The sequence below is a fragment of the Pelophylax lessonae genome (genome assembly GCF_965119305.1).
Source record: "Pelophylax lessonae genome assembly, chromosome: 13".
Taxonomy (NCBI): Eukaryota; Metazoa; Chordata; class Amphibia; order Anura; family Ranidae; genus Pelophylax; species Pelophylax lessonae.
In genome coordinates this window covers 133,458,432-133,567,300 of record NC_138780.1, presented here as the reverse complement: position 1 = coordinate 133,567,300, position 108,869 = coordinate 133,458,432, and the positions used below count along the sequence as shown (strand labels likewise).

The following is a 108,869-nucleotide window of genomic DNA, read 5'->3' as shown; positions in this document are numbered from 1 at the left end:
CCAGGGCAGCTGCCCCTTTTGCCCTGTGTTAAAGACAACCCTGTGTCTAGTACCATTAGTCCTCCTTGCCTTCTTGCTTTTACCAGGATCTCATTCGGGATCCTTGGGCATCTGGTCTGCCAAATAAATCTCCTGATTAAAGACCTCAAAGTTCTAAAATACACTTGGGGTAGCTGAATTTGGATCATCTAAATCTTCTATAATATTTTCAATAATATTCCCATCTTTACTATATTTATTCTCCCTATCCACAGAAGAAGTCTATTCCTCTGTGCTTTTAGTTCTTTTTTTTAATTAATTCCAGTAACAGAATATGTTTAGCATGCTATCACCTATTCACTGTAGATTTTTATTTTATCCCCAAATACTGCCATATAATTGGAAAGCGGGCTGTATTTCCTGCTGCTCCCTTGGTGGCACAGATATATCTAAGGTCTCTGATTTGGATAGATTAATATTAAAGTTTGCAAGTTTCCCATAGTTTCTTAGTTTTTTTAGTATATTTGGCAGTGTTATTCTGGGGTCAGAAACGTAAAGTAGACATTGGCGTATGGCACGACCTTGTGCTCCAGGCTCCCCCCACCCCTAAATCCTTTCACATTCAACCAAATTGATGCAAGTAGGGGTTCCAGTGAAAGAACAAAACGTAGGGGTGATACAGACACCCTTGCCTTGGGGTGCTGAACTGAGTCTTTGCCCAGGGTGAAATAATGTCTAGCTTCGCCACTGTCACTATTCATGAAGCCCCATCGCCAGAGACAGAGCCCGAGCCCCAACCTTTGCTTCCCATGCCACTTGATCCTTCCTGCGGGCTGCAAGGCTTAGGATGCTGCAACGTGGGGAGATACCGAATCTTACTCTAGCCCTCTGGGTACAGTGCCATATGCCAGCTCATCCCCAAAAACTACTTTTTTTGCTGCTTTGATCTGACTTCCTGTTAGAGGGTGGCTACGTTTGTTTTTCATGGTCCCACTGTATGTAGGAATTTAGACAACCTCTCTTGCTCACTCCTTAGATGGACTAGGAACTAGGGACTATGGGATAGACTAGGGACTATGGGATGGACTAGGAACTATGTTATGAGTGAAGGACTATGGACTATGGGATGAACTAGGGAATATTTTGATTAGCCTTAGGTGAACAATACTGGACTGGGAGGGGCTGTAAATACTGATGCATGACTGACAGACTCACAGAGCTACAAACACCGCAAGGAGAGAGTCTGAGATCACTACAGAGGAAATTTCTGCAGATCCGGAGTGAGGAAGAGATGCATGGCTCCTGGGGTTTGCAGTAGGCAGACGCTAACACAAGAAGAACTTGGCCAGGTAGCAGAGTGACGGGAGAGCGTCAGGACCAATCAGCTCCTCAGGCTCTCTCCTTCCAGTTCCTTTAGCTCTCCACACAAACATCTTTCTTAGTAAGGAAGCTAATAGGCTAACAGAGGCATGCTGTCAGTGGAGGCATCACAGGGAGAGCAATGGATCAGATGTGGCCTGGGAGCAACAATTTGCCCAGGCCTGGACTATTGGATGCAGTAGGAACTATGGGCTTTGGGAAAGATTAGGGACTATGGAATATCTTATCCATAAAAACCAGATTTCACTTCTAATATAAATGGTTTTTGGTCTCCTCATCATTTCAGCTGTTTATTTCTTCTCTTTATCTTTGTTAGGAAGTGAACGTCTTTAAAAATTATATCATACAACATAATCAGTATTGCAAGAGTTTCAGATGTTGTGGTATTTTAAGGGCTTTGCTGGGGGAGGGAGAGATATTCTGTAGACACTACATTGATAAATCACATCATCTGAAGACAATCTGCTGCTAGGTATGGGGGAACGGTGTGTTTTGCACAGAACAACTAAATTCCAGCAGTGGTATTAGCTATTCCCCATTCTGTTCAAATCTAAACAGAATATCCTTATCTGGAACTTATTTTCCCAACTAAGCACAGAAATATTCTACAGACACAAAAATGCATAATCATATAAAAAATATGCCAATATACAAAGTATACACAATAGTTTAATAATAAATACACAGTTTCTTCATTACAAATAGAAATGTTACATATTTTTTGAATACAGGTATTGATAAAGCACTGACAATTTACTAAGCACTTTACATACTGTATATTGTACATTCACATCAGTCTCTGCTCCCAAAGAGGTAACAATCTATGGTCTCTATCTCACTTGCATACATAGACAAGTCAATTAAACTACCAGCATGTCATTGGCGTTTGGGAGGACACCAGAGTTCCCAGAGGAAACCCAAGCAAGCACAGGAAGAACATGCAAACTCCATTCAGGTAGTGTCGTTGTTTGACTTCAGACTGATGACCTTAGTACTGCAAGGAAGAAGTGCTAACTGCTAATAGATAAAGAATTTTCTGCTACCATTTTAGATCAGCAATTGTCAGCCGAGGCTCTGTGGAATCCTAGGGTTTCTCCAGAAATCGCCAGGGGTTCCTTGAGCTGAGGCCGATTTACCCCCATTTGATTGTGCCTGCATCATTGCAGGTCCAAAGCCACTTGGCAGACCTTTTTAACAGTCTGAAAAAGGGAGCAATTGTCCCACTAACCTCTGATAAATTCCTTTTAGCAGGGGTTTCCTGAGACCAGAAATGTATTTGAAAAGTTTATCTGGGTTTAAAACGTTGAGAAAGGCTGTTCTAAATATTACAGTTTGCTTACACATGTCCCTTTTCACAGACTTTCCATTCAGGTCGACCTGTCAGTTTTCAGAACTTGATCGGATGTTCTATGGACAGGTAGATGCATCCAGGTCCTGGAAAAAATAATGGAAAAAGACTTCCATTTTTGGGAATCTAAACTTGATGGATTGGAGGTAGCCTGATGGAATGGACATAAGTCTATTTACATCTGGCAGTCCATAGATCTAACAAGAGCCCGCCACATTCTGCTGTCAAAATACAAAAAAAAAGAAATGAATGGGCTCAGATGTCACAAAAGTGATATTCATCCTGTTCTGCTCTGATTCAGAGCGGGTCCCCCGCTGAAAGGAGCAGACACAGCCCATATGAAAGGACCCCTATACTGCAGCACCTAGCCATGCACATTGTAAGGATGCGCACTGCAATGTGCTGTAGCACAGGTGCATTCTGCACATGTGTTTGGGTACCATTCAAAATGTATGGCATCACAACACATTGCAGCCATGCTTTGTGCATTACTGTGCAGTGCTGTAACATGCACATTTTACTGTATTTAACCATACAGTAGTGCCACTTTTTATTTTACAGCTGGTAAATTGTGGCATGAACTGAATAAATTTATAGGTGTGATCTATGAACTGTAATTGTCACTATATCCTGTATTCACTTCAACTTCGCAATCTAGATTAACACAAACTTTTCCCATGTATGGCAAACCAAATGATTTAAAAAATCTCTGAATGGCTTTACTTGGAGCAAGGTTGGGCCAAAGTTTTTTTCGCACTACCATGTGAAAGTGCTAGGCCAATCCCCAAGCATCATCACTGTTACATATGAAAAGCGGGGTGATCACATGCAGCCCCCCCCCCCCCCCCCATGTCCAAAAAATACCTTTTTTTCCCCTTCAGTTGGATCAACAGAATGACTGGGGAGTGAAGGAAAATTGTATGCTGCTTGGAAAGGGGGCATCAAAGAGCCTTTTAGCAATAGGTTACTTAAAAAAAATGTGGATTTTACCCTGAAAGTGAATTACTTCCTATCAACAAGATAAAAAAAAAGCAACAAGGAATATGGGAAAGAGGTATTTTTACTATATCCCAGTTTATGTAATTTAAATGTGAAATTGGAAATGTTTAGGAGCCATCTTCTAATCATGACGATTGCATGCACTGGCTAAACTGTAGTCATAATAATCCGTGAGGCTCTTTTATGGTCCAGGGGTAAAGAGCCACACAAGAACAGTCCTCTTTGGCAGCCATCTAAAACTGCGGCCGCATTCAGGATTTGGCCCTTTGCTTGCCTAAATCCAGCAACTAGAGCTCTGTTTCCCCCATTGACACTAACGTTGGGGCACGGCTCCTTCCACTGACACCAACAATGGGGCACAGTTCCTTCCACTGACACCAACAATGGGGCACTATTCCTTCCACTGACAATAACTATAAGGCATAATTGCTCCCACTGACTTCAATGATGGAGCACTATTTCTCCCACTAATGCCAATGATGGGGCGCGAATACTCCCACTAATACCAATGATGTGGCACTATTACTTTTACCTACTGACCAGATGTTAATTTTTTTACTTCCACTGATCACCAGTGTCTCAAACATTTTCTACTCCCCTTGGACACAGTCCAGCTAACCTAAGGTCTGAATGACAGTAAGCTGACCCTTTGTTTAGAAAGTTTGAAGACCCCTGACTCTACGGAGTCCTTACTAGTCAGCTCCCTTGTAGTTATCAGAGTAATGGTAGTGCAATGCTCAGGTATTCTGTGTACATTGAAGGTGTATATTGGTTAGCAAAATGGAAAGAGTTGCAAGTTTTGTGCACCATGTCTAAAGACAGAACTCCAGCCTGGATAATGTATACCGTACATATAATATGAGGATGCCTCTACCCAGTTTTCTTTTTTTTTTATCATGAACTGCAGAAGCATGTACACAAAATGTTACAGTCACCTCACATTAGGACTTATACAATGCAGGAGTATAATGCAGATGCGGAAGAAACAAAAGTGTTTTGAAAGGCATTGTATGTTATGGCTATGTTGGATCTGCAACTCTTAGTGTCAGTTCACACTGATCCGACTCGAAGTCCCCCGACTTCGGGCATATAACGAAGTCGCCTGTGCACCGCGACTTCGGCGCGGCTTGCAACGACTTCTCATAATGGAAGTCAATGCAAGTCGCTCCGACTTTGCAAAAAAAATAGTGCAGGAACCTTTTTCTAAGTCGGAGCGACTTGATTAGAACGGTTCCATTGCACAGCATTGGAAGCTACTTGTCAGGCGACCAAGTCGCCTGACAAGTCGGATCAGTGTGAACCGGCACTTAAGAAGGAAAATGATTTATGCACGTGTTAACTGAATAGTCACTTGCAATCTCAAGTCTGTGTCCAGATTTTGTTTTTTCCTCTAATACTGACCATATTCCTAGAAAAATATATTGATGGCTTGGAGATTGACTGTAACATATTTAACTCAAAAAACAATTGTTCAATACAATATAGAAAATTACTGATCAAAGTGGATTGGATTTTTTTTTTTTTTTTTATCAGTGCAGATCATTTCTTTTCAATAAAAATTATTGTTTATTAATCAAATGCCTATTTATTGCATTCAGTTTTTGAAATATGATTCTTTCAGATTCTTTTAAGAACTTGTTATATACAGCAATCCTATTGTCACATACTGTATATTAGTACACAAAAGTTACACACAAAAGTAGAAAAAAAAGTTTGAAAAAAAAAAATATTTCATTCATATAAATATATATTATTGACATAGCATTAACTGTATGATGGCTTTTGTCTGGAGTTGTTCTTAATTTGTAGCTGATCTTCTAATGGCCCAGGTTTATGTGTTTGCTTAGTTGGAGTCTGGCACAATCCACTTGGGAGGTTTCTAGCTTTTCTCCTCTCCACAGCAGCAAGGAGAGCTTTTATGATCAGATCCTTATGGTTTGAGAGATTATATTGTGTCAGCTTCATCAGCCTGTCAAAGTCTTGTTCACTGTAAGTAAAGTTTGTGAGAAAATATGGAGACCAGGCTCCTGTAACATCCACGTCCCCATCTGACATTTCTTCTGAAGTCCTCAAAAGCCCTACAAATATATAAAAGGAAATACATTAAATACCATGTTAAAGAAAACTGATTCCTATTAAATACTGTAAGGTGTGTGAGGATAGGCTGCAGTCTCAGAATTGCCAGTGTAGCTCAAAGCTTTTTTAGGAATTGCAAATATCGTTGATATTTTCATCATATGGACAGAAGGTGAAGAAAATCTAAAACATTTTTACTCATTGATCAACACATTTCACCCATCTATGGAACTAAAAATTGATTATTCTAACATGCATGTCAACTTCCTAGACACCACAGTATACATCAGGGATAACAAGCTTCACACTTCGATATACAGGAAACCGACTGACAGATGGAAATATCTCCACATTTCTGGTTTTCACCCCCCAGCCCACTAAACGGGCCATCATACACAGCTAGGCCATCAGATACCTCAGAACAGTGGCAGCTGCTGCTCCATCAGTCGGGGTGGGGGGGTGGTAGACGGACCTGGCCAGAGTCCAGTCCACACCATATCACCCCCCTGGGCGCCAGTTCACTTACCTTGTTCCTCCGGACTGACAGGCAGCGATGGCTTCCCCCTCAGTCTCCTCCATGTCCCCTTTCGGCGGCCGTCTCCTCCCTCCTCCTCCCCCAATAGGATGCCTTCTCCTTTGGCCAATTGGGAAACAGGTCTCAGGACCCGCTTCCTGATTGGCACGGAGGAGAATCCGTGTGGCAATAGAAAATATTCATTCGCTATTGTCAAACAACTGGGTAGGCTCTGCGCCCCAAGCTCACCCTGTTTTGAAGCCTATTAGAGACTCTGGCTCTAATCACCTGCTTAAAAAAAAAAAAAAAACCCTCATTGGAATCCATGCATCTGGCGCGCCCTGCATGTAGATTAGGGGGCCAGACACATGGATGGGGGGGGGGGGGGGGCGGTGCCCCTGCGCCCCTAATGGACGGGCCGCCACTGCCTCAGAATATGTTCAGACCCAGAAGACAGAGGTACAGTGCCTTGCGAAAGTATTCGGCCCCCTTGAACTTTGCGACCTTTTGCCACATTTCATGCTTCAAACATAAAGATATAAAACTGTAATTTTTTGTGAAGAATCAATAACAAGTGGGACACAATCATGAAGTGGAACGAAATTTATTGGATATTTCAAACTTTTTTAACAAATAAAAAACTGAAAAATTGGGCGTGCAAAATTATTCAGCCCCCTTAAGTTAATATTTTGTAGCGCCACCTTTTGCTGCGATTACAGCTATAAGTCGCTTGGGGTATGTCTCTATCAGTTTTGCACATCGAGAGACTGAAATTTTTGCCTATTCTTCCTTGCAAAACAGCTCGAGCTCAGTGAGGTTGGATGGAGAGCATTTGTGAACAGCAATTTTCAGTTCTTTCCACAGATTCTCGATTGGATTCAGGTCTGGACTTTGACTTGGCCATTCTAACACGTGGATATGTTTATTTGTGAACCATTCCATTGTAGATTTTGCTTTATGTTTTGGATCATTGTCTTGTTGGAAGACAAATCTCCGTCCCAGTCTCAGGTCTTTTGCAGACTCCATCAGGTTTTCTTCCAGAATGGTCCTGTATTTGGCTCCATCCATCTTCCCATCAATTTTAACCATCTTCCCTGTCCCTGCTGAAGAAAAGCAGGCCCAAACCATGATGCTGCCACCACCATGTTTGACAGTGGGGATGGTGTGTTCAGGGTGATGAGCTGTGTTGCTTTTACGCCAAACATAACGTTTTGCATTGTTGCCAAAAAGTTCGATTTTGGTTTCATCTGACCAGAGCACCTTCTTCCACATGTTTGGTGTGTCTCCCAGGTGGCTTGTGGCAAACTTTAAATGACACTTTTTATGGATATCTTTAAGAAATGGCTTTCTTCTTGCCACTCTTCCATAAAGGCCAGATTTGTGCAGTATACGACTGATTGTTGTCCTATGGACAGAGTCTCCCACCTCAGCTGTAGATCTCTGCAGTTCATCCAGAGTGATCATGGGCCTCTTGGCTGCACCTCTGATCAGTCTTCTCCTTGTATGAGCTGAAAGTTTAGAGGGACGGCCAGGTCAGATTTGCAGTGGTCTGATACTCCTTCCATTTCAATATTATCGCTTGCACAGTGCTCCTTGGGATGTTTAAAGCTTGGGAAATCTTTGTGTATCCAAATCCAGCTTTAAACTTCTCCACAACAGTATCTCGGACCTGCCTGGTGTGTTCCTTGTTCTTCATGATGCTCTCTGCGCTTTAAACGGACCTCTGAGACTATCACGGAGACTTGATTACACACAGGTGGATTCTATTTATCATCATTAGTCATTTAGGTCAACATTGGATCATTCAGAGATCCTCACTGAACTTCTGGAGAGAGTTTGCTACACTGAAAGTAAAGGGGCTGAATAATTTTGCACGCCCAATTTTCAGTTTTTTATTTGTTAACAAAGTTTGAAATATCCAATAAATTTCGTTCCACTTCATGATTGTGTCCCACTTGTTGTTGATTCTTCACAAAAAATTACAGTTTTATATCTTTATGTTTGAAGCCTGAAAAGTGGCAAAAGGTCGCAAAGTTCAAGGGGGGCGAATACTTTCGCAAGGCACTGTATACATCTCAGAACACTAGCAGATTATAGCCTTCTATAAGAAAGGTTACAAAGACAACAACAGCATAAACTGGTCACCACATACAATCCAGCACTAGAAGGGATAAGAAAGATAATCAAAGATCTACAACCCATCATAACAGAGGAGGAAACTCTGAAAGAAATATTCCAAAAAACCCCAATACTGGCTTTCAGACAACCATCCAACCTGATATAAACTAATAAGCAGAAACTATATTCTGATTAGAAAGTCACAAATAATGGAAGCAAACCCAGCAACAAAAAACACTGCAAACTGTACAACCAGCTCCATCTATCTAAAAGTATCACACACACACACACATAGGACTGTCAATATGGCAGGATCATACAGCTGTATCTCCACTAATGTCCTATACCTTATCCAATGCAAAAGATGTAGCACAGAATCTTCTGTTGGCGAAACATTACAGAAGTTGTAAGCGAGGATGAATTTGCACAGACATGCCATCAAGGAACATAAAGAAGATAGTTTCTGCACACCTGTGGGACATCATTTTTCACAACCGGACCACACTATAGAAGACCTCAATGTCTCAGTTCTTAAAGGGAATTTCAGAACTTTCCAGGAAAGGAAAACTTTTGAACTACGAATGATACTTCTATTTGACACAAAAAGTAATGGCCTAAATTTAGATATGGGTTTCCTTACACATTATCCTATAGTTTTCTGACCCTCTCTGTGGCTATCATGCCCCATAGCTCTCCCTCTGTCTTCTCACTACCTATGCTAATTTTTTTTAACCATTGCCATGTACATTTGTTTGTGTGTGTTTTTCCATTTTTTTCCTTTCCCTCAGAGATTGTGTTTTTTTAACATTCTGCTAAAACTTTTGTGAATCAGTACTGCTTGGACCTTGATGAAGGGGACATACCCCCAAAGCTTGTGCTGAAAAATTGTATGTTAGTGCAATTAAAAAAAGTATCATGGACAGTACTCAATTGTTTCTGTAGATATTGCAGGAAATTGAGTTGGCAAGACTTTGAGTGTTGCATTGCCAACATACCCAAGCATAAAAAATAAATTGTCTAGACACTTAGTTATGCAGATTTCAAACAAGCTATGAGCTTCTTGGCAATCTAGATCAGTGTTTTTCAACCTTTTTTCAACCAAGGCACCCTTTACAATCTGGCAGAATCTCGAGGCACACCTACATTTTTGGTGCATTTTTTGAAAGCACGCCAAAAATAAGGGACATAATAGAAGTCTATAAGAAACCGCAGGTAACGAACATGAAAATGTAGAAGACAGTGGCGGCCGGTGCATAGGGGGCGCCAGGGCGCCGCCCCCCCTGAAAAAAGGAAGAAAAAAAAAAAAGATAAAAAAAAAAAAAAAGATTGCAAAACGAGCAATAAAGTTTGAAAAAAAAAAAAAATTGCGTTCGCCGCCGCCGCCGCCAGCCGATGTGGAGGGGGTGGGGGGGTGGGGTTACCACCCAGAAGAGGCGCCGATTGGCTGCCTTCTGGGGGGCGTGGGGGGCGTAACCTGGGCGCAAGGCAGATTCCTTGGAAACCCCCACTTCGTGGATTCCTGGCTGTGATTGGTCCAGCCTCCAGCCTGGACCAATCACAGCATCCAGGACATCCAACGCTGACCCCGCTGACGTCACTCGCAGCAGTGGACCGGACCGCGGGCGATGGAGTCGGGTGGACACCGGACGGGAGTGACGGCGGCACCGGAGAGGAGACCAGACCACCGGAGGTCATCTGCTGGAAGAAGACATCACCACCGGTGAGTCCTCGTGGTCCTCCTGTCCTGTCAGTCCTCCATGACCATCCATCCAGCTTTTCCACCGCCATCCCCCTATGCTCTGCCTCATCCCATGAGTCATGGGATGAGGCAGAGCAGAGGGGGATGGCGGTGGAAAGGCTGGATGGATGGTCATCATGGGCCATGACCATCCATCCATCCATCCATCCAGCCTTTCCACCGCCATCCCCCTCTGCTCTGCCTCATCCCATGACCATCCCTCCCACCGCCATCCCTTTGCCTGATCCCATCTCTCCCACTGCCATACCTCTGCAGGGGGCATGTATACTGGTCACTACATTGAATGGGGGCCTGTACGCTGGTCACTGTATTGAAAGGGGGCATGTACGCTGGTCACTACATTGAATGGGGGCATGTACGCTGGTCACTACATTGAAAGGGGGCATGTACGCTGGTCACTACATTGAATGGGGGCATGTACGCTGGTCACTACATTGAAAGGGGGCATGTATGCTGGTCACTACATTGAAAGGGGGCCTGTATACTGGTCACTACATTGAATGGGGGCATGTACGCTGGTCACTACATTGAAAGGGGGCATGTACGCTGGTCACTACATTGAAAGGGGGCATGTACGCTGGTCACTACATTGAATGGGGGCATGTACGCTGGTCACTACATTGAAAGGGGGCATGTATGCTGGTCACTACATTGAAAGGGGGCCTGTATACTGGTCACTACATTGAATGGGGGCATGTACGCTGGTCACTACATTGAAAGGGGGCATGTACGCTGGTCACTACATTGAAAGGGGGCATGTACGCTGGTCACTACATTGAAAGGGGGCATGTACGCTGGTCACTGCATTGAAAGGGGGCATGTACGCTGGTCACTGTATTGAAAGGGGGCATGTACGCTGGTCACTGCATTGAAAGGGGGCATGTACGCTGGTCACTGCATTGAAAGGGGGCATGTACGCTGGTCACTGTATTGAAAGGGGGCATGTATGCTGGTCACTACATTGAAAGGGGGCATGTACGCTGGTCACTGCATTGAAAGGGGGCATGTACGCTGGTCACTGCATTGAAAGGGGGCATGTATACTGGTCACTACATTGAAAGGGGGCCTGTATACTGGTCACTACATTGAAAGGGGGCATGTACGCTGGTCACTGCATTGAAAGGGGGCATGTACGCTGGTCACTGCATTGAAAGGGGGCATGTACGCTGGTCACTACATTGAAAGGGGGCATGTATGCTGGTCACTACATTGAAAGGGGGCCTGTATACTGGTCACTACATTGAATGGGGGCATGTACGCTGGTCACTACATTGAAAGGGGGCATGTACGCTGGTCACTACATTGAAAGGGGGCATGTACGCTGGTCACTACATTGAAAGGGGGCATGTACGCTGGTCACTGCATTGAAAGGGGGCATGTACGCTGGTCACTGTATTGAAAGGGGGCATGTACGCTGGTCACTGCATTGAAAGGGGGCATGTACGCTGGTCACTGCATTGAAAGGGGGCATGTACGCTGGTCACTGTATTGAAAGGGGGCATGTACGCTGGTCACTACATTGAAAGGGGGCATGTACGCTGGTCACTGCATTGAAAGGGGGCATGTACGCTGGTCACTGCATTGAAAGGGGGCATGTATACTGGTCACTGCATTGAAAGGGGGCATGTACGCTGGTCACTACATTGAAAGGGGCATGTACGCTGGTCACTACATTGAAAGGGGGCATGTACGCTGGTCACTGCATTGAAAGGGGGCATGTACTGTGTGGTCTGTGCTAGGGGGTCTGTACTGTGGGGTTTGTACAAGGGGCCTGTACTGTGGGGTTTGTGCCACTCTGTCAGTGTATCCCATAATAGGGCCCCTGCTCCCTATTATGGGATATACTAGTACTGATGGAGCCCTTAATATGTGATATATTGGGAGAATTGGTTCACGCAAGCAAAATACAGGGGACAAAATGGGTGGGGTCTATAAGGGGTGTGGCTTCTGAGAAATGGGAGGGGCCAAAATAGAAGGGCGGGGTCTTGCGCCCCCCCATCTTAAAACTTCACCAGCCGCCACTGGTAGAAGATCCTCCTACCCGGTTTTTCTCCTCTTGCGCCAGCCAGCGTCTCCCAGCTCTAACATCCAGCAAGCCCTTGCTTGTGTCGCCCGATCTGCCCATAGCAACTGATGATGTCATTGGTTGGCAGAAAGCGGGTTGGGAGGCCCGCACAGCTTCCTGAGTGCCTGTGGCAGTGGTAAGCGAGTATTGGACAGCGGACTGGCACCAGACCAACACCGCTGTAACAATTGATCAGCCAGCAGACCAGCCAGCAATCATTAAAGAGCAGATAACTTATTAATGCATAGGTTGTGGGTAATTTTGCCGTGGCACACCTGGGGACCCCTCACGGCACACCAGTGTGCCACGGCACACTGGTTGAGAAACCCTGATCTAGATCAATGTTTCTCAACCTTTTTTTAGTGAAGGCACCCTTTAAAATGATGGACAATTTTGAGGCACCCTCCAAAATTATGGACAGTCTCGAGGCACCCCATCCTAAAATATAAACACTATTCTAATTGTTTTACATAATGCAGCAACATCCACACACGTAGGGGACCCAAAGTTAGAGGTGCAAACTGGTACTGATTAGTATTCCAATGTTTCTCATCTTCCTCGTCTTTTTTTCCATCACTCAGCTAATGTGACCCAAAGCTGATGGAGAGAAGTAGGGGAGGGTCAAACAAGGATGATATACAGGCGACTGACATCCTCCTTATCAACTGATGATGTCATTGGTCATTAGGAGGTAAGCAGCTAGAAGGTGCACAATGTGAAATGGTGCACAATGAAAACCTGTGACTTTGTGTAACTAAAAGGCAGGCTTCATCCACCCCCTACCTTGTATACAAATTTTAAGCAATTTTTAGGCATTTTGCCAAGGCACCCCTGAAGAAACCTCAAGGCACCCTGGTTGAAAAAGGCTGATCTAGATGATAAAAAACTGTACACATTTTAACAAAAAAAAAATCTGAATTAAAACCAAATGATCAAACTAGATATGATATACGTGATAAACCCCAAACCAAAATATGCATGTATCAAACATATGAATAATCAGTTGCTTTATTTATTTTTATATACATTTTAAAAAACACCAGATACACATAGGTTGCTATAGCATAGAATGAACAGGGCGCACCTGGTTCTTTATATGTTCGGAAAGTGTCATTAACAAGAGGGAAGTGAAGCACTATGGGAGCGTTGGGGTTGTCTTCATCTTTAAAAACGTAGCACTCCTTGTGTTTCTTTCTGTCCTCCTCACTCAGTGATACTTTGGGGAAACAGATACCCTGCGTTGTACAGTAAGTACATGTCTGTTCCACGGACTGCAAACAGAAAGAATAGAGATTAATCATTTATTCTGCCTCTCAGCATCACTGAAGAGGTTCTTATTTTCATCTATGATAAATAACATTTTCTAGAGAATTTAGCAACCACTGAACAGCCGCTATGATTGTTCTTATGGTGAAGGGAATCGCCGGCTAAAAAAATGTTATCTGAATGATGCCTGCAGCTGCAGGAATCACTGAAATATCCCCACTTAAAGCCCAGGACCTCATATGACTTCCAGCAGTAAGGAAGTGGTTAATGCATTCTATGCATTAAAGGATAAGTTTACCTTTTTATAACATGTTACACCCATATTCAGGGTGTAACATGTACCATGTTATGAATGCACCAGCCCCGCACCCCCCACTACCCTGCTGTGACAGCTAGCAGGGATTTTCTCCCACCCTCCCGTTAGCTGTCAAAATTGTAAAAAATCACGGCCATGCATGGCTCTATGAATGGAAAACTACAAGGTCTGGTCCAGCCTTTGCAGCTGTCGGCTTGTAGTTTTCAATGAACTACCATGGTGCTGTGAGCACTGTGGTAGTTCATTCATTTTTCCTGTCAGAATGTATTGGCTTCCTCGTAGGAGGTACGAGGAAGGTGATACACTGACAGATCTGCAGGAGACCTGCATGGCATCCGGGATCCTCTGATCACTGGTGCAATGCTTTACAGGCTCCCAAAGCAAAAAATAACAAGTGCACATTTTGTTACCTGCAAAAAAAAAAAAAAAATCTGCCTTTATTATTTTTTGTTAAAAGGTGAATTTATCCTTTAAGGTAAAAAAACCTTCTGTGCTGCAGGATCCCCTGCCCTCCCTCCTTATACTTACCTGAGCCTTATCCTGATTCAGCGATGTGCTCGAGAGCAGCGGCTATCACCTCTATCTCCCTCCTCACTGGGCAGATTGACAGCAGAGGCAGCCATTGGCTCCAAAAGAAAAAATAGTGGCACACAGGGTCGAATTGTGAAGACCTCTTTATTGGTCAATGCCAGACAAAAAAATCACAGAAACGTTGACGAGTTTCACACGAGCAATTTGTGCTTAATCATAACATTAATGTGGTCCAAAATCCCGGAATTTAAGGACACACCTACAGGAAGTCCATGCACAAACTCTGGGATAATTGGCCAGGCATTGCATGACAAATGATAACAGGTGAATAAAATCATTAATGCAAACAGGAAAAAAGCCATTTATAATTGAAAAAAATAATAAATTCAAACAGAAAAAGGACAAACCAAGAGAAAGACATGTCATAAACATCATGGGATATATAAGAATATTGGCTCCAGCTGATGTCAATCAAATGCTGGGATGAGGGAGTGGGGGGCGGGGCCAAGCTACCCTGTGTCAATAGATGCAGCCTGGGCGGCTCGGGAGTAAGTCCGCATGAGTGCCCCTATAGAAAGCGGCTCTCTAAGAGGGCACTTCCCAAAGAGGAGGAGCCTGAAGCGCCGGTGGGGGGACCCCAGAAGAATGGGATCAGAGTTGCTCTGTGGAAAACCATTACAGAGAGCAGGTAAATATGACATGTTTATTATTTTAATAAGAAAAAATACAAATTAAGCTTTAAAGTAGAACTATAGGAAAAGTTTTTTCCCCATTTTGGATAGAGCAAGGAAGAGTTATAACACTGGTCAGATTGTTTTTCTGCTATCTCTATCACATTCCTGTCCCATAGCACCCTCCAAAACTGCTAAAATATCTTTGTGGAATACATTGCAGACAATAAATGTAATATCATACATTTGATTGAGATAATTGAAAAATGATTGAAATTTCTGTAGTGCTTACCTGAAGTGGGGTATCCAGAGTATAGTCAAATGACAGAATGACATCCACCTTCCTCTGTGGCTGCAGTAAAGGAGGGAAGCTGGCATTGATAAAGTACCCGGCATCTACAAGGCACAGGTTGTCAGCCATTGGGGTCAGCTTGTTGGGGAAGTTGTCTAGACTGGAATCTGAAAGGCAGCATTCAACATACACTTGTCGTGAGAACAACGATCAATAAAACAACTTATTTTTTTGTTTTGAAAAGCATGGAAAATGTTAAAGTTGAACGCTAGGCAGATATAAATACACAAAATAATTTTTTTAATTAATGTAATTAATAATACAGCATTAAATGTATTTTTAAATACATGCAGTGTAAGTACCTGAATTTCCCCTGGTATCAGCCTTTTGCAGTCCCTGTACAACAAGGCTAGAGCCAGTGGCAGCCCGTCCATTGGGGGCGCAGGGGCGCCGCCCCCCCCCCCCCCCATCCATGCATCCGGCCCCTTAATCTACATGCAGGTGGCCGGACACATGGATTCCAATCAGGTTTTTTTTTTTTTTTTAAGCACCTGATTAGAGCCAGAGGCTCTAATAGGCTTCAAAAAAGGATAGGCTTAGGGCGCAGAGCACTCCGCCCTGAGCCCACCCAGTTGTATGACAATAGCGAATGAATATTCACTATTACCATACTGATTCTTCTCCCAGCCAATCAGGAAGTGGGTCATGAGACCCCTTTCCTAATTGGCTGAAATACTGGCCATTGGCCAGGAAGAGGGAGGAGATGCACGGCCTGAGGAGGTAAGAATGCTGGCTGTCCAGCCAGTCGTCCGTCCGTCCGTTCCGCTGGGGGGGGGTGTATTTGCCTGCCGGCCATCCCGCTAGTGGGGGGGGTGGATTTGCTGCCCCCCAAATTATCATGCACCAGCCACCACTGGCTAGAGCATAAGGAAAAAACAGTACATCAAGCCAATCAGTTCATGTACTACAATAAACATGTTGATAGGAGGAGAAAGCAGAGTGACAGATGAGATAATCACTTTGCTGCTTCTCCTTTCACTGCCCACTTACAGACTGGGGCAGGTCAAGAACAACCTGGGCTCAGAAGAAGTGGGTTCAAACGATGGTGGCCGTCAGACTGAGAAAAACTGGTGGCAAAAAAAGTACTGATGGGGATATTTCTCAAATAGTAATTATTGTAGCAAAAGCTGGTTTTGTTATTTTATCTATTAACCACTTCTGGACCAGAAGGATTTACCCCCTAATGACCAGGCCATTTTTTGTGATACAGCACTGCGTTACTTTAACGGACAATTGCACGGTCGTGCAAAGCTGTACCCAAATAAAATTGATGTCCTTTTTTCCCCACAAATAGAACTTTCTTTTGGTGGTATTTGATCAGCTGTGCAAATTTTATTTTTTGCGCTAAAAACAAAAAAATGCGTAAATTCTAAAAAAAAAAAACAAACAAACTATTTTTTACTTTCTGCTATAAAACATTCCCAAAACAAAAATCGATGTTTTTCATAATTATAGGCCAATTTGAATTCTGCTACATATTTTTGGTAAAAACAAGTGTATATTGATTGATATGCACAAACGTTATCACATCTCAAACTAGGGGAAAGATTTATGTCATTTTTATTTATTTATTTTTTTACTAGTAATGGCAGCGATCAGCGTTTTTTTTGCGGGACTGCGACATTGTGGGGGACAGATCGGACAGCTAACTGACATTTTTGACACTTTTGGGGGGACCAGTGACACTAATTCAGAAATCAGTGCTAAAAATATGCACTGGTATTGTACTAATGATACTGGCAGGGAAGGGGTTAACACCAGTGGTGATCAAAGGGTTAAATGTGTCACTAGGGGGTGCTTTCTAACTGTGGGGGGGGGGTGGGGTTGCTGCATGAACACAGAGACATGTATTCCTAAATAAGAGGCACACAGGATCCCTGTGTTCATAACTAACAGAACAGCGGTCTACAGTGTTTACAACGACAGACCGCCATTCTGTCTCTGCAGGGAGTGATCGCGGTTGCCTGGCGGCAATCACGGCTAGCTTCTTCTGTCGTGAATGCGCACACACGCGCCCCTGCTAGCATCCCGCGAAGCAACATACAGGTATGTCGTTTTACAGGACAGAGCCGACCTGCCGCTGTAAAACTATGGTGGCTGGTCGGCAAGCAGTTAAACTGGATACTGACCCCATAGTGGAGATAATCACTCACTTCCTGTTCCTGTGCCTACCATATAAGAAAGCCTTCCCAGAAGAGTCGAAACCGTTATAGCTGCAAAGGGTGGGCCAACTGAATATTGAACCCTACAGACTAAGACTGGGATGCCATTTAAGTTCATGTGCGTGTAAAGGTAGAGGTCCCAATACTTTGGGTAATATAATGTACATGCCAACATGTAACATTGGAGATCATAAACTGCTGTGATGCTAAAAAAGAATACTGTGTTCTTCATCCCACTGAAGGGTTTTGGGGCTTCCGATTCTTTTGGAGTGGTATTTTATCATCACAGAACATCTATGGAGGAAAGGGGTAATTATCGTCCATTAAGCTACTCCTGTTTACATATGACAGCCGGAACGCAGCGGACGTCAGGGGTTTCCTGCACTGCTAGAGATACTGCTAAGTATTCAGAAAATGTGACAAGTTATAATTATTAACCTTTAGGAGCTATAATTTTGATTGTGGTTTTTTTTTTTTTTTTTTTTTAAAGAATCACATTATTGTAATTAATGTTAGCAAAGTGTATAAAATGTTAAGTAGTGTTGTTGCCCTGTATAGTATACAGAACTTTTCAAGTCATTAACAATTATCACATGTGCTTTTCTGGTTTGAGACATTGCATGCAATAATTAACCGCTTGCCGACCAGCCGGCATAGTATTACCATGGTAGGTCAGCTCTATCCCGCGAAATGACGTACCTGTACGTCGCTTCGCAGGACAGCTATCGAGGGTGCACACGCCCATTCGCTACAGGGGAAGCTAATCAGCGGGTCCGGCGGCCGCAATCGCTCCCCATGGAGACAGGAACGGAAACCTTACCAGGGAATTGCAGACTTTGGGCGTGCTACACATGGCCAAAAAAACTTCAACTTCATTGTGGATGGTACACAGTACATATGTAGCACATCCAGTCTCTCTGCTCTACTCCCCTCCCAGTATGTAGTAAATGTTGGCTTTGATAAGTTAAAGCCAGAATTGCTGTATGCTCAGAGAAAGTCGGCAGCAATCTGAATCAGTGTTTATAAATAATACTGCTTATTATACAAAGATACAAAGTAACATACTGTATTGTTACTTTTTTATCTATTCTGTTCCTTCATCTGCAAATCAAAGAGATGAACTCTGCCATAAAACATATCCCATACAAAGATTAAAAAAATCTAATCTGGCCAATCTTGGTAAAAAGAAAAAATCACAACAGGTATTAATTGGTTTTCGTGAAAGTTATAGCCTCTACAAACTATGGGATATATACTGGATTTTATATATATATATATATATATATATATATATATATATATATTAGTAATGATGGCGATCAGCGACCTATAATGGAACGACCAGGCGTGCACTAACTGACGCTGGTGGGAACTAACTAACTGCCACCAGTGTCATTATTACAGTGATCAGTGCTAATAGTATGCACTATTGACACTGGGCTGTAAGCAGTGGTGTATTTAGGTTTTGTGCTGCCCTAGGCCGGACTAAACTCGTGCACCCCCTAATGTAACTACGACCCACCCCTTCCTGTGAAGGCCACACCCTTTTATGTTTCAGACCCGCCCTGTCATCTGTAAACCCCACCCCTTCCTCATTAGGCTCCACCTTTTCCTCTTAGAGCTCCATCTCTTCCTCTCTGTACCTTAAAAGTGGGTACAAAGTGCCTACTTGTATATTTTGTGGTTTTGTATGGGTACGTCATTTTGGGGAGTGTTCCTGGGGGCCCCCGCTAGGCAGCGAGGATGCCAATCAAGAGAGAAATAAAGGAGGATGCCAATCCACAGGGCCGGTGGCTGCAATTGCCGCCGGGCCCCCGCGATCGCTCCACACTGAGAGAGAAGAGCGGTCCGCTGTTGTACACGCGGCAGACTGTTGTTCTCTCTGAAATGATCACAGAGCGCCTGTGATCCTCCTATTTAGGATCACATGTATCTGTGGTCATTTCACAAGTCCCCCCCCCCCATACAGTTAGAAAACACCCCCTAGGCTCACATTTAGCCCCTTGATCACCCCTGGGTTAACCCCTTCCCTGCCAGTGTCATTATTACAGTAACAGTGCATATTTTTTGCACTGATTACTGTAGTAATGTCACTGGTCCCCCCAAAAGTGTCAAAAATGTCAGTTAGAGGTCCGATCTGTCCGCTGCAGTCCCGCTAAAAATCGCAATTGCCGCCATTACTAGTAAAAAAAAAAATGAAATAAATGAAAATGACATTTCTCCTAGTTTGTAGACGCGATAACTTTTGCGCAAACCAATCAAAATACGCTTATTGGGATTTTCTTTTTTTTAACAAAAATATGTAGCAGAAAACAAATTGGCCTAAAAGGATAAAAAAAAATTTGATTTTTTTAATTTTAATAACAAAATTAATAAAAATTGCAGAGGTGATCAAATACCACCAAAAGAAAGCTCTATTTGTGGGAAAAAAGTACATCAATTTTTTTAGGGTACAGCGTCGCACGACCACGCAATTGTCCGTTAAAGTAATGCAGTCCTGAATTGCAAAAAATGGCCTGGTCAATAAGGGGGAAAATCTTCCAGTCCAGAAGTGGTTAAAGCTTGGAGCACTTTGCAGTACATGAACTTTTACTGCCTGTGAACTGTTAAATGCATTTGCATTGATTTCAGCATGCATGGAGCACTTTGTACACGCTGAAACCAATGCAAACTCTTTTACCAGTTCACATGCAGTGAAAGTTCATGTACTGCAAAGTGCTCCATATTTGTTAAAAATATATTTACTGCAAAAATGTAATGGAATTATTAATTTATAATTGTAGCAATAGCAGTGGGTGGTAACCTAAAATCGTGATTCCTACCTGCTGTCAGATGTCCTGACCTGGTTGGGGGTTCCCTTTTCCTCCTCTCTCTCCTCCTCCTCGACATAGATAGACCCTGCCCTGTGGAGAGGTTAGTCCCTCTTACATGCCGCGCGGAGGGTGGGTAGGTGGTATCCGCCCCCACCCACTCATTGAAGTGCATCCCGTCTGGCCACTCACTGCCGCTCTATGGGGGCAACAGTCCCTCCCTGCCTGGCAAGTATGTACGCCCCTCAGTGCTGGGACAAGGCCATCCAGATTCCAGCGCCCTGGGCAAACTGCGCCCCCCCCATGTGTATTCACAGTTCACATCTCGGTGTTAGTGTGACACTCGCTGGGAGTGAAGGCAGCTTCTCTTGTCTCCAGTCATGTAATATGTCACATGATAAGACAGTCTGCCCTCACTCTATAGTGGCACTGCGCTGAGACTGAGGCATTGCACGCAGTTCCGGGGAGTTTGCAGTGTGGCCCCATTCACTTGAACAGGTTGCCTTCAGCAGATGGTAGTGCATGCTGAAAGTGACGGCGGTATAATTCCTGCCACTGCTGCAAATCAAAATATTACAGCAGTGGCATCTGTAAACCTCTAGCTGCTGCCTCTGGCAGGAGTGATAGGGAGCTGTATTATGAGGCTCAGCAGCATGTTTTATTGCCCGCCAACAGCAAGTGTAAATGAGCCCATGACTAGGTTCACACTGTTACAGGTGGTTGCATGTGCGGGACAGTGTGTAAATGGCACCAATTCCCGCACCCACAACCACCTGCAGGAAAAATTCCCTGCTCTTTTACAGATGCCCAAGGCTGCCATTTACTCTTATTGGCACCCCCACACATCTGAAAATGCAGCACATTTTTTGGTGCGGGAAATTGCATGGTGCTTTTGCACCATGCGATTTCCCTGCGGCTGCGTTTTCCTAAAGGTGCAGGGACCTGTTTCCTGTAGGTACAGTAGTCTATTTAAATGAATTGGCTGCTGTGCCTGCGCAAATGTGAGTCACAGCAAACACATTAGTGTGAACATGACATAAAAGTCACCTAAAAGGAAAATACATACAGCAAAGTGACTCCAACATATTGTACTTACTAGCACAAAGTCACTTTATAAAATACCTCTGCTGAGTACTTCCCTAATTATCAATAATATACACAGTGCTCAGGTGAAAACAGCAGAATATCACTGCATTGTACCTGTAATTCTCAGTGTTCTTGGGTTTAATCTGGGCATCTTCTATCTGCTTCTGTCCCCATCTGAGTGTCAGCCTGCTCTCCACCTGCATTGCTTTAGTATCCTTAGCTCTGCCATGAGTCCCGACATTTTCTTCATCTTCTGCCGGCCTCTATCCCCGCCCACTGGCCCGCCCACCACGTATAGCACTTCCCTAGACCATAAACTACAGGTCTGATAGGAGGTGGGCGGGGACAGAAGATGCAGAAAACTTCGGGACTCAACCTGGACACAGAGCTAAGAATTCTAAAGCAATGGTGGTGGGCGGGCTGACGATCGGGGACAGAAGCAGAGAGAAGATGCTGACACTAAACCCGAGCCCTAAGCATACAAAAGGCTTGCAGGTGGTGCTCGCATTATCAGCACTTCACCTCCGCTGCGCCCTCCCTCCCGCCCACCCTCTGGCGACGCCCCTTCACTAAAAGCTGGAGAGTGGAGACTGTGTGTGTGGGAGGAGGCGGTGACAGGCAGGCAAGGACCAGGGGAGCAGACAATGAGGCGGGACTCGGCACGCAAAGTGACAGGAGCACTGCAGGCGAGCCTCACAGAGCGGATCGTTTTTTTTTTTTTTTTTTTTTATGCGGGGACGGCGGCTTTTTTGCCGCCCCCCCACAAAGTGCCGCCCTAGGCCTAGGCCTAGTCGGCCTAGGCCAAAATACAGCAGTGGCTGTAAGGGTTAACATCTAGGGCGATGAAGGGGTTAAATATGTGCCTAACAAATGTTTGTGTATACTGTGCGTAGCAGGGAATAAAAAAAAGCAATGAGGTCCCCTGTCAATGAACACAGCTCTGTGTTTACACTCACAGAGCTGTAGTCAGGGAAGATCAGAGCCAATCATTGGGTGGCAGAGGCCAATCATTAGCAGGGACCCGGGGCAGGGACCCGGTGACTGGCATGTGCTGTGACAAATGACAGTACAGCCGGGCCTACCCGGAAAAGCAGAATGACATATATATATATATACATATATACGTGATGCTGCAAAGCCGGCCTGCACTGAAGCAGTAAAGCTACAGTGCGTGGTCAGCATGTGGTTAAATTAACACTGCTCAAAAAAATAAAAATAATATCCGTTTTGTTTAGTTTTGTTGAGTTTTATTGTCTAAGGATTGGGGGATCACTGTTGCAAGACAATATCATGAAAAGAGTGTATGTTTGTCCTAATATATATATATATATATATATATATATATATATATATATATATATATATATATATATATATATATATATATTTTAATATGTATATATTTTTTTCTTTTTTCTTTTATATATATATATATATATATATATATATATATATATATATATATATATATATATATATATGTGTGTGTGTGTGTGTGTGTGTGTGTGTTTGTATTATATATATATATATATATATATATATATATATATATAGTATAAAATCAGATAATATTTGTATTGTTTTCTTAGGTAACCACAAAGTTATTGCTGAATAAACAGGTCTATGGAAATGTATAAAATAACAATGAGAGGAAATCAACACTGCCCAGTAAATTAAAGTAAACAATGTAACAATGTGGAAATGTTCTGCTCTGAGCATAGGAATGTAAATAAAAATTGTAACATTTTACTAGAAGCAGAAAGCATACTAGAATGTTTTTATAGTGTCACAATATTTCACTTTCAATAGATTTTTCATGAAAAATTGTAAAGGTACAAAACATGGCATATGAGAACTTTTTGAAATTGCGAAGAAGATAGTAGACAGCTAGAATGTAGCTGCCGAGAATGTAAAAACATCCAACAATAGAAATCGCATAATAACAAACAAAACATGTAACCTGTAAGTTAGAGTAGGTATTGATGAACCAGGTATTATCGCTACAGGCCACAAAACAATAAGCAGGTCCAGATGTCAAGTCTGAATCAACAACAAAATCTGCAACAAAGAATTAAGACAGAAGGAAAGAGAAAGGAAGGATGTCCCCAGTAGTAGGATGGGAGAGAAAGGTAGGATAAGGGGAAGGGGAAGAGGGAGTGTTTGGAATGCCCAAAGCCAGCACCCCAATTCTGGACCACTATAATGAGTTCTAGCTCTCCATGGACAATGACGAATGAGCATATTGTATAGTGCAGCCTTTCTCAACCATTTCAACACAGAAGAACCCTTGAAATAAATTTCTGGTCTCAGGAAACCCATGCTAAAAATGAAAAATCTACAACTCATGACACATTAGTGTGACAGTCAGTGGGAAGAATACTCCTTACTCTTGTCATCATTGGGAAGAATTACCCCCTTACAGATAGCTAAAAGGAACAATGGTGTCATTGGGAACTTATCTGAGAGGCAGAAATTGCCCATTTCTCAAGGAACCCCTAGCAACCCTGGTATAGTTTCACAATATTTCTGTGTACCTTTTGCCTTTTCATACAATAATCTTCCTCTGGTGCAGTGTTAGGCCTCCTTCACACAGCCATTTAGCCTCATACACCAGATCCCAGCAGATCTGAATAGCATCTGTTCGCATGTAGCTGCACACCACGGGGTTGCAGGAAAATAGCCTAGGCTATATACAGCGCTTGCCTCAAATAAATCAAATGTAAGTGAACAATATTGAAAGCTTATCTTTACAGTAAATAGTGAAAGTAAAAATCAATTAGACATATGAAAAATGGTAAAGTTGTCTCAAATAAGTCTTTTCAAGTGGTGATCAATATATGTGGATAATAAAAATAAATAAATAATTCAATAAATAAAGTGCAAAGTGCTTTGTGCTCAATAAATAGAGGTTAGTGACTTTCGTGACGTGGATTCCTCTTTTCCAGTGGCTTGTGGTAAAAATGAATGACTTACCAGAATTATTGGGTCCTATGTGCTGTATAGCACTAGGACCTACAGCGCTTGGAGGCCGTCCAGGCCCAATTGGGGATCCCCTGTATGGATAATCCTGGTGGGATGCAGGTTGGGTCCCTCCTTACCCGATCTCGATCCTCAGGATATGGATACCAACTGTCTCTCTGTTCAGAAGAAACCCCTCTTAGTATCACCATGCCCTTTCTGAACTGATTCATCCCACCAGGATTATCCATAAAGGGGATCCTCAATTGGGCCTGGACGGCCTCCAAGCGCTGTAGGTCCTAGTGCTATACAGCACATAGGACCCAATTATTCTGGTAAGTTATTCATTTTTACCACAAGCCACTGTAAAAGAGGAATCCACGTCACGAAAGTCACGAACCTCTATTTATTGAGCACGAAGCACTTTGCACTTGATAACGACTTGAAAAGACTTTATTTATTGAATTATTTATTTATTTTTATTATCCACATATATTGATCACCACTTGAAAAGACTTATTTATTTATTAATTTTTTGGGACAACTTTACCATTTTTCATATGTCTAATTGATTTGTACTTTCACTATTTACTGTAAAGATAAGCTTTCATTATTGTTCACTTACATTTGATTTATTTGAGGCAAGCGCTGTATATAGCCTAGGCTATTTTCCTGTCACCTATTTTTAAATTTACAGCTGCTGCCATACAATATTTATTATTTTTATATTTTATAAATTACACATATTTATTTTTGTAAAACCTTTTCCTAGGCGCGGAGAGATACACTAGTACAGTGTTATCTTTTCTTTTATTAACACCACGGGGTTACCAGTAGTTAGGGACAGAGGTCTGAGCCTAGACGCAGTCCGCTACATCCAGGCTTAGCCATCTGCAGGTAATTGCTTGGTGAGTTGCTACATGTAAACAGCGGCTGTCGCTGTCTGCCTGGTAATGTAGGCTGAGAGGCCACTACTATCACATGCACTGGTCATTCCAGCTCGAAGAATCCACTAATTCTTGCTGCTGAAATTTGGTGTATGCTAATCAGTTGTGATTTAGCCTGTGAAAAAAAAAAATTGTTATAAAACAACGTAAAAATAATACTAGATTTAGAGCCGGTTCACACTGAGGCAACACGACTTCGGGGGGCGACCTGTGAAGTCGCGTGCACCGCTGTGCACCGCGACTTCGGCACGACTTGCAGGGACTTCACATAATGGAAGTCTATGCAAGTTGCTCCGAGGTCGCCCCAAAGTAGTACAGGACCCTTTTTCTAAGTCGGAGCGACTTGTGTCGCTCCTATTAGAACGGGTCCTGTACTACTCAATGGACCGCGACCAACCGCGACTTGTCAGGCTGACAAGTCGCCTGATAAGTCGCAGCAGTGTGAATGGGCTCTTAAGTGCTAAATATTGCAAAAGATAAATATTTAATGCATTTGTTAAATAACACATTTATTTAGTAAATTGACTACTTTTGAGATATTTTAAGGACAAAATTCAAGCAGAATTTATCTCTTAGTGAACTGACCCCATTATGTCTTTAGGGCAGCCATATCTGCAATATCACATGCTGGCTCTGCTTTCTGCTTATAATACAATCTGAATGCAAGTTGTCCAAATACCGTTTATCCAGTCCTACATTAACTGCCTGATGCTGCAGGACCTTTTCCTGACCTCACCTATGTAGTGACTTAGGTGGAGTTTGAGAATGAGTCCTGCTGTGTCAATTACAGTAATGAGTAGCCAGGAACTGTTATAGAGCCAGAACTACATAGGCCGCCCACTACCTCCTAGAATTGTCGAGTCACACATCCCTGGAGGCAGCTTTTTATTAAGCCTGCACATGTTCTGGAAAACCCAAAAGACAAGACACAGATTTAGAGGAGAAGTACAGCCAAAGTTCTTTTGGCTGTACTTCCCCTGGGAATCACAGGAGTCAATCAATCCTGTGACTTGATTGACTCCTGTGACCCGTTTTCAGCAGACAGCGAGCTGAAGCCCGCTGTCGGTTGACATCACATAGTTGGTCCAGGCCCAGTAAAATTGCGACCATATGGTTGGGATCCACCCACATTCCTGGCCCGGCACAAGGCTCAGCCAATCAGCAAGCTCCCACCTTCTCCACAGCCCAGCACTTTAATGAGTGCGGGGGGGGTGTCTGTGAGGCAGGTCGGAGAGCGGTGACTGAGAGCCACCAGCTCTCTGCTCAGGGAGCTCTGAGAACCGAGCGATCGGTGGTGTTTGATCTCTTGGTTCTCAGTCTTAGAGCCTGCAGGAGGGATAGACGCAACATTGGACTGATGCTAAGTAAGTATGATTCTAAAAAACAAAAAAACAAAAAACATTTCCATACTTCTTTTTTAATGAAGTCTGTGCATGCACAGGGATCTGGGTGCATAGCAAACAGATGCCACAGGTCTCTAAAATGCCCTATATCACAAAACTGACCGGGATTCCCAGTGCGCACGCAAACATGCAAACTCAGAGCAGTGTATTTTATTCATCTGACTCAAACTGACAGACAATGGAATTTGGTAAAGTTTACTTGTGCTCTGATTTAGGTGAAGGGTAAATTTTGTATATAATGTCAGTGAAGTATACCAGGCTCAATCAAGCTGATAGATGGTAAACAGTGGCGGCCGGCCCATAGGGGGCGCAGGGGCGCCGCCCCCCCCCCCCCCCAAAAAAAGAAAAAGAAAAAAAAAAGATTTAAAAAAAAAAAAAAAAAAATTTTTGCCCACAAGGGGCGCCCGTCTCATTGGTGCCTATGGGGGTGGGGTTTTCCACCCGCAGAGGCGCCGATAGACGGCCTTCTGGGGCGTAACTGTAGCGCAGAGCTCTGCGCTCCACCACCCCTCTTTCGGCGTCCGCCGCATTGGTGCCGATGGGGGGTGGGGTTTTCCACCAGCAGAGGCGCCAATTGGCGGCCTTCTGGGGCGTAACTGTAGCGCAGAAAAATGCGCTACACCACCCCCTTTTGTGATGTCTTGGATCATGATTGGTCCAGACTCCAGCCTGGACCAATCATGATTCAGGACATCCATGGTGACCTCGTTGGGGGCGGTGCCGGTGCGTGCATCAGTCACTCACCGTCACCGCCCGGTCACTTTCCCGCCGCAGCCCGCGAAGAAGAGGAGTCGCAAGGAGGGGAGAAGCCGCCGCCAGGAGCCGAGCAGAAGAGGACGGACATCAGAGTCGCGAGGAGGGGAGAAGCCGCCGCCGGGAGCCGAGCCGTCGCCAGGTAAGTGCCTATTCCACCACCTGCGCCATGCCTGTGCCATGCCTATTCCACCACCTGCGCCATGCCTGTGCCATGCCTATTCCACCACCTGCGCCATGCCTGTGCCATGCCTATTCCACAACCTGCGCCATGCCTGTGCCATCTGTGCCATGCCTATTCCACCACCTGTGCCATGACCTTACCACCACCTGTGCCATGACCTTACCACCACCTGTGCCATGACCTTACCATCACCTGTGCCATGCCTGTACCATCTGTGCCATGCCTATTCCACCACCTGTGCCATGCCTGTACCATCTGTTCCATGCCTATTCCATCACCTGTGCCATGCCTGTACCATCACCTGTGCAATGCCTGTACCATCACCTGTGCAATGCCTATTTCATCACCTGTGCCATGCCTGTACCATCACCTGTGCCATGCCTGTACCATCTGTGCCATGCCTATTCCATCACCTGTGCCATGCCTATACCATCTGTGCCATGCCTATTCCATCACCTGTGCCATGCCTGTACCATCACCTGTGCAATGCCTATTCCATCACCTGCGCCATGCCTATACCATCACCTGTGCCATGCCTATACCATAACCTGTGCCATGCCTATACCATCACCTGTGCCATGCCTATTCTACCACCTGTTCAATGCCTATACCATCTGTGCTATGCCTATTCCATCACCTGTGCCATGCCTGTACCATCTGTGCCATGCCTATACCATCACATGTGCCATGCCTGTACCATGACCTCAAAGTCATGCAATTTTTTTACCTCGTTTTTTGCCGCGAAGCAATACCTATTACATTTTTGTTTTTGCGCCCCCCCAAAAATTTTGAGCACCAGCCGCCACTGATGGTAAATAGTATATATCCTCTATGGGTTCAGGAGAACCCATCATTCCATTGTCACTCTGCTCTTCTGCCTGTGGAAGCTGGTCAGATTCTGGCACAAGCACGGCACTTTGATTTTAAATTGTCTTTAAATAATTCTAGGTACATAGAACTTTATCGATCAAGTGTAGTTAGAAGTCTTTATACACGGCTGTATCGGGTTTGTTATTTGTGTATTATATATTCATATTCTCCTGAAGAAGTGGATGTTCACGAAGTGCACTGAGAAAATAACTTAGCTCTATGAATCACCCTATAAGATCAATGTGTAAAGTATAAATTGTAGTAAAAGTCTAAATCCCAAAAAATGTGAAATTATAATGAACTGCAAATTTTATATTGCTGTGAACAAACATAGATTAAAATGAAGTTGCCAGCCAAAAAGATGTGGTTTTAAATTGAATATTTATTTTATATGATGAAAATAAAAAAAAATGAAATTTTAGATGTTTTTGAACTGATTGTAATAAGAAAGTACTTATAAAAGTCCCATTCTCCCTCCGCTTTTACATATAATAATTGAAAGAAGGATGATGGTTCAAATACAGAATGTTTATGTGGTGCATTACAAATAATTTTAAAATCCCACAGTTCTTAAATATTATTCAATTGCCCTGTGACGTGTAAATGCAAACTAAAAGAAAACACAATGGGTGCGATTCAGTAGGTTGTTTTGGACACTTTTTCGGCACTGTGTATGTAGCCGTGCACCAAATCTATGAAAACCCTGCAACATTTTCATTGTTAGTAATGATGAATGATGCATGCAACAAATTCAAGCAGTTCTTATTTGCGACACCTTTAGTCCCGGTTCACACTGGGGCAACTTGTCAGGCGACTTACCCGCTTGACAAGTCGCGCTCCATTCAGTGCAATGGAACCGCTCTAATTGGAGCAACTCAAGTTGCTCCGACTTAGAAAAAGGTTCCTGCACTACTTTGGGGGGCGACTTGCATTGACTTCTATTAGAGAAGTGGTTTGCAAGCCCCGCTGAAGTCATGCTGCACGAGGCAGCTTCAGAGTCGGGCGACTTTGAAGCCGCCGCAGTGTGAACCCAGCCTAACGTTATGGCACTAGCGTTGCAAACAATTCAGGGAGAAAAGAAAGAAATACCACAATACGGTGATAAGGAAAGTGGACGTAAATAGGACCTCTTACACGCTGAAGTAAAATTGTTGATTGTTTTGCATCTTTGAGACCGCTCTGCAACAAAATCTTTGCAACTGATATTTGCTACATTTCCATTCATGTCAAAACCTCTCCAAATAGCTTCTCTGTCTGTAAAATATCATTACTTCACAACAGAGATCCTTGCAATAGTTCTGCCAGAGTTGCAACAGATTTCAATGTACCTTATCATCACGTACATAAATCTGTAGAAAGATCCGCCATTAGTTGCACTACCATGTGGAAGATTTCTAGAGATTATCTATGCCACCCTTTATGAATTTCAAGAACTGTAGTGGACTGAAACCCAACATTCAAGAGTAGACTCTAATTGAGGAAAGCAGTGTGGCACATATACAAAACTTCAAATGTTTTCACTAGCTCAAACAAACATGGTCATTCAATATATGGATTCTGTTGTCACAATAGTCACAACTATGACTATTCTGCAAGAATATAAAGTTGAAGAACCATTCGAGTCAGCCACATTTGCATTGTTTACCATTAAAGTGGTTCTAAAGCCTAACCATTTTTTTCACTTAAGAAGGAAGAGGAAGTAAATTTTTATTTTTTAATTGTACCTATAATAAGGCTTACCTGTAGGTACTGTGAATACCTCCTAAACTTGCAGTTTAGGAGATATTCAGAGTTCATGCAGCTGATGATGTCATCGGCGCAAGCGCTCTGAGGGTCCGGCTTACCGTCTCAGGCCCTTCAGAGTCCATGCCGTAAACAGCAGCTTCGGCACACATGCGGTGTGCAGGTACCACTGGAGGGCTTCAATCTAAGGTAAGTTTTTCATAATGAGCTAGTATGCGATGCGTACTAGCTCATTATGCCTTTGTTTTACAGGTCTTACAGGTTTTTTTTTCTCAGGGTTTACAACCTCTTTAATGCATTCCTTGCATTAGGGTAAAATATATATTTAGGCATCAGTATGCTCCCTCAACCCACCTTCCACCCCCTTTTACTTACCTGAGCCCTTAATTTGATCAAGCGCCCTGGCCTGCACATCTCCAGCTCTTCACTTCCAGGTCTCACTGGCTTTGTCTTTACACTGGGAGGCATTGTCTCTCACTACTGTCAATCAAAGCCTGTGACAAGGGAGAGGGGGCAGGGCTAACTCCCGCTGTCTGTGTCAATGGGCCGCTTGTCTGCATGGGATCAGAGAAGAAGAGGTTCTGGGCCACTCTATTCAATTCTATTACACAGAGCAGGTAAGCATGATGTTTCTTTTTATAATTTTACCTTTACAACCACTTTAAGGTTACATTTTATAAAGGAATGGAGTTGTAGAGCCATTGACAACTGAACCATAAATTATTCTGCACCAAAAGCCTTGCATTGTACATCAGGGCCATCTTACCGAATGGGCACGCTGGGCAGTTGCCCAGGGGCCCCACTTGCCTGCAACCCAGCTCCAGCAACCCAGCTCCAGCCAAGCATTAGTCACAATTCCCGTGTGCATCCCGTCGCTGAACTCAGCAGGTGGTGCTGCTGTCAGGCCCCTTGGGCCGTGGAGAGGGAGCCCACAACTGCAGGAATGCCTGTCTGCCTCCACGGGAACAGGCGCACACAGGACAGTCGAATCAGTCGAGTCTAACTCCCGTCCCTGTGTGTTCACCAGACCCAGCCGCCGAACTTGGAAGCTGTCATTAGCCTGGCACTGATGTACCCATAAATATAGCCTTATCGATAATTTGCATTTTTATTCTTGTGGGTGATTGTGTAGGCAGGGCCCCATGGCACTGCATTGCCCAGGGCCCTTTAATACTCCTAAGATGGCACTGTTGTACATACCAATGGAAAAGTACGTTCTACACTGGGGCACATGTTCATGGCTTACCTTTCCACGTAGTAAACTGTGAGTGCTGATGATAATCCTTATGTAGATGGAGTCCACGCAGGAAGTTTTGCTGCTGTCCATCTATTGGTCTGTTGGTCAGTACTCCCTTCAGAAGCTGGTTGACTGTGCCGGGTGGGGTGAACAAACGGGTTTTCAAGTGAGCTGATTCTCTTCTCTGTATAATGTCATCCTTATCTTGAGGAATAAAAGAGAAATATAGCATATCCCATTAGGATTTTCAAGGTACTATGGAAAGTGAATGGTTAAAGCTGGAGTTTAATCTGCGTATGTTTTAGGGTCCTTTCACACGGGCGGACCGTATGTCCGTTTTTCATCCCATTTTTTTGCAGGTGAAAAACTGACATAATGCATGTCAATGGGATTGTGGATGTCAGCGGATGACCATCCGATTTGTGTCCTTTCCTATCAGTTCCGTTTTTGGAAGGAAGAGGACCCTATTTTTCTTCCGTTTAAAAAACGTAACGGAAGCAAAAACAGATGTCAGCGGTATCATCCGCTGACATTCGCAATCCCATTGACATGCATTATCTCCGTTTATCATCTGCAAATGGATGGGATGATAAACGGACATACGGAAGTGTCATCCGTGTCCGTAAAAAAAAAAAAAAAAGGGCCGGAGCGGATCAAAAAACGCTCCGCTCCGTGTGAAAGGTCCCTTACCCTCTCTGGAAGGAAAGAGCTACTTATTGCTGGATGTCCTTCAGCCTGGAAATGAGGAGGGCTTTATCTAACTTGCTGGATGTTTGAATACACACCGGGGTTGATTTACTAAAACTGGAGAGTGCAAAATCTGGTGCAGCTCTGCTTCCAGGTTTTAATATCAAAGCTGAAATTGGAAGCTGATTGGCTATCATGCTCAGCTGCACCAGAGTTTGCACTGTCCAGTTTTAGTAAATTAACCCCACCGTGAGAAGTTCATAGTGCACGGTGAAACCCAACTAAGCATAATATTTCCAATTGCCTTTTGTAAGTCTGCTTTAGTCTAAAATGCCTTAACACAGATTAATGAAAATTATAATATATTGTATTATACACATTTGGCTCATGAATTTATTTCACCAGTGCTAGTAATATCTTTTCATTCAACAATGCAATAACACCACAAAATCTACCTATGTCCTTAACGCTGTCTTTCACCCAGTTGTCCCAGAAAGTGTCCAACTGTGTTGTTAGATACCACGTGTCCACTAAATTCAAGGAGAAGACATTTCCCCACAAACCTGCACAAAGAAGCAGAAAAAAAAAATTCAATATCCAGAAAATGTCATACAACGTAAAGGCAATGCAGAATACCTTTGTATTAATTTATATGTCCAGACTCAAAATCTAAATAACTTATATTTTTTCCTTATGCAGTGTAAGATATTTCCCATGCAGATTCCATATTTACTATTTAAAAGCAGAAGGTGGCTTCTTTTCACATGTTGACCAGGCTAACCTTTACTGTTTGAACAAGTGCTCTGGACTGATGAGTCACAATCTGAAATATTTGGCTGCAGGAGGCAGTTTGTTTGCCTTAGGCCCCTTTTACACATGCAGACCATTTATCTGTTTTTCATCCATCCGTTGATGGATGAAAAATAGACATCAATGCATCTTCTGCCAAAATCCCTTTTTTAGAACGGATCAAAGGCCTATTTTTGTTCTGTGAAAAAAAACGAATCGGACGAAAAACGAATGTAAACGGACAAACTGTCCGTTTTTGCATGAAAAAAATGGCTCCTGGGATTCAAGTAATTAAGCACTCCAGCTGGTGTATGTAATAAAACTGATGTGAAAACGGATAAAAAAACGAATGAAAAATTAATGTAAACTTTATCTGTTTTTTCTTTGAAAAAACGTGACTGAACCGATGAAACGAATGGTCCGCATGTGTGAAAGGGACTAAAAGGTACAACAATAAGGGGTTGATTTACTAAAACTGAAGAGTGCAACATCTGGTGCAGCTGTGCATGGTAGCCAATCAGCTTCTAACTTCAGCTTGTTCCAACTAAGCTTTGACAATAAAACCTCGAAGCTGATTGGCTATCAAGCACAGCTTCAACAGATTTTGCACTCTCCTGTTTTAGTAAATCAACCCCTAAGTGTCTGCAGGCAACAGTGAAGCATGGTTGAGTTTGGGGCTGCAATTCTGCAAATGGAGTTGCATATTTTGTCAGGATCAATGGTATCTTCAATGCTGAGAAATAAAGGCAGATACAGTACTTCTCCATTATGCCATACCATTAGGGAGGCATGTGATTGGTCCCAAATGTATTCTGCAATAGGGCAACAAACCCAAACATATATATATATATATATATATATATATATATATATATATATATATATATATATATATATATATATATATATAAATATATATAGATATTTATATATTATATATATCAGGTAAAATAGGTATTGAACACGTCACCATTCTCTAGGTAAATATATTTCAAAAGGTACTATTGACGTGAAAATTTTGTGGAGAGCTTCAGAAAGACATGGAATTAGAAGGTACAATTGTTTCAAAGTAATGCACTCAACCACCATGGCCTGTATGCATGCTCACCATGCAAGACTCCATTGCTGAAGAAAAAGCATGTTGAAGCTCATTTTAAGTTTGCTGCACAACATTTAGACAAGCCTGTGAAATACTGGGAGAGTATAGTCTGGTCAGATGAGCCCAAAAGTACACCTGAGCAAAGCATGGGACTAGTTTCTCCATACAGGAGGCGCCTTGAAGTTGTTATTACCAACAAAGGATTTTGTATTAAATGTGTATTCCCTTTTATTACACATAACTTCATTTCTGAACGTATTTGTTTTGGTTTCATGGTATGGATTGCATGGGTTGTTACTGACATGTGGTGAGTATTTCATGTCAATAGACCCTTCAGAATTATATTTACTTAGAAAATAGTGATGTGTTCAATACTTATTTTACCCGCTGTATATATATATATATATACACACACACACACATACAGTACATATACACACACAAAGCTATACCTTGTAAGTAACAAATACGAGGTTCAGGGTGCTTCTTCATTAACCGCCCCATATAGAATTCACTTCCAAAGTCTTCTGTGCGGATGGAGGCACCATATTTCAGAAGCCCTACTTCATATGGTGTAAACTCACACCACTCTGCAAATAAATAATATTATAGAAATACAAAATGGAGGCAGCACATTAACACACCATGTCCACAGCAAATGCCACTCTGCTAGCCCTACAGACTATGAAGCTCTGAAGATAGACTTTATTTTATTTTATATCTGATTAGTTTACTAACTGTCATTGTTATGACACTAAAGTTTAGTTGTTTCCCCTTGTCCAGGTGTAATGTGCGTATTATCAATAAAACCAGTTTAACACAAGGGACATTACTTACGGTCAGTGCTGTGTCTCTTGTGTTGTGGTCTCCTGGTTTAGTAGAAAAAGGGGGCACTCACCAAGAGACCTGACTATGCCCTCACTTTCCCATCCACAGAAGCCTTACTATAGCTTCTATAAACGAAAGGGGAGGGAAGGAAGTAGAAAGGAGACATTGCTGGAAGTGGCAGCAGAGTGTCCCCAGGCTGACCGACTCACCAGCGTGGAGAGGGTGAGAGACGCCGGAGACCAGTGGCGAAGCGTGGGGGGTGCGGAGGGGGCCTCTGGCACCGGGCGCAATATTTAGGGGGGCGCATCCCACACCCGCCATCTGCAAGATCATAGTGTCCCCCATCCCTTTATTGTGACAATGCTCGTCCGGCAGCCCGCCCGCTCTTTCCTGCACTTGGCTCCTTTACTGCCTATTTGTGCAGGACGAGCGGTGGACGATGAAGGTGTCACGTGCGGCCAGGCGGCGGGGCTGGTCGTGGGTGATGATGGCAGCCGGTGGCTCGGTGCATGTGCAGCACTGCTCTTGGAGTCTCTCCCTGCTGTACGGACCGGCTGTCTCCATGCTGGCTGCTGCTGCTGCTGAGTCTCTCCTCCGCTCCGGATCGCCTCCTCAAGTCCCCAGTGTCTAGACACAGAAGGAGGTGAGTGATGTGCTGCCTGCCCCGGGAGCCCAGGGAAGTGGACATGGGAGTGGGGAGATAGGTCAGTGTAGGGGAGGTCAGTGTATAGGGGGGCCAGTGTAGGGGTCAGTGTTTGGGGGGGTCAGTGTAGGGGGTGTCAGTGTATAGGGGGTCCAGTGTAGGGGTCAGTGTATGGGGGGGTCAATGTAGGGGGTGTCAGTGTATGGGGGGGTCAGTGTAGGTGTCAGTGTATGGGGGAGGTCAGTGTAGGGGGAGTCAGTGTATGGGGGGGGGTCAGTGTAGGGGGTGTTAGTGTATGGGGGGGGGGTCAGTGTAGGTGTCAGTGTATGGGGGGGTCAGTGTAGGGGGTGTCAGTGTATGGGGGGGGTCAGTGTAGGGGTCAGTGTATGAGGGGTCAGTGTAGGTGTCAGTGTATGGGGGTGTCAGTGTATTGGGGGATCAGTGTAGGGGGTGTTAGTGTATGGGGGGGTCAGTGTAGGTGTCAGTGTATGGGGGGGTCAGTGTAGGGGGTGTCAGTGTATGGGTGGGGGGGGTCAGTGTAGGGGTCAGTGTATGAGGGGTCAGTGTAGGTGTCAGTGTATGGGGGGTCAGTGTAGGGGGTGTCAGTGTATGGGGGGGTCAGTGAAGGGTGTCAGTGTATGGGGGAGTCAGTGTATGGGGGGAGTCAGTGTAGGGGGTGTCAGTGTATGGGGGGTCAGTGTAGGTGTCAGTGTATGGGGGGGGGTTAGTGTAGGGGTCAGTTTAGGTGTCAGTGTATGGGTGGGGGTTAGTGTAGGTGTCAGTTTATGGGGGGGGTCAGTGTAGGGGGTGTCAGTGTATGGGGGGTCAGTGTAGGTGTCAGTGTATTGGGATGGTCAGTGTAGGGGGTGTCAGTGTATGGGGGGGTCAGTGAAGGGTGTCAGTGTATGGGGGAGTCAGTGTATGGGAGGGTCAGTGTAGGGGGTGTCAGTGTATGGGGGGGTCAGTGTAGGTGTCAGTGTATGGGGGGGTCAGTGTAGGGGTCAGTTTAGGTGTCAGTGTATGGGGGGTCAGTGTAGGGGGTGTCAGTGTATGGGGGGGTCAGTGTAGGTGTCAGTGTATGGGGGAGTCAGTATAGGTGTCAGTGTATGGGTGGGGGTCTGTGAATGGGGGTCAGTGTAGGTCTCAGTGTAGGGGGGTCAGTGTAGGGGAGTCAGTGTAGGTGGTTCAGTGTAGGGGAATCAGTGTGTGGTGTCAGTGTGTGGGGTCAGTGTAGGGGGGTCAGTGTAGGTGTCAGTGTAGTTGTCAGTGTAGGTCTCAGTGTATGTGGGAATGTAGGGGTGGTCAGTGTAGGGGGGTCAGTGTAGTTGTCAGTGAAGTTGTCAGTGTAAGGGGAGTCAGTGTAGGGGGGGTCAGTGAAGTTGTCAGTGAATTTGTTAGTGTAAGGGGGGTCAGTGTAGTTGTCAGTGAAGTTGTCAGTGTAAGGGGGGGTCAGTGTAGATTGGTCAGTGTAGGTGTCAGTGTTTGGGGGAGACAGTGCATGGGGGGGGTCAGTGTAGTTGTCAGTGAAGGTGTCAGTGTGTGGGGGGGGGTCAGTGTAGGTGTCAGTGTAGGTATAAGGTAGGTCTCTGTAGTGGTCAGGTAGGTCAGTGTAGATGTCAGTGTAGGTATAAGGTAGGTCTCCGTAGTGGTCAGGTAGGTCAGTGTAGGTGTCAGTATAGTAATCAGGTAGATCTCTGTAGTGGTCAGGTAGGTCAGTGTAGATGTCAGTGTAGGTATAAGGTAGGTCTCTGTAGTGGTCAGATAGGTATGTCAGTGTAGGTGTCGGTGTAGTGTTCTGTGTAGTGGTCAGGTAGGTCAGTGTAGGTGTCAGTATAGTAATCAGGTAGATCTCTGTAGTGGTCAGATAGGTCAGTGTGGTGTCAGTATAGTAATCAGGTAGATCTCTGTAGTGGTCAGGTAGGTCGGTGTAGATGTCAGTGTAGGTATAAGGTAGGTCTCTGTAATGGTCAGATAGGTCAGTGTGGTGTCAGTATAGTAATCAGGTAGGTCAGTGTAGGAATAAGGTAGGTCTCTGTAGTGGTCAGCTAGGTCAGTGTAGGTGTCAGTGTAATGGTCTGTGTAGTGCTCTAGTAGATTTGTGTAGGGGGCGCAAATTACTTACTATGCCCCGAGCGCTGACAACCCACGCTACGCCACTGCCGGAGACACTCCGGTCTCGGATTTTATTGAAAGCTTGTAGAAAGTTTGAATAATGTGAGCGTACTATCTTATATCTTTAATAAACACATCATTAGTCTAAACGATATTGGACTACGTGAGGCTGCTTTTTTTTGCATACACTTAATCGGCATGACCAGGATGAGGCGAATGATGTGGTTGCGATTCCAATAGTTACCCAGCTGACCAGAGTTCTGACATTGAGCGCTGTTTGCCTGATCCACGAGAGTCGGAGGCAACTGTTTCTGGTGAGTGACCTCAAGATTGAGATTGGAACACGTATTGGTGTTGGATCTGAAGGTGTTCTACTTCTGCACTGGGGTACCTTGGTTCTCCAGTTCATATTGATGGACTTTCTACTCTTTTGCTTATGTTAATTAACTTTTTTATGGATATTTTCCTTTATTCTATTTCACATGGACTATCTGTATATCCATATGCACTTGGTATATGATTGATTTTATTTCTATTTATTTTTTAAGCACTATTGGATTATTTTAGTGTGTATTTGGGCATACTTGTGAGAGTTCCTTTTAAATTTTATAAATCAAAGTCCATCAATGAATAATGAACAAAAAAACAGCACAAGGGACATTAAATTGCTATCTATGTGATATGCTCCTTGTGTCGCTATCTCTTGGTTTAATCGAAAAAACATCTATGAATGGAAGATCTTTCATCCTCCTGTCCTCCATTCATAGATGTTTTTTCGATTAAACCAAGAGATAGCGACACAAGGAGCACATCACATAGATAGCAATTTAATGTCCCTTGTGCTGTTTTTTTTGTTTTGTTTTTTTAACTAAAAATGTAGGCTTTATTGGTTACATAACTGAAAAGAAAATGTTCAAAATGCTCTATAGCAGGACTTCCCAAACTTTTTTGGGCCAAAACCCACTTCTGAAAACAGTTATTTTTTGGGACCCACTTGCTTGTAATTGAATATTGAAAAGCGCTACAGAATTTGTTGGCGCTATATAAATGCAAATAATAATAATAATGCATATTTTAAAGGGAGGGGATGTTAAATTAAAAATATCATTTTACTACTTTTCAATTTATTATTGAATACGCTTGCCAGATGTTCTTTTGAAGGGTCAGAAACCTGTGGCATGTGTGGCATATAAGCACCGTCGTAAGTAATCAGCACCCTCATAGACAGTATAAGGCAGGCAGAGGACAGAAATCAACCACCCCAGGACAGTGATCAGCAGGCTATATGGCACTCACCCTCCTTCCTCTCCCAGTGGTCCACAGTGAAGGTGAAGCCCCTGTTTGCCCTCTCCAGGGCCCAGCCCACCTCACCCAGAGTCTCCATGATGAGGAGTTCTATGCAGATCTTGGTGTCTTGGCTCTTCTCCTTCAGATCCTCTACTGGGGTCACAGAAGCTGCCATGAACTCCTGACACCGCCCGGCGACCTGGTCCTCCCTTGACACCGAGGCTGCCATCTCTGCCCGCTATAGCTGAGAGAATCCCGTCGCCAGTCTAGCCACCACCGCTGCCGCTAGCAGGACCAAGCAGCTGGCTCTGCACCCCATGAACATATCCTACATAACAGCCCACATACGTACTCACTGATGCAAGTATCCTCCTCGCGGAAAATGAAGACCAGCCTCCGTAAACTGCGTAGGCGGGGTCCTGAATCCATCAGGATTTGACTGCTCTGGCTCTCTGTAATTTGCCCTGGCTCGCACAGCACAATCTAAGTGAGCCCGCTCTGTGATTTCCAGCTTAGCGCGACCCACACAAACGCAGCTCGCAACCCACCAGTGGGTCCCGACCCACAGTTTGGGAACTCCTGCTCTATAGCATATGTTTACAGGCTGACCAAACAGTTGTTTCAAATATTTTTGAGGGAGTGTCAAGTTCAACAAATTAAAAAATAATGAAATTAACCCTTGCCCTTTTTTTCTGGCAGGGAGCAAGGAGTTGGGCAAGCTTTATTTTCCCATACATTTTTAAAACCAAAACTTAGTGAATACCTTTAAAGTCCAGTGTGCTGACTGCATCCTGCTTTACATTCATAGCCAGGTAAATAGGTAAAGGGTTCTGGCCATTCTCCAAGGCCGATTGTTGATCAGAAAGCCTGCTTTCATTTCGCTGCAAAGTAATAAGTTAGATTACACCCATGGCTGTACTTTCAACCTAATAACAAAAATTCCACTATTCAGCCTAATAATAATCAGGAATATATGAGTAAAATTAAACATTTTGGTTTTAAAGGGATGCAAACTAAGCAGAGTTTTCCAGGACCATGTCACCAGGATCTCCGTATGGAGGCAGTAAGAGGTACTTTGGTGTATAAGGAATTTAATGCAGCTCTATAAGTGAAGTACTTAAGCAGTATAAGTACTTGAATGACCTGATACCTGCTTCTTGCAGTGCTCATTTAGCAGAGCTCACACTTAGAGAAGCAGAAGCAGCACAATGAGACAGTTATGTGCATTGCTCCTATTCTAACAAGGAACATGCTCATAGAAGGATAGAGAAGACACGGGGTCATCAATCTGCTGCTTCCTCGTCACTGTCCCTTCACAGCCTTGGGTAGGCACAAGACCTGTAAGGCCCCGTTCGCACCTGAGTGATTTTCTGCTTGAAGCTCTAAAATGCTCACATGCCAAATCCCATTCTTTTCAATGGCTCCTGTTCACATCTGAGTGTTCTGTAGCCCGGAGAAAAAAATCCCTGTCGCTCAAAAAAGTACAGGAGCTTCTTTATGGGAGATTACAAGCATTTTTGGCCCCATAGACTTCAATAGAAATGTCTGACTTGAGCATTTTATGAGCGCTTTCTGCTCAAATAGCAGCTCTCCACCCCTAATCTCCTCTCCCTCACCTTCCCCTAGTGCTTTCTATTGGCTAACAAAAACACCTGAATCTGTAAAATGTGTGTAATACACTTCTAAAATGCTATAAAATGCTTTTAAAAAGTTGCAAAAATACTTTTAAAAAATGCCCGAAAAATGCTAGTAAATCGCTATGCTCAGGTGTAATTGGAGCCTTAGTGTAACTGTAACTAAAAGAAATGTTATTAGTCTCTGTGCCATTACCCTAAATGTAAGCAGAATTGTGTCCACTTAGATTACAGATTTAAATTGCACACTGCCAAGGTGATATCCATAAAATATATGGTGAAAATTAAAAACTTGTGCTGGAGGTTCTGAGATAAAAAGTAAAAACCGCAGGGACCAAGAACAGTGTATTGTGCTGTTCTTTATCACTTTGTTCCTAGACAAAGTTTTACTAAGGCCCCTTTCACACTGTTTTTTAGGTGGACTTGGTCAGAATCTCCGTGCTGGTTATAGGGCAGGCCATCCACGTCCAGGAAAACCCAGAACAGAAGCGTAAAAGGACTGCATGACGGGTTGGAGGTAGTCCTAATGTAATGTAAACAACAAAGACAAGTCTGTTTACATCCGGAAGCCCATAGAGCCACCATGGATCTGCAGTCAAAATGTGGACTGAGACTCAACAGGCACAAAACCAACATCCGGCCTTTTTAGCTCTAATTCAACTGACAAAGTCCATGTAAAAGGACCCCAATACTAATGGCCTTAAAAAAAAAAAAAAAAAGAAGGGGGCCCTTGATTCCAAACCCGTTTAAGTTCAGACCACAGGTGGTGACGTAATTTCCGTCCGGGGAGACGCAAGCCGGTGTGGAGGGTTTTATGCTTGTTTTTTTCCTATAAAATGTGAGTAGATATGTTTTAAACTATTTGGTTTTAATAAAACAGAATTACGCTATCTTTCTCTGTCATATATTTACACTGTGTATGAGCATCCCATTGCCCAATAATAAGGCATGATATCGGAGGACTACAAAGCTCAGCAGACCCAGGATATTTGCACAAGCGCATATGACTCCTATTACTGGGAGCCCATAGAAGCTGGTAAGTGAGTGGGAACATAGGAGGGGAGCACAATTTGCATCGCATTTGAGTTTACAGCACTTGGCATTTTAGCAAGATGGAACCTTATCTCACAATTAAAAAGATTTGAGATAATGGACTTTTATGTGAATTATGATGCATTAGATTTGATTTATTTGTATTAATTATTCACTGTGGATTGATATTTAATTTATATTTAAACAGGAGTTAATAGAGAGAATTCATTATAGGGTAGCTCGCTTTAAAAATATATTTTGGCACTATTTAAAGGCACAGCACCTTCCAAAGCAGCAACCCACATTAGTATTTTATTTTTAAAATGATTTTTATTTATTTATTTAAATTCACTTACACCATAAGCGAGGGAATATATATGAATGTGGTTCACACACACGCATATATACAGTATATATCATTTTTTTAAATTCCCCTTTAGACAGCAAAAAAACCTGACTGACCGGGGGTCCAACCTTTCTCCACTCCACCCAAAATTAAACCGGTACTCCACCCAAAAGGGGAAGTTCCACTTTAAGTCCTCCTCCCCTGCCATGTTTGGCATGCAATTTTTTTTGGAAGGGGGGTACCTAGTTCTGAGAGGTACCCGCTCCAACTTCCGCTCGGATAGAAGTTCTCCTCTCCCTCCCCGCAGTCTTCTGGGACACATCTCAGGTCCCCAAAAGACTGCGTGACCATTCAACAAAGCGCAGCTGTAAATCCAAAAGTCCCACGGTTAGGATGCTGGTGCTGGGAACCCAAAAGCTAATGAAGACCTTTCCAATGTGAGGACGGCACTGGATCCCTGGACATGTAAGTGTCCTTTTATTAAAAGTCTGCAGCTATAGTATTTGTAGCTGCTGACTTTTAAATATTTAGTTTTTTTTTTTACAGAGAGATACGCTTTTGTTTTTGCACAGTTTACTGAATAAAGGTGTGCTACTTAATAAAATGAACATTATTTCTAACAACAAAATGAGAAATAATTTGTAAGGATTAAAACCTGCAATGATTATAATTTAACTGGATTCAAATGTAACAGGCCACATATTTACTCTTAGAAATGTCTTACCCCATTAAAGAACATTGATTCAATCATCAGCCCCCAGAGGTCAGTAAATGACGTTTCATGTCCATTCTTGGCAACTTGTTGGAGCTCTTTGCGATAGTATTTCAGCCTTTGCATTGACAAGGCGCCTATTTTCTTCCTGGTCACTTGCTTCTTTGCTTTGCTTATTGAATCTGACAGCTCCTTTTGTGACCACTCAGGGTCTTCATATAGCTTACTCATGGTCCTAATAAAGAGAGGTATGGCAAATACAGTTTATCAATATAAATAGTGAACTTTGAAAATATACTGAACAGAGCATGCAAATATGTAAATTACAGTTTCTGCACGTTCCCTTTGACACTAACTTCAGTGAATCAACGACTAGGTTTGAAAATGCATTGCAATAAACATATATGAAATGATATGTACATGGTTCTAAAGTATATACTTTATATATATATATATATATATATATATATATATATATATATATACATGGTTCTAAAGTATATACTTTTTACTCAAAAAAAAAAACAAAAGCAAGGTCCATAAAGACTTGGATGAAGGAGTTTGGAGTGGAGGAACTTGACTGGCCTGCACAGAGTCCTGACCTCAACCCGATAGAATACTTTTGAGATGAATTAGAGCGGAGACTGTGAGCCAGGCCTTCTCATCCACATCAGTGTCTGACCTCACAAATGTGCTTCTGGAAGAATGGTCAAACATTACCATAGACACACTCCTAAACCTTGTGGACAGCTTTCCCAAGAGTTGAAGCTGTTATAGCTGAAAAGGGTGGGCCAACTTAATATTAAACCCTACGGACTAAAACTGGGATGCCATTAAAGTTCATGTGCATCCCAATACTTTTGGTAATATATATATATATATATATATATATATATATATATAGCACTACTCCCAAGGGAGCTGCTGAGTGTGGGTCCCCCTGGGTTACCGCTAGCAACAACAGTAGCTTTAGGCATGTTTTTCAAGTGTGAGCAACTCAGACAAGAACCAGTCCAGTTTCTTTGGTTTTTACGGTTTATAGGAGAACTTCGATGGGAGAAGGGAGAAGTGGGATACTCCAACAAATGCACTATGCACAATTATGCGGGGACACTGAAAAATGCTGCTTGACGCTGATTAGCGCTTCACTGACGCTGGTTAACGCTTCACTGACACTGGTTAACACTGACTGATGCTGGCCTCGGCTAGGCCAGTTACTAGAACTTCACCTCTGACTGTGGAAAAGTCCCTTTGAGCTCCCCAGAGTACTCTTTGCTGAAGCAGTTGACTTTAATGCAAACTGTATTGCTGAACACTTCAGGGCCCTTCCTGGCGCCCCCTTTTACTCCCCAAACTTCAGGGCTTTACTACTTGGTACCCCCTTTACTGTACACTCCTGGTTAGCTGGCTCCTGGATCCCCTTTGACCTCTCTGGAGTGGTCCCCTCTCCCGGGCAGACCCCTGGGCAGATCTTGAGTACCCGCGACGCTGTTTTTTCTGAAGATCTCTGCCCAGCAGCTCCACTCGGTCAGCAACTCTGGATCCCTTGCAGTACAGCTCAACCCCGGTCCCTAGGCCGACTGCCTGGACCACTTTCTCACTATTACAGGAGGAGAGACAGCCGTCACCTCCTCCTGGTACTGATGCTCCTGCCAAAAGACGCTCTGTCACAGGCTCCCCACAGATATATTTTCAATCCCAGGGTGCACTGCGGCAAACCCCACCCACTGGGACAGTCATAAACCCTGGTGTGCTATTGGCTAAGTTTTCTCCACTGTCCAACAAGATCCCTCATTGGATACAGTGGGGAGACTCCCCAGACTCAACAGGCCACACCTGGAGGCATGCGACAGCACAGCTAACAGATCCAGCCCCCCTGATAAGCAGACAGGGCCAATATATGCTTTTTCCTAGCACCTACCTAGGAGGGTTCTGTCTGTCTATATACAGTATATAAATGTTCTACATTTCCCCAGTTTGGAAGACTGTTTTCTGTTTTTTTTCCCCACTAGATGGTGACATTCCCCACCGAAATTGCATCTGGGCATATATTTACATTGCGTTATGACATGTCGTGCATGATGACGCAAATGAGGAAATCACATGGGAAAACCCAATAAATAGAGGGAAGAATCGGGAGGTCGCCATTTTGACTCCAACCATGTGGGGATAGTTTGGTCCCTTTTATTTTCTTTCGTTATCTTTTGGCACTTTTACTTTAATGCATTTATTTTGCATTCCTGAAGCCTAATCATTAAGCAAAACATGTAGAGTTTTAGTTTTTTAGGAGCACTAAATGCTGGTGCACAGACTCTGTCCCTCTATCTTGAATATATTCGATTTACTAAACCACAACCCCCCTCCTACTTGCTTAACAGGGCTTAAATTACATTTACCTGGACCCCATCACATCAACAGAGGGGCCCAGGAGGTGAGAGCAGAGGAGGAACTTTTTTTCACTTTTGAGGAGTAGGCAGATAACGTCAGTGTCTCTGTTCTGCTGCACCTCGGGGGGCGGTGTAGGCAGGGTTGGGGGAGCCCCATCAGGAAAGCTATAAGGGGCCCCATGATTTCTAACAGCACTCCTGGGAGCAGGTCCTCCAATATCATCAGTCCACTTCTACAAACCTCACCAGGAGATTATAATTATGTTCCCCAGTCTGAGTTTCTACTGAGAGTGTAATATTTCGGTAAGCTGATTTCTGCTATCTAGTTTTGTGTAATGTGTTCCAAACCGGCAAGAAAACCCTAGATTTCCAAGTTTTGATTGTTGTATATAAAGCTCGCTTACCATGTAGATCCAGAGGCCCCTGCAATATATGTGACGCAGTCCATTAGTCCCATCTCCTGCAATCCAGACAGATGACTGTACAAAGAGGACATTGCTCGGGCTCCTCCACCTGTTGCCATGACAGCCACAACCGGAATCTATATGTGTAAAAAAAAATGGAAATCTTGGAACACTTTCACCAATATGCACAATGTATACAGCAGGGACATAGGAATAGCAGAGCAGTCTATGTTTATGCTGACTATTCTGACCCCAATAATTGCCCCTGCTCATAGCGCAGGTCAGGAGCTTTCAAGTGTACGATGCAACTCTGGTTTCTGAATTTTAAAGTTTAACTGGAGGCAAACCGATAAATATGGCAATGAAATAAATTAATAGGAGCTGTTTTATGTTGCAAATGATTTGTATTTGTGTTCATCCAGTCCTATGTTTTACACAGTTCTGTTAAACAACAAAACCCTATCTAGCAAGAGAGGGAACCTGATTTTAATCTGCTGCAGTTAAAGAGGAACTTCGTTCTGGGAAAATAAAAAATAAAAAGGAGCTACAAATCCAGTAGCAGCTGAGTTTTAATAAACATACAATTACCAGTCCAGGAAACCAGCGCTGTCCTCACCCATGCCAGTTCTTTGCAGATCTTCAGGTATCTGCCGCTGCCATCTTGGATGTGGGAAGCCAGATGTGATTTTTTAGCCATATCCCCACTGCGCATGCATGAGAAGTGATGCACTTTCTGAATGCCCTGCAGTCTCCTGGGACCTGTGATGTGTCCCAGGAAGTTGCGGGTGGGGTGGGGTGTGAACTACCGCTGAGCTTGCCTATGCAAGCTTAGTGGAAGTGGGAGTGGGTACCTGCCAGAAATAGGTAACTACTCCTAGAAGAAGAAACAAATACACCCAAAAGTGGGAGAGGAGAGGGGGAGGAGGAGAAAAAGTGAAACTCTTTAGGTAACACTCCCTCTGAATGCCTGTGACTGGACAGTGAATTGAGAAGCAGCACACTGATGAGCTCCTCTCTCTTGTCACTGCATCACACCTGATCGGCTCCTTGTGCTATGTCTCCATCTCCCAGTGTGAGCTCTCCTGTACAGATGAAGGTGGTTACATTCGGGTATTTACACTGCATCTATTAAAAAGAAAACATGTATGAATGTCTTTTATATCTGCCTGGGGCTCAACGTGCTGCCATCTGGAATAAGGTAGCCAGATGTCTTCCTAGGGAAGCAAAGCCGGCTACTCACTGTGCATGCATGAGCTTGAGCAATACTCACTGAACATATCCTAGTAGGCTGTGGGCATATGGGCATCACCCTTGCCTAGGTGAGGATTGCAGAAGTGGAAGCAGGTACTGATAAAAACAAAAAAAAAAATGGTATTTGCTCCCCCCAACAAACACTAACCCAGGTACAGGCTGGGGGGAAGGAGCGAACCAGTGGTACTTCAGTTTTTGCGTGGAGCTCTGTTTTAAAAGAGAAGTATGGCCAAAGCGCTTTTGGCCATACCTTTCTTCTGGGTCACAGGAGTGACCTGCTGTCAGCTGATGTCACAGAGCCGGTCCAGGCTCTGCATAGATCCTGACAATAATGTCAGGATCCACCCAGATTACTGACTGGCAGCCGTCTCAGCCTCTCAGCGCACTGTTGAGAGCCTAAGCCAGCTACTTCCGCCCCTCCAGGCTGCTGCTCTAGTTGGCGCTGGAGGGGCATTGCAGAGAGCAGTGACTGGAGTCACCTGCTCTCTGCTAAGAGCAGAGAGGAGAACTGAGTGATCAGTGGTCATGTGATCACGCAGTTCTTGGCCTTAGAGGCGATGGGGACTGATGCTGCATCCACATATGCATGATTTTTTGTGTGTTTTAATTTACCGCTCCTTTCATGATATGGACAGATGCTTTCACAACAGCACACCATGCAGCATGGGGATACACCCTGCAGTGTGGGGAATGAACTAGTTGTAAATATTATAGGGCACTGCCTAATCATAAACTAGGCTCAGAGTGGGCGTGGACTAGGTCTAGAGAGGGTGCTGCCTAAACATAAACTAGGCGGAGAGTGAGCGGAGACTAGGCGTAGAGAGGGAATGGCCTGATCATAAACTAGTTGCACAGTGGGCGTGGACTAGTGGTAGAGGAGGGGCTCCCTAAAGATAAACCAGGCGCAGAGTCGGTGTGAATGAAGAGCAGAGTGGGAGTGGACTAGGCAAAGGGAGTGAGCTGCCGAAAGATAAACCAGGCGCAGAGTGGGCATGGACTAGGTGCAGAGCAGGCACTGACTAAAGATAAACTAGGCACAGAGTGGGTGTGGACTAGGGGCAGAGTGGGCGCTGCCTAAAGATAAACCAGGCGTAGAGTGAGCATGGACTATGCGCAGAGTGGGCACTGCCTAAAGATAAACCAGGCGCAGAGTGAGCGTGGACTAGACACAGAGCTGGTGCTGCCTAAAGATAAACCAGGCGCAGAGTGAGCGTGGACTAGGCGCAGAGCGGGCGCTGTCTAAAGATAAACCAGGCGCAGAGTGAGCGTGGACTAGGCGCAGAGCGGGCGCTGCCGAAAGATAAACCAGGCGCAGAGCGAGCGTGGACTAGGCGGAGAGCGGGCGCTGCCTAAAGATAAACCAGGTGCAGAGCGAGCCTGGACTATGCGCAGAGTGGGCACTGCCTAAAGATAAACCAGGCGCAGAGTGAGCGTGGACTAGGCGCAGAGCTGGTGCTGCCTAAAGATAAACCAGGCGCAGAGCGGGCATGGACTAGATGCAGAGCAGGGGCTACCTAAAGATAAACTAGCTGCAGAGCGGGCATGGACTAGACGCAGAGCGGGTGCTGCCTAAATTTAAACTAGGCACAGAGTGGGTGTAGACTAGCTGCAGAGCCGGTGCTGCCTAAAGATAAACCAGGCGCAGAGCAGGTATGGACTAGGCACAGAGCGGGCGCTGCCTAAAGATAAACCAGGCGCAGAGCAAATTTGGACTAGGTGCAGAGTGAGTGTGACCTAGTAAACTAGGAACAATAAATCAGAGGTGCAGTGGACATTGCCTAAACATAAAGAGTGGTGTAAATTAGGCATGCAGTGGGATAGATTTTGTTACATTGATCCAGCTTGGACAAGTACACTATGTATATGGCATCCCTGGGGCACTGCTGTGGACGCATCCTGATACAAGAGTTCCAGAGCAATAGAAGTGATGGGAGTTGACGTTATTGTGATGGGAGTGGACGTTATTATGACAGTTTTAAAGGGATTATTGTTATGTTTTTGTCTTCACAAAAATGTTGACAACCTGAAACCTCTTACAGGTGTCTCCTCCCTACCTCACCTTTTCATTCTTCTCATACTTCATCCCAGTCACCAAGGTATTCAAACCTCAGCTGTTAGATCAATAACTACTGTATGTGGAGGACATATGAGAGTCTGATAATGAGTATCAGTGTGATGGTGAAACACATACAATTCTGTTCCTGGGGCTCTTACCATCCAACATTATTCCTGGTCATAAACTATATATATATATATATATATATATATATATATATATATATATATATATATTTATTTATTTATTTATTTATTTTCTTATATACTGTACTTATTGCTCTGGTCAGGCTATAGATTAGTGTTTTTCTACAAGTTGAGAATTTCACTATCGGCCCCCTGCTCATGTACAGTTCTCACATTAGTGGTAGAATATTTAAAAAGGGGGGCTTATTTAGCCCCACTTTTATATGGGATGGTGGAAGGGAAGTTAAGTTATGTGTTAATAAAGAAAATCCAGTCAAGATAATGGTGATGGCAGCCATCTTAGATTATACATTAAAATGGGTTTGAACTTTTGGCTTCTTTTCCCCCTAAGTGAGTCTTCGCGCTCAAATTTACCGCCTTTTTTTAAGTATCTGGGCAAACTTGGACCTGTATCTGGGTAGTTTGCTGTTAAAGCTATTTTAAGGAGCCAATGGGATCCATTCCCGCATTTTTAGCCCGCCGAAAAAGCCCGCCGAAACGGGCTTTGGGGGGCTATTTAAACAGCAGCCTCAGGTAGAAGGGCTCAATCTTTTTGGAATCCTTCATCAAGCGTTCCCCTCCCTCCCTCCCCTTTGGTTTGTCGTGGCCACAATTATTATGTGGTTAGGTCACCTCTGCTTTGCAGAGGGGGACAGTGTTTATATGCTGGTTGTTGGATAATATTGATTGATTAAGTTATTTATTTGTTCAACCCGAGTTGTTCATGACTGGGTTGTGTGTTTTAGGCTCCATTCACACCTGGGCGTTTTCAGCTCCAAAAACGCTCAAAAGAAACACTTCCAAAACGCCCAACAAGTAAAACCCCATTCATTTAAATGGCCCCTGTTCACATCTGAGTGTTTTGCAAAACGCCTGTAGCTGAAAAAAGTACATGAGCTTCTTTTTGGGCTGATTACCAGCGTTTTTGATAGATGTCAATGAAAAACGCCTAAAAAAATCGCGGTAAAATCGCGGTAAAATCGCGGTAAAATCGCGGTAAAAATCGCGGTAAAATCGCGGTAAAAAACGCTACGCTCAAGTGTGAATGCAGCTTAAATGTATTTATATTTGATTATTTATTGATGTTTTGGTAAACCAGTAATAAACGGCCGCGGCCTTTTTAATTCCAAGCCAAATGTCTGTTGTGTATTATTTTTACTATTAATGGTTTAATAGTTCCGGTAAGTATAATGCAGCTGACTCCTTCCTACCATTCCATTAGGAGGTGGAGATATACAGTCACAGCTCCTCTCTCTAGGGAGACCTATACCATTATTCAGTTGCTAACAAGACAGCCGGGGGTTTTAAGTTAGACTCACATATGTGCATATCACAGGTACAACAGTCTATTCATTTGAGTGAGCTGCTGCACCTGCAAGAAACACAAGGAATGAAGTCCATGACCCTTTTCTAAAAACGTGCCACACAGAACCGCATGTTGCCGCAGTACCATGAGGTTTCGCACACAAAAAAGCATGCAAGTGTCAATGTGTTGGGGTGCAATTAAGAATTAATGGCACCTCTGCGCGTCTGCCAAAGAGCAGCACAATTTTCAACCCACACATATGTGCCTTAAAAGTGTTACTAAAGCCAGGACCCAGCATTCACTATATCTGGACTCCCACAGTACACAGAACATGGAAATTAACTTATTTTAGGAAATATAAACTGCTAAAAATCTTTTCTCATCAGCAGTATATAGAGGTTTTGAACCATCTATCAGTGTCAGGGTAAAGCTTGTAGGAGGAGTTTTAATTCTCCTCTGACTGTCCTATGAGGCTGCAGGACCCCTGACCCTCTGTCTGGACAGTGCTGATTGGTCCTATGCACCCTCCCAAAAAAAAAACCTCTCTAGCAACACACACCAAACTGAGCATGTGCAGAGTGACTCCAAAGGTCCCTTATTGGGAGATGGTTTGGGGACTGTGGAAGAAGAGGAGGATTAGAGAAGACAGGATCAAACAGACTTTTTACACAAAGCATAGGATTAACCCTTTAGGTTACACAGTGAGTATAACAAGCATGCTTTACTACCCACACTGATTTTATATTTGTGGGTTTAGTAACACTTTATGCCACAAATGGGATGTTTGTTTACAGATAATGGAATTTATGAGTTTTGTTATGCAGACATTGTTTTTATAATTTATTCTGTACTGTGCAAAATGTCCAAAATATGGTATGGGTGCTGATCAGCAAACAGTATTGTGTCCCTTAAAGCTGAAATCCAGGAATGGCAATTTTTACAGTTACATTGGTCCAGCTTGCATCAATGTAGATATCTATGTGCCATACCTGTGGGATGCCCAAAGAAGAGGGAATTCACGATAATAAACTCCAGCAAACTCCATTAGCTTGTGTGTCCCATGCTGCATTGTGAACACAGGAGGTCGCTTTCTCAGCTTGGCAGCCATTCAGGAAGCACTTAGCATTTTCTCATTGGATGTAAAGCATTCTCCAAATGGACAAGGTGGAGAGGTAGGGTAGTGATGTCTCAGTCTCTACCTTGCCCAATCAAGAAAATGCAAAGTGTTTTCTGAATGGCGCCTATGCCAAGCAAACGACCTCCTGTGTTTAGTAAGCAGCAGGGCAGGCTCTCAGCATGGAATCTAGAAGCTAGTGGCAATCATTGTAGTAGTCATGGGGATAAGTAGCCATGTAGTAATCATGGGGATCCCAAAGGTATGGCACAAGGTGGACTAATGTAGCCAGGCCCAGACTGGCCATAGGGAACACCCGTCAGTTGCCCTGTGGGCCAGGCTGCATGTCCAAACACAGGGGTCAGTAAACTGTCGATCGCGATCGACCGGCCAACCACTGGGAGTTGACAGGTGGAATGTGACCGCGGCTCTGCCTCCCCCCACCCTCCACCACTCTCATGGTAACTGCAGAGTGGAGAGCAGGAGGCAGCATAGTGCAGGATGAAGAGCAGGAGCTGCCTCAGTGATCGGTTGCTAGGAGGTCATAGAAACCAATCACCAGCTTGTTATTACGAAGTTTGGCAGCTCCCACCCCGCCTTCCACCCAGCACTATGCTGTCTCTTGATCTCCACTCTGCTGTATACATGCTGGCAGGTAGGATGTGCTACCTACACAGTGCTGTGTGCATGTGGGGGGGGGAGGTGGATGTGAGGTGGGCTGAGGAGACACTGTTGGAGGGGGTACAAAGGACACTACAGTGGTGGTGGTGTGTGGGGGGGGGGGGGTTGTGTTGAGAAATGGACACTGCTTTAGGGGATGTGGAGGCAGAGGAATTTGCTATCAGGGGGCAGAGGACACAGTTTTGGGGGTGGTACATGACACTACTGGGGGGGAGGGGGCAGAAGACACTACAGTGGGGAAGGGGGGTGATGTGAAGAAGGGCAAAGGACACTGCTTTGGGGGTACAGGACACTACTGGGGGGAGGGGGCATAAGACACTGCTATGGGGGGCAGAAGACACTACAGGGGGGGTGAATTGAAGGGGGCAGAGGACACAGCATTGGGGTACAGGGGATACAAGACACTACTGTGGGGGGAGGGGGGCAGAGGACATTACAGTGGGGGGAGGGTGATGTTAAGGGGGCAGAGGACACTGCATTGGGGGGGGGGAAATCTACCGGGGGGGTGAGAGGACACTGTTATGGGGGTTTTTTTTAAAATGGGCCGCTCAGTCGAAAGTGCCTGGGCCTATTTTTGGTCTCAGTCTGGACCTGAATTACCATACCGAAAACTTCAGCTTTGACTCAGGTGCTATCTTCTACTCAAATACATGACCAAGACCCATACTGGGTGAAATGTGTTATTTCACAGTGGAAAATGTTTTAACATGCTTTTAGTGGTCTCACATGAAGTTTAATCTTTCTGTCTTGTTGTGCTAGTCACTACATGATATTTATTTCTAAGTTTTGCATCTTCCCATTAGTTCTGAGGTTAACAGATAATAACACGGATGTAGCAGTATGTTAATATTCTCACCTCTTCACCCACCAAATCTTGCTCCAGCTGCAGGACTCTTTTTAGGGCTTCAGCCACAACTTGCTGACGTTTATGAAGAAAAGTCTTCTCTTTGTCACACAGATCAAACCCCAGTCTCACATCCAGCTTTTCTGGACTAAAAATACGGAAAATTCACATTAAAAACAATTTTATAAAGCTCAGTTCACCCCAAGAGTTTGTATCTGTCACAGCTTGAGATCCAAAGGAAACCCTGGTTCCAGAGTAGGGTCATTACTGAGCATGATACTGCAGAGGTGGTCTTTACCCCAGAACTAGCACTGGCTTCTGAAGTCAGACAGTGGCACCTTTCAGTGACAGATGAGTGCCTCAGCTGTGACAGAGAACAGCCATCCAAAAAAAGCTCCTTTTTTGACATGCTGACCCTATCCGTCTGAGAAGCAGGCAGAAAGATGCATACTACAGGGCAATCATGCCATCCACTGAAGTTGACTATGTTGAGCTGATTATTCAGTGTACCCATTGGAATTGAAGAGTGCCTTATGCCTTGGGAGCATTAAAGCTTCTTCACAGATACATTTATGCACCCTTCAAAAGGCCATTCTACCAAAAAATGATAGTTCTGTTACAGGTAGGGCCTGGTGGCCTTAGTCAACCCCTGCCTTCCTATGTGTCCTGACCACTCCAACAGAGAGATCTATCCAACATCATTTGTTCATGTCCACCTAGAAGTTCTGGTGGCTCCAACCTACTTTTGTGTGTTACAGACCCTCCTGTGGCATCCATATGATCAAAACAGTAAAAATCCAATAGGAATGCTGGAACCCCTAGCAATGGCCCAACAAAAATCAGAAACTGTCAAGTGGCTTGATTTTCTTCCAAGAATGTAAATTTCAGTGTTGGGTGGATTAAAACAATTCGCAGGACAGTGAAATAATTTGCTTTGAAAATGTACATTACAGTTTGCTTTCATATCACTGCAAGAGCTCATCATTTAAATTTAAATGCCCAAAGTGAAGTATTCAAGTGGCCATAGTAGTGCATTAGGGGAGATGCACCATGCTACATGTGCAGGTAAACGCTGATGCAGAGATGTGTACAGCCATACACTTGTATTGGCGCTGTAAAGGCACGTGTGGCTCCCCAGGCACCAGAAAGTGCCTGGGATTTTACACCTCAGCAGCACACAGGAGCTGCTATGGGTATGTCTGCATGAGATCTTACAGCTATATCTACAGAATAGTGTATGCATGCAAGGTAAGAGCTGTTAGAAAAACAAGAAACATTTGTAGATTCAGCTGTGTGTCTATAGTCTTTCCATAAGCCAAATTGATGCCCCCAAAGCACACTGCTGTTTAATATCAATTCAGTAAAGTGGAGTATTATGCTATATTTTATTTTGTGTAATTTTAGGCAGATATGCACAGAACAGCTTTCTGGAGAGCAATGGAAATGCTTAAAAGGATGGAAAGAGGAAATCAAACCAGTATTCATTTTTAGAACGAAAAGAGCTTACAAACACACCGAAACCTATAGTAAGCACCCCCAAGCGCTTAATGAGGACTCTTATCCAAATAATATAAATTGCAATGCTGCTACTTAACAAAAAAGATATGAACAATGGAATAATAGGTGATATTCAAAAAATACACTCTAAATAATCCAGTAGCGCAAAAGATAGTAACCAGAAGTCACTACTGTATAGATGTACAATCTCGACTGCTAGTACACAACACAGTCCAATAATGATCAACAGATGTCACAGAAGCAGCAGGAATAATATAGTCATAGTGAAAATCAGTCCATGATCACTAAACATAAATCCTGGGATGTTAGGTAACCACGTGTAGTTATCAAGGATCACCACCACCACCGTGCTCCAAGGGGGGAGGAGAAATGCACACTCACCAGCTGCTATGGCTCAAAACACTCTCGTGAATGAGCAATATAAGCCTGAAGTATAGGTCTTTGATCAGCAAACCCGACCGGACTCCACACCAGCTATTCAATCAGACTCGGCAGCATATAAGGAGAAAAGCAATATCCCACTAGTGTGATACCGTTACAAAAACTTTATTGCACACATAAAATAGGTAATCAACTCACATGGTATCCATAAAACATCCGCATGTAACGAAAATAGGAGGAGGGTACCCTTCGGGAATCCAAGTCCAGGTTCCACGCCGTGGACCGCGCGCCGTCCGGGTGTAGAAGTTGGAAGTACGAAACGCGTCGGGGCGTGACCAGGCGGCGTAACCATTCTTGCATACTAGGAGTTCAGGACACCCGGACGGCGCGCGGTCCACGGTGTGGAGCCTGGACTTGGATTCCCGAAGGGTACCCTCCTCCTATTTTCGTTACATGCGGAAGTTTTATGGATACCATGTGAGTTGATTACCTATTTTATGTGTGCAATAAAGTTTTTGTAACGGTATCACACTAGTGGGATATTGCTTTTCTCCTTATATGCTGCCGAGTCTGATTGAATAGCTGGTGTGGAGTCCGGTCGGGTTTGCTGATCAAAGACCTATACTTCAGGCTTATATTGCTCATTCACGAGAGTGTTTTGAGCCATAGCAGCTGGTGAGTGTGCATTTCTCCTCCCCCCTTGGAGCACGGTGGTGGTGGTGATCCTTGATAACTACACGTGGTTACCTAACATCCCAGGATTTATGTTTAGTGATCATGGACTGATTTTCACTATGACTATATTATTCCTGCTGCTTCTGTGACATCTGTTGATCATTATTGGAATGTGTTGTGTACTAGCAGTCGAGATTGTACATCTATGCAGTAGTGACTTCTGGTTACTATCTTTTGCGCTACTGGATTATTTAGAGTGTATTTTTTTAATATCACCTATTATTCCATTGTTCATACAGTATTAATTTTTACATCAAAGTGTTCTCACCATTTTCTATGATTTCTCACAAATGGCACTAGGTGACTTTACAAGTTCACCTGAAAAGGTATCTTGACTTTCCAAATCAACATAGTGTATTATATTACTAAAAATACATCTGTGCATCTACAACAGGGTTCCAAAGTGGTCAATATAGACCCTACACAGTCAATGGGACTACCCTAAAGATCAATAAAAAGGCTGAGAGTCAGTAAATGTCTGGGAGTCAATAGGTGGTCAAAAAAGATGGAAGGTTGGTTTGGGTCAATTAATCTTATGAGGTCTATGTAGTGTTCTTTACCAGTCCATAGTCCTGAAAGTAAGGTGGGTAGCAAAGAGACAATGTTACCCAGGGTTGGATGGGCTGCTGCCCGTACGAGTAGCCGTGAGTTTTCTCCATGACCTGTGTGTTATTATTGGCCTTATTTGCCAGTCTATTTTGCACTGTGCGTCTTTGACCTTCCCCCCTACCCCTTCCAGAAAGGACATTTGTCCTATATGTATTTTGAGGTGGAGGGAATACCCAGCATTCTGCCCCACCTCAAATTCTGGGTTTACCTTACTCAAGTGAGTATACCCCCTTTAAATGCTGTTGGAGAGCCAGTAGGGGTGGATTTACTGATAGCAAATAGACTGCGCACTTTGCAAGTGCAGTTTCTCCAGAGCTTATTTAATGAGGGCAAATTCTGCTGACTTCTATCATCCAATCATGTGCAAACAAAAATTCAGTTTTTTAAATTTCTTTGCATGTGATGGTGTAATCTTTGCAACACGAAGCTTCATCTTATTTAGTTAACCTTTTAAAGCAACCCCAGTGACTACGCCCACCTCAAACTCGGTGGGAGAACCAGTTAGTACACCCATCCTAAACTATGATTGCAGGCCATTGAGAACACCTACCTCAAACTCTGTTGGAAAGCCATTGCGTACAACCTACACTACATTGTCAAAAGTATTGGGATGCCTGCCTTTACATGAGCTTTAATCGCTCATCCATGTGTTTATGGATCTTGCTTCGTGCACTGGTCCAAATCATTTGGTGGACGGGGGGGGGGGGGGTTACAATGTTTTTTAGGGACCAGGCTTGGCCCCTTAGTTCCAGTGAAGGAAACTCTTAAGGTGTCAGCATGCAAAAACATTTTGGACAATTTCATGCTCCCAACTTTGTGGGAACAGTTTGGGGATGGCCCCTTCATGTTCCAACATAACTGCTCACCAGTGCACAAAGCAAGGTCCATAAAGACATGGATGAGCTAGTTTGGGGTGGAGGAACTTGACTGGCCTGCACAGAGTCCTGACCTCAACCTGATAGAACACCTTTGGGATGAATTAGAGCGGAGACTGCAAGCCAGTCCTTCTCATCCCATCCCATCCAACATCAGTGCCTGACCTCACAAATGCGTTTTTGGAAGAATGGTTTAAATATTCCCATAGACACACTCCTAAACCTTGTGGACAGCCTTCCCAGAAGAGTTTAGGCTGTTATAGCTGCAAAGGGTGGGCCAACTCAATATTGAGCCCTACGAACTAAGACTGGGATGCCATTAAAGTTTATGTGCGTATAAAGGCAGGTGTCCCAAGACTTTTATAGTGACAATATAGTGTATGTTGGAGCCAGTGAGTACATCCACTTCAAACTATTGTAATATAGCACATTTCCGGGGGTCAAACAAACTGAAACTTTGTAAAGGGGTTGAAAAATTGAAGATTTGGGATCTCTGATCTATAATACCTTTCAGCTTATGGGAATCATGCCTTGTTGCAATCATCAATTTTTGCTGGTAAAATCATAGTTGCCATTACCTAAGCTGGGCTGAAGCACCATGTAATGTTGGCCAAATAAAGTATAATCAGGTTCCATACCTTTTAAACTCAGGTTAACTAATATTATCAGGCATTTTGTTTGTCACAACTTTATTTGCTTGGTTCCATTTGTAATGTACAGGTCAAAATTCAGGAGCCTGCAAAGATGATGATACTGTTTTCCTGAGCTGCAAACAGTCTCTGCAGCCACATGCACTCTCACAAGTTCTGATTAATTGGTTCCAAAACCAAAGTAATACAGTGTTAATTTTGTGATTTATTATAGGACCCCCTAGGCCAATGGTGGCGAACCTTGGCACCCCAGACGTTTTGGAACTACATTTCCCATGATGCTCAAGCACTCTGCAGTGTGCCTGAGCATTATGGGAAATGTAGTTCCAAAACATCTGGGGTGCCAGGGTTCGCCATCACTGCGGCTAGGCAATAGCCTGCATGAGTGCTATTAAGCATGGCATTGCTGTAGCACTGAAAAAATATCAGCTTGCAAACACTATTAGGTTTTTAGAACATTATCTGATTTAATTAATAGGATAGTGCAAGGACAACCAATCAAATCCATTTCACTGATTTCTCTACAATAAGCTAAAACCTATTATGTGCTACAGATTATTTAATTTTGCACATAGCTTTTGTAATTTTACAATATTGTATTGAATAGCCAATCATCAGGCTGAGAAAGGTAAACAGTGCAAATGAACAATGATGATGTTACAAAGTCCAGAATTCCAAATGAGTAAAAATGAAGTCAGAAGGAATAGACCAATGTATCTACAGCACTATAGTATGCATAGTATGCAATGCAATAAGAATCACTTCTCTATACATTGTACATTAACCGAAAACTTACCATTCTTTCACTTTAATTTGGATTTCCAATGGCTTGACCTGTAAAAAAATATATCTAAATGAGTTTAATATTACACTACAATTCAGTAAGTCTCTAAAGAATATTAATTAAATTTTAATTTTGTCATAATTACAGACAGCCTGTTGCATTTAATAGTGTAACATTCCCAGCACAGACCTTTAGCTAACCGCACTGGGAGGTTTTTACTGTAATTTGCAAGTGCAGTTGCTCCAGAGCTTAGTAAATGAGATAGAGCTTCACTTTGAAAAAAATACCCAATCACATGCAAGGAAAAAAAAAAATAGCATTTCTGCTTGCTTGATTGGGTGATGGAAGTCAGCAGACCTTACCCTCATTTACTGAGCTCTGGAGCAACTGCAAAGTGCACAGTCTATTTGTCTTTAGTAAATCAACCCCATTGCTACTTTTACTTTACACTCCTTACAGTAAGTGTGCTGGTATGGCCTATGTTACAATGTTACAATTTACATAACAAGAACAATATCTGAAGTCTGCAACAATCTTTGCAGTATGGAAAACCGATTATGAAAAGACTGTAGTCTCTAAACAAAACTAGAGTTCAGGCCTGGTAGCAATTTTCCTTTACTTGCTAGGTTTCCTGTATCTCAAAAAAGGCACAGCAGAGTCCTTCAAATCATTTCCATGGTGCTGATGGCAAAACATTTATTTCTTTATTGTGTTTTAGTTTGCTATCTTAGCTCATAGGAAGTTAGCCATAGGAAAGGCAGGTGTTCTGACAAACGCAGCATATACAATGGTCAGGGGACAACTTGTACCTTAGGTCCCTTTCACAGGGGCGGTTGTTGTGCCGCTGGAAAAGCATGTTTTTTTATTTTAATATTTCAACACTTCTGTCACAAAGATTATTCACATTTGTACATTGCGATTACTTGTGTTTACATGCGGCTGCGTTTAGCTGCCATAGTAAATTATTGCCTTTTGTATACTTATTTTTTCTTTGTATTGCGATTAACTGTGTTCATATACGATAGCTGCAGTACATCGCTCCTGGACGTTGTCAACTTTATTTTTCTTAAATGTACAAAACTGTATGTTAATGATAGGGATGCATTGTCTGCATTTAGTTCCACTTTTCGCAGGTAAAAGCTGATATCTAACCATTCGTGTGAAAGGGGCCTTATTAAAGATAGTACTAACTGGAAGCACACAAATAAAACAAAGTGGTACTAAACCCAGAACCCTGCACTCACTATATCTGGCCTCCCACAGTACACAGAACATGGAAATGCAATTATTTTAGTAAATATAAACTGCCAAATGCCTTTTCTCATCAGCAGCAGTACATGGCAGTCTTGTGACTTCTATCAGTTTCTGGTTAGAGCTTGTAGGAGGAGTTTTCATACTGCACTGGCTGTCCTGTCAGGATGCAGGACCCCTGATCCTCTATCTGGACAGTGCTGATTGGCCCTGTGCTGATTACATGCACTCTCCCAAGAAAAAAGAACTCTAGCAATACACACCAAACTGAGCATGTGCAGTCTAACTCCAGTAACTGTGTCTTATCCGGACATGTTATGGGGACAATGCAAGAAGAAGAGGATCTGTCCATACAGGATCAAACAGCCTTTTTATATAATGCAGAGGATTAACCCCTTGGGTTCCACAGTGAGTATAACAAGCATGCGTTACTGCATATACACACTGTTTTTACTATTGTGGGTTTAGTTACACTTTAATAATGTTGACTCTTTATAAAACTCTCATAAAGTGCAGCTAAGTCTCCTTTCTATGCGACCTGCTGGAAATGAGCTTTCAAATTAATTAACAGCATTTTCAAAATCGTATTCACCCTAAAAAAGAAACATCAATTCACTGTTTAAATCCTTATTAAATCTCTCAGGGGACCAAGTACTGCAGTCTTGTTCTGATCCATCCTGCTGTTGCTGAGCAGCTTACCACCTTCCCCACCCTCACCTCCCACTGCTACCCAACCACGCTGCTAGCAAGGAGACTTAAGCCCCGTACACACGTACCGATTGTCGGCCGTAAATATTCGGACGACGACCGATCGGCCAATTGTAGGCTTGTTGGTATGATGCTTCCGACAGCCGACAGCGCATTTTCGGCCGAACAGAATCTGTCGTGCAGGCATTAAAATTTTTGTTGGCCAACACCAGAACGGCCGATTGTTTGCCAGTTAGTACAGATTTCGGCCGACAGACAGCAGATTAGCAAGACTGGGCATGCTCAGAAAAGAAAAAAGACAAGGAATGTTAACCATCACATGACATCACTTCTGCAGTCGGCTGTTGTTGGCCGACAAAATTTGTGTGCAGTCTTTTGCAGTTTTCAACAGACACGACAGCACTGGACAAAAGACGGCCGATCGTTCGGCCGACGATCGGTACGTGTGCACGGGGCTTAATACTATTTATTGATGGCTTATCAACAGCACTTGTCTCTGGCAGCAGGCACACACTGGGTGAGTGCCACCATTCAGCACACCAGGGGCCGGTACCAGAAAAACAGTTTACAAAATAGGCAAAAGATCAGTCAGCGCTGTGGTACAGTAGATGTTTACTAGCAACTGCAGATATGTCACACAGTCCTGTAGCACTGACTGATTGTCATTATTGACTTTATGATTGAACAGTCAGGGCTGTGTGATAGATCTGCGGCTGCTGGTAAACATACACTGCACCAGCAGGTCTATCGCACAGCCCCCCAGCGCTGATTGATAGTTTACTATTGAGCAGTGGCGGCTGGTGCTAAACCTTGTGGGGGGGGTGGCAAACAATCCCTTCCCCCAGGTCTGCATTCAGCCCTCCACGGTCCCCCCCGCACTTAGCCCTCCACGGCCCTCTGCACTCAGCCCTCCATGGTCACCTGCACTCAGCCCTCCATGGTCACCTGCACTCAGCCCTCCATGGTCCCCCCGCACTCAGCTCTCCACGCCCCCCCCCCGCACTCAGCTCTCCATGGTCACCTGTACTCACCCCTCCACGGTCCCCTCACACTCAGCCCCTCTGGAGCTTCCTTGGCTTCTCCTCCTGGCCAACTCAATTCACCTCCTGTCCTGATTGGCTGGGAGGAGAAGCCAGAAGATAATAAGATAATAGCGAATATTGATTAGCTAAGATTGGCAAGCCCAATCTTTTTTAAGCCAATTAGAGCCTCAGACTCTAATCATGTGGCTTAAAAAATAACTCATATGTGTCTGGCGCCCTGCATGCAAACTAGGGGGGGGCAGCGCCCCTGCGCCCCTTATGGACTGGCCGCTCCTGCTATTGAATTTGTGAATGAACAGTCAGTGCTGCGGAGCTGTTTACAGTGAGAATCTTTGGGGTGGGTTGTAACTACAGTACTGTGCTTTTATTGTACATGGGGGTTAAGGATCAGAATAGTACCAAGTGCAGCATGCACTTGGTCCACTGGTGGATTTAATAATGATTTAAAAAATGAAATGATATATACACAGATCTGAACTAAACACAGTGGATCAGATATCAAATTCTTTACTTGCCTCCATTGCAGGTAGCTGGATGCTAGTTTCACTGTCCATAGGAGAGATTAAACTAAGTGGTATTGTAGTTTGATTTAAAGAATCATTTTCGGTTTCATTACTCTGAGAACAAAAAGTCACAAGTTAAAATCCAAACAAGTCTACAGATTGGACAATAAAGAAGCTTCACCAAACTAATGCAGTGATCCTTCTGCTCTGTAATTTTTCATGGCAGCATATATGCAAGCAGCAGAGCCTGATTTGCTAGTAGTGCTGGCCCTACATCTCGCAGTCTGGTTACTGCTGAACTGTGGATTACTGGAATCTAATATAAACATTATTTCTGGTACTTATACTATTTACACCTAAAATTATATATGGGACTTTTAAATGAATGCATTATTGCAATCATTGAATTTTTTTACATCAGAATGAAATGTCTGACACTCATGGACAACATTCGTAGTGTATAAATTAAGCAAAAATAAAGAAGGAAATCGGACTATATAGGCCAGATAAGGAGTAGACAATCATATTAAAATCATTACATTTTATTGTACAAAACTTCCAAAATACCATACATGTATGCTTGACTTTAGTTAAAAAGACAATTGCATTGTTTTTGCTTATAAGTTGAGTCCACCGCATAGTAATACAGTAATAACTGTTTACATGCTCGACATATTACAATTCTGAATAGGTATCGTCATGTGTCAACATGTTTCACTAGAAGTAGCTTCCTCAGGATGCATGAAAACTATTTAGCAGTTGTCTCAACACCAGAGCACCAGCATGCAAAAGACTCCCTGGGCAGGCACCAAAGTATGGAAAGAGACCAAAAAGGGACGGACACTAGTGTGTCTTCCTAATAACACCTCATGGCAGGCAACCAAACATATAAGAACAAGGGGGAAGGAGCCTTGATCCAGAGAAAGGATCTCAGAATAGTCACTAAGTAGCTCTAAGGATATGTTCAGCTGACATGATGGTAAGAATTAAAAAACAACCATATAAGACCAAAAAGCTCCAAAGCCAATATCTATACAATAGAGAGTCCTCTCAGTCCAGGGCTAAGCATCAATACCCCCACAGCCAAACAGGCTAGTGATAGAAAATCAGGTCACCCACATCTAGAAGAAAATCTGGTGCCAGAACTGCCAAGGTAGCCTGCTCCTGCTACTCCTTATCTGGCCTATACAGTACAATTACCTAATTTTTTTTACATCAGCATGAAAATCAGCTTCAGGCCTCATTTACACTGTTTGTTGCGTTAATACACATGTTACGGCATCTAATTAATTTTGAATAATTGGCAGTGCACCTTAACAAATCAGATATACACTATTTTTAATGCAGTACACCACACCACACAAATACATTGCAGTGCTATACAACATACGTCCACTGAGCTGGTACATTGGGGTTCTATAAAAAATGGTACTGCCACACACAACACTGTGTGCATTATAGTGCATTATCACAGTACAATAGTATTAGTTGGCACTAATGGAATTCAATGAACGCTAGTCTTTTAAATAAAACATAATTTGCAAATGCATTTTGGTGATGTCATACCAGAGCACTGAGCATTTCATTCATGCGTGTGTACGTGTGCTTTCGTATTAGAAACTTCATACAAAACCTACACTAAGCCAATATATAATATACTTAATAGCAGGGCGTTTTTTCAGAGGAAACACGGGGGAACGCAGTTCCAGCACCTCTGGCACTGAATTTACAGGTATATAATAGCTGGGAGGTACTGGAGGGTCTATTGCTGGCTGCTGGGGGATCTGTTATCTATGGAGGGGATCTATTGTTGCAGGGGGACTATTGTTGCTGGTGGGACATCCATTGTTGCTGGAAGGTATCAACTACTGAGGGAGTCTATTGATGCAGGCTGCTGGGAGATCTATTCTTGCTGTGGTTGATCTATTTTACTGTGGGGGAGGTATTTTTTTGGTAAGAGGTCTATTGTTGCTAGAAGGGATCTATTGTGGCTGGGGGGATCTATTGTTTGGGGGGGGTGGTCTGTTGCTGCTGGCAGCAGGATGCATGGAATCTATTTTACTGCTTTCCTTGTTATCATTAATTAATTCCATACAAATGATGTAGCATCACAAAATTATACTTGGTTCTGTATTTTCCAAAAGGGCAATACTGGGAGGTGGGTAGGGAGTGTAACCATGGGACGGTGCTTAGAGGTGGATATGGGGTGGAACCAAGGAGCAATGCTTGGAGATGGATAGTAGTGGAGAAAAATGGTGACTCAGAAGGGGGGGGGGGGAGGGAGTACCTGCACCTATTTTTCAAGAAAAAAAGCCCTGCTTAAAAGAATCCAGTACTGAGACAAAATTGTGGCTACTATTGCTGCACCCTACTTGTGAAATACTAGTTGCTTAGCTGTCATGTTTATTTAATGTCAACTGTCATTCTCAGAAGGAGGTCTGCAATGGCAGTCAGGGTCAGGGCTGTGGAGTCAGTAGATAAATGTTCCGACTCCGACTCCTCAGTTTTTTGTACTTCCGACTCCGACCCTGACTCCCCGACTCAGACTCCTCTGTATTAATATGTATTAATCTTCCGACACTGACTTGGGTGGGTGGCATTGCAGTAACTATTCTGGCCACATTACTAACGATCTCTGGATAAACAAGGATGGCTTCTTCAACAGTAAGTTTTGATGAGCTATCATACTTCTCAACTTCTTTTAGTGCTTTATAAAACTACTGTTGGAATTTTTGTTATTTGGACATTTACTGGTTCTGTAACGCTTATGCGATCTCGCTTTCCTTTAGCAACTTCCATTTTTATCTAAGAAGGAATCAAAGTCTAATTCTTCGTTTGAAGAAGATGATCCTGAGTTACCACTATTGCTTAAAAGAACTTCATCCTGTGGAGGTATTTCAGGTCGTAATCCCTTCATGAGAACTGCTACATCATAGAGGGCCTTTTTCCCAGTAGCAGTCTGTTCACTGTTCAACAAAAGTCGGCTCATTGGGTCGACATAAATAGCCGCTAACAAGATTTCATTTTCCAGCAAAAGACTCTCTCTTTTCATCATTGAAGATGCAATGCCCTCAGCTATTAACCCTCCATTTTTGTTCAGGCGATATAACAGGCTCTTCCATTCCAAGAGGAATTTACCCGGGGTTAGATCGTCACATTGCAACCTCTTGGTGACAGTAATGCCCCGTACACACGTGCAGATTATCTGAAGACTTTTGTCTGCAGACTTACCTTTTCTATGTAGTGCAAGGGCCTGCCGGATTGCATACAAATTGAAAGTGTTTAGGTTTGACCTCATATTATATGGTTTTGGTAAGTCTGCAGACAAAAGTCTTCAGATAATCTGCACGTGTGTATGGGGCATAAAGGGGTGAGAAAGAAGGTTCTCCAGCTCTTTTGTTTGTGTCCACTGGCTTTCAGTTAATGCAAGATTTTCATTGTCCATTTCTTCTATGAAGTCTAAGTTCAAGCAAACGCTTCACCATTAAATAAGTGCTTCCCCAGCGAGTTGTTTGATCCAAAATAGCTCCTTTTCCTGCACGTCTTTTCAAAATTGAATCTGTTTTCGGGGCCCTGGCTGCAACAGTTACTTGCCGTAATTTGCCAATTAGTATAGCTGCATGGCGATCTTTTAATCCATCTCTTATGGCAAGTTGCAGTGTATGAACAGCACATCGCATATGATGAATATGGGCAAGCTTCAATGCTTCTTTAACAAAGTTGTTTAAAAAAATGTCAGCATTCTCTTCAGTTTCTAAACTTTCTCCAATACTTGCAGAGCTGTCTTCCTCCAACTCTAATATCTGTTTGTTACCTTCTTCATCTGCGTTCATCTTCTCAATTGTGCTCAACATGTTAGAAGCGTTATCTGTCACAACACATAAAATCTGTTCCTTTGTAATTTCAAAATCTTCTAGAACACCCTCCACTAACTTCTGAAGGTAATCACTGGTGTGATGTGCCTGAGTGTCCTTTAATCCGAGGGTCCGTGTTGTTATTGTTTTGTTATTTTCATCCACAAATCTAACATTAATAGCAAAATAATTGACTCTGTGACGTGTGCATGCATCCATTTTAAGGAAGACAAAACGTCCTTTCAGAACTTTCTGTAGTTCTTCCTTTTTACATTTGGCCTTCTCAATTATAAGTCTCCTTATACTAAGTCATTAATTATAACTTTTTGTGAATTGGGACATTTAAACTTGCTTTTTTTTAAATTCCAATCTAAATTTAGTAGGAGTTGGAGTCGGTGCATTGTTTTCCGACTCCGACTCCGACTCCAGGTACCCAAAATTTCCTCCGACTCCTCGACTCCGACTCCACAGCCCTGATGGCAGTCGTCATATATTTCTGCCAATACAGGTTTCCTTCCAGAGCAAGTGTACTTACTGTATTATCATATACAGTAAGTCACTGTTAGACTGAGGTAAACATCATTCCATATCAGATTAGTGTAGAATTTTGAATATATTAGGGGTGAGCTACCGTGTACAAGCAATCTTATGACTATGAAAAAACATCTTCAGCATTAAGGTTGGTGTGCAGACCACATCAGCAATGCTCTTTGACAATAGAGATTGAGAAGCTCAGAGCATTTCTTAATGCCCAGCATTAAAGACAGTAGCAGAGTGGGTGGCATTACTCAGTGCAAAAGGCTATAACGCTGATTAGGAATTTGTGAGGAACATATTTTAAAGGATTGCAATTTTACTCTTGATAAATCTAAAATAAAAACTGTGGAATACTTACAAAGGTGACATCCAAGGAGGAGTAGACCCTGTTCAGACTGGCTGTCATCTCTGTTCCATAATCCTGGGGATAATGGAACACCACTCTTTCCTGTGAACCGGACTCAGAGCTGTTGTTTGATTTGAGTAAGATTCTGTGTTCTTTCTCATGGGAGCCAATTACAGCCAGAACTAGCTCTGTTTTCTCTAAGAACAGACAACAGAAGATACAGTTTAAGCTGATGGAACCTTCCTGATCTCTGTGTTAACAACTCTTCAAAAATGACTGATATGTTGCAAAAGTAATAATGATATGCGATAGCCCTTTAGCAACAGATTACTCCAAGTCCTCATTCCCATAGGCGGTAAAAACAGGTGGTTCTGCTGTGTTTATACCATCCTCCAACCAGCCACTTCCAAAGGAACATGGTAGCCCCTTAGGTTAGTACACATTGCCGTAGCCGCAATGCTTCGCATTGCAGTATGGTGATATTAAGACTACAAAATACAGTGCATTGAAGTGCAAACACACCAATAAGGAAAAACAATGCTCTCCCTATTATCCGCACACAAAACAATGTTCAAAGCTAAATACTCACGCTGTGTAGTGTTGTCAATCAATACGTGTAAAACATGCAAACAATATAAATATCAATCAACTATATATAAACAAAAGGGCTATGAATTGATGTTATTAATTTTCAAAAACTTTAATTAAGTAAAAAACCAAATGAAAAAACAACAATCAATGCAGGTGCATAAATGTGTATACAAATATCCAGACCCCCCCTCCAAAAGTTCATTAGCGAAAGCTTATCAAAAGAAAGTCTACCATGAAAGTGTCTCTCCAGTGATTAAAGTGTATCACAGTAAGAGTCATCTCTATGAGCCCCTGAGAATATGTCCTTTTGGACGAAACACGTAGGGTGCAGCTACTGCAGTGACATCATCACACCCACTAGAGTGACTGATGGAGCTTTTGTGAAACGCTGTTTAATGATGTTTATATGTCAGTAAATACCCAGTTTTTATTAAAGGTTTTTTAAACTATTGCATTATGGACAATTCTCCATCCTCTTTTATATGATATAAGTGATTGCCTGACTGCTTGGATTTTCCTGGCAAAATCTTACCAGAGTTGTGGTAGGGGGTGACAGGCTGATTTCAGAGGCTGGGAGGTTGAGCTTTTAATATCCATCCATTCATCCTGATTTCTTCCCACAAGTGTTGTTAGACCTAGTATCTAAGGTCTAACTGTTTGGTAAGCAGAAGTGTTGATTTCCTGATGATTGGTGCACAGTGGTGTTATCATGAAGAATTTTCTACACGATCTTCAGCTTTCATTTTATTTTTCTACTGTAGAAAGGCACTTTTGTTGATGCACTTTATTTAGCTGAACCTTCACTGATGAACTTTTGGTTTTTACGCGTTAATTAATTAGTGATTTTTCATTAGATTTTTTATTTGATTATTTATTTACATCACTTGATATTACTTTATTTATTCATTCAATTATTCACATTGATTATTTTTATCTATTTAAACATTAGTTGATATTAATTTGCATGTTTTGCACATATTGATTGACAGCGCTGCACAATTTGAATATTTATGCGTGGTGATTTTAACTTGGCAGAAGGAGTTTGGCAAGCAGTGTCACTTGCCAAACTCGCCCTCTAAAATCAATGAGACAGCGCTGCAACCACGAACCAGACGCATGGCTGGCGGTTGTGGCTTGATAGTTCAATTCAAAATTCCCATTCAGCTGTGAAAAAAAAAGGCATTTGGAAGACTGCAGTTTTAAAGAGGGGCGGTAGGGACTGCCATAAGTGTGAGCCTAACCTAAAGGACATCTATGTAAACAGGATATTCTGATGTGAAAACTGTCTGTTTATAGGGAATAAACTATGCAAACCAGGTTATCAACTTCCATCACTAGCCTTGTCCATCAGCCAGTCAGAAGTTTGGATGCTGGAAAGTGGATGAAATTTTGACTACAGTGAGCTGGCTTGTTAGACTGCAGACAAATTCTAATTTTACAAGGATTTGGTTATGCTTGTCACTCTCTGTCCATTAGTGTATATTCTTCATATGTGCCCACAACTGATTGTCAAACAGAGCTTGTCTGGTTCTGCTTGTTCTTGCAGCATTTGTCAGATTGGTCTGCCACTTTCTGTCAGATGGTATATATGAGTATTGTTCTATCCAATTGTCTAAGTCATACTCACTTTTAAAGACCTCTTTCTTCTGTTTTTTTACCATCACGTCCAGGGTAGCCATCTCTGGGCACTGAAAGAAAGTCAGCATGAATGAAACACACATTCCCAATCCCTAGGAATCTGACTGCCAATAGAATGCTCCTGCGAGATGCTATATAGAGTAACTATAGCTATGGGACAGCAACCTGGGTTTTCTCCTGCACATAATAAGCAAGGGAGTCAATTGACCTTATAGAAGGATTATACGGATCCAGAATTGCCAAACTGTCAAAAAGGATATGCTGCTGTCTATATAACAATAATGTATTAATAGTTCGTTTTTAATGTGTTTTCTGTATTTGGTACAGGTATATTGATGTTAATAATCATTAATGTTTTTGTGCATAGCACTGAACCTCAGGCAGTTGTGCCATCACCATATGTGTCTAAGTACTGAAGGGTGGTTGAACTTGCAGGCACAATCTGACCAACGTCAGGAGACTGTGTTTTTTTACAACTCCACAAATGCAGATACGTGGCTCTGTTTATTCCTTTGTAGAATGGAAGGTGATTTGTTGGCATCTTTCTAACCCCACAGACAGGAGAGCAATACCCAGTTTCACTAAAAAAGGCCTAAATGGACAGCTATCGTGTCATTTCTTTGACTATCTTGGTTAAATTGGATTCCAAATATTTAGCATGCTTACCACCAAAACTCCATTAGTTATGACTTTCTTTCTTGTTTCCGGTCTGTGAAAAAAAGATAATCTTTAGCAAGTTTCATGTGCCTGTTCTAACCCTCTTACCCTATTATATAGAAATGGTGCCCAATCGTTGGTGTCAGTGGGAGGCATAGTGCTCAATAATAGAGTCAGTTGGAGGAAAAGTGCCTAATCATTGGTGTCAGTGAGAGGAATATTGCCTCATAGTTGGTGTTATTTGAAGGAATAGTGCCCTAATCATTGGTGTCAGTGGGAGGAATAGTGCCCCACCATTGGTGCCACTGGGAGGAATAGTGTCCCATGGTTGGTGTCCGTGGGAGGAATTATGCCCCATCTTTGGTGTTAGTGGAAGGAATGGTACCTGATTATTGGTATCAGCATGAGGAATAGTATCCTGTGGGCCAGATAAAGAGAGGTAAAGGGCCATAATTTGGACCCTCTTGCCTTGGAGTATCCAATTCAATTATAACAGTGCGTTCATTTGGATAGGGCTTAAATTGCTCATCCAGGTATACAAAGTTGGTATATTTATTGATACCTGTCACTTTTAGGTAGAATGCAGCGAATTGCTTCAGTTAGAAATTGTGAAGGTGCATTCAGAATACATTTAAGATCAGTATGAAATCCTTTTCAGAGCCTTCTGAGCAGCTTCACATATGCTTCTGATAGCCTTCTGACCCGCATTTGACCTTTTTCTAAATGTCATCAAACTGTTTTTGCATTCTCATTGCCTTATATGGAGGAAAAAGCTATTCTGATGCAAACAAATGTTTGTGTTCATATCATAGACCCTTACTCATGAATTGTACTGATCAATATTTGTACTTACATGGTCACCAAATGAAATTCTACATGAAGTTCTTCCTGAAACTGAGAAGGAAATTAATTATGTTAACCTCAAGACAAATCAACCTTAACGTGCAGCTAAAGTCAGAATGTTTATCTTAGCTTTTGGATAGAATTTTGTGAGATTTTCCCTTAATTTCCTGCACTGGAAACACAACAGGAAGAAATCTCACCAAAGTAAGGACAAAATCCAGATGCCACTGAGACCATTGTCCCCATGTAAGTTTTCAACTGTTCAATTTTGAATTCTGCAAAAAAATGTATATAATAGTGTAATGCTACCCTCTAAAGTGCTAAGTGTATGTACATATGTGGTACCTTCAAATAATGTGTAAAAAATAAATAAATAGATAAGCTGTAAATGCTATTAAAGTGTAAAACTTGGGATCCAGTTTTCCATAAATACAGTATATATCATCAACAGGACTGTAATATTAAATAAATAGCAAAGCAGGTCATAAAAGTGCTCAGTGTACTTGCAAAGAGCAATAAAAAATAAATAAATCAAAATTTCCTACAGATCCAATAATAAAACAATGATTAAAAAAAAACAATATAAAAAAGTCTGTGTACACAGAAGTCCTCCAAAAAACTTCAATGTGTTCCTTCACCAATAGTAGTAAGTGATATATAGTGATCTCCAGGTTGACCTCCACCTTTAGGGCTGTACTTCCCACTGACAACGGAAGGCCCGGGAGTCTGAGGAGACCTGCCATCTGGACCGGGACATTGCTAATGTGTGAGAGTATTCAGGTAGGATGTGACCGGAGGCTACCGGAAGTGACGTTAGCACGACTACGAGCAGGACGCTCGTGAACTACCGCCGACAGCTGTATATTTTCAATGTGGGTGTTTTTATTGCATTTTAAATACATCATTATATACTGCACAATGAGAGTATCCCTTTTATGTCTATATGGGTGAAAATATGGTGGAAAGTGATTAGGAAGATCCCTATGAACATCCTTTCAGCAGCAGTGATAATACACCACTGGAAATAAAGGACAGATGACATCTATTGGCAAGCAAGCTCTATGACCATTCTAAGAGCGATTTGATAATAAAGGCTGATTACACGGATAAGGGAGGTGAGAGCAGTGGTGGCCCGTCCATTGGGGGCGCAGGGGCGTCGCCCCCCCCCCCTATCCATGCGTTCGCCCCCTGATCTACATGCGGGGCGCCGGATGCATGGATTCCAATAGGGTTTTTATTTTTTTTAAGCACGCAATTAGAGCCAGAGGCTTCAAAAAAGGGTGGGCTTGGGGCGCAGAGCACTGCGCCCTGAGCCCACCCAGTTGTGTGACAATAGCGAATGAATATTCTTACACGGATTCTCCTCCTGGCCAATCAGGAAGTGGGTCCTGAGACCCGCTTCCCGATTGCCCTAAAGGAGAAGCCATGCTATTGGCCAAGGAGGAGGGAGGAGATGCAGGGGAAGCCCGAACCTGAGGAGAAAGCCACTGCCACTGCCGCTGCCTGCCCTCAACATGTCAGTACAGGTTGATTGAGCCGGCGACCGGGGGGCGGGGGGGTATGGTGCGCGGGCTGGAGCTGGTGTGGTCCGGGGGGGTATGGTGTGGTCCATCTGACGCCCCCCCCCCCCTGCCCATGGAGCACCAGCCTCCACTGGGTGAGAGGCTAGAGAGATATGTAAAGGAAGAAGATCATTATTTATCACTTACTACTATTGGTGAAGGGATACATTGAAGTGTTTTGGAGGACTTCCGTACACAGACTTTTTTATATTGTTTTTTATTATTGTTTTGTTATTGGATCCATAGGAAATGTCGATTTATTTTCCTTATTGCTCTTTGCAAGTACACTGAGCACTTTTATGACCTGCTTTGCCCTTTTTTTTAATATTACGGTCCTGTTTGATTATATATATTTATATTTATGGAATTTTCACCAAGTTTTTCACTTTATTAGCATTTACAGCTTATCTATTTATTTATTTTTTACACATTATTTGAAGGTACCACACACACATATAAATATACACTTAGCACTTTAGAGGGTAGCGCTACACTATTATATAAATTGTTTGCACTATTTAAACTGCTAAGGATAAGCATTCTAGTGGCAGCAACAGTCCTATTTATTTATTATTTCCCAATTTATAATGTCACCTATCTGTCGCCCTAATACCGTGATAGTGCGAGAGACCAACACATTTACAATTTTGAATTCACCACCACTTTCCGTTACAGTGCACATTAATACAAACGGCGAGCTTGCAGTCCGGGACACCACGGCCATCTTGACGGCTGGATATTACCATACTATGCTGCAACTAGGACGCCGTTCACTCTGTGCCTACCTGTAAGTGATTTTGGAGAGACTTTATAGTAGGGATTGACCGATTATCTGCAAATAATCGAGGGCTGATCTGCACTTTCCCTGATATATTGGAATTGCCCCCCGGAGGTTAGCGATATTGCCAATATTTCGGGAAAGTGCTTGTAGCGGAGTGATGCCTGCAGCTAGAGGCATCACCCCGGTACCGGCGTTCGTAGCGGACGGTCGGCTGTCTTGTAATGACAACAGATGTGGCTGAGAAGCCGATTGGCTGTCATTACAATGAGCGGGAGGGAACGCCCCCCTCCCGCCGCCTTCCGCGGCTCGCCCGGGTCTCCCGTCCCGGGCATCCTACCTGCACGGCCGCCGAAGACCCGATCAAAGCCGCATTCGGCTCTGGTCGCATCTTCATGTACCCGGAAGTGACATCACTTTCGGGTACTCGGCATCAAATTTAAAAAAATGACAGCATTCAAAACAGCCAAACTTGGCATTTTGAATGCTTTTAAGTGCAGAGGAGGGGTTTGGGGTCTTTTAGACCCCCAGATCCCTCCACAAGAGTAGCTGTAAAAAAAAAAAATAGCTGATACTAATATGTGATGACCAAAATATCGGTATCAGTATCGGCAATAAAAAAACAATAACGGTCAAACACTACTTTATAGCGCTGCACTGTCACTTTATTTTAGATTAATACAAACCTGACAGGGTTTCTACCCTTTCTACTCTACTCTAAACTAAATAGAATCATGTTTTGGCATAGATACACTTTAAAGGAAAAGACATTTTCATTTTATCAGTTCAGAGGTTATGATATTGTATTTAAACATAAAGCAATGAATGCTTCAAAGTGAGCCCTAAGTTTCAATGCATTATCTTCAGGGGCCTCCAGCTATTTTTAGCTGCTCATAACCTTTTAATCGAATAAAGCGGCATTACACTATTCTGAGTCTCTCCCTGTCTCTCTGTACATGGTGGTTCATTTGGAGTGGAGAGGAAGGGCTTGGATCTGCATTACCTATAGTGAAAAAAGCGCCCAGAGGCAAATGTGGGCAGAAATAGCAAGAAGGTGGGGCACACAAATTGGAAGAGGAGATAATTTATTAACACGCAAAAGAACTATTATTATGGAATTGTAATAATCACAATGTACAACAAAGGGGAAGGTGCACTGTAGTAATGACTTCACAAATTAGGTGTCACTATTGCAGTTGAGCACATGTTAGTTTGGAATTATTACTATATTTATATTTATTTATGCAAAAATTAGCTTTTTTTGGTTTTGTAGTTTGTTCAGAAGAAGAGGATCGGTGCTGCTCTGTGCAAAACCATTGCACAGAGCAGGTAAGTATCGGCATGTTTGGTGTTATTATTAAAAGAAAAAAAATAAATAAATAAAAGCTTTACAACCACTTTAAGCTCTAGTAAAAGCACATGTAGGCATTTTGTTCCTACAGATCTATAAAACTAATACAATTGTGCAATATAAAATAAACCCCTGAAATCCATGAGTAACTTTGCTTGAGCATAGAAATGAAACTGCTTACTGTACATCCCAATACATACCTCTTTATTTAGCACAAAGCTTTCCAATATCGTTTCACTAAGTGGGACGTTTCCCAGATCATAGTTCACAGTAAACAGGTGGTCATCTCCAGTCCCTACATCCTCATCATGTAGTGACAACTCTAGGATATTCTGTGGGCAGGAGCAAACAAGAGAAAATGGAACAATTAAAGCAGAACTCTAGAACTCAGGTCAAAAAAGCTAAAAAACATAGCCCAATAAAAGACAAAACAAAAAAAAGCAGCTTTGGCTGCAATATTCCCGTTCAGTCCAGAACTGTTACCCACATTACATCTTTTCCACCACTAGATGTCTCCAGTCTTACTGGTTGAAAAACAAACAACATCATTCAACCCCCTCTGTGAGCCTAGGCAGTGATGGACCTGTCTCCAGTCTGTGACTGGACAGTGATGGAAAAGCAACACAGTGATGTGCTCATTTGTCTGTAACTCTGCTTTGGCCTCCTATCAGGATGTTCCATGTACTGCTTTTCCCTCTCTCATTAGGAGCTCTGCTGTACATGGATTGCAAGAGGTTGGTACCAAGTCAAATTCAGGTATGTACACTGCTTGCATTTAGGAAAATACATTTAATTATGTATTACTGAATACAGAGCTTTTAGTATTTTATTTTTGCCTGGAATCCAGCTTTAAAATTACAGCCTCCAACTGTTTTCAATGCTTAAGTTAGAGGAACATCCAATATTACAGAAAAGGACATGGACATACGTATTCAAATTTATATGTATATTTAAGATGGAGATCTTGGCATTGATTTACTAAAAGCAAATGGACTGTGCACTTTGCAAGTGCAGTTGCGCTAATTTTCCCCCAGAGTTGGGTGAATGTGGTGAAGCTTCACTTTCTAAATAATACCCAATCAGGTGCAATATAAATGTAAAAAAAAAAATGCATTTTTGCTTGCAATTGATTGGCTGATGGAAATCAGCAGAGATTTACCATATTTACTAAGCTCACCCCAGTTAATTTACATCAGCCTTATGACCTTTCTATGTTCTGGGGAACACAAATATTAATTGCATTTAAGCAGTTCAGTAAACATTTGCAGTGCACTTTTTGGATTGTGAGGGTGCCTAAGCACTCCTTTTTAGTATCCTCATAGCTGTACAATATATCTGCAGTGTGAAATCTTAGGTACTGCTGCATCTGAAGACATGGAGTGAGATTTAGTGATATTATTACTGCGCTGCTCACGGTTTTCCCTGCTGGAGGCTCTGACACCAGGAAGCAAAGCCCTGCTCATCTACCAGGATTCTCTATACCAAGTCAGTGCAGAACAAAGCATGGTAAGTCAGTGTGAGCCGCGGTTGGTTAGTGTGCCGTTCAGGCTCAATCAACGTGGTGGGGTGATATGAATGACTCTGTGCTACTAAGGAAGTGCCGGCGAGTTGATGCAGCTCGCCCTAGCTCCTGTGGTCACTGTGGTCTTCCTACCGACTTTTCCCCATCACTGGATTACAATGGAAAGGAAGAAAGGAGCCCCACATTTATGGAGCTATGTGATAGTTAAGAGAGAGACAACCTCAGCCTGGACTGCTGACCGGCCGCGCCCCAACGCGTTTCACAAACTTAGTCATTGGGGGCATGACTAAGCTCCGGGGGAAGAGGGAAATGCGTTGGGGCGTGGCCTGGCAGGAGTTTGTCTCTCTCTTTACTATAACATAGCTCCATGGATGTGCGGCACAAGGGATCCTTTCTTCCTTTCCCTTGTAAGCCAGTAATGGGGAAAGGTCAGCTGTAGGAAGACCACAGGCAATGCTGGTGATCAGCCCTATGCCCTCTGCATGTCGCTTTTCAGAGTCCCTCTTTAACCTTAGATATAATGTAAGAAAAGAACAGGTGAGAGAATATGACTCATGTTTTCAGCATGTTTTCTTAACATCAGTTGTCATACCTTAACCTGAGTGTGTATTCTAAAGTGAAATGTCTCATCCCAGACAGGGTTTTCATTGTTCCAAACTGTCTTGGTTTTCTTCTTATCCGTCAAAGCTGTTGGCAGCCATAAACAAACATAGCAATCTGGTTTGGTCACTGCAGTGAAAAGAAAATGCAAAGGTTTGGTTAACAAATTATTCTAAAGTAGATGCTACAGTATTATATTATAGCATGTCAACCCACTTCTAGTTGATACCCCATGCATCTTTTACTGACATTGAAAGCTGAAGTCACAACATAAAAACAAAATTGCTAGGTGGTAGTGTTTTTTGGCAAAAGAGATATGCAAAGTATTTTTTAAGAAAAAAAATTTCTTACTACTAGCACTTCTTTATTTTGTGTACATTGCCTGGAATTTTTCTTCTGATTTTTTCTGGAATTTTTCTTCGGATTTTTTCATAGTGTGCACCCCACTTTAGCTTATCTTTTCACTTCTTCTGAAAAGGTGAACTAATCCCCTAACTTCACAGGAAGGTTGAGGGCTGTGTAATTTCTGAGCCCGTCTTTTAAATCAGCCATGAGACTGGCTGTCTTCTAGGGCAGGTGCTGCTATAGATAACTGCTCAGTTCTGTAAATATCTATGGCAGCACTTCCCTAACAACCTGTCAATTTCTGCATAGCTGATTTCAGACAATTATATCAGATTACACAAAAGTTAATAAAAGTTTATAGGAAGATATTCCCCTTTGAATAAATGGATACCAGCTCTAACCAAAACTATGTTTTACAGTTTAGCGTATGGAAGGGGTAGAACCTCTCCAGTGGGGACAGAGACAACAAAAAATAAAAAGTAATTGTTCATTAAAAGGACCCTGACCCTCTGTCACATTTTTACTCTCTCTATTGGGGTCACTTTCCTTGCTCAGCCTGATCAAGAGAAATCAAATAGATTCCTCAATCCATGCCAAAAATCATGGATGAAGGAATCTCCCCTGTTGGCTATCGTATTTTGACAGCTGGCATCCATGGCTGTCAGAATACCTGAATATGAATAAGGGCTCTTTCACACGGGCGATCCGATCAGATCCGCCTGTCAGTTTTTTAGGCGGATCTGATCGGATCCTCCATGCAGCTCTATGGGGCAGCGGATGTCAGCGGAGACACCTCCGCTTACACCCGCTGCCATCCGTATCCGATCCTGTCCGTGAAATCTGGATGGATGGAAACCCTATTTTTCCATCCGTTCAGGGATCGGATCGGATGAGAGCGGACAGGCGGTCCGCTCTCATCTGATCCCCCATAGAGAGCAGCGGGAGCTGTGACACCTCCCTCTCCACACTGCAAGCGGAGACGGAGCTGTCATCCGCCGGCACAGCGGGGATCGGCGGATCGATCCCCGCTGAGTAGCACGGATCCGCCTACGGAGGCGGACCATGTGAAAGAGCCCTTACTGATTATCTGATTTGATGCTCGGCTGACAATCTTCTAACTGGCTCCTTCGACAAAAGTCAATGGAAAAATCAACTTTTGTTGAGCTGGGTGGTGCTGACAGGGCCTCAGATCTGAGCCATCTATAGCAGCCTTTATTCTTTCATACTAGAATTAGAATTTAACTTGATTTATTTAATTGAAAAATTACAGAAATGTGAATGTGCCTACTAAAAAAGCACTGATATATTTATTCCTGCATGAATAAAACAAATGCTCACCAATGTCTGCCCCATGGATGTTCCGAGCCTGTATTATTCTCACAGTTAGTTCACAACTTGATGCTTGCTCCTGCTCATGAAAAGAAAGACTGATTAGTTTTTTCTTTCTTTTTTTTTTAAGGTAAATAGAAATCACTGGCTGACATACAAATAAAGATTACTTATTTACATTTAAAGTGTTACTAAACCCACAGCAGTAAAATCAATTTGTATATGCAGTAAAGCATGCTTGTTATACTCACTGTGGAACCTAAGGCATAAATCCTTTGCATTGTGTATAAAGGCTGTTTGACCTGTCTTCTCTGATCCTCCTCATCTTTCACTGTCTCCAAAAAATAATCTAAAATTTACAGAGCCAGGGGACGGGCTGCACATGCTCACTTTGGTGTGTATTGCTAGAGAGTTTTTTTTTCTTGGGAGAGTGCATGTGCTCAACACAGGGCCAATCAGCACTGTCTAAACATGTCCAGACAGAGGATCAGGGGACAATGAAAACTCCTACAAGCTTTACTAGGACCTGATACAAGTCACAGGACTGCTATATACTACTGACGAGAAAAGGTGTTTATCCATTTGTATTTACTAAAATAATTGCATTTCCATGTTCTGTGTACTGTGGGAGACCAGATATCGTGAATACAGGTTCTGGGTTTAGTAACACTTTAATTTATCTGTCATATAACACACCCCTTTTCAGGTGGCTATTGCACGTTCTGTAAGTATAACTTTATACACAATACAATTCATTTTCACAAATCTGTATAATAGCAACGTGAACAGTTACAGATCAGTCCAAACTAGCATTCTGGGTAAAACTAATGTTCCTTGTTTCATTATTTCATAATTTTTTCTTAAGATGTCACAAACATTTGGGAACTAATATTTTACCAGATAAAAAGTCACAGTATAAACTGAGAAAAAGATCTGTGGTCTGAGAGGAAGGACCATATAATGATATGTAATTGAAGTGGCTTCTAACAAAAAGGGCAGAAAGGGAAAATAAATGGTTGGGAAAGAGATGTTAGGCTGATGATTTTTTTAGAGCTATGCACATGCATTAACAAGTTTATATATTGCGATTATATACGTTTACACATGCACTTTTGTGGGTTCAGAATCACTATAATATTTTAATTTATGTTCAAGCATTAAGTGTTGCAATTGGGTCAAAAAACCTTTCTGAAATGGAGTATCGTCTATTAAAGCTGAACTTTAGGCACATCTAAACACATGCGCCTGTTAATATTGGGTTTAAACGTTGACATGGGTAGCCTCCTCTTTATATAGCTGCACTCTATGCTGTGGATGCATACAAACTAGCCAATCAGCTGTGGACCAGTTGTGCGATGCCAGAACTCACAGAAACACTGACCCTGGATACACATTGCCTGTGTCCATGGTTGGTCAGATGAGTGGTTACATTAAAATAGTGGCTGCACTGGCCATTGATTTGTACAGAGTAGTGGCTGTTCTCACACAGTTTATACAGACAGTGTTTAGAACCACCGGCGAGAATCTACCGATTCTTGTTGGGGGCCACCCTTGTGCAACCACATGAATGTAGCCCAAAACATGCTTAATATTTTCTCATTTTCCTCCTCCCTCTCCTGGCCTCTCTCCTTCTCCCAGAGATGTGGGCGAAAGTTTTGGTTCATCCATGGTCTTTTTTTTTTTTTTTTTATTCCCCCCTTTAATACTAGAAGACCAATTCCTGACCCTTTCCCCTCAACTTCCACCCAACTAGCTGTATTATGTTTAAAATGTTTGCAATGATTTCCAAGAACGTAGCACTCACCAAGGGAGTTGTTGGAAAAGGAGTTAAAGTGGTTGCATACCACTGCATATACCCAGTTAAGTGACCAGCCACAGGTGCTACACAGAGATTAAACAAATCCTCCTACATGTACAGGTACAGCTGTACCTGTTTATCTGTAGTCCTCTCTCCTCTACAGCCTTCTAAAACACATCTATCAAAGGCTTTTTCTCAGCTCCAGGAGGTAGGGGGCGGGGATCTGACCTCACTCACTGCACACAGAGAAGTGAGAAGAGTTCTCGGTAATCTAAGACATGAGTGGATAGAAAGGACACACCTCCTCCATACACTGTCATATGGAAACGGGGACAGCTGAGGCTGTCAATCACCTGCTGTGTACTGGAGGGGAGGGGGGGTTGTGAGCTGTCTCCTGAGATTGTCTGATGTTGACATAACCAGTTAGAAGAGATTAATGCTGATAGCAGAGGAAGGAGACAGCCGCTTTGTTAACTTCAGAGATAAAAATCAAAAAATCATTGCGCTTAGGTTTTAGTAACAAGGGACAGCAGCTAGCATATGTTGCGGGTAACAATCACAAAAATGGATAGGAGAAAATGCTGGACTAATAGATGTCTATTATTAAAAGTCCACAATATCCAGGGAGCACCTAAGGTGTGCAACGGTGATAACTTGCAGGGGAGATATTTATCCCCCACCTACACCATGGCAAACCAAGCCTCTTACCCTTGGGAGTGGACCACTAGATTATAGGTGGTCAAAACACTCAAAACAGTCAAACTAATTAGGGGATTGGAGGACCTTAATTATGAAGAGTGCCTGAGAGGGGACATGATAGCAATTTTGTAAATACCTCAATGGTGATCGCAGCATAGAAAAAAAGCTATTCCGTCGCAAGGATTGCATGAGGACTCGAGGACATACAATGCGATTAGAGGAGAAGCATTTTGACCACAGGCAACGCAGGGGGTTCTTTACTGTTAGGGCTACAAGATTGTGGAATTCTCTACCACAAGAGGTAGTTTCTGCGGGAAGTATGGCTACTTTCAAAAAACTCTTGGATCTACATCTCAAGTATCAGAACATTAAGGGATATGAGAGATGATTACGGCCATGCGCGCCGACACAGGTTGAACTGGATGGACTATTGTCTTTATTCAACCTCAACTACTATGTAACTGTATAAAACTGACCACACTTAAAATAATGGATTGTGATGTCTCCACTGGCGCAACACGTGCAACTTACAGCAATAATAGTCTAACAGCAGAGGTTACAGGAGTCATACCTACAAAACTATATTTAACATTTGTACTGTCCTAGACATATCCTTTAATAAAGACGTAATCTTATTTATCACCAACCATTAAATTATAATAGTGTTTTAAATGCTGAACCTCAGGCAGATAATAAACACACATTAACACAGCTATTTAATCATTATGAATTCCTAGATGTATATTTTTAAAGGCAAGCAGGTTAAGTTTTTCCCCTCTGTGACCCCATTGGGGAACTCTGATCTATGCTCTAAACTCTTTCCAAAAAAATGTTTGGCTGGAGCTGGGCTTTAAAACCCAATGGTGCTTTCTAAAGGATACTGTTGGCTTTATATGTAGAGCTCTGACAGTCTATAGTTCCACAGTATGGAGAGAAAGAGAAATGGCTGGCTGTCTCCTACTATGTTGAAAGGCTTGTACTGACCTACTGAGTAATTCATCACAATTCACTAGCTGAAATCTTGGTAAAATTCAAACCTACCAGTACCAGAACAAGGTCATCAAGAAAACCCACCACCACCCCCGCTCAGCAAAGTGTGCACATCATCTTTCAGCAAAAATCTCCTCACCCCCCCAAAAAAAAATACAGCACTGATCTACATGCTTGCCAAAGCATAAATCCCCCCTGCAAGCCAATATTCTCCCCAAACAAAAATGCTAAATTCACAATCCTCCCAACTCAACCCCATACCCCCCTCCTAGCACAAATCCATTCCCCTCCAAATCTCCCCTTCTAGCAAAAATACCCCCCGTCCCCCATCCTAGCACAAATTCTATCCCTACCCAAACCCCCCCCCCCCCCCCAGCTCAAATCACTTTGTCACTCCCTGTCAAATGTTTCTGCAAACCCCCCCCCCCTCTACCACAAATCCAGCCCCCCCCCTCACTCTTCTCAGTGCAACTGGTCCCTCTTTAGCATACCATCACTTTCACTCTTATGTCATCATATACAATGCAGGACCAGCAGTCCTGCTTTGTAAGTGAAGATGTCAAAAGCCCACCCACAAACTGAAGGGTGGGAGAAAAGAGGGGAGCCCTAACTGCCAGGGTAGTAAGGCATGAGGTAAGTAAAGCTGCTTTTTAATAGTACTCAAGACATAAACAAGATTTTACCATTGAAGTGTGTGTGTGTGTGTGTGTGGCCACTACAAAAGGAAGTTTTGAAATTTTCCTGGAGTGCATCCTTAAGGGTCAAATTGGACCTAGCCGAATGGCACGGAAGAGTTAATTATGCATGCACATGGGGTCCATGCTGGTTCCCTGCAGGACTCGCTCTGTCACTGGGAGATGGGTGGCGGGGTCTAGCTGCACTGGTGGAATAGGACGGGACACTGAAACATGGTGTCTCCTTTAACCACTTTACCACCGGAGGATTTTGCTGTCTTCCGTCCAGGCCACTTTTTGCGATTCGGCGCTGTGTGACTTCAACTGACAATTGCGCGGTCGTGCGACGCCGTACCCAAACGAAATTTACGTCCTTTTTTTCCCACAAACAGAGCTTTCTTTTGGTGGTATTTGATCACCTGTGCGATTTTTACTTTTTGCGCTATAAACAAAAATAGCGTTTATTTTGAAAAAATAACAATATTTTTAACATTTTTTTATATGAAATTCCACCCAAAAAAGATGTAAAAACCAATTTTTTTAAAATTTTTTGGCCAATTTGTTTTATGCTACATATGTTTGGTAAAAAAAATCGCAATAAGCGTATTTTGATTGGTTTGCGCAAAAGTTATTGCGTTTACTAACAAAGGGAAAGATTTCTGTCATTTTTGGTGTTTTTTTTTTAACGCGTAATGGCGGCGATCTGCGATTTTTTTTTTTGCGGGACTGCGACATTGCGGCGGACAGATCGGACCCTTGACTGACATTTTTGACACTTTTGGAGGTACCAGTGACATTACTGCAGTAATCAGTGCTATATATATGCACTGTTACTGTAAAAATGACACTGGCAGGGAAGGGGGTTAATTTTATTGGAGAGGGAGGGGTTAATGTATGCCTGGTGCTTACTGACGTGTAGGGGGGGAGGTGACTGAGTGAGTCATGGACAGATCTGATGTCCAGCTATGCTGAACAGTCCGATCTGTCACTCCCTGTCACTATGGAGATCCGCCCGCTGTGTTTACACACAGCGGGCGGATCTCCAGACTCGATCCCCGACGATCGGGTAAGAGCAGCGGCGATCGCCGCTGCTCCTCCCCTGGCCCGACTCCCGCTGTGAATGAAAACAGCGGGAACGAGCCTCTGGCGGCGCGCAAGCGCCGCCCAGAAGGGGGAGTGTCTGACGACGTTAATACTACGTCGTCAGACGATAACGAGCCACTCTGCTGCAGTAATATTACTGTGAGCAGACGTAAAGTGGTTAAAATGTCACATCCTGAGCAGGTGTATGTATCGCGGGAGCGAGAGGCACCCACATACTGTACAGCTTCAGGTTATGATATAAAGACAACCTGGGTGTTTGGGTCGCTTCTAAGTTGTTGTTGATGCCACATGAATGCCCTGCCTGGTTCCTGGGCATTAGCGGGTGCATACACCAGAGAGTCCGGAAAAAGGAGAAAAGTGAAAGAGAGCAGATATCAGTGCAAATCCACTAAGAGTGCCTTTCTTCTAGGACCCAAATCTGGCAAATAATATTATTTATACACAACAAGGGTGTATGACCCACCGTACCATGGCCAAGCGGTCTAAAACATAACCTTTGTTAAATAATGTATATAAAAAATGTGTGTAATAAGATGTGTTTCTTTACTTAAAGGGGAGCCCCTCCTAAAAGAAAGAATGAGAGAATGTCACGGTGGTCATTAGACTCTTGCATACAATGACCATAAACGCACTCTCTGCTCTGAGTAACCTGAGCTGACCAATTAAGTCTAATCCCTGCCAGATATTATCTGTCTGGATTTTTACGAATAAACTGTACTGCCTATCCTGCAGCTTGCCTTTGTTGTAATACTGCCTATTAAGAAGGAATCTGTGTAGGTTGACTGTCAATACTAAAAAGTTTCTGGCAACTGCTCTCAAAATATTATTGCCTCTCAGTAATGACTCAGTCTATCCCCACAATTCTGCCTGTACTGGTGGCTAAAAATTCTATCTCAGAATTAAGCTGCTGCCTAGGCTCAATACAGTCTCTCTAGCTCAGGGATACTGCGGTCAAACTGACTGCACCCCTTTTCCCCCCTTTTTTGCACTAAAACCCTGACAAGGCCTTTTTTTAGGCGAAACGTGTAGGTCTATTTTTGATTTTGAGAGGGGTTTATTTCTCCTTTTCGGGGGAGCACTTTGGTTGCAGGTTTACATGGCTTCTGTGGGGGGTCTAGCACCTTGAATAATGGCAGATTAAAGGTGGTCAGTCAGTTTGACAGCAGTATCCCTGAGCTAGACTGTATTGAGGCTAGGCGTTGTATAAATAATAAATCCCAGTGCAGTGGATACATTACTATAGCTCTAATTGGAAAGATACCACACATCCATAAATTAAAATAGCTATAACAGTACTCAAACAAGTACATATTCCATCATACCTATAGATTGAACTGCCCCTTCTGCTTTCTCTTTTTTCTATGGACAGTTAAGGGCTAAGTTCCCCTTTTGCAGAAAATAGCCTATGCAATCAGTATTAAAAAACTGAGAAGCTTTATAAAATGTTCATTCATTTTATTGTCATGCTAATAAATCTTAGTGTATAGCGCTAAATATCTCATTCCCCTTTAACCACTTCTGGATCGGAAGATTTTCCTCCTTAATGACCAGGCCATTTTTTTCGATATGGCACTGCGTTAATTTAACTGACAATTGCGCGGTCGTGCGACGCTGTACCCTAATAAAATTGATGTCTTTTTTTTTCTGCAAATAGAGCCTTTTTTTGGTGGTATTTCATCACCTGTGTGATTTTTATTTTTTGTGCTATTAATAAAAAAAAGAGCGACGATTCTAAAAAAAAAAAAAAAAAAAAAAAAAAAAACAATATTTTTAACATTCCCAATAGAAAAAAATTAAAAACCACATTTTTTCATCATTTTAAGCCAATTTGCATCCTGCTACATATTTTTGGTAAAAAAAAAATCCCAATAAATGTATATTGATTGGTTTGGGAAAAGTCTACAAACTAGGGGAAATATTTATGTCATTTTTATTTATTAGATTTTTTCTTTTTACTAGTAATGGCGGCGATAAGCGATTTGTAGCTGAACTGCGAGATTGCGACGGACAGATCGGACACCTAACTGACATTTTTTACACTTTTGGGGGGACCAGTGTCATTACTACAGTAATCAGTGCAAAAAATATGCGCTGTTACTGTACTAATGACACTGGCAGGGAAGGGGTTAACAGCAAGGGGCGATCAAAGGATTAAATGTGTCCCAAGGGGGTACTTTTTAACTGTGGGGAGATTGGCTTGCTGCATGAACACAGAGACCTGTGTTCCTAAATAGGAGGAACACAGGACCCCTGTGTTCATAACTGACAGAACAGCGGTCTGCCGTGTTTACAACGGGAGACCGTCATTCTGTCTCCACGGGGAGCGATTGCGGGTGCCCGGCAGCAATCGTAGCAAAAAGACCCGCTGATCAGCTTTCCCTGTGGCAAATGGGTGCGCCCCTGATAGCGGTTCCAAGAAGCGACGTACGGTTACGTCTTTTTAGGGGACAGAGCCGACCTGCCCCTGTAAAACTACGGCGGCTGGTCGGCAAGTGGTTAATTAGTGATATGGTGCTGCTGTGTTCAACTACAAACACCTATGCCACATATCTGTGTTGCTCACAGGTTGTATGACTCACTCCTTTTTGCATATATACTGTATATGCTACAATGTATACATATCAACCAAATCAAATCGCTCTATTTTTACATATAAATTGCTACACTGCATATACATTAGAGATCGGCCGATTATCGGCAAAGCCGATATATCGGAGGCCGATATACACTTTCTCCAATGTATCAGAATCGGCCCTGGAGGCTACCGATATTGCCAATATTCCAGGAAAGTGCTTGGACTGGAGTGATGCCTGCAGCTAGAGGCATCAGCCTGGTACCGGCGTCCATAGCCGACGGTCTTCTGTCTTGTAATGACAACCATTGCCGCTAAGAAGCCACTCGGCTGTCATCACAAGGAGCGGGAGGGGACGTTCCCTCCCTCCCGCCGCCTTCCGCGGCTCGCCCGGGTCCCCTGTCCCACCGGGAGACCCGAGCAACCAGCCTGCACGGCCGCCGAAGACCCATCAAAGCTGCATTTGGCTCTGATCGGGCCTCCATGCAAAAACCTGGAACATGACATCACTTCCGGGTATTGGCGCCAGATTAAAAAAAATGACAGCATTCAAAACAGTCAAACTTGGCGTTTTGAATGCTTTTAAGTGCAGAGGAGGGGTTTGGGGACTTTTAGACCCCCAGATCCCTCCACAAGAGTACCTGTCAAATAAAAAAAAAATATTTTTTTGTACGAAAATATCGGCCAATACCGATATGCATTGGTCAAAATATCAGTATCGGTATCGGCAACGATAAACCGATATTCGTCAATCACTAATATATATCAATCCCCAATTAATCAAGTGCATCCATAAATGATCAAATCTTATAAAATATCAAAATAAATGTGTCCACATAAAAATATATAATGTATTTGGAGTATAGGTAGCGTGGGTATTATTGGTTCCATTTTATTGTCATACTTGTAGGCCATTTGGGTCCCCCTGGAAGCCTGGCCGAAAAAATCCCAGATAGCAACCCCCAAATCCTGCCTTGTTGCTAGGACATGAAAACTGTTGGACGGTCACTCCCAGCATTGCCCGTATTAAAGCCAATGTTTTTCATGCCCTAGCCTTTACCCAAAGGGTTAATCCTCTGTGCGACTAATCTATTAAATTTGGTTATTACTTTACAAAGAATTGCGTGATATGAATATTTTACTGCCTGTATAATATATAACCATACCGCATCAAACCTGTAAACATCAAATGTACTCAGGCTAACCTATATTCTCTGTGTATTGCTTAAATTGAATACAAAAATCACTGACAAAGCTAAAATACAGAGAATCCTTTATGATAGATGTCCTAAATGAGTGCAAAAAAATGGGGTGCTACAAAGCTCTATTTAAAATACAGGTCGCTGGACTGCTGTTTGGCATCACAATAAATATTTACAGACTGAACAAAAAAAAATGTAATTTCTTTAATTTGCCGTAGATAAGAATAGCCCATGTTGTGGGAAGAAGAATTTAACCACTTTACCACCGGAGGATTTTCCTGCTAAAAGACCAGGGGTTATTTTGCGATTTTTTACTGCGTGACTTTAACGGACAATCGCGCGGTCGTGCGACGCTGTACCTAAACGAATTTCACGTCCTTTTTTTCCCACAAACAGAGCTTTCTTTTGGTGGTATTTGATCACCTGTGCGATTTTTTGATCACGCGCTATAAACAAAAAAAGAGCGTAATTTTTGCAAAAACAACAATATTTTTCACTTTTTTTTATATGAAATTCCCCCAAAAAAAAATGTAAAAATCAAAATTTTTTAAAATTTTCGGCCAATTTGTTTTACGCTACCTATGTTTGGTAAAAAAAATCGCAAAAAGCGTATTTTGATTGGTTTGCGCAAAAGTTATCGCGTTTACTAACAAAGGGAAAGATTTTTGTCATTTTTGGTGTTTTTTTTTTTAACGAGTAATGGCGGCGATCTGCGATTTTTTTTGCGGTACTGCGACATTGCGGCGGACAGATCGGACCCTTGACTGACATTTGTGACACTTTTGGGGGTACCAGTGACATTACTGCAGTAATCAGTGCTATATATATGCACTGTTACTGCAAAAATGACACTGGCAGGGAAGGGGTTAACAGTATTGGACAGGGAGGGGTTAAGTGTGTCCTAGGGGCGTGATTCTAACTGTGCAGGGACAGGTCTACTAGTGTAAAAACAAAGATCAACAGTTCTACATAGTAGAACTGTTTGATCTTCACTTTTACACAGGGAGAACTGACAGGTGGCTTGTTTACACAAGCCGCTCTGTCTTTCTCCCGCTGTACCGACGATCGTAGTGTGACCGGCGGACATCGGGTCCGCCAGTCACACTCCCGCACTCCTCCGTGAACGAGCCGAGGCGGGCGCGCGCCTCAGCGGGCGCGCGCCCGCCCGCTATTGGCTCTGGAAGGAGTGACAGGCGAGCGACGTAGACCTACGTCACTCTGCCTGGCCGGGGCCGACTGCCGCAGTAAATATACTGTGCGCAGTCGGCAAGCGGTTAATAATTATTACATTTTGTAATACAGAATATTACTTGTCTACTTTAAATCATTAAAATATGTGAATTGTGACATGTAATTAGCTAGCATTACACAATGTCATTGCATGCCTGCAGTAAAATTAGTAAATTGTGTACACGTGAAAACAAGGAAGGGAAACTGCACATGATCTATAGATGGATCTGAAATCCAGTTTATTGAACAGAGGTGAGCAAGGATAAAAACATGGGCATCTCACCGGTTACTACAAAATCCCAGCCCCCCAAAAAAACAAAATAAAAAAAAAAACCTCTTAGATATATCCACAATGAATTCTTAACTGAATTCATTAAACGCATTTTTAAATTATAATCAGTCTATCTGAGACTTATATAAGCTTCATTATAAATAGTAATGTTTTATTCAATTACAAAATTAGTAGGAAGGGGTGTGTTTATAAAAAAAAAATTCTGTCACAAATATTCCCATATTTTGCTCAATATGTTTATTTCCTATGATTATCAGCTCCATCTAGTGGCCATTCTGCAATTTTTCCTGAAATACCTCAAATCAGGAAAACACAGCATTGTAGCCACCAGATGGAGCTGATAATCATATGAAAATAAACAAATTAGGCAAAATACTGGATTATTTGTGACAGCTGAGCAAACGCTTGAGATACTTTTTTTTACATTTTTTTTTATAAACAGTCCCCTTATTGTCCTCTTCAGTATATGGCCAAGGTAGGGGTAAACTACAGTGTAGCTAAAGTTAACAATTTTTTTTTTCTTTTTTAGTTGAAATGAAGAAAGGGTTAGAACCCAAGCCAGGTTTTTATTGTTCTCTGTATTGCCTTGAGAAGACTCACCCATTTAATTTGTCCTGGTGGTCATTGTCACCAGGACTGAATGTGATAGGAAATTACATGGTTAGGCTTGTCATCTATTCTGGTGACAAAAGTCACTTTGGAGAGATTTTCTTTCACTTACTACTTTGCCTATGTTACACAAAGGAAAATATCATCAACAGCTGCTTGTAGCTTTTCATGTCAGATTCGCTCCTTCTCATATATGCGGAGTTAAGCCCCGTACACACGTACCGATGGTCGGCTTACAAATGTTCCTCTTTTCTCCCCGGGATGTCGGTGTCTGCTGAAAAGTGCAAAGACAGCACAAGGACAGCACAAGAATTTTGTCCGCCGACTGCAGAAGTGATGTCATGTAATGGTTAACTTTCCCTGTGTTTTCTATTTTCTGAGCATGCCCAGTCTTGCAAATCTGCGGTCTGTCGGCCGAATTGTGTACTGACAGGCGAACAATCGTCCGTTCTGGTGTCGGCATACAAATATTTTCATGTTTGCACGAAAGACTTTTGTCCGCGGATTGTGCGCAGACATCTGTCGGAGGCACCATACTAACACGCGTACAATCGGCAGATCCTTCGTCCACCGACGTTTGTATGCCGACGATCGGTACGTGTGTACGGGCCTTTAGCCTTAAAACAACATTTTCATGGAGATCAAGTATCCAGCTGAAATGATGGGCTACCACTATGACTGCTACTTTAGATAAATAACTAGTTAGGAATTTATGAATCGTGCATTGATACTGCCTCATAAAAATGTTAAATGGTGTATGTGTTAACTAAAAAATAAGTAACAAATCCTCACGTTCCACATTTAATAGGCCCATAAGGTGAGTACAGAGGAATTTATGACATCACATGCCTAACATCAAAATGATGCACAGTACTGTCAGCACTCAGAATACTGGAGGATTTCCATTTCAGCACTGTAACAGAAAATTCTATAAATCTGCATTTGCAAAATGTAGAAATAACAAACAGACATAAGAATCAGGTACTGCAAGCATTCTGCTGTAGCTTAGAATATTTATGGGCTTCAAGTGTAGAACAGTAAAGCCTTCTTAAAGGATTACTAAAGCCAAAAACAAAAATGCTATTTATTGCAGCTCACACTCCTTAGATGTGGTGGCTGCATTAGTGTTCTGTGTTTTTTCAAGCTGAGAACATTTTCAGAAAAAAATCTGTTGATCCTGGCAAGAATTAAGTGTTCTTGTCACTTCCTGTGAGCTGCACAGAAGAATATCTTCCTTCCTAGCAATCTTCTGCAAACTACCAATCACCCTGCCCCATAGGTAATGGAGATGAAGAGGAATAGACATGTCTGAAGTCTACAGTATATCAAGAGAGGAGCCTAGAGTGACAACCATGGTTCCCTTCATTGATAAAGTGGAAGGTGATGTAGTCACTAAAGGACAGGAAGTGTGTTATTTACAAGATTACCAGGTGAAAATAAAGCAAAAGAAGCTTGGAAAAAGAAAATGAATACAGCCTTTACACCATGGACTTGTAAGCTGCAAAATATTACATTTTGATTTGGGGTTTAGATACACCTTAACCTGTATATCCACCTGCTTTGGCCACTCATGCGCACTCTCTAGGTTGCACAGTGGTGGGATCTGTGAAAGCTGTTACCACCAGACACAGCTGATCATGATCATTGTACTGGGCCACTGAGAGTGTCCCTGATACCCTGTGATTGCTATGACCAATCACAATGATAACAGTTAAAGTAGTGAGCAAGGCTGTCATAGTTTACTACAGTGTGAACTCTGTGATTGGTCACAACAATCACATGGTACCACACAATCACATGTAAAAAAATAGAAATTCAATTTATTTACTGTTGCATACTCTCTCCAGTCAATGCCCTAATCAACATTAAGCACCGCCATATTAGTTTCAGTGTCCCTGATCACTGCCACACCAGTTACAATGTCCCTGATCCCTGACACAGCAGTTATAGTGCCCTTGGTCCTCATCACTGCAGTTATATTGGCCCTGATCACTGCCACACCAGCCCCAGTGTCCCTGATCACTTCAATACCAGTCTCAGTCTCTATCATCACTGCCACACCAGTTACAGTGTCCCTGATCATTGTTAGATGTGTAATTTATGCTCCTAGACAGCCTGAAGGTGCTCCTTGGATTTTGGGGCCCTCTGTGTGGATAGGTTATGAAAAAGTCTCATACATGTGGTGTCGCCATACTTGGTTGACAACCTCATACATGTGGTTGTCGCCATTACAGTCCTCAGCCCCCCATTACAGTCCTCAGCCCCCCCCCCACTATTGTCCTCAGCCCCCACATTACTGTCCTCAGCCTAATCCTTTACAGTGCTCGGCCCCCAATACTGTCCTTGACCCCCCCATTACATTACTCAGCTCCCCTACATTATTATCCTCAGCCCCCATTACAGTACTCAGCCCCCCAATACAGTTCTCAGTTCCTCCACATTACTGCCCTCAGCCCCCCCCCCACATTACTGTCCTCAGCCTTCACATTACTGTCCTTAGTCCCCCCCCCCCCACATTACAGTCCCCAACACCCTCATTACAGTCCTAAAGCCCCTATTACAGTCCTCAGCCTCCCACATTACTGTCCTCAGCCCCCCATTACAGTCCTCAAGCCCCCCACATTTCTGTCCTCAGACCCCCCCCCCATTACAATACTCAGTTCCCCTCATTACTGTCTTCAGCCCCCTCTTTACAGTACTCAGTCCCCCCCCCTCCCAACATTACAGTACTCAGCCTTAACCCCCCCACATTACACTACTCAGCCCCCATACACATTAGAGTACTCCTCATTGCAGTACTCAGCCCCTCTCCCCCTTCCCACATTACATCACCCCTACCTTACGCAGAAGGGAGGACGAAAGGCACAGCAGGTCTGAATGGAGGACGGAAGCTGCAAGCTGGTGATTGGTTGCTTGGACCGCCCTTCATCTTCGCAACCAATCAATGGCTTGTTTACCTCAGGCAGCTCCCGCCCTCCCTCCAGAACTGTCAGATATCAGGCATCCCCTGCAACTAAAAATGTCATTAGGAAAAAGTCTAAAGGCATGCAGACCCAGCAGCTTTCATCCTGCAGGTGCACAGCTGATAAATATGAAACCCCTCCCATTAGACTCACTCAGCACAGAGGAACAAACAGGGATTTCTTCAGAATAACAAAAGGTAGAAATCTGCAACAAAGTTTGTTAAAATCCTTGCAATGTAGAGGAATGTTTTTTTTTTTTGTTAACAAAAGTGGAATTACGCTTTAAACTTACAGGATTCCATTTAGAATATATTTTCCTCTGAAATCTTACCAGGTTCCCTTTTTTCTTTTCTTAAAAAAAAAAAAAAAAACAGACAGAAATTTTTGAAAAAAAAAAAAAGTTGTTCTTTTTTTCTGTCAGTAAATTTTGAAAATAAGTAATTTTTCTCCTTCACTGATGTGTGCTGATGAGGCAGCACTGATACCCACTGATAGGCTGAACTGATATGCACTGATGAGGTGGCACTTATGGGCACTGATGAGTTGGCACTTATGGGCACTGATGAGGTGGCACTGATGAGGAGGTACTAATATGCCGCACTGATGGGCACAGATAGGTGGCACTGATGAGCACTGATAGGCGGCACTGATGGGCACTGATAGGCGGCTCTGATGGGTGGCACTGATGGGCACTGATGGGCAGGGCAGCACTGATGGGCACTGATGGGCGGCATTGATGGACACTGATGGGCAGCACAGATGAGCAGGCACTGATGAGTACTGACTGGCAGCACTATGGACACTGGTTGTGGGCACTGATGGTGGGCACTGTGGGCACTGATGGGCACTGTTTTTAAACTTTTCTGTAATCAGGGCACTGATGATCAGTGCCCTGATTACCTGTCCTAGACTCCCCTTTGAGGAGGAGCCGCTGATCGGCTCTCCTCGCCACACACTCTGACAGTGTGAGGCGAGGAGAGCCGATTAACGGCACTTCCTCATTTACATGTGACCTGCTGTGATTGGACACAGCCGATCACACAAGTAAAGAGCCACGTCATTGTGTCCTAGGAACACAGCGCGGCCACGATCACTGCACTTCGCACCCCTGCGGGCACGCGAGAGAGGCCGTTCTGGGCCATATGATATTGACATTTGAAGGTGGGTGGCCGGTAAGTGGTTAATAAACAATTTTGGTCTTGTCAATTTTGTCAAGCCTCTGGTGGATTACAAATTACCAACACTGACCCACATTAGTGGGTACTTCAAGAGTAATTTCTTGGATATTCTGAGGGTCCTAAGTGCTTGTATGGGGATATAATTTGTTTGCGTCCTTTGTCTATATCCAAGTGGTTTTTATCTCCAGCGGCTACGGACAGTCTCCTCGGTCGTTCGGTTCATTACTCTTTTTTTGGAGCCAGACCCCCTGAGAAGCTTATAGTGCTGGTGCCAACTTGCGTCTGTCTGAAACAGTGATTAAAAGTATAGGTAGATGGAATTCAAACTGTCATCAGTTATATGTCCGTCCTAATGTTTCTGTTTAAATTCCAGGTGCCCAGTGTAATGTGTGGATCATCGGCCATTCTTACATATTCTGGGCTTATCGCAGGGCTTTAGTTAGAGTGTATGGTTCAAATTCCTCTTGATCATTTTTGTATATAGTGGTATGGATTGCGTGGCCTGAGATTAAATGATGTGCGTCAGACTTTATCTTTTTTATACAGTTCTTGGCCTCGTCCACAAATTGTAATTTTTCATATCTCAGGAAATGATATTGGCAGTAGACACACATAAGATATCATTTCCCAATTGAAATTCGATTTATTACATCTTAATTTACTTTTACCCGGTACTGTACTTATTTTTTCAGAGATAGTCCCTCGTTTGCTTTGGCTAAAGGGACCTGATTTATGGCATTGTGAAAAAATTCATAAGAGAATCAACCGGGCTATTGCCAAATGTATGCCTTCTATTAATGGGATTTCTTACTGCCATGTGGATCTTGAAGGCGAAGTGATGGGTTTATACAGGTCTGACACAGTTCATTTGTCCGATGTGGCTTTAGATATTTTTAATTTGGATATGCAAAATTGTTTTGAATTGGTGGTGGTGCGAGTGGGGTGCCAGGCTCCTGTTTCATGAGCCTTTACGTATGGGACAGTTTTTTATATACATGGATATGTGTTGGTATAACTCGAGCTGTTAAAGCTGAGTTATAAGTTGTATTAAAGTGTATTTGGTAAATGACATGTGCTATATTATATACAGTATATACTAAATGGACATGTGTTGGTATAACTCAAGCTGTTAAGGCTGAGTTATAAGTTGTATAAAAGTGTATTTGGTGAATTACATGTGTTATATTATATATACAGTTGGTTATAATTAAAGGTGTTTTTTTTAATTAAATACCAATAAAAGGGCTGTGGCCATTTCAAATTCTTTTATGTTCAGGAAAGTGCTGCCTACGGTCCCATTAGTTTAACAACTTTTACTGTACTTCTCATGGTAAAGCAAACAACGAGCATAACAAAGTCCTGAACCTAAACTGACTAAGATGGTGGCTGCCCAGGCATACCCAGTCCACGTGTTACTCCAAATCTGGCAATCCCCAATAGCTGGTCCACTGGAACACCAGCATCTTGTGCTGATTACATGCTGTTTCTTGGGTTCTTGGATTCAATGAACTGTGGAATTTCTTCTCACTCAAGCTCTCGCCAGACTCTTTTTCCTAGTGCACCTGAACCGGACCTTCTACCTTCTATGTAGATATTATGTATCACACCTGGTGGAGGGGCACCCAAGACAGAAAGCCCAGGAGCTGAAATGCTAACAGGTAACACTTTCTCCAGCCTGGGCAGCCAACTACCTAACTTACACAAAAGAAAATAAAACTGTAGGCAACCTGCCTACATAGAGCTGTTAAATATCGTTTTTAATGAAAGTTCTGGATATATCTTTAAACACGCTTTAGCCGACTTTAAGTAATATTTAGTGCTGTTTAAAACTTGCTTAGAGCCACAGCCAACAACAAGATTACGATCTGTAATGTAAATGCTAGTCTGAAGAGCATCATGATGTGAGTATTTCTAAAGCATTTGGCCAGAGTTGTATAAAGTACTCGAAACCCATACTTGAGTAAAAGTACAAGTGCTCGATCAAAAAGTGACTTGAGTAGCAGTACTAAAGTATTCAACATTTTTTGTACTTAAGTATTGCAAGTAGTTTTTAATTTAAATTTTGCTACTCAAGTACTGAAAGTAAAAGTACCAGTAGTTTTGAAAAAAAATTGCTGCTCAAGTACTGAAAGTAAAAGTACAAGTACTGTGTTATGTAGTTATTAAAGAAAGAAGTCAAAAGTTTGAACATCATATTGTTTTTTAGTATTTCAAATGCAGCTTTTATTCATACATACAGTAGCATTTATTTTCATATGCACTGATAATACACATGTTTTGAGCTTCATGAAACCTGCCATCTACTGTTCTGGCAGTGGTAATTTTTAAAATAGTAACGAGTAACTATACAGCACAAAAAAAACATATCGGAGTAGAAGTATTGAAATCATCGAAAAAATGTAGTGAAGTAAAAGTGGAAGTAGGAGAAAAAAATTATACTCTAGGAAAGTACAGATACCGCCTTCCAGTACTTAAGTACAGTAGTGAAGTAGTTCTACTTAGTTACTATGAATCTCTGCATTTAGCAAGCAATTTTCTTAAAGTAGCCTTCAGCTTCAGTCTTGGATTGTTAAATACAGATCTCAATTGGGGTGTTGACAGTAGCTTTAAAGTTTATATGAACTCTTATCTTGTAAATCAACCTATTCAGTTTAAAATAGAAATACAAGACAAGACATGTGTGTGTGTGTGTATATATATATATATATATATATATATATATATATATATATATATATAATATGCTTTAGAAATACCTATTTTCCATATGTGATCACATAAGCTATGTTCTCAACTGTATAGGAGGTGAGGGTGGAGATTGCAAAGGGGTTTGTCAGCAGAAGGCAGAGAAAGATCAGTACATTGATCTTCGCAGTGAGTGGCTGTGGAGACGCAGGGGGACTTTCAGCACAAGTCTTGGCCATTGGAGGACAGACAGGCTGTGTTTGCAGCACAGCCAGAAAACAGGCCACTGCTGGAATGGATGTGCTCCCATGTCTAACTTAGTCAATTTGAAATGGGAAAGCAGGAGGACTGGCAGGATCACCAGGAATTTCACAAAAAGGAAGAAATACAAAAAAGAAAAAAGATACTTTTAAACAAAAGTACATGGTAACATAGACACATATCAGGAACATGAAATATGAAAACACTTTAAACATTAACGCTTTAATGATGTACAGTATCTTCAAGATTTTTATCCACCACCCCCAGACTGTAGCTGAAGGCTGCTTTAAGAGCTTCAAGTAAACAGCTAGCAAAATACTTTGAATTTGCTGGGGACCGACACCTACAGTACAGGGGTTGGACAAACATATGGAAAAACCAGGTAGAAGAACAAAATTATTACCTAATATGGTGTAAGCATCCAAGATGGCCTGAGTTCTCCTGGGAATTGACATATTATTCTAGGAATGTTCTGGGGGGTCCTCTAGGATAGGTAATTTTTAGGTCACCTGACCCCCCAGAACATTCCAGAAATTCCCAAAACCCATATTTAAGTGGGGGGAGGGGGGTATTTGCCAGTCGCCAGAGCGCCCCACTGATTTTATTTCTGATTAATTGTTAGTTTATAGTTGTGAAAACCAAAAACAAGGTCATTAATATCCAGTTTGGTGTGCCTAGTGTTCTTTGTATATTTGGGGTTTATGCCACCTACCTTCCCATGTTATATCACTTCCGCTTCCAACGCAAACCATGTGGTCACCTTCACACCTGCAAATCAGGTAGTGTTTCCATATTTTTGTCCAACCCCTGTATTTCCATCATTGAAGCAGTTGTGAACAACTCTGCTGTCAGAGAGATTTGTGAGTTTGAGATCTATATAAGATCTAAGATAATAATCCAACGCAGTTAGGTCTCTCTGTGAATACATATCTGCATTTATAGTTTGGTCAAACTAGGAAAGTGTCTAATGGCAGGACATTTAAAATATATATATTTTTTCTCTCTTAATAACAGAATTTGCACATACCTGTAGGCAGGTTGGAATGTGTATGTGTAATAGTTATTTAGCAGTTGGCCCAGGCTGGGGGAAAGGGTTAAAATTTTTCAGCTCAGTTCCTGGGTATTTGGTTTTGGCGGGCTCACCTGTTATATGAATAAGGGACAGCCAAGATCAGGTGCGGACTGGCGGCTGGAGAATAGGGGGTACGGACACCCACCTGTGAGTGCAAGGGCACTGCTGAAGATGCCAGGAGTCACAGACAGCATCCAAGTCATGGACCTTGCCTATATAGACTCTCACCACAGGGAGGTATTCCTGGCCCACTAAGTTATGTTAGTTAGGATCAGGGACAGGACGTTAATCATTTTGTATTGCCATGCTGCATTGCAAACAGTAAAGTTACATTAATCCGTTATGAGCATGGTCTGAAGTTATTCAAGGGGTGCATACTGGTTTTGGCTTATTCCATAAGAACCTGAGTCTGGAGTTGCACTATGAGGTAAGAAGTAACAAGTTAAGGTTAACTCGGCAAAACAAGAGGAGACAAGTTTTTATGGGTAAACAGTTGAAAGAACAAGCTGCAAGCAACCAGTCGTTAGGCGTGGTACATGAGAAGGTGGCAGGTCCTGCAGTAGATGTTCTGGCTCCCTCCCCAGTGGTCCATCTCCCATGGCAACTCGGAGCAGACTAGCGTTACGGAGATCTATGGCCTGGTCACAAGTTACGGGAAGAAAAGTGTTAAGTGAGAGCACACATGAGGTCCGTGCTAGGTGCACTGTGGGACCCTATTCTGTTACGGGGAATGAGGTAACAGGGGGTACGCTGGACTGGTGGAGTGGGCGCAGGCTCAGCAGGTCTCTCCTATTGCAACATACAAGTACAGTGTTTGGTGACATGGAACAATTCGCTTTTCAGAGGACTCTGCACTTTATTACTGCACACAGTAAAGGCTCAGCTCCAAGTCGGGGAACTGCCATAATGTTTGACTTTTCACATGACTACACTCTCCACCTGGTTCCAGGCATTGATGAGCGTGCCCCACGCAAGAGGTAGCCCATGTGCAAGGGTGAGTAGACCCAGCCCGCAACATGGCATAGTCGGAAAGGAGACGCCATTTACACACCCATCCCATCTTATTGAAGTGTTTTAAAGCATTATTAAACCCCAAATCAAAAATGTAACATATTGCAGATTACCAATCATTAGATGTGGTGGCTGAATTAGTTTTCCCCCTGTGTTTTTACCTGGTGATTTGGCCAGTACAACACCTCCTGTATTAGAAATCCTCACTCTGGATGAAAGAACATTGGGGGCACCTTTGAACAGCAGCATTTTTAGTCTGGGAGGGAGGGGAGTGGTATATGGACTAACAGATTTAAATACACTAACATACTGAAGCCAAACTCCAGCTACTACTTTATAAGCAGTTACAGCAAACAGTGTTTTCATTTTTGGATAAAGGTTTTACATAAATAAAAGACCCAGTCAGTGTTAAATGGTTCGTCCCATCCCTGTAACTGCAGGGCAGTTTGTTCTTTTGAAAAACAACAGACGTACTGGCTAGATCACCATATGAAAATAGAAGAAAGCCTAAAAAAGAAAATGAACGCAGCCATCACATCTAAAGATTAGTATGCTGCAATGTAAAAACAAGTTTGTTTTTGGGCTTAATGTTCCTTTAGGGGCATGGGCTCAAAGCACTAAGCCAGTGGTCTCCAAATTGCCGCTCTTTGCTTGCTTGCCTCAGGGCATTATTCACTCCACTGTTAGCAACATTGGGGCACAGTTTCTGCTACTGACACCAGCAACGAGGCACTATTCCTCCCACTGACACCAATAATAGGGCATTATTCCTCCTACTGACACCAATAATAGGGCACTATTCCTCTCACTGATACCAATGATAGGGCATTATTCCTCCCACTGACACCAATGATGGGGCACTATTCCTTCCACTGACACCAATGATGGGGCACTATTCCTCTCACTGACACCAATGATAGGGCATTATTCCTCCCACTGACACCAATGATAGGGCACTATTCCTCTCACTGATACCAATGATAGGGCATTATTCCTCTCACTGACACCAATGATGGGGCATTATTCCTCCCACTGACACCAATGATGGGGCACTATTACTTCCACTGACACCAATGATGGGGCACTATTCCTCCCACTGACACCAATGATGGGGCACTATTCCTCCCACTGACACCAATGATGGGGCACTATTCCTCCCACTGACACCAATGATGGGGCACTATTCCTCCCACTGACACCAATGATGGGGCACTATTCCTTCCACTGACACCAATGATGGGGCACTATTCCTCCCACTGACACCAATGATAGGGCACTATTCCTTCCACTGACACCAATGATGGGGCACTATTCCTCCCACTGACACCAATGATGGGGCATTATTCCTCCCACTGACACCAATGATGGGGCACTATTCCTTCTACTGACACCAATGATGGGGAACTATTCCTCTCACTGATACCAATGATGGGGCACTATTCCTCTCACTGACACCAATGATGGGGCTCAATTTCTCCCACTGACACTATGGATGGAGGCACTATTTTCCCCCCTAATATCAATGATAGGACACTATTCCTCCCCCTAATACCAGAGAGAGGACGCTGTTTACTTTAACTGACACTAGGACATTTTTCTACTCCTGCTGGCCACAGTCCAGCTCCCCTAAAGTTTGAAGGACAGTAAATTGGCCCTTTGTAAAGTTTGGAGACCCCTGTACTAATCTATAACATAAGCATTATCAACAATTGTTGATTTGAGTCATGTGACTTATTTTCAGCTCCTTTTGTCTGTCATTGCTGAAAATAACAGTTGTTGCGGTACATAACTACAGTCATAGCTTAGTGAATGGAGTTGCATGTCTACATATGCTAGACATGAAGTAGACAGGTGGAGGATACAGAGAAGGAAGAAAAGGAAGGTTTCATGGAATATACAGTAATAGCTGTACCCTCTAACATAAAAAAGGTACAGTGACAATGATGCAAATGTGATCAGATAAATAGAAGAAGAGCTTGCTATCAATGTAAAGAGACAAACAGTTAAACTGTGTTGGTTTCGGCAGTTTTATTGGGAGGGCTTTAAAACAAAGTACCTTCCTCTACTAGTATGTTTGTCTGCTCATATCAGACAGGCAATTGTCTGTTGTCACTGTCAAAAACCAAAAGTTACTGTAACAATCAAAAATAACCTACACTGCGATGAAACTGGATGAAAGAATGGCTACAGGAGTGTGTGCTGGGATTGGGAACACTACTGGTGCTGGAGAAAGTTAAAGAATATATAAACTCAAAAACAAAAATGTATTATATTGCAGCTTACCAGACTTTAGATGTGGTGGCTGCATTAACTTTCTTTTTTGTTCAGGCTTTTTTGGCTTTTATTTTCATCTGGTGATCCTGGCAGCAACAAACTTCCTGTCCTAGGGTGACAACGCTCTCTGTACTGTATCTATGGGGAAGTAGGGTTGTCACCCTACGCTTTACTCCTGATATGTGCTATAAACATCTACCTCTCTCCTCGCCTCCTTTACATAGCATAGAGGGGCTGTTTAGTTCAAAAAAGCTACCTGGGAAAGCTAATAACATTGATTGAGAATTCAGTTTTGTACACAGATATCTACAAGAACACAGGAATTCTGGTAAAGAGCAGCAGGTATGTTTCTGTTCTTGCTGAAAATGTGATTAGGCTGAAAAAAATAAAACAAATGCAACCACTATATTTAAGGACTGGTAAGCTGTAAAATATATTATATTTGTGTTCTTGGGTTTAGCGGTGTAACAACTACTTCATGTACTCTTTCCCCCAGACTTTCTTTATAACCAAGCTACCTACCTTGTAGTGTGTTGATGGTGATAGTGTGTTCATCCTACTGGGACTCAAGTTCCATAGGTTTCCAAAGTCTTTATGAATGCAGTAATCCTCTGCCTGTGCTTGCTGTAGTCTGATTGTGTCTGTATAGAATGTCACTTTACACCCTTACATCATGGTTTTGTCACATTTAACGATCCCTCCCATCTTTACAACATATTAATTTAGGCTAGCTGCCTTGTTTCTGTGTTGACACCTAGATCATTCCTAATGCGTGAGTTCATACCAGGAAAGGCCATCTAAACCAGCCCTGAGTTTAGGTAGTCCAGAAGATCCGGGGTGGAGGTACTGTGTGGGTGTTTAAGTGGCATCGTGGAGAAACCAACTGCTAAGAACATATCTCATTTACATGCACTTAGCACATAATGGCAATTACAGAGTTTCATAACAAATCATTTAGTAATGGTAGTAGCCAAAACTAATAGTTCAGGTATGTTCATCATGAGAATAAATATGTGTTATGATATAATAATAAAACATAGAGACATATAGTGCCGGTTCACACTGATCCGACTTGGACCGCGACTTGTCAGGCTGACAAGTCGCGGTCCGTCTCGCTCTCATTGTTCGGTACAGAAACCATTCTAATAGGAGCAACACAAGTCGCTCCGACTTAGAAAAAGGGTCCTGTACTACTTCGGGGCGACCTGGAGCGACTTGCATAGACATTCATTTTATGAAGTCCGTGCAAGCCGCGCCAAAGTCGCGGTGCACACGACTTCACAGGTCGCCCCCGAAGTCGTGCCGCTGCAGTGTGAACCGGCACTTACACTTTTGTATCTGTTTTGTTGCTTATCCTAGTTGAACTATATGGTGTGACACGTCGGGGTGAGTTTATTCTACATCAGATATAGTTTTCAGGGATTTCCCACTTTTTTAAAAGAAAGTCAAAATTCATATAGGTATTCCTTCTTACCATCACCATGAATCAAACAAAACATTTCGTTACTGCTCCAAGTACCTCTTCAGGGTCCCTCCTGAACATCGGTACCTTTTGATCCTCCTGACCATGAAACACATCCCAGTGTTTATGCATAGACGCTGCACTCCAGCTCTGCTTCTACTTGACAGCTTCCTAGCTGTTCTGTCCCTCATGGATTCTCTTACACCATCCTTGCTGCTCTGTCCCTTATGGACTCTCTGTACAGCTTCTTGCTGCTAGGTCCCTCGTGGACTCTCTCTTAGGCTCAGGCCTTGCTCTGTCCCGACCTCCACACCATGGTGCACACCAGCACCTCTTACGGCTCCCTTCACACACTGACCTCCTCGAAGGGGTGGAACCCTGAGCTCCATCTCTGGCTCTTCTAAAAGAACAGCGCACACCTATGCCATTAGTGGGCCTGCTTTCTCCAGAACCTGGCCCAGACTGCCTAATCACACAGTGGCATGGCCCCACCATGCCACAGTGGGTATTTTTGGCTGTCATAAGGTGGCAGATAAAGCAGCTTGGGTTGTCATAGCAGATTATAGCTATTTTGGTTGTTGCTGGAGTGGCACTGCTGGTACTGTTTATCATGGGGGAGAACAACAGAGATCCTTTCTGGCCATGTTGAGTACTTGGTATATATTGTTTAAGAGCTGCTTGAAGCTGAACTTTAGCAATGGCAATTTTTACTTACATAGTTACATAGTAGTTGAGGTTGAATAAAGACAATAGTTCATCAAATTCAACCCGTGTAGGCGCACGTGGCCGTAATCATCTCTCATACCCCTGAATGTTCTGATCCTTAAGATGTACATCCAAGAGTCTTTTGAAAGCCACCATACTTCCCCCAGAAATCACCTCTTGTGGTAGAGAATTCCACAATCTTGTAGCCCGCTTCTCCTCTAATCGCATTGAATGCCCTCGAGTCTTCATGCAATCCTTGCTACTGAATAGCTTTTTTTCTATGCTGAGATCACCATTGAGGTGTTTATAAATTGCTATCATGTCCCCTCTCAGGCGTCTCTTCTCCAGGAAGAATAAATTAAGCGATTGCTGACGCTCTTCATAATTAAGGTCCTCCAATCCCCTAATTAGTTTAGTTGCCCTTCTCTGGACTCTCTCCAGCTCCAACACATCCCTCCTGAGGACTGGCAACCAGAACTGGACAGAATACTCCAGATGCGGTCGGACCAGAGTTTTATAAAGTGGAAGGATTATAGTTTTATCTCTGGAATACATAGTGAAGCAACTTCAGCGCACGGAAAATACAATCTAAAAATTCAGCAGCCTGCCACATTCAGCTGTAAACAGATCCTGGAGGCTGGAGCGGGGCTGAATGGGAGTGCTGGGAGGGAGAAACACATAGTACTTGAAGCACACCAGATGCAAGAAGGGTGATGTCTCGTACAGCCTTCAATTACCGCTGAGGAAGTCTCCGCCCATAGGGGGACGACACGCGTACGGGGGGAAGGTGGAGCCGTCGACGTCACCCGCTGCCATCTGGAGTTTGGCGAGGTCCGTGCAGGACTTGCCGCTACGATACCGCTGTGTCATTTATCTGCCTACTTTCTACCATCACAAACTAAGAGGCTGTCTTTTATGTGCTTTATAATAAAGTTTATCAGTATTAAACCATGGGCTTGCCCGTTTTTATGTTCCCCATAACATGCTAATGAGTGGAGCTGCCGAGGTTTAAGCTGATCCAGGAGTGCTGCTTGCTTGTTTTGGAGCGATAGGCTGTGGCTGATCTATTGTGTCCATTAAGTGGAGGTCTGATCCAGGATTGCCTACTGTGAGAGGAGTGCTGAGCTTATCACAAGTAGATATAAGGTGAGAGGCCAATCTAAAAGGTGGTGGTCGATCGTGCACTAAGAGCACCTGCATCCCCATTCAGGATTACTCTGATTCACCTTTGTCTCACGGGCATTGCATGGACGGTTTTTTATTTTTACCTTATTATCTATTCTACTATGTTTTGGTCTGATGTTATTTGATGTGGATTATAAGCGCTGCACTATTCTTCTTGATTATCTCTGGAATACATCCCTTTCTTTATGCATGCTAATATTCTGCCGGCTTTGGCAGCTGCCGCTTGACATTGCATGCTATTGCTTGGTCTATACTCTACCAAGACTCCCAGATCTTTCTCCTTTTTTGATTCCCCCAAGGGTTCCCCCCCCCCCCCCCTAACGTGTATTGTGCTTTTATGTTTTTAGTCCCCAAGTGCAAAACCTTACACTTCTCCACATAAAACCTCATTTGCCATGTCATTGCCCACTCTGTTATTTTGTTCAGGTCATTCTGTAGGATATCTGCTTCATGCTGTGCAGTTATTGCCCTGCCCAATTTTGTATCATCTGCAAAAACTGATATAGAACTACTGATCCCGTCCTCAATGCTGTTTATGAACAAATTGAACAAGGTTGGTCCCAGGACTGAGCCTTGGGGGACCCCACTTGCCTGCATGGACCAATTTTTTCATGGCTACATAGATCTAGTTTTGACCAAAGTAACTATGCAAAAGAATTCTCTGAATGGTGCCTGTGCTCAGCAGATGACCTCTTGTTTTCACTAAGCAGCAGGGCAGTCTTTTGGCAAATTTCTCAGAAGCTAGTGATAATCGCTGTACTAGGGGTGTCAACTACAATGAATTCCAGCTTCCATGGGATTCCCGCAGATATGCCACATACCTACTTAGATTGGTCCAAAGTAAAAATTGCAATACCTGAAATTTAGCTTTAAGGATTGACTAAACTTAACCAAAGACAATTACAAGAAGGTATGGTCACAATCCCAGGATGGAGACGCTGGAGTATGTCCCACTGTTGAAAGTTGACAAGATGATAGACAATAGAAATGCATCATCATCAAATCAATAAACAAACGTAAACCTGTTGACAACAATGGATTATATACATAGGCCAGAGCAGGTAAGGTTCAATCAGATTTACAAGGCAAAAGGTCCAGGCAGAAAGCATCCAGTCAAAGAGCAGGAACCAGAGGTTAAACCAAAGTAGTGATGGATAGTAGCGAAAAGGATCGAGGAACACAGGAGTGTAGACAACTCACACAATGCACAAGCAACCAGTGAGGGGGAAAGATGTCATACTGTATATCCTCAAAGGTTTATCAAATTAGATGCAGGTGAGAAGGGGGTTTAGAAACTGAATGGACAAATGTGGGCAAGCAGGTAATAGGAAAAGGCAGGGGAGAGATGTTATCCAAAGCTCAAGGGAAAAGACACTGAAGGAGACACTGGATATTTGGACATATGCTGTAAATAATCTGTCTTGAGTTCTAAAAGTGCATCCAACTTTGAGAAGTGACTAGTGTGCATCTGAGCCATCCAAAATGATGCTAATTATCAGCTGACAGCCATGTAAAATATAGTATTATGTAATCTATACATACAGTGTATAAATTATATATATTGTAAAAATACTAATGTTAAACATGCACTTCTGCTACTTCATTAGCCAGGAGAAAATCCCATAGAGAATTATTCATAAATATTACATATACAAAAACAATCAACGAAAAAATACAAATTTTGAAGGCCATGTGTTAGTAAAAATCTAGTGGTGACAGATGGACTTTGTTGTGCAGCTTCTTTTGCCGTGTTCAAGGGCTCTTGTACATGGACTTGCTTTGTGTCTGTTGAAGATTTGAAAGGATAGGAGCCCCACACCAGCTTGTACAGACTTTTTAAAAGATTTTTATTTTGTAACAGCCAACCTGTTTCAGGGGCTCAGCACGCCCCCTTCATCAGGGCTAAAAACTAGACAATAAAGAAAATACAAAAAGTCCTTAAAATGTGTTAAAAGCTATGGATATATACAAGTATAAAAATACAAATACCTTAACCACTTCTGGACCGGAAGATTTCCTCCCTTAATAACCAGGCCATATTTTGAGATTCGGCACTGAGTTAGTTTAACGGACAATTACGCGGTCGTGCGGCGCTGTACCTAAATAAAATCGATGTCCTTTTTTCCCCACAAATAGAGCTTTCTTTTGGTGGTATTTGATCACCTGTGCGATTTTTATTTTTTGTGCTATAAACAAAAAAAGAGCCACAGTTCTGAAAAGAAAAACAATATTTTTCACATTCTGCTATATAACATTATCAAAAAAAATAAAAAATCTACATTTTTTAACATTTTAGGCCAATTTGTTTTCTGCTACAAAATTTTGGTAAAAAAAAAATCGCAATAAGCGTATTTTTATTGGTTTGCGCAAAGGTTATTGCATTTACTAACTACGGGAAAGATTTATGTCATTTTTATTGTTTTTTTTTTTACTAGTAATGGCGGTGATCTGCGATTTTTAGCGGGACTGCGACATTGCAGCGGACAGATCGGACACCTAACTGACGTTTTTGACACTTTTGAGGGGGGACCAGTGACATTACTACAGTAATCAGTGCTAAAAATATGCAATGTTACTGTAAAATAATGACACTGGCAGGGAAGAGGTTAACATTGTGGGTGATCAAGGGGTAAATGTAAGCCTAGGGGAGTGATTCTAACTGTGGGGGGCGTGGCTTGTGAAATCATCATAGAGACCTGTGATCCTATATAGAAGGATCACAGGCGCTCTGTGATCATTCCAGGGAGAAGAATGGTCAGCTGTGTTTACAACAGCTGACCGTTCTTCTCTCTCAGCGGGGTAGGATCACGGGTGTCAGACGGCAATCGGAGCCGCCTGACCCGTGCATCCGCTTCCCCGCTGCCGAGTGGGTCTACGTCGGTTTGCACAGGAGAGCCACACTGCTGCAGTAAAAAGGCGATGTGTGGTCAGTAACCGGTTAATGAAGTAATTATCAGAGCCAAAAAGGACATACAGTACATTACTCGACTAAGAAGCATAAAAACCAAGAAGGACAAAGAACACATGTTCTTATTAGGGCTGCAGGGCAACACGAAAACTAAAGCAAAGAAAGGAGGAAAGACTAATGTGCTCTTATTCTTGTTAAAGCAATACAGTAAAAAAAAAAAAAAAAATGGGCAGACTCAATGGACTATTTGGTCTTTTTTTGCCGTAACATTTCTCTGTTTCTATGCTAACATGCAAGTGACTGGCCCTGGATGCAGACTGCCTGTGTCTAGGGCCACTCACTTGCATGTGATTGTTGCGAGAGAGATTGCATGATGTGAGTTGCAGTGATAAACTACAAGAGCCAGCAGCGCGCCTCTAGCAGCAAATTCTGAAAAAAACCCTGCTCGGCTTCTCCCATCTGATCTTAGTCAGAGTGAAATCACAGGTGTCAATGCACCCTAAGGCCCCTTTCACACAAGGGAGTCCCTTTCACGTCGGCGGACTCCATTTATCTCAGCAGGGGCTCGATCCACCGATCCTCCGCTGAGCAGGCGGATGGCTGCTCTTTCTCTGCGCTGTGTGCAGAGACAGAGCTGTCAGGTCCCCGCTGTTCTCTATGCGGGAATCGGATGATTCTCTGTCCGTTCTCATCCGATCCCATCCGATCTGATAGGGTTTCCGACCACATCGGATGTCTCTGCTGACATCTGATGCCCCATAGAGATGCATGGGGCATCCGTTCAGATCCACCAATACGGATCTGAACAGTCCGCCTGTGTGAAAGGGGCCTCAAGGACCTCTAGGGGGGTCTTAGGACGGGCAGGGCAAAGTTTGACTTGTATATCTAAAGGGTAGTCCTTTATATTAGCATAGGTCCCTACAAGTTTGTGTTTGCTGTATGAGAGACTTTCTATGTACAGGTGAAGGAAGCATAAGCCTCAGTACTGCAATACATAGGTCATATTCTGCCGCCGCAGCGCACTGTATTATTTTTATAGCATCAAATATACTGTAATATCAATTGTTACACTGTAAGTATGACTAAGGCTCTTATAGCATTAAAACCTGGTTAGCAATTAGTAGTACTTCACATATTGTCAGTTATGCATATTTGACGATTGTTATTGTAAACCACGGATTTAGCGTTCATTATGTAGAATAGCAATAATATAGGGCAATTACTTTTACTTAAAGTGATATTAGGCCTCGGTTTTTTTTAAGCACTTGCAACAGCTGATTGAATCATTTACATAGAATGAAGCTTGTTTATCTGCTAATCCTTGTCTATGTTCCAGTTTAAGCTGATGCCATGACTGCTGCTCCATGTTTCCTGTTTCAGGGAGTCTCCTTTCTCTTGCAGTATCCTATGGAGTCATCCTTGCATGAAGCAACTAGAGTTGGTAAATTTTTTTTATTGGCAAATGGTACAGGACTGCATAATACACAGAGCACTGGGTTCAGGGCAACATAATACACAGAGCGCTGGGTACAGGACTGCATAATACAGAGAGCGCTGGTCACAGAACTGTGTAATACACAGAGCGCTGGGCACAGGACTGCATATTACAAAGAGTACTGGGCACAGGAATGCACAACATACACGGAGCTGGGGACATGACTGCATAATACATAGATCGCTGGGTACAGGACTGCATAATACACAGATCGCTGGGCAAAGGACTACATACTACAGAGATCGATGGGCACAGGACTGCATAATATACAGAGCGCAAGGCACAGGTTTGCATAATACACAGAGCGCTGGGCAAAGGACTACTTAATACGCAGAGTGATGGGCACAGGACTACATAATACACAGAGCGCTGGGCACAGGACTACATAATACACAGAGCGCTGGGCACAGGACTACATAATACACAGAGCGCTGGGTAAAGGACTACATAATACACAGAGTGCTGGGCACAGGACTACATAATACACAGATTGCTGGGCACAGGACTATATAAGACACAGAGCACTGGGTACAGGACTACATAATACACTGAGGTCTGGGCACAGA

The 108,869-nt window shown here is 42.9% G+C and overlaps 1 protein-coding gene and 1 pseudogene across 2 annotated transcripts; both read right to left on the bottom strand.

Annotated features, from left to right (window-relative positions):
* Positions 1 to 5,334: 5,334 nt before the first annotated feature.
* LOC309569409 (cytosolic phospholipase A2 beta-like) lies at positions 5,335 to 101,361 on the bottom strand. Its single transcript, XM_082275228.1, has 20 exons — positions 101,071 to 101,361; positions 77,944 to 78,013; positions 76,253 to 76,389; positions 74,339 to 74,470; positions 70,458 to 70,498; positions 69,614 to 69,656; positions 68,937 to 68,997; positions 66,731 to 66,915; positions 61,994 to 62,095; positions 58,489 to 58,526; positions 52,937 to 53,072; positions 45,488 to 45,624; positions 42,709 to 42,931; positions 39,736 to 39,853; positions 34,555 to 34,692; positions 32,670 to 32,777; positions 31,537 to 31,731; positions 15,315 to 15,481; positions 13,323 to 13,509; positions 5,335 to 5,784 (listed from the first exon to the last, which is right to left on the bottom strand). Exons 1-20 carry the CDS (start codon positions 101,101 to 101,103, stop codon positions 5,471 to 5,473), a joined length of 2,565 nt encoding a protein of 854 aa, XP_082131354.1. The 5' UTR covers positions 101,104 to 101,361; the 3' UTR covers positions 5,335 to 5,470.
* On the bottom strand, positions 62,288 to 66,620 carry LOC309569853 (annotated as a pseudogene). The gene is made up of 4 exons: positions 66,529 to 66,620; positions 65,346 to 66,139; positions 64,496 to 65,159; positions 62,288 to 62,297 (listed from the first exon to the last, which is right to left on the bottom strand). The product of its transcript is annotated as an uncharacterized misc_RNA (transcript).
* Positions 101,362 to 108,869: the final 7,508 nt, after the last annotated feature.

Bases quoted from the DNA above. Each gene is read 5' to 3' on its own strand.
- LOC309569409 (XM_082275228.1), bottom strand. From the start codon at position 101,103: ATGAACACACTATCACCATCAACACACTACAAG. The intron at 68,998-69,613 runs GTAAGCATGCTA...ACTTTCTTTCAG, and splicing joins TAACTAATGGAGTTTTGGTG to TGCCCAGAGATGGCTACCCT. The intron at 39,854-42,708 runs GTAAGACATTTC...ATTACTTTGCAG, and splicing joins AATCAATGTTCTTTAATGGG to CGAAATGAAAGCAGGCTTTC.